General features: G+C 38.2%; 3 protein-coding genes across 3 annotated transcripts; 1 reads left to right on the top strand and 2 right to left on the bottom strand.

The window, feature by feature from the left end:
• Positions 1-41,158: 41,158 nt before the first annotated feature.
• Positions 41,159-87,230, bottom strand: anos1 (anosmin 1). Its single transcript, XM_030125285.1, has 14 exons — positions 86,970-87,230; positions 81,449-81,496; positions 65,051-65,113; positions 64,504-64,726; positions 59,243-59,427; positions 58,746-58,875; positions 55,177-55,382; positions 52,793-52,937; positions 50,668-50,814; positions 47,111-47,199; positions 45,866-46,037; positions 45,153-45,367; positions 43,909-44,050; positions 41,159-42,357 (listed from the first exon to the last, which is right to left on the bottom strand). Exons 1-14 carry the CDS (start codon positions 87,159-87,161, stop codon positions 42,299-42,301), a joined length of 2,016 nt encoding a protein of 671 aa, XP_029981145.1. The 5' UTR covers positions 87,162-87,230; the 3' UTR covers positions 41,159-42,298.
• Positions 87,231-98,988: 11,758 nt separating this feature from the next.
• Positions 98,989-121,793, top strand: tbl1x (transducin beta like 1 X-linked). Its single transcript, XM_030124957.1, has 15 exons — positions 98,989-99,342; positions 113,280-113,384; positions 113,922-114,067; positions 114,321-114,540; positions 115,911-116,043; positions 116,221-116,362; positions 116,456-116,519; positions 116,634-116,731; positions 117,446-117,506; positions 117,628-117,749; positions 117,849-117,923; positions 118,015-118,142; positions 119,242-119,407; positions 119,497-119,598; positions 119,767-121,793. The coding sequence occupies exons 2-15, from the start codon at positions 113,327-113,329 to the stop codon at positions 119,791-119,793; spliced, it is 1,542 nt and encodes a 513-aa protein (XP_029980817.1). The 5' UTR covers positions 98,989-99,342; positions 113,280-113,326; the 3' UTR covers positions 119,794-121,793.
• A 97-nt stretch (positions 121,794-121,890) lies between these two features.
• On the bottom strand, positions 121,891-139,613 carry gpr143 (G protein-coupled receptor 143). The gene is made up of 9 exons (XM_030125627.1): positions 139,276-139,613; positions 135,694-135,803; positions 131,871-131,965; positions 131,343-131,435; positions 130,547-130,656; positions 129,871-129,979; positions 128,084-128,201; positions 125,261-125,513; positions 121,891-122,513 (listed from the first exon to the last, which is right to left on the bottom strand). The coding sequence occupies exons 1-9, from the start codon at positions 139,529-139,531 to the stop codon at positions 122,410-122,412; spliced, it is 1,248 nt and encodes a 415-aa protein (XP_029981487.1). The 5' UTR covers positions 139,532-139,613; the 3' UTR covers positions 121,891-122,409.
• Between the last annotated feature and the right edge of the window lie 4,566 nt (positions 139,614-144,179).

The following is a 144,179-nucleotide window of genomic DNA, read 5'->3' as shown; positions in this document are numbered from 1 at the left end:
CATGTTGCCACCACAGCTCTGCTTATTTGTCATCTTCTTGATGTATTTATTGCTGCTTTGTCCTGACACCAAGACGATGGCATGGTATACTTTGCAGTCTGGGCCCCCTTGAGAGGGAAAAACATTTCCAAACATCTTCTGAGAATAACTGAGCTTGTAAATACTGTTAATATGCTTTATTATGAGTTCACAATGACTTGGAAAACCATTATTTGCTTATTAAAGTAAAGGAAATGTATCAACACAGACAAGCACAATCATAAGAAAATTTCTGCCGCATGTCTGAACAAAAGTTAGAAATAAAATATTTGCTACTGAGGTCACCTACATTTCAAGTTGTGCTTTGATAAAGGGTCCAAAATTAATACAGTCCTCCTCAGCGAATACATTAGAAACTCCAATTTACATTTCTAAAGTGCTAAGATTTGCTCCTAGTATTTTTGCAATAAAATCACTGATGTTCTTTTTAAGTCCACGTCTAGATGAATTACAATAAAATTCAGTCATCAGTGAAAAAAATGGTAAATGTACAGTAATTGTGTTAAATGTGTTTCTTCAAGTAAAATAGATCCAGAGTTTTGGGGACAATTGTGGCTATTTAGGATTTTTATGAAAATGAGAAGTTACCCAAACAAGATGTACAACACTGTGTTTGACTTTGTTGTGGCCGATGTGGAGTCTGAATTTATCCAAATGCTCTCCATATGTCTGGCAACTCCACTGACCCCTCTTACTTAGACATACCAGGGTGGATGTGCTCCAAGCTTAGCCAGTGTGCTGTGTTATTGTTTTACTTATACGATCATCCCAGCAGTGAAAACTCCTGTGAAACCTACCAAGGACTGATAGGGATACTACTGTAGCGTGTCTATATTTGGAGTAGAGGAGTCAGATACAATGCCGGAGGCGTTTTTATATATGTCATAGTGTGACAAAGGTGAAGTAAAAAATATCATACTGCTAAAACATACCAACAGAAAGAAACTGTATGTGAAAGTGAGCATTACAGCCAGATGTTATAATTGTTTATTTGTGCCTGTTCGGCTTGAAGGCAGATTGTCACTTCTGTTAACCGGATCTGTCTGTGAGGAAATGATTCATGTGGACAGCACCACAGATTGTGCTAGCAATTACCCAAAATAGCTCTGGCACTGACCGTCAAGCAAGTTCCCATGCGTACATGCATAGATGAGTGCGTACATGTCATTGTACGTGTATAAATGCTTATTCGCATGCCCATGTGGACTTAAAACACGTCTCCTGGTATGTGTGCGTTCTTGCCGTCATGTGCATAAAGTCTGGGATCTGGTGAGTTCTTTTCCACCCATGGTGGGCCTCTCTCAGCCAGATGGATGGTCTCAGCCAGTGTCAGAGAGGTGACAGCTGGCTGGCCTGGCCTCTTCTGGCCAAGGGTCTGGATCCTGTCCTCTGACAGCTCCTGACAGCTCCTGATGGGCAACACGTCTACCTCTCCCCCCACCCATGTGGTTGCATCATGGAAAGTCCTGGTTTGCTCAGAAATCAATGATGTCTCACAGCGTGCTTTAATGAAATGTAAATTATATGAGCCACACCCTGGAGAGATGACGCCTGAGCTCATAAGTGGTCTAAATGAAGTAGCCACCCTACCGATGATTGAATAATTAGACCTTTTCAATGGCCGTAAAACATGTTTTACACAGGAAAAGAGTAATGGTATTTCTACTCCAAGCTGAAAACAACAGGTCCTGCTACAGATGGAGATGTGTAAAGCCTATGTAGCATTTCAAAATCTCATTAGGTTAGCTACACACATTATCCCTCATGAAAGTCATAAATCATACTCAGCTAATGCTACTTATTTCATGTCACACAGCACCTCCTGACTCTCATGTTCCCTCACCGTCTTCTCAGTTTTACCCTCACAGTCAACTTGTCAGAAGGGCTGGAGGTCTAAGATGCAGCAGCCTGGGGAGTGATGCTGGAACCAGGGACTGTGTTCGTGGACTTTGTAATGCGTGAGTCATTATTTTCAGCTTCCATGCAGCAGGCTGCAGCAGGACAGAGATGGGGCTATGCTAAACCGAGCATTCTGGGTTCTGTGTTAATGAGACAGCTCTGCAGGGATGAGAAGAACACACACAGAGCAACTCAGGAGACGTCTGCTGGCCTCCCATAGGTAATTCCCTTAAATGAAAAGCAGACCGCATGCTAGTCATTGTTGCATCAAGGGGGTGAGGATGAATAGTGACGGGGTTGAATTTCAACACACCTCCCCATGCTCTTATTACGGGGCTGAGATGAGTGGAGGCAGGGGTACCTTGTTCAGACACTCCCCGCCGATGCTCTTTCTTACCCAATTATCCTTGACTAGAATGACTTGTGTAATGCTGGCTGTGTCACGCAGCTTTGGAATGGATGTTTTATCCTATCAAGGCCTTTTCATTTTTCAGATTAAGAATTACTCTTGCTTCCAACCAAGGACGCCAACATGAAGCTCTCTACATCTGGGAGATATTAGGACACATGGAAGAGGCTCATTTAAGGCTCTTGTTAGCTCACCTGGTGCTTTAAGTAGGACCATTAATGTTTTTTTCATGAAAACATTTTTTTTTTTAATTTCATGAGGTCAAGCGGGCACATACACCTGAGAAAACAAAATAATAACTCAAATTAATAAAAGCAAAAGAAAAAAAAAAAACATGAAAACAAAATCAAATAATGACAAAATAAAAATACAGGTAAAATCAGCGACATGTTTGGCTTTTCTTCCCCAAGTTTCAGTTATAAAATACACAATATAGTGGTTTTGTACAGTACATTTCTTGGTCATTCTTTCCTTTTTGACTTGGGTTGACACTTCCCTCATATTAAAAACTAAAAAAAAAACAACATACGCCGATCTAAAAGTCACTAAAACGTATCCCTATGCTTTGAAATATGTTCATATGTTCTTTTTTTATTTATTTATTTTTTTTTATTTTCACCTCACAAACAAAAAAGGAAAGATAAGTTACTAATTAGACACATAAATATATCAATGTCTTTTCATTTTCAGATTTATAATTTCTCTTCTTTCCAACCAGACAGTGATGTGAAGCTCTCTACATCTGGGAGATATTAGGACACATGGAGGAGGCTCATTTAAGGCTGTTGTTAGCTCACCTGGTGCTTTAAGTAGGACCATTAATGTTTTTTTCAAGAATAATAACTCAAATTAAAAAAAGGAAAATAAATATTAGTGAAAAAAAATATGAAAACAAAATAAAACAATCACAAAATATAGAAATATAGGTAAAATCAGCTACATGTTTGTCTTTTCTTCCCCAAGTTTCGATAATTTAAACATAATATAGTGGTTTTGTACATTATATTTGTTGTCCATTCTTTCTTTTTTGACTTATGCAGACACTTCCCTCACATTAAAAACTAAAAAACACTACATATGCAGCATATTCCTTTTTTTCATTTTACTTAACAAACAAAAAAAGAAACATAAGTTACTAATTAGACACATAAATATATCAATGTCTTTTCATTTTCAGATTTATAATTTCTCTTTTTTCCAACCAGACAGTGATGTGAAGCTCTCTACATCTGCCAGATATTAGGAAACATTGAAGAGACTCATTTAAGGCTCTTGTTAACTCACCTGGTGCTTTAAGTAGGACCATTAATGTTTTTTTCATGAAACATCTTTTTTTTTTTAATTTCATGAGGTCAAGTGGGCACATACACCTGAGAAAACAAAATAATAACTCAAATTAATAAAAACAAAAAAGAAATCTAAGTGGAAAAAACATGAAAACAACATAAAATAATGACAAAATACAGAAATACAGGTAAAATCAGCTACGTTTGCCTTTTCTTCCCCAAGTCTCAATAATTTAAACACAACATAGTGGTTTTGTAAATTATATTTGTTGTTCATTGTTTTCTTTTTGACTTACATTGACACCTCCCTCATATTAAAAACTAAAAAAAAATACATATGCACCTCTGAAAGTCACTTAAACTTGTCCATATGCTTTGAAATATGTTCATTTGTTCAGACTTCTTTAACAAACGAAAAAGGAAACGTAAGAAACTAATTAGACACATAAATATATCAATGTCTTTTCATTTTCAGATTTATAATTTGTCTTCTTTCCAACCAGACAGTGATGTGAAGCTCTCTACATCTGGGAGATATTAGGACACATGGAAGAGGCTCATTTAAGGCTCTTGTTAGCTCACCTGGTGCTTTAAGTAGGACCATTAATATTGATCTACTTTAAAATGTGTACAACCTCAGTTCAGATGTCTGTTCAACGAAAAAGACACGAAGTCCCTCGGTGCGCACTAGCATGTCAATTCCAGGCTTGCATCAGCCATCGCTATCAAACTGGCCCGAGCTGTGATTTGGAGCTAATAGGTTTTCCAGATGTTCTCCCTTGTATTTCATTGAATCCAACACCTCCGCAGGCCACTGTCCAGCTATAAATCACAGCCTGCTTGCTGCGTGAAGAGAACGAGGGGATGTGGCTTGATGCATAAGTCACATGCTTGATTCATGAGCTCACTGCGAATATCTTCAGGACACAAGCGAAACAATTAGCTGTTACCTTAACCCCGAGGCCACAAAGTCTCTTAAAGGGGTTTAGTATCCCCTTTATAAGCTCTGAAGCTCCAGCCCAAAGCCGTAGGGACAGCAGGGCTTTATAAGAATGATTTGGTTTTATGTGGTATTCTTGGATGACAGTCTACCACGAGTCACTGTGCAGTGTAAGAAACAGTTCATGGCTTTATTTGGTTCTGAAATGAAGCTCCAGTTCCAACTGTCTGAGATTAGTCAGGTTGAGCAGATGTCTGATAAAATGTTCTTCCCTCATCCATCTAATGTAAATGTACTGTGTGACCAAGGTTGTTATTAATCTCTGCATTTCAACAGCCGATGTTTTTCTTCCAGCAGCTGAGCCAAAATAAGATCGTGGTAAGAATTACATCTGTATCAATATCCAACATGTGGCCTGATCACTTATCCATAAACACATGAATCTACCTGATTAAATTCCCCAGTGAAATGTATGATTTAATAGGCATCTTTATCCACTATGAACTAATGAGCATCTTGACCTTGAGCTGACGTGTGTTTTTATATTATATAGACTCTTCATTTGTCTGAAACAACATTAATCCTTCTACAGAACACGAATGCGAGATGGTTGTATTTCACTCTAAGCTCGGTCTCCAACTGCCTTTTGGTTGCTGGGGCCTGTGGGAAATCATGCCATTTTAAATCTTTCTCCTTCCTGTAAGGATGTCGCCTCGATTCCACTTTTTCAGCTTTTATTAATGATCGTCAGCGGGTTTGAGATCTTTTAATGTGCAATCCATCTGCTCTTTGGCTCACATGGAGGAAATGAGTAGATTCATAATCTGTACCTGAGCAGGCGAGGTGATCTGACATGACGACGAGAATTATCAATCTAGTATTAACGTTTACTTTTCAAAGGCTAAACTACATCAGCGGAATGACAGGTTTAAAAAAAAAAAAAAAGAAAATAGATGCAAAGATGCCTCTGCTGTCTGAGCTCTCCAATTCAGTGACTCATCTAACATCAATAAAAGAGTAAAAAAAAAACGCTGCTACAGACACAAAAGTATATGATCCGTTACTCACACGCTGTTAGACATTTCCCAAATAATTCCCCACCCTTCACATCTGATTCTGTGTGAACTTGGAGTCATGTTTAACTGTGTGAGCACTTTCACACCCAGATTTTAACCTTTGTGCAATAAAAGATCTTTGGATCAGACTGTTCTTCAGTTCAAGCCAAAACACGCTCAGAGGAAACTTCCAGTAACCCTTTAGATTAACGTACACATACTCATCATTAATTTGGTATTTATTAATATACACATTAAACTTTTATTACTGATTATAAAGCACTTATTATTGGCCATATTATACAGGTTTTATGCAGTAACCTCCAAATTACAATTTATTTATAGCGAACTAGGGAGTTGTTGTACATTAATATTATCTTAATATTGTTTATCTAACTAGACATAAAACTACTGTGCATCCAAATAAGTTCTTTTAACTCTGTTGCATTGACAAGTGAAGCTCTGCTCATTTAAACAATGTCAGGTTACAACTCGTACTTTGCTGATTTGTTACATAAGAATATACCTTGTTTATGAAGTGTTACTGAAAGTTAGTAACATATAGCTGCAAAACCGGAACTTTTAGAACCAGCTTTCTGTCTCTGGTTCACACTCAGACATAGTAGGTGATGGTAACTGCTGTAAAATTTTTAGTAAGGACAAGAAGAGGTATGTTCTGAGCTGTAACCTGCCACTATTAAATATAAATGGCTCATTCAAAGATACCAAAAACATAGGATTCTCTTCTTTATGCGGTTATATTCCACTAAATCTTACACTTACACTGGACCTTTATTGTTTTACTTCTTGAACAACTTCCTTATTTATTGTTATAGATGAGTAAGTAGGAGGATATTTAAAGAAACATGTTAGTTAATGGTCTGGTGGTTGTAGAATAGGGTTATGCAGAACAGCATAATAATAAATGCTCTATAATAGTTAAAGTCGATAGAGAAGTGAAAGTCTGCTCCCTCTGGTTGTGTTTTAAAGCCAACGGTGAGAGACAAATCAATTTTTATGATGTTCGTCAATTTGTAAGATAATTTCCCTGTTCGAGAAAGTAATAGTTTGTTGAGAAACTGTCAAAACACACTGTGAAAATACATAAATGCAAAGACTTCTCACACAGAAGGGTGGTCTACATCATCTCTCCCACTACAATCTGTTCAGAATTTGTGAACAGATTGAGATTTCTCTGCAACTTCAACATGACCAGAGAAGTAGTGATTTCTTCCTCTCCTGATTTTCACACTAAAATGCATAATTACTATTAATACAACAAACTGTGACTTTTTTTGAGTATGTATTTATGTATGTATATGTAATTGAAAGCAGAAATCAAATGGGATCAAAACATTAGCCCCTTTTACATGGCACTTCTGTTACAGGAATATTTCACTTTTATTCTGGAATGACATCTGTGTAAACGTAATGGTGGGATCATTTGGTCCCACCTTTATCGTAACTTTGTAGCATCTCTGGAAGTAGTAACAGAGCTGTGATAAAGGTGGAATCATGATTCTGGAACGCTATGTAAACGGAACACCTCATTCCGCAACCAAGGTGTGACGTTTTGATGATGTATTATGTGTGCAACCCCCGCACGGGCCGTGTACAATAAACAAATATATCAGTGTGGCTAGAAAAGATGTTGAACTGGGGAGATGCCGAGATCTGCCAGCTGCTGTCATTTCGGGCGGAGGACTCTATCCATGCTAACCTTTGTGGAACGGTGAAAGACTCTGGAGAGGTTAGCTGCACCGCTATGCTCGGGGTATTTCTGATGCGCTAGTTATTTGCCACACTATACCAGTGGTTCCCAGCCTTTTTTGGCTCATGATCCCATTTTAACATCACCAATTTTTTGCTAAATTTAATTTGTTTTTTATCATGTAATAGTTTACGATAGTATGTTGCAAATAAACATTAATTTTAGATGACATTTAGTCTATATAATTTATATTACTATGGACAGAGGCAGAAAAGCCAGGTGTAGATTACTGCACAAAGTGAGAATTTTATTTTCCTTGGTTATGATATGTACAGTCAGTCCAGCTTGGATTTACAAGGCTGACAATTAATACTGAACAAACAATAACTCAAACTATGAATTATGAAAGAGCTGCAGCATCTGAAACCAACCACAATGAACATTTGACAGATAAACAGTACCACAGTGCTTCAGTTTCAGCTTCAGAGTTTGTCATGTCTTTTATGGATTGTGATTTTCTCTCTCAACTCACCATATATTTTTTTATTAGTAATTTTTAAAAAGATTTCTATCAATTACTAGAAATTTCAGGTGACCCAAAGGCTGAAAAACACTGCACTATACACTGTAAGCCCGGATAAGTAGAGTTTACTCAAAAAATTTGAGGCAAGTGATTGCACTTAAATGATTTGAGTAATGATCAACTAATCAATTGGTTTAAGTAGGTTCAACTTTAATGCTGAAAGTACTGAACTTAAACTATTAAGTAGAAAACACTAAAAGACAAGTTATTTGTACTTTAAATCTGTTGTAAAATCAACCCCACTATCCAACCATTCAACTCAGCATTTTAGGTTACACTGACTAATTTTCTCAATTACAGCCAGATTATTTTATCATTGATCAAACAACTTTTTTTTAAGATAATCAAACTCATAATCCTATTCCTGATCAAAATAGTTATGAAATTATTCAATTTAATTTATTGCAGCATGAATGGAAGTTAGATCACTGTCATTTGCCTGTACTGGAAAAAGTTTTGGTTTGGTAAGAAATCAGAATTTCCATTGTACATTTACAATGTTAGATGAACAGTAAAGCGATTGTTCTTCCTATGGCTCTGACTCATGGTGCAGCTCTACGAAAATACAAAAACAAACACAAAAAGGCCAATAAACACTGCCATACACACATTAAATCCAAATAAACACTAACACCATAACCCCGCTGAACCCCTGCACAGAAAAATAACACATTTTCAACAACATGCCCAATACCCACAATGCAATGCGAAGATAAAAAGGTGTGGTCATGACTAAAACTTGGTGATTTAATTCCATTCAACTTAAACTTTTTCGTACTTTCAACTATGTCTACAAATTAGTAGAATATACTTAACATTTTATAGTAACATGATAAAACTTAAATCATTTAAGTGCATTGTAATTAAAGCATTTTAGTAAATACAAATTCCGGGCTTACAGTGTACGCTGCACTGCGTCACCGCCTCTTTGATTCCGGAATGCTGGTCCGCTGTGTAAAAGTCCAGCCTGTCTCACCTCTGTCACTCCTCTGGCTTGGCTGTGGAAATTGGTAAATAGTGGAAAAAAGGTGGGATCAACATCTCACCTTTTTTCTGGGATCTATGTATAAAAGTGTCTGTTGTTTGTTAATTCATATTTTTCCAAAGTTATGTCCAATGGTGCACTTTTTAAGGGATGGAACTTTCCCTCTCTTTATGCTACCAATGTCCATGCAAATAAGCGACTGTTTAAATGTCAGAATATCTACCTTAATATGAGGTGATCTGATGGTGGTAAGAATTAAATATTTTCTGAAGGCTAAACTGTACTGTATGTCAGCAGAATGATGGGTTTTATAAAACAGACACAAAGATGCCTCCACTTTCTGAGCTGTCTTATTCAGTGACTCACTCCAACATCAATAAAAGTGAAAAGTTGCGGTAGCAGACTGTGAAAATACATAAGTGGAGAGACTGCACACCTAAAAGTTATGAAGGTGACATCGTTGTCATCTTTCTATGTCCTTGTCAGTTCAGATGTGCTGAAGATGTCTCTGCTCATCTCAACATGACCAGACTTGAATTGATTTTCACCTTTTTTCTTACTTTTTCCACATTGCTCTTGATGAACAAGGTGAAAAATTACAAGGTTTTGGTGTTGGTGTATGAAGTGAGAAGAGTGATGCAGTCCACTGAACCCTTTCACATAGAATAGAGGTTACTTTACTATCTTTACCACAAAGTGTGACTATATTGACCTGTAGATAGACCTTATAGCTGTAGTTAAAACAAACTGTTTCGATGGGTTAAAAAGGTAACTTCAGAACTAGTATATATGCTACTAATATGTATGCTATAAGTAACTGTTTAATAATTAATATATGTATCCTAGTGAGGAAAAAAAGATCAATCTACTTTAGAATAACTGTCCAAAGGTTAAACTACTGTATATCGGCACAATGACAGGTTTAATGGATGCAAAGATGCCTCTAATCTCTAAGCACTCCATTTCAAAGACTCATCTAACATCAATAAAAGGGAAAACGTTGAAGCAGCAGACTGTGAAAATACATGAATGGAAAGACTACACACTTTAAAGGTGCAAAGGTAACGTACTTCACAACCACTGAAGGTGTTTCTGCAGATCTCAACACGACCAGACTTGTGATTTAAACCTTTTAATAATTCAAGAGCGAGTTGAAATATGTCATCATAATGGTCATTTTGGTGCCGCTAACAGGTATCGCATGGGATGAAAGATGCAGTCGACTGAGTCATTTCACCCAAACTTCTTTACTTATGACTTTTTTTCTTGACTCGTAATATTATTTGTTAAATGCAAACATGATATGTGGAGACAAAACTATTCAAATGGGATCAAAAAAAGTCCTTCCTTAATTGACTGATGTTCATATTTTTCCCAAAGTTAAGTCACATTAGACCCTTTTGTCTTTCAACTTTTATCATTTACCTGGGATTTTAAAAACCTCAGCGCATTTCCACTGAAATTATGAGAGTAAAAATTGTCTCTCGAGCCCAAACTTTCCAAAAAAAGAAAAAAAAAACGTTCCTATTGGGGGGTAGAACTTTTCAGAATTCTTGAGGGGTGGGGCTGTGCTGAAGAACGCTGATTGGTGGAACACACTTGCAGCGTTCCACACTTCTATTCACCCGCCACGTTAAAGCCAGTGTGCAGCTGCAGACTTGTTTATTTCATTTCTAAAAGCTTCACTTTATTTGTATTTTGATCATTTGGAAAATGGAGCAAAAGAACAGATGATACGAGGAGTGGACGGTTAAGGAACTGGAGCATCTTCTATCCAAATGATGATATCAGACTGCTGTTTATGAAATCATCCTGCTTGTGTGGCCTTCAGCTTCTTCTTACTGCCACCTACTGGAGTGGAGGTGTACTGTAGTTTCAGTTACTATTCACCCATACATAGTTAGCCTGATTTTTAATACATTTTCATGAATTCTAAGGTGCGGTGGAAACTTAAATGCACTGAAATATAATTTTGCACCTTCATCATGCTGAAGTTTATTTTGCACCTTACAGTGTTTTTTCCACCTTACAGTTTAATTCTCCATTTTTGTATTGTGATTTGTTTTTATCCTTCTAAATGACATCTGTAGTGCGTTTCCTCTTGTGTTAATTTTGTTTGTTTGTTTGTTTGTTTTTTTACTGTGTGTCGTGCTGCTGCTGCACTGCAATTTCCCAGTATGGAATCAAAAAAGAACATTTATTTCTCTTTCTATCTAAATGTAAACCACACAGATTACTAGTGATGTTTTGATACCGTGGATTTCCTTCCCAACCTGATACCGAGTAAAATTCAGGCGATACCGATCAGATACCAATACTTTGTACAAATACACTTAATGTCTAGAAAATCTAAAAAAAAAAAAAAAATAGTGTATTTCAAATCCTAACTTCATAAAGAATACAAGACATGACAGTAATTATTGTTTAAGTAAGAACTATTATAAAAATGTAAACTTGCATATTAATTCACATTACATGAGCGTGTTAATATGAAACATGAAACTCCTGAACATGTAACACTTCAACAAAAGCATTCAACATTGACACTTTCCCTCATTCACAAATTTTTGTTAAGTAACAATAGCATATTTACTGTTTTCCCCTTTAGTCTGTTCATTTTTTTGCTCAGAAGGTGGCTGTCATTCCCACGTATCTTAGGGCTGGGAAGGACTGACGGAGTACACATTTACCCAGGCAGGAGAAGTAGTAGTTGCAACCAGATGTGTATCATTTGGGCAAGATCCCAAAAGTTTAACCACTTTCCACTGTGTTCCTGATATATGTAATCTCAAATGACCAAAGTATCAATATTTTGATTTGTGAATCAATTCTAGAGTGCAAAGGTCTGGTATCAGAGATATCAATATTTCAGTATGAATCCGCAAATCACTATAGATTACCAATTATTTTACACTGGAGGAATTCCCGGAGATAAAAATTCCTGCAAATGTTGGTAGAAAAGGGACAATGTGCTCAGCTCTCTACATGCTACTAATACGGCCATGGCTCAGGAGGTAGAACGGGTCCAATAACCAAAGGGCTGGCGGTTCGAATCCCGCTCTATCCTAGTCAGTCCGTTGCGTCCTTGAGCAAAACACTTCACCCATCTTGCCTCCAGTGTCACTCACACTTAGGGATGGAAATTGTTAAGAATTTAATGATTCCATTATCGATATTGCTTATCGAACCGATTCCTTATCGATTCTCTTATCGATTCTCATTGGGTGAGGGAATAAAAGAGTATAAACGGGTGTGTTTGCGTTAACTGTCTTTTATATTTCCATCTCTGCACAGAAAATATAACATATACAGTATGTACAAATAATAATAACAGATGACGCTGGGGGGATGGGGGGGGTGCAGTGAAAATGAAACTAAAGATGCTTTACTAATTCCTCTATTGCCGCATTTCTACTACGTGGAACCACTTCTACTCGGCTGGGCTTGTCTCTTGTTGTTGTGCACCTCATTTCCTTTCCCTTCTTACCTTTGGAAACTTGTATTTGAGGAATTATGACGTTTGTTGCCCACACCGGAACCGGCCCGGTGTTCACTCTACCGCTACATTCACAAGCGCCGCTAGGTAGCGTATTAAATACGTGACATTCCTGTAAATGATTCACATGCTGTGGACAAATGTTTGAGGATATTGGAGGGATTCCACCATTTTGAGGACATGGAAGCTTTGCAAGTGTTCCAAGTAAGTGGACCTGTTGTTGTCTTTTTAGACCATTTCCATCTCAACGCCATGTTGGCCACAATCTGACCAAAACAATGCGGCGTATGTGTAACGTCATCGTGCATGCACAACTAGGGTGGAATCGATAAGCAGAATCGTTAAGCAGGCAGGCAAACAATTCCAAGGAATCAAGCTACTGGGAACCGGTTCTCAAAAAGAACCGGTTCTCGATTCCCATCCCTACTCACACTGGTGTACGAATGCGTGTGAATATTCAGTGGTAGCGTGAATTGGCAGCCATGCTTCCGTCAGCCTGCCCCAGGGTACCTTGAAAAGTGCTATAGAAGTCTAATCCATTATTATTAGGGACCGAGCCCATGGGGAGAGGGCCTTTGTATTTCATTCATTCATTTTTTATTATTATACCAAGACGCAATAAACTGGAATTTGACCCCCTTAACATGCTCAAAAACTTACCAAATTTGGTACGTGTGTCAGGTCTGGCGAAAAATTTGATAAAATGGAAAAATTAACTCTGTAGGTGCCAAAATGTGCTCTCTAGCGCCCCCTAGATACACAAAAATGGCCCTAGCGGCCAGTAGGAAGGTTGTACAGCCATGAAACAAACACCAAAATTTTCGACTCATCAAGCCCAAAAAAATCATACACTGATACCCATGAGCTATAACTCCTACAGGAAGTTCAGAATTTGCCTTTCAAAATAAAATGCTCGCATACAAACTTCCAGTAGGAATGTCGTAGACACATGAAACCAGTGCCAAAAGTTGCATCTCATCGAACCTGACAAATCATACACTGACACCTATGAGCTAACTCGAAGAGGAAGTTCGCAATTTGCCTTTCAAAATAAAACATCAAAACGAAACTAGTCTTGTCGCACTGGCTTCTAAATAGCACCAAAAGATAGAGTAAGCCATTTTATTATTATAATATGTACACAAATAAGCATTAATGTTGTAGTCAATACATCCATATCTAGCTTAATGTCAGGTGGTACTAAAATTCCTTCCCTTTGTGCAAGTCAATACTTTATAAGGTATGAAAAAAACAGTAGAAAAAGACTATACTCGTGGGAGGATGAGACTTGGGTGGTGGTTTTTGTTATGTGTTGACCTTTCTGTGGAGTCATACCTCTGTGCTTTGAGGTCCTGATGCATCACATCCAGGCCTCCACAGTGACAGCTAGAACCCGGCGCTGCTGCCTTCAGAGAACTGCCTCTTTCTTCTAAGCCAACAACAAAGCACGAAGCAGCTGCACTGACTGTCATAAGATCATCCTGTCATTTATTCTATACAAATTACTTACACATGTTCTGCACTGCCTTGCCCTCAAGGTTAAAGCACTTCCTTCTCTCATATGAGCTGGAGGAAGGATGGAGTCAGGACAGTTGGCAGAGTGATAGATTTACTCTCAGTTGTAGCCACTACAGCGGTGTCTCTCATTTCCCTTTTTCCACACCTTCCACTGAGGTCCAGACACTGCGGTGGAATGAATTCCAGAGATATTCATGTGCAATGTTTGACTTATTCCTGGCCTGCTTGTGATCACACCTTTAGATTCGGATTAAAGTCAAATCAGAAGTAACTCAAGGGAACACCCTCACATGGCAAACAATTACAGTCAATGTCATTTGTCCACTAGCTGCCTGGTGTGATGGGAAATAAGGAGGGTGATGAATTGTACTTTTTCCATATCAAAGGTGTCTCAGTTTCAGGATCACTGCACATCAGCAGGATGTGTTGAAGGGTCTGACTGATAAATGAGGAAACTAATTGGAGGAAGTGGACATGTAGTGCTATAACAAGTCAGCTCCAGCTTCAGGTCTGGTTGGCTTGTTATAAGGTTTGGACCTGTCAGGAGACTCTGTGGTCAGTGCAGAAGCTGGAGCTCTTGTAGACACGACGTGCAAACCAAGGTGGATCTAAACAAAAGCAGATCATGAGCTGCTTTCCATTACATACTGCAGACGCCTGCCTCTGAACTGGGCTGGGCCTTTTTTCCTCCACTTGTGTAACTTTGGCTCAAGTGAAAGATCTATTTGTAACAGCCGGGTAATACACTATACTGGGGTCATTTGTAGGAAATAAATCATTTGTAGGAAATAAATCACAATCTTACCTTTGGTCGGGGTCCAACTTGAAGGTAGCAAAGTAGTAATACCAGGAACAATAGTGCAGACTCAGAAACACACTTTTATTTCACTTCCGAGTTGGGTTCCAGGAAAATTTTACGATATTTCAGGTCACTGGCTCAGATTGTTAGTGAACTTTTCATATTTAATAAAATACATTGATAGCAAAAGCCATTCAGGAGAAAAAATTGGAGCATATTTCTCTCTTAAAGTCAGTGCCGTTCCACTGGGAATGGTGTATCCACAAGTTCCTTTACTTGACATTCTCCTTTGCTTTTTAATAAGCTTTCAGAGACACATAAAGCCTTCTGCGTCTATCCAGAGAACAAGGTTGATGCAACTCTTTAGAACAGACTCTCACAGGAATTGTCCTCTGGCGAATGCAAATCAGACTTGAAGCAAAATAAATCAAAAAGTAATCATCATATCATGCACAGTACAGTGGCTTAAAAATAATTGAAAAATTTCTACAAATTCTGCGGGTTTTGGACCAAACCAGATGAATTGTTTTTACATGTACTAACTATCCTCTAAATGGATGTTAATTCATTTTTCCACAGTATTGAGTATCACTGAATCTTTGAGTTTCAGCGATCATGTTCATGTTTTGAGGCTCGTTTCCATATTGTAACATAATTCATAACTGTCGAGGATGTAATGATTAAGATAAACACTTGATGGTTTGCTTTTGTTTTGAAATATGTATCTATAATAAATGAGCTTCTGACAAACAAACACATGCCTGGCTTCCCCCAGACATCCTCAGAGGCTTGCGAGGCTTAGGCAGAGACAATGCCACAGCAATCATGAAAGGAAATAGCAAATCCCCTGCATGTCATGTCCTCTCACTATATCCATCAGCTTGAAAGTGCTGTTTTGGAATCAGTGGACAAAATATACATATCAGTGGATTTGACATGGAATTATTTGAATCTCTGCTGGGACGTAAATCCACCCTATCCTAATCCTGCGGTAACTTGTAAACAACCTACTGCTCGGATGACATACCTCATATCCGCCAAAGTGTTTTTCAGCATCTTTCTTGTCTTACAATATGTCAGGCTTTTGAAAATCCGTTTCCACATAACTCAGATGCATATTCAATAGATTGTGATTTTCTTCCTGACAAATATCCTATGGGGTTGTTACAATGTCTCTCACCAAAAACATGTGTTCAGTACTGTTTTTTTTTTTTAGAGGTGATTGCATGCTGTGCGGTGTCCAGACTCTTTGGCCCCAACCTTGGCTCCATTAATTTGAATCAGAAAAAAAAAAAAGTCTTTTCACCGAATTGTGTTTTAGTCACAGAGGAGCTCGACTCAACCTTCCTCTCTCCTTCCTTGGACTTTATAACAACACCGTGCCAAGGGACAAATACTCTTTTTTACTGCTAGCTTTATACAAGCTCATACACGGATAAATGATTTTCTTGCAGAAGTGACTCTTATTTGATCTCAGGCACATGTGGAGAGCACCTATGATTATAAAACCATAGCCATAAAGTAAAATAATGTATGATTTTTTTTTATATGCGTCCAGAGATGCTGTTTTCAGTGACTTAGTAATTTCATTTGGCCTTCAGTTCTGCAGAATTTCAAGTCCTCTATTTTCACGATTCAGATAATACAATGTGTCTCTTGTTTATAAATCACCCAAGCCGTTCTTACATCTCCTTTTGCGAGGGTCCAAGGCTCAGATCAGCTGCATTGTATGTTTCCTCCTCAGTATATTGTACAGGCGTCATAGCCCCGGCCTCTCTGCCCTCATAAACACATCCAGAAGGGAGTGATTATTTCTCAAGATGTGGTGATCGAGGACTTGCCAGTTCATGCCTCTTTATGAGTGTTTTGGCATGTCGGCCTGTTCCGCCTGAAAATGCTTTTGTCTCTTGTTAGAGGAGATGCTTATCCCGACCATGCTGTAGGCCATGTGTCTTTGTCACCTTCAGATCGGTGTCTGGGATGAGAGAACCATCACAGTGAGTTTCTGCTTTTGCGTCTCTTTCTAATGAAACGTACCGTATCATGTGTCCCCAAATTAGTAACAGTATTACAGGTCATAAAACATGGCATCTCCTTTAATCCGCAGTGACACGACAATGCCCACATTCTCTCATGTTGCAACATCAGGAATGCATTTCCATCCAATGTGGGGGCTTCTTAGCCATGTTCGTGCATTTTTTAGGAGACCAATTTGTCCCCAGATTGTGAAATTTGAAGATGTAATAAATCAGCACATTTAGCAGGGATATTATGAGTGGTTGAAGTGTGGGCTTTGGAAAGGGATAAAAAAAAAAGTATGTGCTCAGTCACAAGTATGATTTTTATTTTCCTTTTCTTGGATGGGCCCTCTGAAAATGTGCCAAGAAGCAAGTTTGTCAGGAATAAACTGCAGATAAGCTTTGATTTATGCCATTTTCAAAGCTTGAAAACTGCCATGGTTCATATTTACAACTTCAGATCTAAATTTATTTCTGAAATCTAATTGCGCTAATGCCTCCTATATAACACAAGAAAAATGTTGATCTTTTACAATACATTATTTCTTCAAAAGTCATTGATAGTAGAGCAACCGTAACGTCATAAAAACTCACCATCTGCTGACGAAGATAATGAACTGCTAATGATTTTGAAATAAGAGGACACATGCTTAAAAAAACCTCAGGAGCTGAAATCACAGACAAAAATTACCAGAATGTAAAAATATACACTTTATTTCTACATGTCTCTCAGTCCAAAGTTGTTCTGGGAAAAGTGAAGCAACTTTTCCAAGATTGCCTATTGAGCAGTAGTCATATCCAGGTCATAATCAATAGAATCTGGTCAGAGATTGGTTACTACAGCTGTCAATCATGTATTTAAGGCAGGGGTGTCAAACATGCGGCCCGGGGGCCAAATGCAGCCCGCCAAAGGGTCCAGTTCGGCTCCTGGGATGTTTTTGCCAAGTGCAAAATTCCACAGTCTTAAATTGAATTAAGCAAAAAAAAAAAAAAGCTTGAATTAAGGAAAAAAATCTTGAATTAAGCAAAAAAAAAAAAAAAAAAAATCTTAATTTAAACCAAAAAAAAAAAATCTTCAAGTAAGTAAAAAAATCTTGAATTAAGCCAAAAAAAATCTGAAATTTAGCAAAAAATCTTGAAGTAAGCCCAAAAAAAATCTTCAATTAAGTAAAAAAAAAAATCTTCAATTAAGTAAAAAAAAAAAAAAAATCTTGAATTAGGCCAAAAAAAAAAAAATCTTCAATCAAGTAAAAAAATCTTGAATTAAGCAAAAAAAAAAAAAATTTAAAGCCGCAAGCGGCATCTCAAGGCCCTCGCCAAGGGCACGTCCAGTGGAAGTATGCTCATCGTTCAGCAGGTGGCACTGTAGCCCCAAATTTTGTGTCTTCTAATGAATGGGTTTAGGCCTGGGACATTGACAATTGATTTGAGACAAATCAGTGTTCGTATGTCCGAACTGAACAAAATTTTGTATATATAAATCTGTAGGGGGCGCTATGAGCAAAAATTCAATTTGTTCCATTGAATGGGTGTAGGCCTGTGAGATGTACCACTGAGTCAAATTTGAGCCAAATCGGTGTTCGTATGTCTCAACTGATGCAATTTTCGTGAAGGTAAATTTGTAGGGGGCGCTACTGAGCGAAGTGGCAATTTCTTTTGATAAATGGGTGTAGGCCTGGGAGATTGACAACTGATTCAAATTTGAGCCAAATTGGTGTTCGCATGTCTAACGTGAAGTAATTTTCGTAAAGGTAACATTGTAGGGGGCGCTATGGCGCCGAATTTAAAATTTTTCTGATAAATGGGTGTAGGCCTGGGATATAGACGTCTGAGTCAAATTTGAGCCAAATTGGTGTTCGTATGTCCGAACTGAAGCAATTTTAATAAAAAATATTAAAAATTTTTGTAGGGGGCGCTGTAGTGCAAAATTTCAGTTTCTTTTGATAAATAGGTGTAGGCCTTTGAGACAGATGTCTGAGACAAATTTGAGCCAAATCGGTGTTTGTATGTCCGAACTGATGTCATTTTTGTAAATGTACATTTGTAGGGGGCGCTATAGTGCGAAATTTAAATTTCTTTTAATGAATGGATGTAGGCCTGGGAGATAGACGTCTGAGTCAAATTTCAGCCAAATCGGTGTTCGTATGTCTTAGCTGAAGCAATTTTTGTAATGGTAAATTCACGGAGAAACTTTGCAAAGTTTGCGACATTGTCACACAAAAACGGTGACACCTATCCAAAAAATTCGGCTAACTTTTGATTCCCCCCTTCTCTAGATACTGTACACCTATTTTGAGCTCATTCGGCCAAACGGCTTAGTAGGAGATAGTTAAAATCTATAATAGTTAAAAGCGAAAACGCTGACTCAGCATTTTGGAAATTTCAATCCAATATGGCCGACTAAGGGTTGGTTTAGGGGCGTGGCCATAATAATATTTTTTGTTTGTCTCCTCATGATGAATCTGTCTACCGATTTTCGTGGCTCTACGACAAACTTTATGTTGGACGCGCTCCCATTGGCGCAATGCATTTCCACTTTTCAAGGGGGCGCTGCCGCAACATTTCTTTACCGACATCTACGAAACCTATATGTAAATTCAATTTCTCACACTTCTGAATTTTAGGCAAAATTTGGTGAGTTTTCGTAAATGTTCAGAGGGTCAAAATTGAGCTCAAAGCGCAGGAGAAAGAAAAATAAGACAAAAAATAAAAAAATAAAAAAATAATAATCTGAGCAAGAACAATATAGCCGTTTCTATGGCAACCACGTATTTGCCCTTTTTTGAAAGTTCTCGAGGTCCCCCACATGTCTGTGGGGTCAGATGTCACCTGTCGTGCACTTACACACACGTGACTGACCCCGAGTGGGCGTGTCCCATTGACTCCCATTCATTCTGAGCAGGTGTAAATATGCGATTTGTGCACATGTCATATACATCGTCGGAAAGGTCTCAGTGCCGTGAATGTGAATATGTGTGAGAGTGGCGACAGTGGCGAAAGGCGACCACGTCACTGGCGATTTCGTCCCCATGCGCCCACTGCAGACTCAATAGGCCCTGCGCCGGCTTTACTCGGCTCAGGCCTAAAAAAAAAATCTAGAATTAACAATTGACATTTTTTTTCTTTGTTTTAGTGCAAAAAATAAGATTAGATTATGAAAATATTTACATTTACAAACTATCCTGTAACACTAAAATGTGAATAACCTGAACAAATATGAAGAACCTGAAATGTCTGTAGAAAATTCAGCCCAATTTGAACTCTGATCCATTATGCACATGGAGAAATGAGAAGTTGAGGAATAATATTGTTTAAATTGCACTAAATTTTCTTACGTTTTTTTATTTAAATTTCAGTTTTTTCTTTTTTTCCCCTTTTTTTTGGGATAGTTTATAAAAGTAAGTATTTTCATAATTTAACGTTTTTTTTTTTACACTAAAACAAAGACAAAAGTTTGGAGTTGTCATTATTTATAGATTATTCTGTTATTATTTTTCTGGTCCAGCCCACTGCAGATCAAATTTAGCTGAATATGGCCCCTGCACTAAAATGAGTTTGACACCCCTGATTTAAGGTGAAAACACACCAACCCGATTTTCGGCGGTCAGACATTGTCACGCAGTCTGGCAAGGTCGTGTCATGAGGCTGTTTAGTGTGTTCGGTGTGGTCGGCCATTGTTAAAGCCGTCGCCAGTCTTTTCAGCCGATACAACATGTGTAATCGGCCACTACCTATTCAGTCGGACAAATCTGATGGGTGGAGGGATAGCCCTTGACTAGTAAATCAGTGAACGAGAAGTTTCCATGTGAATACAGCTATGCCAAGGTACTTCACACTATTATTGTCTTCTATCATGGGCCATCCACTGCTCATATCGTATCTGAGTGAGTGCAAGTCATTGTTGTCTGTGGACTTTATTCATTCCATGAAGTGATCACTGTTAGCCTTGTTAGCATAGTGTGATTTCTCCTTAGTTTTCGTCATCTTTCTTCTTCCACAAGAAGAAGCCTGAGAGCTGATAACGCCAGTGTCTTCTTATTACTACCCATCTGTTCAACAAGTACAACAAAAACAACCCCTCTTGTGTTTAGAGAAATGTTCTGTCATTTCCTGGTTTTACGTCTTGCGCAAGCGCAGAACATCCACTGAAGTCGGTAGTCGATTTGGTGTGTTCTTCACACTTTTGACCGTGTCGGGGAGACGGGAGCCGACTGATAGTCGGGCTACCTTTTCTGGTGATGATCGGTGTGTCTTTGCCTTTAAAGGAACTAAAATGTGTTCCTACTGTCGAAAAAAAAAAAAAAAATAACGTACTGCATGTATTTGGATGAAAGTGATGTTGTTCTACATTGCATTTGTATATATAAGTTAATTACTACAAAAAATGTTTGCTATAACTGTGTAACAGCACAACAGGAAAAAGCAAAACTAAGGATCAGGCTCTCAGGTTGTGTGACCCTATGCTCTCATTGGCTGGCGTTCTGTGACGTTGCGCTCTGATTGGCTGACGTTCTGTGATGCTGCGCTCTCATTGGCTGGTGTTCTGTGACGCTATGCCCTTATTGGCCGGCATTCTGTGACGCTATGCTCTCATTGGCTGGTGTTCTGTGACACTGCGCTCTCATTGGCTGACATTCTGTGACGCTGTGCTCTCATTGGCTGGTGTTCTGTGACGCTGCGCTCTCATTGGCTGATGTTCCGTGACACTGCGCTCTCATTGGCTGATGTTCTGTGACACTGCGCTCTCATTGGCTGGCGTTCCGTGACGCTGTGCTCTCATTGGCTGATGTTCTGTGACACTGCGCTCTCATTGGCTGGCGTTCCGTGACGCTGCGCTCTCATTGGCTGATGTTCTGTTACGCTGTGCTCTAATTGGCTGGCATTCCGTGACACTGCGTTCTCATTGGTTGACGTTCTGTGACACTCCCCTCTGATTGGCTGATGTTCTTTGACACTGCGCTCTCATTGGCTGGCGTTCTGTGATGCTGCACTCTGATTGGCTGATGTTCTGTGATGCTGCGCTCTGATTGGCTGGCGTTCTGTGACACTATGCTCTCATTGGCTGGCGTTCTGTGACATTGCGCTCTCATTGGCTGGCGTTCCGTGACGCTACGCTCTCATTGGCTGACATTCTGTGATGCTCCGCTCTTATTGGCTGGCGTTCTCTGACACTACGCTCTCATTGGCTGACGTTCTTTGACGCTGTGCTCTCATTGGCTGACGTTCTCTAAAGATCTGCTCTGATTGGCTGGCGTTCTCTGACGCTACGCTCTTATTGGCTGGCATTCTGTGACGCTGCGCTCTCATTGGCCGATATTCTGTGACGCTGTGCTCTCATTGGCTGACGTTCTGTGATGCTCTGCTCTGATTGGCTGATGTTCTGTGACGCTGCTTTGTCATTGGCTGACGTTCTGTGTCGCTCCACTCTTATTGGCTGACGTTCTGTAACGCTCCACTGTCATTGGCTGGCGTTCTATGACACTGCGCTCTCATTGGCTGACATTCTGTGACGCTCCGCTCTTATTGGCTGGTGTTCTATGACGCTACACTCTCATTGGCTGGTCTTCTGTGACGCTCCGCTCTCATTGGCTGCTCACAACAAATAAATGAATGAATGAAAAAAAGCCTGTTTTGTTTAAAATCATGGCTTCCTGGTTCAAAATCAGGCATTTTAGGCCGCAACAATAAAAAAAAAAAATCCTGCGAAATCCTGGAGGGACTGATATAATATTAATTAAAAAGAGCGTTGAGAATAAAGTTATTCCAAAGATGCCAGTGTATTGGACTGTAGAGATATGAATCTATATTATAAGAGCCAAGTGGCCTCTGTGTGTGTTTGTGTGTCTGGGGATTCACACAAGAGAGCTGACTGCTGCAGTTTGGCATACTTTTGTATTTTGGTCGAGGAACAGACTAGCAAAAACGGCGAGTTGATATGACCAGTATTTTGGGAAATAGTCATTCTGGAATACAATAGCCTTACAATCATGTTGCTATGTCCAGAACGTTTTGGCGGTGACTGCTGGACAAATGCAGTACAGCATGCATGAATATACAACAGCAAAAATACTACCACATCTCGAACCTGCGGATCCCCATGGGTCAATGTGCTGGTTTTATTTATTCATACTGACAGTTCAGTAGATTCATGTAGCACTAGAGGGAGTAGTGAGCCACATTGCTCACCAAAACATAACATAAGATGGGATGAGAATCATTAAGAAACAACTTTTAGAGTCAAAGAATGTGACAAAATGATGAACACTAGAAGCACGGTTGTTGTTTTCACCACTGGACACAGCTCCGAATTTAAAGAATGGAGTTTGATGATGAAATTGCAGTATTTCTTCGACACAGGTGACTTTGCCATTTGTTGATCCATGGTTCCGACTAAACTGTGACAGTTCTGATCTTGTTTGGATGATTCCAAACAGATCTTCAGTGCAGCTATTAACAACACAAAAACAAAAACAGGGGTGATTTATGGTTTTACTGTGGCTCTTGAACTATAAACAGAGCTAAGCTAACCAAGCTATAATGTAAACTATCAGCTGACCTGAATGTGAAGGTTATAAAACACACTGTTATTTTGACCATCTGTCAAAAATAACTGGCTATGAAGAAAACATGATGATACCATAATACAGATGTGCGTACACAATGGGCTTCATATTTTATTCAGTGAGTGATACAGTCTGGATACATGGTGTTGATTTATTGCTGGTTTTGGTAGTTTTCACCCTGCTGTTTAGAGTTTGGAATATCAATAATACATATAACCCCTTTAACCCTCCTAAATGTCTGAAAAAAGATGTGATTAGCGAAAAACCTGCATCATGGAGTACTTTTTCTATAGCCCACATTCACAAATGAGGAATAGATGCAAAGGTCTCACGTCCTCCCAGACCATTTATTTATATTATGCTAAAAGGAAATGATGGAATTCTTGCCAAATGATGCTAAAAATGTATCAAGCACTATTGCTTTGAATATAAAAGGAACATTCAATATGATTCTATTGAAGAAAAACATTAACGATAGGACCCAAAGCATCCAAAATCTATCAAAAGACAGTATTTGTTGTTATTATATTAAGTCCACCCTATGTTGTGTGACTGCATTATTCACCTTAATGTAGACTCAAGTGTCTGGCATGAGATTTGCACTCACCCCGGAGCCAGCGAGGGAGTTTCTTGCTCGTCAGACTGACTAATGAAATCAACACTACCAGCTCATCTCTGAATACCTATCATCTTAATTATATTGTAGAAATACCACTGGCTCTTTTCCCAGACCTATATGTACAGAATCAGCCATACAAGATCAGGCTTGGCAAATGTTTATTTTCCCAAATACTAAACGGGACCCTGGGGATATTATGCTTCGTTCCACTTTGTCTCTCACTTCAAAAGCACTGCAGGGAGTCACATGACATATTTCTTGGAGTCTATTTGTCAAAAAAACTAGAAACTAGTAGAACAAGCTGTATCCTACTCTATACTTAATGATCTTTGATTCTTAAAACACTGTCTTTTGATCAAACTAATTCATTCAACAAGCTGTAAATATATGCTTTAATTTCTGCCTGCTGATCATTTTTTATCCCCAATGGCAATTATTTTCCTTTTGCATCAACATTAGGGAGGAATGCATTGGCTTGCAGACCCCCACAGGCCTCATAAATTAAAAACTGTGGACAAATTATTAAGATGGCAAAAAATTTAAAGGATAGAAATGTGAGCTGTGTATATTGCAACATGCTGTTTGACTCTCTGGCTCTGTAACAGACCTTTTATTACTGTTCTCCTTCCCGCTCTCCTCAAACAAACTCTCACACTTGCTTAATTAAATCCTCTATTGAAAATGTGTTTGTGGAAAGAAAGGAGATATTCCGTGCTGAAAACACTTTTGCAGACAATTCGCGGCCCTTTGTTTTCCTAAAGAGGGCTGCTCTCTCTCTCCAGCCTGTGTTTGTTGGCTTATAACTAAGGGAATTTATTTCCAACAGATTTTTTTTTTTTCGTCATCTTGCAAAGCTGTGGTGCTATTATTGCACTAGTATAAGCTGACAGTTAAACAAAGACCCGGGTCATAGGAGCAATTAAACTACTCAGTTCCATAACAGACATTGTGATGGGATTTGATGACCATAAGTCCAAAGCTGTTTCCTAGAAAAAGCCTCAGTTTTAAGTTTGTTGGACACGATTCACCTGATTAAAATTTGTTTTGGTGAAACAATAAAAATGCTTCAAGTGAGAACTCAAATTTGTAGTTGCTGGACCTTACTGTGTATCTTAAAAACACATTCCTTATTTCCCTCTGTAGCTGTCTTTTTGCTTCCCAGCGGCTGTTAATGCTTTAAATGTCATCACATGCTAATACAGACTAAAATAATAGGTTGAAGTCACTTGGCATGAAGACATTTCTGTAATATCACAGTGGGAGACTTTTTCCAACAGTGAAAATCACAGAATAATTCACCTATAATGGTGCTTAATTGTAAATGCACTGTGCTTTTGCAATATTTGTTATGAAGCAGACTGCAAAGTCTACAACCAGACTTCATAAACAGCTGTTTTACAAAACACACCCTCATGCCTGAATGATGGAACAGGTCAAAATGGCATATAAAGTTGTGGAAAAAATTATTAGACCACCCTTGTTTTCTTCAATTTCTTGTTCATTTTAATGCCTGGTACAGTTAAAGGTACATGTGTTTGGACAAATATAATGATAACAACAAAAATAGCTCATAAGAGTTTAATTTCAGAGCTGATATCTAGCCATTTTCCATAGTTTTCTTGATAATAACCAACATCTCTTAAGTTCTTACATCAATAGCTATGGCATTGTACTGACAAAAACAGTGCTTTTAAGCATTTCATGTTTTCTTTTCTGTCTGTTTTAGTCACATGATACACACAGGAGTAAGTACTTGACTGTATAACCATTGTTTTTGATGACTTTTAATGGTCTAATATTTTTTTCCTCAACTGTATGCATATTCTTGTTAATTTAAAAAAAAAAAATAGTACCCTTTCTATTTGAAGCCCTTTAACTACTGACTACACTGTTACCCATGAAATGATTATGACAATGTGATTTATTCTTAATAGATAAGTGTAATCGGCACTCAGTATGTAATCATTGTATCCGGTCAAAGGTGAATACTGATGTGTATAAATAGGAATAAAAATAAGAATATCTCTGAAAACAAATTTATTCCAACTTTATGTGCAGCAATGAATCTATCCAGTAAATATATAGTAAATTCTAATATATTATGTTGTTATTATTATTTTTCATAGTAGTATTAATAAAATATTAATAAAATTTAATATTAATAAAATTTACTTACTTACTTACTTACTTATTAGTATTAGTATTAGTAGTAGTAGTAGTAATAGTAGTAGTATATTTATAACCTCTATTTAACCAGGAAAAAAGGTCATTGAGATTAAAAAAAATTGTTTTTCATCATTGGGTAGTTACAACTCTAGCTAAGCAAATAAATGCAGAAAAACACAAATCTAAACTATCATCATAACTACAACTGATGAGTAACAGAAGTGTTTCTAACAATTAGCTGCTTACTTTACTAGAAAGAATGATATTATCAAGCTAAACTGGTTTTAACCAAACTGTAATTAGTTGTTTTTCAGTAGTTTTTTTAATTCTTAATTTTTCCATATTTATCCACCATTGCTAAAAATATAGGGTTCCTCTTCTGCATTTGTTTACCATACTCCTCATATGTCTTTTTTACCTGAATCCTAGACCCTTTTTTACTATGTATCAGTTTCTTAATGGATTGTGAAAGGAACAGGCACCAAAAATATTACATAACTGTTACATTCACACAGCACCACCACCATGACTAAAGCTGGTTTAGATCGTTTCAGTTTAGCCACAAAAACACCACGGTTGGGTAAAGTAAAGGTGTTGGAGACAGAGCCATAAAACCTTCATCTTCTAAGGATTGTCTCTTTTTAATAATGTCAGCTGCTATAGCCTACGCTGCTTTTCCTTTCTTCTTGTACCCATTCTTTTGACCGCAAGAGATATATAAACATGAGTTATTTCATGCCCTTTCCAACCTTTGTGTGAAAAAGTACACAAGAATAAAGATAAAAAGTATTTCTACATTTCTACCGAGTGTTTCTGTTCAAAGTCACTGAGCTTCACATCATCCACGTCGGTATTAGTTCTGCCGGTTTTTGATCTCTGTAAATAGACGGTGCCTTCTCTCCACGGTCAGGTCTCCCTGTCTTTTCTGTTTTGTCTTGGTATGTCTTTAATGTCCCTGTCTGTCATGTGTGATATGCACTGCTCTATACGCAAAGGGACCATCTTTTATATGCGTTGTCGTTCCAGATGTTCAAGGTGAAATCACTGTTGATATTGGGAGGGGACACTATGACGCAAAATGAAGACATAACAGATAATGATGGAGGATTAGAAAGTACAGATAACTGTGTTGAAATGTGAGGAGAAAATGTAAAAGGTTGTCAAGTTTAGTGAGTTATTTTTTTTTTAAACATGTAGGAAGAAGGACAACTCAAGAACTCAATTAAGTGATCGATCAATATGTAAAAACAATTACATATTGTAAGTCATTAATTCATATTTATACAGTACTGTGCTAAAGTCTTAGGTCACCTTTAGCTTTGTTGGTTTAATAAAGTTATAATGCGTTATAATAAATAGTTATAATAAAGTTATAATGCATTTCTAACACATATGCATTTCTCAGTGTTTATATATAGGAACTACTATATATACAGCAGTTTCAGTGAAAAACAGCTTCTATAAACCAAAGAGGTAGTATTTAGCGTAATCTCCCTTTACATTAACATATTTTTAACCCTTTGGATCAGACAATATGAGATTGATTGCATACATTTTCTGATGTTTTATACCAGGTTTCATCCTGTTTGTGTTGCTTCTTGTCATGGGGTCAGGGGTCACACTAAATAACCCCTTTAACCTTTAGAACCCATTTAGTTCATATTTTTTGGGTGGTTTTTAAAGTTGTGTACATACATCCTATTTTTTCTTGTTCTATCTGAAGAAAAGAGAATGAGAAGTAAATGTGTTTGCTCATTTCAACCCTGCAGAAACGACAAAACTAAAAGTGGCCCACGACTTTTGCCCAGTACTGTATATAGATACATACATATACACACATCTGCAGATATCCATGCATCCATCCAACCCACACAGACACAGAGAGAACATATAACGTCCACACAGAAAGGCCCACGGCTGGACCTTCTTACTGTGAGGTGAAATTACTAACCACTGCACCACCATGGCATACATATACATATACATATACATATACATATACATATACATATACATATACATGTACATATACTTATACATATACAGTTACATATACATATACATATACAGTTACATATACATATACATATACAGTTACATATACAGTTACATATACAGTTACATATACATATACAGTTACATATATAGATACAGATACATATACATGCTGTGAACACATACATATACATAAACATATACAGATACATATACGTACATATACATATACAGATACATATACAGATACGTGCATATACAGATACATATACAGATACATATACGTACATATACAGATACAGATACATACTGTGAACATATACATAAACATATACAGATACATATACGTACATATACATATACAGATACATATACGTACATATACATATACAGATACATATACGTACATATACAGATACATATACGTACATATACAGATACAGATACTATTACAGATACATACTGTGAACATATACATATACATAAACATATACAGATACAGATACATACTGTATACATATACATACACATAATTTTAAAGGCACTTACACTTACACATGCATATATGCACGAACATACATGCATATATACCCATACATACATATATACAAACCTGCCTAGATGTACATATATACATACATATACATACACATAAATACAGGAAAGCAACAGACCCCTAATGATTATCAAATAGTGTCACTTCTGTATTTCTTGAAAACATTTTTTTTTTTTTTTTTTTTATTTATTCATTTATTTTTCAGAGACAATGTATAAAACACAGTGGACATCCATTGTTCTGCACAAACAGTATACAGCATTTAGCTGATTTGCATCTCCTGTTCCTTGTTGGGCTTTCCAAGAAGAAACAAAACACATTTTCAGTATTTTTGTTCTTCAAAGTGTTTAGTGTTTGCACATCATTTTAGCTCCACACTCAAGCTGTTCCATAACTTTCACAGAATTGCCAAAACTTGAGCTTTTTGTCAGAATTGTAAATATTCAGGTACAGCACAATTACCAGGAAAATCTATAACTGTACCTAACAGTACCAAAGTATTTGTACTTTGTTACTTCTCACTTATGGTTGTAGAGGGCCAGGCCTGTGATTGACATGTTTCAAGTGGGAGTTGTTTGGACTAAAAGACCGTGAGTGGATTGGGAGTGGAGACATGGTGCCAAAGGCAACACCTGTAACATGAGTTGCATGTTTCAAATGAAGTGCTGTTACTCTCACTCACACTACAAAAAAATGAAGCACTTTAGCTACATATCCTGAGACGTATTAATCCACTTATGTATACCCATGCCTCAGCAGTTTGTTATTCAAGTTGCTGGTGATTTTTATTATTTATCAAAACATTTCGCAAGGCCAAATACCCGCTGTTAGATGGAGCCGAGCGCAGAGAGGGATGGATGGTAGTTCTGAGACTGTACTTAATGTAATGAGAAGCAGACAGGAGGAACTCTGAGCTGCTATTGTTGTCCACAGGTTTGCTTTGGATTCCTGTCTCACCCCTGCAGGCTACAGACCCATGAATATTTAAATAGGAAAAGAACTTCCTCTAAACATCAATCAAAACCCTATCTATTCAATTACTGGCTTTAGATCTGAAATGTTCAACTAATCCTGATGAGAAGAAATTCTGCCCGTGGCCTTGCTCGTGATTATTCCAACCATGTGGACAGCAAGTCCAAATGGTTTATTCAGTGACACCGGATTAAATAGAAGAAACAGTGGATTAGATTGGAGAAATTCATAAGAAGTTTTATGGAAAGAGGATCAGAATACAGCAAAGTAATAGCAGTAAAGAAATATAATCCCCTTTTTGCTTGTGAAAAAAAATGTACCCTGCATGAAAGTTTAACTCAATTCAACATTTTCTCATAAAGGATGTTGAATAGGCTCATATTCAAAGGCTCTTTCTCTCTCTGTGAACGCATTTAATCCTTGATAAATGCCAGAGGCTAACACTATTACTTTTGTATGAAAAGGGCAAGAGAAAAGAAGAGTGTATGTGTGGTGGTGAGAGGGAGGAGTAGAATAAGACAGGACTGAATACACAAAATGTAAAAGTTAAAAAAAAAAAAAAAAAAAAAGGATGATTAGACCAGATAGACGGAGAGAAGGAAAAACAACAGCCTTGGACACCTGTTCAAAGACGGTCTTATTAGTCCTCCGCCACGGGACCAAGATGACTCACACTGGCAGGGGATCAGCAGATTAGAGGTGTGTCATTTCACTGCCCTGATATTTTTGTCAGTGATCTATTGCATACAACAGGCCATGTCTTTTTTTTTTTTTTTTTTGTCTTTTCAACCACAACAACAACACAGCTCAGCCTGCAGAGGAGCTAAGCTTGACACAAACCTATCCCCTGCTAACAAGAGCCAGACACATCATCCAGAGTGCTATTCTTGGCACTGAGCAGGGGTTGTCTATGAAAGACAGATCATACAGTGAGGCCACAGGACTACTAGAGGGATTTTACAGCGACCACTAGACTGGTTCGTTGTTATAGTGTTTGTTCTTTGTATTATCTTTACATATTATAACTTCCTGTTCATGATTAAAGTATACTAATTGAGTTAATCAAGGATCAGAGTGTTGTGCCAAGCAGCAAATGGTTGACGTAGTCTTCTGAACATAATGTAATATAATAAAACCATATATGAAATTACAAAGAAATGACTGATTAACTTTAATTAAACATAGTGCTGTGATTAGTTTCTAGTGTTACATTATTCTTTCTTTGCTGGTGTGCGGCCAGGGCTGCAAATAATAAGCACAGTTCAATGGAGACGGTGTTGACTTGGCAGTAATGAAAAATAAACTTCATTGCTTGTAATTCATGCATCTTTATCTGTAAAATGCATTTACAGCAATATTTATATATATTTCTAATCAAATCTTTGCGTTTACGCTTTAGGTAATATTTTTTCTCTATTGTTTCCTCATATACCTTTGTGGTTTTATTTATTTAACTTTAAAAAATGGTTGGCTTAGTTTGAAACAAAGTGCAAGTTTGCCTCTAAGTATCGTGAAGATTAATTGGAACACAATCCAGAAAGTCGCTCACATGATGATGGTAAAATATTGTCAGAGCTAAAGAAGAATCTGTGTTGCATTAGAGCTGCGCTTGGAGGAGTAGATGAAAGGCACTGCCCTTATATTAAAAGAACAGCTGGGGAGGTGAAGGATTCTCCTCAGGAGAAATCAGAAACACTCTTTTCCCACTGGCGGATTGACAGTAACTCACCGGCCTGTCAATCCATTTTAATCAAATTACTGTGATGTTTCAAACAGTCTATTTTAAAACTGGAATGACATAAGTCTTTGCATTATGAAAGCTGTTTTCTATCAGATACACATAATATTTCACTGCCTTTAGAGCTTTGAATACACAGCTGAGATGAGCACACAGATGAGTCTTTGGCAACATCACGACAGCATCAATTCACAGACGTGAGAAGAAAGAATCTGATAAATACGGCACAAATCATTTGAAGCAGTAAATGTGTCTTAATAAAAGTAGGAACATGGTTGTTTGTTTTCACTCATGTGAGTCTTACAGGAACTAAGGGGTTTTCAGTGATTTTTTCCTTTTTTTTTTTTTGCTGAGCTTTGTTTCTGAAAAACACCGCTACATATACACAGGCATGTTTCATGAGGCAGAATCTCTGGGGTACTAATTAAACATCATGCAATTGCAATGTAAATGATTTATATGAAAAAAATATGTTTTAAGTTTCTGGTTCTGCAGATGAAAAGCAGACTCTCCACAAAAGTACCAGATAAGTAGCTGATAATGTCATTTATTCCAAAGGTGGGACGTGGTTAACAGCCGCTTACCATCAAAGCATGGAAAAAGAGCGATCATCCCTTGTTTAACCGTGGTATTTAAACTGTCTTAACATATATACCACATGTTTTTCTTCTCTTGAGTGCCGTAAACGTGTTACAGGCTGTACAGGCACAGTGGCCTGTCCTGACTCTGAATCACAGGATTCCCTCAGCTCACCTAAATCTTGGGTCCACTCATCACCTCAACACAAACGGAACTGTTTATGTTGCACACGGGTTCCAAAAAGGCATACATGCAACGGTGCATTTCAGCAGAGGATTTATGATCAGGATGTGACTCCTCTACCTGACCCGCCTGCACATCTTCAACACTGTCCTAATGTAATAAAAACTGTAATTGTTATTGTGTTATTTTGATAAAATGGTGCAAACATTATAACTATAACCAAGTAGGGCTCTGAGTCACTCCAAGCAAAGTCATGAAATAGAGCTAGTGTTCTTCATCTTTTCACATATCAATATTCATTTATACTTTCTTTAATTTCCAGTTTAGTAAAGCATTTATTTATTGTAGTTTATAGAGCAGTACGTTTGTGGGACATTTCTGGGTAGGACTGGTGATATTTTAGGAAGAAACTGATCCATTTAATGTGATTTTCTAACAGCTGTATTAAGAAGTAGTACATGGCTAATTTAAGATGTACTTCACTGCTGTAACAGATACAAAACAGCAAACTGGGTGATCAAAAAAGTACTGGAGTTATGATTAATTCATCAGGTGGTAAAAACTTTAGCTCATCATATACAGTATGTAAATGTTATGTATGAATTTCAGTATATGGCTGAGTATCATGGGGATGTTGCTGCATGTTTATTACATTATTCTATGGACATAAATGTATGACATATATGGAATATCTATAGTTCAATTTACAAATAAATCAATGTAAGATATTCTTCCAATTTTAATTTTAAGTTCCATTCATTTTATACTGTATGCATTAAACCATAAAGACCCAAATATCCATCACCGACCAAAAACATCACTGATCTAAAATGTTTAATACCTGTTGACTCACTAATATTATCAATACATGTAAATAACTGGTGTATAATACAGTTTGTCATCTTTTCATGGTCATCAGATATGACCCAGAGGCTCCGTAGTGAACGTGGAAACACCGTCATCTTCTACAACTGATTAATTCACCAGTAAAACCCATGGAGTTGGATAAATGACAGTGCATGGAGACAGTTTTTTTTTTGTTCAGGTAATGATATATTTTACCGAAAAAGTCACTTTTTCTTCAGTTGTTTCTGTTTTTGAAATAACCATCAACTTGAATCCAAGCTTTTATGAACATCTATATGATCAGTGAATTAAATATTGAAAAATACCTGATTTTCACTGGAAGAATGCAAATACAGAGAATAATTTTACAATAAATGGTGTTAAATCACTTAGGAAGTGCTAAATATATAGAAAAATTCACTTGGGAACTGTCACAGAAGTAGCACTGGGTCTTATGGGTTAAATATGCTTTCACACAGCACGTGTATCTCTTCACTTCTTACGTGCAATATATTTCACAGATGAAATTGCACACATTTTTTTTACATTTGGGATTACTAGCAATACCTTGAAAGCCTTTTAAATAAAATAACGTCAATGAAAAGCATGGGAAAGTCTAGAAAACTTCATCTTCCCATAGAAATCTAATTTATATTAATATGTTTGTGTCAAAGACAAATATTTCATCATTTATCTTCTGGAAGACACTCTTGAGCAACACTAGAGTAAGAAGTTCAAGAGGTTGGAATAGTAGGAGGGTGGTTAAGGAGACTGTGAGCGAATAAAAGTGTCCTAAAAGTAATATCTGAAAGTCCACCAGGTTGGACAGGTCTCGTCGTCCGTGGGTGAGATGCCGATGCGCGGTTGACTTTCACCAAGCAGGCCCTCTGTTTGACATCATGTTTTCTTAATGAGAGCCAGCTGCCCCCAACATCAGAATTCAACTTCATACCAGCATAAAAAAACATGAAAGTTAGTGCTTTAAACATGTCCAGATTCTGTTGTACGCCACGGGCAGAACTCGCCTGCTCGTCAGCATTACAATCAATGGTGCCTGTGATCATCAAGGGTGGAAATGAGCTCTTAGCCTTGGAGCACACACACATGCACACACTCCCATACACACACAGAGGCAGACTAAAATACTGCATATTCATTATATAAACACTGCGGTTTGCTGAGCCATGTGCTGGCTTTGTTTGTAATGTATTTAGCTCTTCATACAATAAAAACAAAAAATCATATTATCCTGGTGCTAATTTATTTGTGGAGTCAATCACGGCGCTCCATATTCTCAGGGTCTGTAAAAGCTTTTGCCTCCATGGCCAGTGATTGCACATTAAGATGTTCTTTTACAGCAAAATCAATTTCATGCTCCTTTTTCAGCTCATGCCCCGTTTTGATTTTCTCAGGAAAACAAATGAATTTCACGTTAAGTTTTGTAAAATGCTCTTGCACTTTTACCGTGAGCATTAACGACCTCTGATACTGTCTTTAAAAGCTAGACAAATAAGTATTTACTTTTGTAATAAAACAGATGTTTATCCACACCGGGTATGGGCCGAGGGAACACAGCGGATCGACATGTGGGCCGCCTGTTCAGCAGATAAGCTTGCCAATCTGGAACAATCAAGATTGATCCAGAGCAGATTTTTCTCAGAAAAACACCCACTGAATCAAAATGCACTGTGGAGTTTGGGCTGAAGCCCCTCAGCAGCCTCATGAATCAGGATTTTTATTTATTGTAAGAGCAGAATAAGGTGCATGGATTGTAATCTATGAAGAACTCATTTGCAAATCTATACATTAGGGGTTCTATTTCTGTCCTTTCCAGATACAGTATACAGTAGAGGTGTTGGTGTCAAGTATTTATCCCTGTCACTTGCTTCCTCCTCCAGTTATCATCCTATTAACACCTTTGAATTAATGTTATGTCTCTAATTTGGGGCCTGGAAAGCTGAATACATCCTGCCTGCCTGGTGGAGTCTTTACAGCAGCAGGAAAAGTGGAGGGAATACTTTTTTTCTCCCTTGATAATATCTGTTTCAACATCCTCTGTGTGGATTCCATCTGAACTCAACCCCTGACCCTCTCCTTGTCCCTGAGCCTAGGTTATGCCCCTCCGCTGCCGTCCATCCTCCTGGGTACACGCTGACCTGTGAACTCTGCTTCGCCTCTGAGGCTCGGCGACTGACCCCAAACACTGACTTCACAAGAGAAAAGAACACAAGACGGAAAGTTGCGCCTCATCACTAGTCACGCCTGGGGGTGCTTTGTTTTGTGACAGTTTGACACCAGCCTGTAGACTCAGTTCTAATGTGTCTGCTGGTGTTGGAGTTATTATCTCTACATTGCAACATTTAAGGTATTTGCTTTAATAATTCAATATTGAAATGGCCACAAATAACAACAAACAACTAGCCGTGACTGAGGAAACTTCCTAACTTCATTAATTAAGAGAGGGTCACTTAGGTCAGCATGTGTTTATTCTCAGGAAGAAGCATTTAAGGGATTAACACTAATCAGAGGGGATTATAAACAGCTATTACCCAGCTGGATGGTGCTTTCCTGTGTGATCTGCTCACTTTGTATGCCTGTGGAGAAGGATGTTTGGTTTGGAAAGAAGGATCTGGGTAATGATTCCTCTGGTGATGTTTTTTTTGTAAACACAAACATACTGGACCTCTTGTTTACCTTTGACCCAAGCTCCACAGAAACAGGTTCTCTAAAATATTTAGGTGTGAAAGTACTAGTACTGCAAGTATCCAAAACAATATCTGCAAAATTATCAAAAGTAAATGGATTTTACTATTATATATGATGTTATAGTTCATTTTACAGCTACTCTCATGTGTATATTGTATGTTTTTTGTTCTTGTAATTTTCTTTTTCTTATTTTCAGGCAGCATTATCTTATCAGCATTTTACATCATTTATAGAAAAACAAACAAACATATTCATACAAGGGGAGTAATGACAGATATAACAAAAATATACACTGTACCCGAAAATAGAGTTAATGAGAAATTATATGCATTTTTCCCATTCCATTCTTTCCTTTCAAAAACCCTTTTCCCCTGTAGAAGATTAACACCAAACATTTAAAGTGTGTAGCATGAACCAAGAGTTTACATGGGTCTATATGTATGTTACTCTTGCGTATATTGTATTTTTAACCCTGTAAAGCCTGAACCATTAAATCATTGACAGAAAATTCCAGTTCTTTGAAACTGGAGCCTTTATTGGTCCTTCTGAACAACCCCAATTTTTTTTTTTTTTTTTTTTTTTTCAAATATCAATTTCCATGTATGAGTTTCAATTTTGTATCATATTTGATATCTCGGGTTTCAGTGCTCAAATATTATTATTTTTGAACAAAGAAAAGCATAATATAACACAAACATGTCTAACAAATTGGTAATTCCTTTTCAAAATTGGCAAAGTTCTGCCTCCTTCCTCATTAATGACGGTCTTGTAGTGTCACTGGAAAGGCCTCTGGTGAACAAATTCCTCCCCCCGATGGATTATCTATCTAATTGTATACATCAAGTTTTTCAAGAAAAAAAATTATCACACTGATCATGTAGAGGGCTTCAAAACTCATGTATCAAATATGATACGTTTGGCATTACAGGGATAATTGGTTTAAAATCTTTCCATGGTCATCAGATATGACCGATTTGGACATTCAGAGGCTCCGCAGTGAACGTGCAAACACCATCATCTTCAACAATATTGATTCACCTGTAAAACCCATGGACTTTGATCAATGACAGTGGATGGAGACACTTGGATTATGTTCAGTTAATGATATATTTCACTAAAAAAGCCACATATTCTTCAGTTTTCTCCGTTTTTGATAAAATAACCCTAAACTTGAATATAGGAAAATACCTGATTTATACTTAAAGATGCAAAATATGAAAATAAATGGTGATAAATCAGTTAATCAGTTGCATGTATCTAATTGTATACATCAGGTTTTTCAAGAAAAAAAATATCACACTGATCATGTGGAGCCCTTCAAAACTCACGTATCAGATATGATACATTTGGCGTTAACGGGTTAAGATTACTGGTTTAATGAACTGCAATGCATCATATATTAAAAGTCAGCCCTGTTTTCATCTTTGCAACAATGCGTTTTCCAGCTAATCCACGAAGGTTAGTAAAGACTTTATTTAGCTGAAGACATGAGGATTTTTCTGTCAGTAAAGGAGGAATTCTTCAGTTTAACATACATATTGAAAATAAGTGGACGATACAAGTATGAAAAACTTTTATGTGCAAATGAATGAGAAACTAAAGCTGTCAGACAAATGCAGAGGAGTAAGAAATACAATAGTTGCCTCTGAGATTTAGTGGATTGCAATTATAAAGTTGGACTCAAGAAAAGTACAAAACTGAAAGTGCAGTACTGGAATAATAGTGCTTATTTGCAGTCCACCTTTGGTCATTTTAGTGTTCTCAAATATACAATGTAAATGTAGTTTTTCCCCTCTTATATGTGAGGGACACTGAAGAAAACTTAGCTTTTTTATACATTTCAAAGACTTAAATCACATTTATGCCAAGAGTCAAAATGTCTGACTGCCAAAACTTTTGACCACAACTGTAGAATAAATAAAATAAATGTTAAAATATGTTAATTTTAACTCCATAGGTCAGGTGATTGTAGGAATAGGCTGAGAGAGTGGTGTTGTGGATCTATCTTTCGTCTCACTCCGCTGCTCATTTGCAGCTCATGTTCTCATTTGTTGACACAGTGTCAGAGAAGTGCTAACATAACTGTGTATTTTTGAGTCTGTGGGCAGTGGTGCTGTTGTATTTGACTGAGCTTTACGATGATGTGTTTGCCATATTCTCTAGTTCTTGTGATGCAGCTACAGTATATCAGCTCTAAAAACTATAACAAACTTACAAAGGAGCTGAAAACCTTCTCTTTGACACAACGCCAGTGAAAATGTATGTTGTAAGAACAGAGTTATTGGAGGGCTGGATTGGATTTGATGTTGCAGGTGTACCTAATAAAACAGTAACTCGGTTTACATGGAAGGATTCTTCTTTGGCTGCTTTCTACCATCTCAGTCGCTGACTTGTACCTCATACAACCCGTGATGGCACATTTTCATTTCATCCAAAGTATAAGCCACGGAAATCTTTTCCAGGCACAAAGAGAAGAAGTTCCCTGTGGAGCCACATTGGCAAAAGAGGCTGTTACTAAAATAAAAGGGCAGAGAAAACACAAACTTTATCTGCCTGTCTTTACATTGGTCATGTTTTCACTTCAATATCCTGAAAGACCTGCTTCATAATCTGAAAATATACTGTGGATGTTCTTATGGAGGTTTTCACTTTGCCAGGCTTTAAAGCAGAGGACAAGACCACTAAGCTTGTCAACAGCCTCTCTAGTATTTGTATAATGTGTGGCATGCATGTTCTCAGGTCTGTCCATGTGTTCTGGTCTTCATTAGACTTAGACTGAACATCTTTTGCGGCCTGACAGAAAGAGCCTTTCATGTGTCCCTTGCCTGGTCCCACTCACCAGAGCCTAACCAGAAACATGCCACCGCCCAGGGCAAGGTCACATTTCTCACCATACCGCAACTTTAAAGCAACATTGGCTTCCTAATGGGAGGGAGGAAACACTCCAGTTATTTTTCATCAATCTCACAGACAATATACTCCATCTCATCATATTGAAAGAGTACCAGTGCAAATAGATGTCGTCCATGTGGTAGTAATCTGCAGAGAATGCCTGATGATCTCACTGACCTGAAACTCACATGAGAGTAAAATTCGGAGCTTTCAAATCGTTCAGGTTACGATCGAAGTCATCTGAAAAGCACAGTGAACTTCATCCATTTTATTTTTTTGTTGCCATACTTCAAAGTCAAGCTCGGATTGTACCTATCATCAAAACCTAAATTCCATCCATCCCTTAAGGAGTAATGTTACAGTTGCTCAGTCAACTATTGTAGAATGACCCATAAAAGTGGCTTAGATTTGATAAATAGTGATGCACGCCTCATTGCAATGTTAATCTGCAGAACGGGTGCTAAGAGGTCAGAGGAAATGTGTGGGAGAAACAGTCTATCTTTGTTGTTCTCCTCTGAAAGGACGCACTGTGTGATTCCTAATTCAAGTAAAATAAGGGCTAATGTCAACCAGAAAATGGGCAAATATTTGACTGGCTGGGATTATTCAAAGAGCCAAATGAATAATATTGTTTTCAGAAATATGTGTTTAAGTTTGAAAGCAATATCCCCCGCCTGACTTTCACAATAGGGATGTAATGTCATGCAAAGTGAATAAGCCCTCACTGGCCTTGTACCATCAGAGACAAAGCTTTTGTACTGACGACTGGCCTATTATTTAGTTGTTGCATTTTTTTCCTTTCTTTTATGTCCTCTGAGACTTGGACGTCTTGCAACATGCCTCAAAGGAGGCTGGAGGCCCTTTTGTTTTGAGGTTTTCACACTTGAGGGCCATGGTATTTGGTATGTGTGGAGAGGGACTGTGACAGTCTGAAAGGGAGAGGGGCTGGGCTGGCTCACACAGAAAGGAGCCTTGGCTAAACACTGGCCCCGCTCCTAGAAAAGAGAGGGATTAGCGTGTGCAGACCAAGAGGAACTAATCTCCTGTGACATAATAGAACTGTACATAAACAACATCCCTGAGAAGTGAGTGGCAAAGCATTGACTGAGTGAAGAGGCTGAGTGTGTGAAAACAAGGACTCAGAATAATTTGTTGCTCTCAGTGAAAACGGTGATGAGAGAGTCGACTTCAACCAGAACTCTTAACATCTGGACTGCGACGTCTCTTCACAAACATACACTTAGAAAAACAAGCATGCAGAAGAATCTTAATAAATATCAAAATGGAGCTGATCGGAATCGATTTAAATCTTGCACAATGTTCTGAAACGACAGCAAATAAGGAATTGATTAGCTGCATGTAGACTGTGTTTACAATAACTAAAGCTGTATTTTCTTGGATGTTCTACAAACAGGGCAGATGCAGTTGCTTGAATAATGGCTTCTACTTCAAGCCATTATTGTAGGGGAACTATTTTGGAGAACAACATCATCAACATGCACATGTTAAAACATATGACAGGGATGAAGATGCCATAACCCCTGACTGCCAAGAGTGTATCCAGTAAGTAAATAGTAAATTATTGTATATTGTTGGGTAACTTCTACTGGTAATAAGTAAACAGGAGACCGCTGAAATATTATGAAAACTCAACTTTGTTTAGTGTGGCTGTGGCAAGTTTAGGTTGGACTGAGATATAATAAAAGCAGTTTTCTTAGTATTGAGGAAATAAATTGGTAGTAGGTGCTTCATTGGGTCAAAAAATTAAATGTGTATAAGGGAACTCATCAAGGTCCAGGACTGAATGCATGAAAAAAATAAAAGGCAAAAAGGACTGTTAAGAAAAAATAATTAGTGTTCAATAATTAAGTTGTGCAAAAATACAACACAATAGTATTATCCTCTGAAACACACTGGTGACGGTGTCCTTATAGGTAGTAACAGTCTTTTATTCTTGTGTCAGTGTGCTGGACTTGTTTCTGGTTGTTGAACATTGATGATTGATTTTTATTTTTTTGCAACAGTTGTTTAAGCCCTTTAGCTCTTTAATGTTTTAGTGCAATATCTCTGCAGTCACCTGTTTATTTAGAGCAGTACTTAAAATATCATAACTTATCATGTATCTAAAGGGTAAATACATAAATGAACTTTAAAGGCAACATTAACACAAGTAGGCCTCTTTGCACAAAACAGACAAATATCATGAGATTATGACGCATAAGTCATCAGTTTACACTTCCAGGCCTAACAGTCACAGTGCCTTATTTTCTTTAAACATTTCTACTTTTCACTTTATGAGGGTGAAAAGCTGCTGAGCTGCAGGGATCTAATGCTTTGAAAAGCAGAGCTTTATACTGAGGGGTCCCGGACCTCAGCGATGGTGAATTTGCTGTGGCTGTTGAGCTAGATGACCTGTTTATTTGGACTTCCAGAGCGCATGTCTCAGACTCCTGGACCGATCAGTGAATATGCTGTACACAGAGTCTGCCATGATGGGCTTTTACAGCCAAAATAAGCAAAAGCAACTGCCAAATAGTCCAGCCCTGGGAGAAGCATGTATATTTACTGCTCACAGCAGCTCCAACTAAACAAACAGCAAAAGGAACTAGTTAAGGATTATTTTATTACTTAGCAGTTTGTACAGTTTCTACCATGGAAAAATAACATGTAACATAAGACTGTATTTACAATTCCATTTTTACAAAATGTCTTTACAAGATTTTTTGCCGGTTCAAAAATTTGAGACTAAAACACACAAAACATACACATTCACACACATCCAAACCAAACTGTAATACACACATAAATAAATATAGACATTCACTGACTGTGCCACGACAAATATTTCTACAGCCAAGAACATGTACAATTCATCATTTCCACACAAGTTATAATTTCATTAATAAACATTACATATTACTCCCAATATAATTCTTTGTTAATCTGTTAATGAAATATTGCTAACATATTGAAAAGAGGTAACACAGACATTATTTCATGCCAACAGAACGCTAATGGTTGTCATGCAAAACCATTACAAGCTTTCAATTTGAAGCAAGTAATTCATTTACAGTCGAAAATCAAATGTACTACATGCAACATACTATGTGAAATATTCTGGGTTAGACAACAATGAATTTAGTTACATTATCCATCAGTACTGACTGTATGCTGAAGCGCCTTTTTAACGGGTAACACAAAATAAATAGAAGAATCTTTACTTTTCTGTAAATTAACAATTGTTTTACAGTTCTACGGCATTTTCCATCAACATGATCACTCGTCTGCAATAAAGATAACAGTAACCATAATCGTAAATCAGTCAAACTTGTTGGACGTTCCTTCTGCTGCCTATAGTGACTGCTCAATGACAACACCGCGAAAGGTTTGCAGATCATATTTTTGCCTGGAATTTATATTTCTGCTTGATGTGTTTGGGAAAGGTTTGCAGAGCTGTGGACTAACCTAAGCAGAGTACGAGACTTTTCAGTATAAATACTACTATAACTGTACAGACCAACTGTTCCAGTGACATCAGTCAGAAGAGAGGTTAAGAGGGAATAGCTGATGTGTCGTGGAGCCTGGAGGAGGAGGAGGAGGAGGAGGACCCATTTTTCACGAGCGGGGGGGGTCAGTTCATGGTCTGGTGTGCTGTGTTTCCGTTTGGTTCCATACATTCCTTCCCTGACAAGCCGGACCAAGCTGGTACTTCTCACTATAGGGATTTTTTTTCTCAACGTAAAACTCAGTGTCTCTCTACTGACGGCTTTTGGTGATGAGAGTGGTGCTGCCGGAGTCGAGGTCCTAGAAAAAACACAAAATTGGAGATGAATCAGATAAAAATGATCTTAACCCATAAAGATCCACCGGTGACCAAAACCATCCACTGATCTGAACTGTTTAATAACTGTTGATCCACTAATCTGATCAATACATGTAAATAATTGGTGTAAAATGCAGTTTGTCATCTTTTCATGGTCATCAAATGCTCCGTAGTTACCGTGGAAACCTCTTCATCTTCTATAACATTGATTCACCAGTAAAACCCATGGAGTTGGATCAATGACAGTGGATGGACACACTCGGTTTATGTTCAGTTCATTTTTTGTCTAAATTTGAGATTTTGTCTAAAAAGTCCCTTTTTCTTCGGTTTTCTCTGTTTCTGATAAAATATCCCTCAACTTTAATCTGAGGTTTTATGCACATTTACATGATCAGTAAATTAACCCTTTCATGCATACTGGTCACTACAGTGGACAGTTATTCTACAGCTGTTCTCTTGTATATTCATGGATTTTGTTGTTTTAGTTCCATATCAGCCAACACATTGGACACCTATGCACCATCCCATACACTGCAATTGATAACATTACTGTAACTTTGTTGTTCTTGATAAACCTGATCTAACATGTTTGAATGTAAATCCATGGCTTGGTATTGTTATTAGACTGTAATTAACAACAATGTGTTTTTTTGTTTTTTTGCAGATTATGAAGTGAGAAATAACTAGTATTAGAGTGTGTTCAAACGTGAGAAAACATCAGATTAGCAGCATTAAAATGTTTTTATTTCATTGTTTTCACATAGTATATCAGTAAATACATGTCTTTGCTTCAAAAATTAAACGCATGGTGTCCAGCTTAGGGGACATTTTTGCAACTCCATGACAAATAGTTTCATAAATATTTTTTCAATCGCATTGTTTTTTTCTAATGCCTAAAGAGGAATAAAAACACTCAGGGAAAAAAAAAATCTTGATTAAGGTTCTCATAATTCATGCATGAAAGGGTTAAATATAGAAAAATATGCTGAAGTAACGCAAAATAAAGAGGATAATATTACAACAAACAGTGATAAATCACTTAAGATAGGGTCTTTCTTAAGGCTATGTCTCCTTTATTGGTTAATAGTAACAGTGTTTTTCATGCAGGGTTTGTTTGTCTTAGTACTTGCTGATACACTGCAGTGGTTAACCTGTTATATAGGTCATTAAATGCTTTCACAACCTGGCTTTTGCTGAGCTAAACACTGTGCTTCTTTTCTGGAATAATGATGCTGCCTCTCATAAAGTGAAGCGGCAGAGGAGAGGCATATTTCATAGAGATAATGGAAGTATCTATAGTAGGCTGATAGCACTGACCAGACACATAACAGCCAAATGCCAAAACAGATAAAAAGGTACAAAGACGTCAAATTACTAAATATGATATAACAACAAAGATAGGACCAAAAGTAAATGTAGAAGATGTAATAATGAAATGTAACATATAATCATATTACTGAGATAATTATGGTGTATCATATATTCCAAGAGCTGTTTATATTAGCAGGAGCTGACGGCGAATTGGTACTTACGATGTTGAACAACTGGTAATATGTTGGGGGTCTGGAAGGTCTTAACAGTGGCGGGACCCTCCCCTCCAGTTGTTATGACCTGCACCTCCAGTCTATAGTAAGTGGATGGCCGCAGGTTGGACACCACGAGCAAGTTATGATCCTGTCAAGTGAAAGAAAAAAACAGAAAGTAGAGGACATGCAATCAGATGAAATTTCACAGAACATGTCTTTGATTTGACAGGTCTTGAATCTGAAAGGGTTGTAAACCAGGGGAGTGTCAGCTACGTAGCTGTCTTTGCACAAACCGCAGACAAAAACAAAGACTTTGTTTTCATAAGGCTTGTCGTCTCTCTCTCTCTCTCTTTTTTTGCTGCCAGCTTGATAAAGTGTGCAGTGGGTGGTTTTATTTATAGACAAGCTCCAGAGGCTGGGAGGTGCAGATAGGCGGAACGTGTTGTTGATGGAGCAGATTATGTCAAAGAGCAGCTTTTTCAGAGCTCTCACGCAGGATGAAAGAGGAAGACGTAAAGGCAGATGAAAAAGTAGAGGAGGAGAACTTTCAGCAGGACGCAACACTTCCTCAGATCTCTCCGTGAGACTGTCTACACAGCAACGCTTATCGCAAGATTCATGCAAAGAGACCACAACAGTGTTATCCCAAAATCACCCTCACCTTTGACAGACAGTGTGAAAAGAAATGCTCTAGATAAAACCCTAATACTTGATGTATAAGACAATATCCTGGCCAGTTTGAGGAAAGACATAAACACATTTTTCTTACAGCTATAAATTGGTAAAAAGGAAAAAGTGTTTCCAATCTAATATTGTATTATGACTTTTATTTTTCATGTGTCATGAAAATGACTGTACTGTCACTCACAGATTGCTGTTTGCGCAAAGTTAAATTGACACTGTAAATAGCGATTTTTTTTTTTTTTTCTCAAATTCCTGTCACTGTCAATTTCAGCTCTCTGGGCAACTACAGCAAATACAGATATTCTCAAATTTTTTGCATCATTATTTGTATACAAATAAACTGTTTCAATTCATAAAGGTTTCTGAGAATCTTCTACCACCATTCTGTTTCATTTGGAACCTGCATCAGAAAATTCTCCATTTGCAGGGCCATTAGGATTCCTAGAGGACCACTACCACATAATCCCAAAGGAAACAAGGAATGGTACCGTACACAGGAATGTGCAAAAAGGAGGTTAAAGGCCAAGTGAAGGAATTGAGATCAGACCAAAGTCATCAAGTCTTACTGGAGGCAGGATCTGGGACTGGGAGATGATGCTGTTTGGCAGACTGTTTTGCCGGCTCTCGGTGGTGATCTCAGCCCAGGTGACCTGGAAGCCTGTGATTCGCTGATTGGGCGCCATCCTGGACACACGCCACAGGAAGTTACCAGTGATGTTTCCTTCATTGATGGAGAAGGAAGCCGTCAGGTTCTCTGGCTTGGCCAAAACCTTTGGTTGCCCTGTTAGAAGAAAAGGAGTCATAGATGCATTAATATTGACAGCCTTCAGATTTTGCACATCATCATGATTATAATAGGCTACTTTGTAGAAATTAAAGGGACATAATATCAGTACTAGAATGTAGTTCATTACCTACTCTTGTGATCTATATAGAGGTGCAAAATGTTAATATTTGTACTGAACAGGCAAGTGCTCTAACACATTTGTCAGTCAATATGTCACATCACAATCACAACATCATGACCTAATGACAGGCATGGACTTTGTGTATGTCTGTATTAAAGGAACACTAAACTCTATACATTTGAAATGTAACTCCACATTACAATGAATAACTGCACAAATGCTTTTCTATTTTCAGGGTATTTTTTTCCTCACACAGACACTGTGATGGATTGGATCATAAGTTACTCTGTGTTGCTCATCCTTGTATATAATCTCTGTATCCGCAGATCAATTTTTAACTCCCTTGACGGGTCAAAGAGCTGAGTACGAACCTCCTTCCCCAGGGCATGGGATGTGTTTGTGAGTTTTGCTCCGGATGGTAGCACAGGACGGGGTGAGGAAGGTTGTGCTCTCGTCCTTGGAGCGTCTCTTGGACTTCAGCATGTGAACAGTGACTTTGTACTTGCAGGAAAACAGCAGGCCCGGGAGGTTGATGTAGTTCTCCTGAGCCAAGAAACACATTATTCAGTCCTGATGACTTTGACATGTCACCCAGGTCAGGTCCCATGGAGCTTCAGAGATAATTAAATACACAGCACCATGGCAGATCACATTCCCACTCAGGCCTCAGGAACATGCCCCACATTACAGGGCCACTTTGAACACTCACATGGTAGGATTTAAAACACTATCCTCCTATTTAAACTACAATATAAATGATTCTTTATGGCTTCCAAATGTAAAAAGCAGCAGAGAGTGAGAAACTTAATTAACATGCGGAAACCAAAGTGGATTCATGTGCAATTTGAAAAGAGAATGGCCCCTAAATCCATGTTAATGGATTCTGAGCAAAAGTCCAACACTTTACACTTATTTCAATCTTTAATCATCTATTGATCCTAACAAAAACAGCCTCTTCTCATTTCTTTTTGGAAAAAATAAAAACAGCTGACACGTGCATTTAAATCTTGTATTTGTAGTAAAGAGATTCAACATTAATAGGCAGTCCCTTGAGAGAGGGTGTGTGTATATTCTCTGATATGAAACAGCTTTGATTAAAAGTGAATGAGGCGCTGTGCTCACATAAAAGCACAAGCCTGGAATCCTTCCCAGTGATCTATAGAAAATGAATGTATATTTCCTAGCAACCAGAGTGCTGCTCCCCAAAGAATGTGTTGATTGCCAGGGCTCTGCCATCCTGTATCAGCCTGAGCCCAACCAGTTAACCCACCCACCCCCGGACCCTTCCAACTCCTACTCAGACTCAAATGCACCCGAAAACAAGCCCCATGCAGAAGCATGGCTGGGGCCGTTGGAGGTGAACAATCCCTCATTCCGGGAAACATTGTTTAAGTAAATGTGTTTTACTGGCCAACACACCACATGCCTGACCACACGACTGACTCATAATATTCAGAACAACAGCCACCGATTTGCCCAACAAGCCCAGGGCTCTGGGCTCACACTAGTGAAGTTCTTTAGAGCAGCTATCCTTTCTAAACAAAGGCTTAGACACGTGCTTTGCATAACACAGGCTGCTGATCCAGTCATTGTTCATAAGGCTTCTGGGGACTAACCTGTGTGACAGATTTCTCTGGTCCTCGAGTCTCATTGTGGCTGCAGTACTCTGGCATCCACTGCACATGGTAGCGACTCACTGTAGGATCTGAAAAAGGAGAATAGAGGGACAGGCAAAGAAATGTCATAAAACAACAGAATAACTTAAACAAGCTGTTTGTTTTGTTCATATTCACACAATTAAAAATAGAAATCATATGACCAAACTATACTTAACCAGATGTTGGGATGATGTTAGTCAAATACTAAAAATGAGAGCTTATTATACATCACAAAGGGTATGCTCAGTGTTCTTTGTGTTCTTTGGTTCTGTTCCAAAATCAGAACCAAACAAAATGAAGCAGCATTCAGTTCTTCTGCTCCTTACCTGTGGAACAAACTTCCTGAATACCTGAGGTCTGCTCAAACTGTCAGCTCATTTAAATCCAGCCTGAAAACACTGTTTACTGCAGCTTTCTCTTAAACTCTTAAATAATGTCTTTTAAATGTACTTTAAAATCACATTTTATCACTGATGATTTTAATGGTAATGTTAATGTTTTTAATGTATTTAATATCTTTTTTTACTTTCTCTCATCCTAAATGTATTTTTATGCCTCTCCTGTGTTGCTTTCATGTTTTATGTAAAGCACTTTGAATTGTCCTGTACATGAAATGTGCTACACAAATAAACTTGGCTTGCTTCCTTTATTGTGTTACTAGAACCTAAATAATTACCTGATTAACTCATTGCAGCTCAATTCATTTCAATTAAGAATTATGCGCGTACGTCGACCATTATGTGCATGCATAATATTTGTCCCTTCCTATTCTCTCATACAGAGATTTATTACCCATCTCCAATAATAAATAAATAAATAGATCTTTTGTTAGTTCAGACAGGCTCAGAGTCACATCTAGTCACAGGCGCCTTTTTTGTCCAATCATTCACAATTTCATTCTGACTCACCCCAATTAGTGTTTTACAACTGAGGAAGCGTTCATTCATTTGGCCTGTTCTGCACTCACCACAACGCTCCTACTCATCGGCCTACTACAGATCTGCAAATCATCTCCACCAGTCTTCTCATGCATTAGTAAATTATCTTCTTTGTGCGTGCTCTGTTCATTTATTTCAACAGCGTGAATCTCTGGCTCTGTTAGGGATTTTCTGGGGTTCTCTGGGACTGTCTGTGTCATGTTTGTTTGGATTGTTCACAGCCAAACACTAATGTGGCATTGTGTTATAAATGATTAAATCTGTCATTAAGAATGCTGAATGAAATAAGTGCTTTTTTAGGTTTATTGTGTAATGTTTAGCAGCATCTCTCATGAAGCTGAGGATCGCAACCAACACCTTCCCCTACAGTGGCAGCCAAAAACAAGTTTATTCTCAGTTGTGGTAGAAACATCATGGACTCCCTAAAGGTTCCCTAAAGTTCATAAAAACCAACAGTTCTTATTTTCAACTGAATAAGCACCATTAAAAACCTAATTATTAATATTATATTCAATTTCTGCAAACAAATCCCCCAAGATCTGGATGTACTGAACCTAAAAACTTGCTTACTTGTGCAGTAATGAATAAATGCAAGTTTTATTTCACCGATGCAACCAGTCAAAATGAATCTAGTATCAAAAGACAATCTGAAAGGCAGAAATGATTAAATGATTCTTATCTCACAAATGACAGAACGCCATATCTAAGATCTGATATATCACCATTTTCATAACTGATGATCATGATACTCATCTGTCTCTAAAAAATAAAGAGTTGAAAGCACTTCCTACTTTATTTTTGCATTAACTTATCAACTATGATATTCCTGTGTCTGAAATCCTCCCTTGTCTTTACTTAGTGCTCAGTTCAATACCCCAAGTTTTTGGTTCAACTCGCAAAAGTTGCATTCTCATCAGTGGAGTGGAGTGGTCACACTGGCACAGCACTTATTTCAGCTGTTTCACTCTGGCAACATTTGTACAGTACAGTAGCTCATGATCTCATCAGTAGTGTATATCTCCCCATCACCCTCATCTTACGTTCCCAGATTATTCATACGACTATGTCGCTTGGATATGTGAAATATTTCTCTGATTAATAATTGAGTTATGCTATGTTCGCCCCTTGGCAGGGGCTTGGGTTGTAGTGGGGAGATAAAAGGGGTCCTTTGAAGGCTTAGACACAGATCTGGCACTTGGAGCCCCTGAGCTCTTTGGAAGCAGAAGAGAGGAATTACAGGGAACCGGGAAATCGGGAAAAAATAAACAAGATATGCTGAGCAGGGTCTGATGGAGAGGGGAAGTGGTATGTAAAACAAGAAATAGGACATGGAAATCAGGTAAAGAACAGAGACTCAGCAGTGTTCGATAAATCATGACTGGAAGCGAGGCTCAGAAGTACCGCCGCTGCTGGACTGCTGTCTATTGTCTGGCTATTGGGCAGACAGTGATATATTATCTGAGCTGGTGTACAGTTAAGTTCTCTTTGGTCTGCTGGAGAGAACCCAGAGGCCGGGCTGCTTTGGATCACAGAGACAATGAGTGAGAGTTTAATCACGGTTCAGTTAACCTGTCCCTTTCCTCCGTCACACAAACCAGATGTCCAGAGACTCCATCTCCCCAGGCCATGTGTATGTGTGTATATTTACAGTAGTGAGCCTCAGGTTGTACGAGTCAAAGCCAGGGTCATCCCTCAGACTAATGAGAGGCAGTGGCACACACATTGCACACCCGCACCACAGACAACAGACACAAAAAGGAACTGGACCAGGATTAACTCTGCTCTGCAACACTGAGATTCCCCAGCCATGCTTGATCCCCGTCAGCATCACTCAGCTCAGTGTCCAGGCGAACCTCACTAACAGCTCTGGGCCAACTCTATCTTCTCTCCCTCTCTCTCTCACTCTGATTCAGCAGTTGGTGTCTCACCAGGCCTCTCCTTCAGCCAGGGTTTGCATTCTTGACTCTAAGATGTGGAGTTTGGCTTGGGCGATGACATATATTAGTAACATAACATAGACCAGTGAATGGGACTTGACAGGTTACCCTGAGAGCATGGCTTTCAAGGTTTCCATATTTCCACTCTGGTATTAACAGAAGGGTTGGGGAATGGACGCCGCTGGGATAGGCATTCCTATAGGCTTTAACCCCTTGCGGTGCTGCAACCCACGAAACTTTCTGATCCCTATGACATCAGGTCTTGTAAAAGAAAATGGACTGCTTTGACACTAATGCAAGGGCGAGGATCTATTAAATACAGCTGTCAATAAATCCCATCCCACGGCTCAGGCTCTGTGTGTTTATTGTTCTTTACTAAACAGTGGCTCCACTCTACGAGTCCATGTGCAGGTTTACACCAATTTGCCCTGCACGATCACATTTCCAGCTCTCACAAAGACACATTGTTTCATTTACACCATCTGATACCTCATTTATAAAAGGAATATTCCATTGTTTGAGCAACTGTGAGTGAGTCAGAACACTTTACTATGATGCACATGAGTCAAAGTGATCGATGGACATAATGGGGTGCTAATTAGATTCTAAAAGCTATAAATCAACACAATAGAGTTCATACCTCCTCGGTTCTTCCAGTAGACACGGACCTGTAGCTGACCATCCTGGTAGAAGGGCGTGCCTACCTCTAGAGGACCAGAGGGGCGTTTGGCCAAGGTCGAAACAACAGGGGATATTTCCTCCTTCTTTGACTTGAACACTGATTTTACTGGGAAGAGAAAGGAGAAATGTTTGCTGCTGTAGCTAAGACACAACGGTGACTCTGTTATGGCAAACTCTCCAGCATGGTAACAGGAACACACAATTATTTCTCTGTAAGATCACAGCAGTTACAACATGCTCTTTATGCATAAATGTGGTGTAGCATGATGGGTATACACGGCTCTAACACCACCAAGGTTAGAGGTTCAATTCCCTCTGGAACCACACATGCTGAAAATGTACACAGTCTCTGCACTAAGGCTCGGTCTGTGCGTCTTAAACACTCAGCAGCTTCGAACAAATGCAGATGTGCTGTCAACATACCTTGGCCATTGCTCCTTTTGTGCAATTCTCATGATGATTGTTTGCCTGAAGACTTTCAGTAATTTGGAAAAATCCAACACTCAAGAAACAACCCATCAAACAAACAGAGAATTGGATTGTTTTAGATTGATTCAGCCAATCCTGTGTGCATCTGCCATTACAAAACTGCATAGTTTTGTTTGATTTTAATTATGTGAGTCTTGAATTCAGTGTCCAGTCACTTCAGATGCTGCATGAACGTATGAACCCTGCTCTGTTAAGTGTCTGAGTGGAATCTTAAACAACACTATGGTGCTTTTGAAATGTACAAAACTGAAATAAACAACATACTTCAGCTATAAAAGCTCTAAAATGTAATATTTTGACACTAAAATATCTTTAAAAAAACAGAAAAACCCAAGACCATTGCTATATAGTTCTCTAATTATATGAAATACTTCCAGCAAGGTTAAAATTTAGCCAATGTAATGGCCTGTTTCATTTGCTGTCCATCAATGTCATCATACTAACATCTGACGTTATCATTTTAAGTCTATTTCATTAGAATGACTGGATATAATGTGAATACACATCACCAAACACAACATGAATACAAGTTTACTCTATGTTAATAATATTTTATCTTTTCTACAAATATGAGTTCTGCCTGAGTCATGTATGACAGAGGTTAAGATTAAAGGTTAACTCACTTTATTATCCTCATCAAGAAATTCTGTCTCATTTTATCCACCCTAATACACATATGACCTAACATTAGCAATAGTGATAAGCATTAGCACATTAGGAGCAGTGACCTGCCACTGACGGTGCTCCGGGACCAACTTCAGATCTTCATCAGTACTGTGGTCAAGGGCACTGACAGGAGAATTAACCTATATATACCTGTGTACCTGATCTACTCCTACAATTATTTAAGTGTTTTAATTGAGAGACTCCTATCAGTAGATGATACGTAGGCCTTAACCCAGTGGTTCCCAACCTTTTTTGGCTCATGACCCCATTTTAACATCACAAGTTTCTGGCGACCCCAGACATTCAAAACGCAAACTTTTTTTTTTTTTTTTGCTAAAATAATTTGTTTCTGATCATGTAATAGTTTGCTATACTATGTTGCAAATAAACGTTAATTTTAGACGACATTTAGGTTGTATATAATGCACTTTTTTGGTGCCTGCTTCTCAGTTTCTTAGCGGGCCAGGCGGGCGAAGAAATCTTTCCATTCTCTGTTTGGTCTGGTTTTCTGACTGCGACTGTGCTGAAGTGTACTAACGCTCACATGACCGTGTCACGTAACGGTCACATGATTGGGTCAATCAAGATATGACCTCTCAGATATTATATCCTGCATTTTATTTCAACTTGATTTTTATTAGGACAAGTGTGTGGTGTTTTAATTATAATCAAATATATATTGAATCATTAAAAATTATATTTTATTAGTAATATTTTTTTTATCAATTACTAGAAATTTCAGGTGACCCCATTTGAATTCCAGGTGACCCCAAGGATGAAAAACACTGCCTTAACCCAACCATAAACATAACGCAGAAACATAACAGAGTGGTTAAAGACACAGCACCGACCTTAAATGATAATCTGAACTAGTCCAATTCTTCATTATCCACAACAGTGACAGGTTAAAGTATTAGCACCCATCTTACCTGACTCATTATTTTGGGCGGTGCTGAACTGGAGAGAGGCCTTGGGGCTCTTCAGACGCACTTGTCCCCAGTAAGTGACAGCCTGCAACTCCACAGTGTAAGTGCTGTTTGCCTGCAGTCCCTCTAGATCCACCCAAGTCTGAGCCTGTGACAGAAGAAAACACTTGGATGTTGGCACTGACGTGATACCACTCTGTCACTTGAGCCTCCTTTCAAAGCCTTGTCACCGTCCCAGTCATGGTTAAATCTCAGCCCAGCCGCAGCCAAACCAGGCTTGTGGGAAAGCCCTGCTTATTAAGAACACATGTGGAGCTGAGGAAGGTATCATGGCGAGGAGATAGCCTTCAGGGCCTTATGAGGGAGCAATGTTATCAGAGCCTCCCAGGGTTTCCTCACTGTGTTTGACTTGCAGCATTCCACCATCAGCGTGAGCTTGATGAGTTCTTGTTATTGACCGTGCATGTTTTGACATTCCTATAGCAGCAGGCTGCTTTCAAAGCCCTGAGGTGCCAAAGTGGAAACCAGTAGTACATGTGTCAATAGGTGTCTGGTGTCTCCCACCTCTATCTCCTCTGTGCCACATCTGCTATGCATTTCAAAAACTAATTCAGGAGAAGAAGAGCCTATAGAGATGTGTGTGGACTGTCTAGACAATCAGTCTTTCTGCTCGGGTGACTTCTAATGAAATGTTCTTCACAGATACTGAACCACAGGTATTTGCTAGGTCGGATAGCGCTGGATGCATTTTGTATAATATTTCAGCAATGTTTACCCATTTTCAGTATATGAGACAATGATTTATAGTCAAAGTACAAATATCAATCACACCATTTATCAACATGACTCAATTTATGTGTACTTACAGACTTGAATCTGTGACAGTCCAATCTGTATTTCACATGTAACTATGCATGTTTTATGCAGAGGCAATAAAACAGTAATACTATCAAATGTTTCCCTCAGTCGGGTTCTCTTGAAGCTGTGCCAGACTTTGAAACCATTTGTGTTTGTTCAAGCTTTTGTAACAAAATTATATTATTCTTTTGTCTTCATCAGAAATGGTGCTTTCATCTATCTGTGTGACATCTCAGACAAAGGGTCATGAAATCTCTCGGTGCAAATAGTTGACAATTTTCCACTATGCAAACTAAGCTCTTCTAAGGAATAACAAGGGCATTAACAATAAGAACAATTTCTATTTTCTTTGAAACATGATATTTCTCTCTTGGTGACTGTATTACACTACATATATGCATTACATAAGGGAAAATATGAGTAATAGAGCAATTTAGCTACACAACTCTTAACTTTACATAATATATGCCTACTGTATAAATCTATGTAATTCGAGTAGATATATACTAAAATAAAACCCTACTCCACTTTCAGATTTGATGCATTACACAATCAAAAGCCAAGATCCAAAATAAAAATCTGAAAAATCTTATTTGACATATTTTAGTAACTTAGATGTTTAAAATCATAACTTCGCAACTAACTTCCCCTCACAGTGAATAAAAACAGTCAAAACTATACATTTCTAGATCCTGTCAAAAATGTTTAGGAATTACACCAATGAATAGCACATTTTATAAATCACTGAGTGATCAAAAACCTTACTATAAAATGGTGCTTTCATCTATCTGTGTGACATCTCAGACAAATGGTCATGAAATCTCTTGGTGCAAATAGTTGACAATTTTCCACTATGCCAACTAAGTTCTTCTAAGAAGTAACAAGGGCATTAACAATAAGAACAATGGTATATTCTTTGAAACATGATATTTCTCTTTTGGTGTCTTTATTACGCTACATATATCCATTACGTAAAGGAAAACATGAGTAATAGAGCAATTTAGCTACACAACTCTTAACTTCACATAATATATGCCTACTGTATAAATCTATGTAATTCGAGTAGTTATATACAAAAATAAAACCCTACTCCACTTTCAGATTTGATGCATTACACAATCAAAAGCTGAGATCCAAAATAAAAATTTGAAAAATCTGATTTGACATATTTTACAAACTTAGATATTTAAAATCATAACTTCGCAACTAACTTCCCCTCACAGTGAATAAAAACAGTCAAAACTGTACATTTATAGATCCTGTCAAAAATGTTTAGGAATTACACCAATGAATATCACATTTTATAAATCACTGAGTGATCAAAAACCTTACTATAAATACAACTGCCACTTCATATTTTGTCTATTTTTCTTTTGGGAATCTGCAGGGATATCAGTTAAAGCCAGAGGGTACGATGGTGAAACAGTGTTGGATGTGATGCTTTAGTCTCAGAAAAGAAAGAGAAAGTCAGAGAGAAAGAGAAAGAGACAGAGAAAGAACACATCGATAAGACAGCGTGAGAACATTACCCCATTAGCGGTCTTTCTCCTTTTCTTCTTAGATGGCACCATTGACTTGGTGGGTACAGTCCAGCTCCAGAACACTTTGTAGTGATGTATGGGGATATCGGGCTCCTCTGGCAGGGTCCAGTTGAGCCGAGCCGTCACCAGGCCTTCCTCAGCCAGCGTTATGTTGGAGACACGCAGACTGGCTGGTCTAGGAGGGGCAGATGGATCTGAAGGCATAGCAACAACAAGCAACAACACTGTCAGTGATGAGACATTTGACAACATCTGTACAGATTTAGAGGAGAAGAAAAGGAGAGTCTCTGGATCTTATGAGTGTTACACCATGGCAAATATAAATAGGCTGCATGTAGTGGTGACACAAAAATGACACTATGGTTGTAATGTGAACATGCATGGTACATACAGCGCAAAAGGCTGCATCAAACAAAACAAATACAAGGAACAAAGCACCATGCATTCACACTCTGCATGTGAGTTCATGCATTTACACAATCTGACCGATTGGTTGAAGCCCCCTCTAGCCTTCAGCTATCCTCACTTTAAATGAAGTCTATTTGGCTGTGACAGTCAGCTTGGTTTGTTCATTTATTACAAATCATATCAAAACCACAATTAGAAGAGTGGAATGCAGAGGCTGAAATCAAATCCTGAGGCCATAATCATCAGGCTGCGAATATTCACACCTCTTCTTGCAATGCACTGAAGAGGGATTTATGTTGTTTTTGTAGTGATTATGTACTGAGGTGGGTCATGCAGATACTGGAGAAAAGACGCAGCTGCTTATATTGCAGACTGGTGTGACAGGGGATCAGATTTATTTGAGTGCTGCATGCATTCTCACTGGTACCAAGAAATATCAACACATCACACCCGTTCTTAAATCCCTGCACTGGTTACCCGTTAAAACAAGAATCGATTTCAAAATCCTGCTCCTGGTTTACAAAGCACTACATGGCCTTGCACCTCAGTACATCACAGATATGCTCATCACTTACACCCCAGCAAGAACACTTCGGTCAACAGGCAGTGGCAACTTACTCGTCCCTCACACCAGATCCAAGAAAGAGAGGGCAGTGTTTAGTGTATGTGCCCCACAAAAATGGAACACCCTGACGGGTACAGTTAGACTTGCCACATCAGTAGCCATTTTAAAAAACAGGTTAAATGTACCTTTTTTTGACAACGTTCTGTTGAGTTGTGTGTGTGCATGTGTGGTTGTGTGGGTATGTGTGCATGTGCAAGTTTAAGTGTGTGTACATATGATTGTTTACTTGCAGTTACACTCTCTTTTTTTAATGATTGTTTTTTATGTTGTATGCCTGTTGTGAAATACATCGCTTCTGCCTTGTGCATGAAATGCACTTTATGTAAAAAGTTGAATTTAACTGAATTGAATTGAACTAAATGTGATTAATTGATGAAAAATAGGCAAGAAAGTTGAGCTTGTGATGCACTGAGATGCACATTTCATATTTTCCTCATATCATGCAGACCTATTTGGATGTATTCCAAGCCAAGGTACCTTCAACGGTTGAAGGGCTGCAATACAGTCAAGTAGCAGGGGCAGTGTGACACTGTGTAAAGTAATTAGCCCTATACTGACAATCTGCTGAGAGATGTTATGACAGGTGTCATGTCACATCTATGACAGCGTTCAGTGGGACAGAGAGCGCAGGTCAGAGGTTAACAAACACATGCTGCTGCTCACTTTGGCTCTAAAGTCAGCATTCCCGTACTCTAACTGAAGTGTGTGTGTCTTGAGTAAAGCTGTGTCTGAACTTATACGCATGTGCTGTGACCCAGCCTGCTGCTGATGTCAGCCTGGCGTTGGAGGAGAGGCAGGGCCACATGCCAGACACCAGACCAGAGGGAATAGCCCCGTAATGAGAAAATGATTCATGCCACAGCCCAGTTGGCTCCTCTCCCTTGCCCTCTCCCACCTGAAACACATTTAATCCAGTCCAAAAACACAATTGGACACATCAGTTCTTCATACCAGCTGATGCTGGCTGCACAAGATAAATAAGCAGTCGGTTCTTACAAATTGCCCTAACAAAGTATAGTGGAGCAAAATTGCAATCAGATGATATAGCTCTACTATACAAATAACAATGGCATGACAGAATGACCAGGAGCCCATCAAATATATGACAGCTCTCATCAATCTATCAACGTTCTGGCACTGATTGGCCTGATTGGGTATTGGTTTCCATCCCTGAAGCAGAATCCTTTTCCCACCTGGTGTCTGGTTCTGTCAGACAGCCATCAGAACGCTCTGGGGAGCAAATGTATGACAGAGGATTGACAGGACAGGTCAACACACACACACACACACACACACACACACAACGAACACACTAATACTTTTGTCTTTGGCACAGAATTTAAGCATTTGGCAGTACATAAAGAATACCTGGGACCTTTGCCAGTGTTCTGCTGGTAAACACTTTTATCTGTCTACGTGAATAAATAATGTGTGTTCATTAAAACGTGTTGATTTGCAGTGTGTATTAAACAGATAAAAATCTGGAGTGGTTTGACTCAGTTTTGCATAACATGACAGGCAGAGCAAAGCTGCTTCCAGGGACCTTTCACCTTAACATCTGAAGCAGTGGGTACGTGGATCTGTCCGCACACGTCGAACAAATACAATTTTATATTCATAAACATCCAATCTCTAGGACAGTTGGCTTCAGCTTTAACAAATCCCATCTGCAGTGCAACATGGGTATTTAGTGCCATTTACTATTGAAAGTGTAGAGCAACAGTATAAAACACAAAATGCCACCAGAGCTCATTCACTAATCTGTGGCAAAGATCTGAAGTGTGCCTCGGTTACATCACTCCCTCTGGAAGCAAGACAACACTTGCATTCACTTGAAACCTGCAATATTCTGACTAATTCAGACATATTACATTTTATGTGACTGTAAAGAGGGGGAAACCCCTCCTTTGAAGACATAAATGAAGATCTAGTTGCAACACAGAAAAGAAATGTTCTGTACACCCAGTCAGTTCTCATTACATGAATTTTACTTGACAGCGATATAAATTTTATTTTGCTCACTGCATAAATCTGTGGAAAAATTAAGGAAAGAAAACCTATTTAGAATTCAGGTGTAGGCAAAAAGTCCATGTTTTTAAATAAATGATAAATATGTGAATAGAGTGTCATGGTCATCTTAAAAACGTACACATACCTAAGAAAAGCGAAAACATCATTCAGTGCTGCAGTGTGGTGGCAATTGTGTTAGAGGTGAACCACATGTTTCAATGTCATTCCTTCATAGAGATATTTTTCAACATCATTTTTTGAAAGGAATTCATTTGAGAAGCCTTGGCTGACATGGAAACAGAAAACGCTAAATTCTCTGATTATTTATGTGGTTAGATGAAAGGTCTAATCAGGTTTTAAAACCAAAGGGCTGCACCTGTCTCAGCGACTTAACCGTAGCAAATGGAGGGTAGTGGGTGTCAAACAGGAACTTGCACACAAAGCAAGGCCACACACACACACACACACACACACACAAACACACACAACATGCATATGTAATACACACACAGACCTCTGGAGGAGCGGAAGTGTTTGCTGGGCGCAGTGAAGCCGCGGGTCCCGTGGACATTGACTGCAGCAACTCTGAACTGGTACCATCTGCTGGCTCTGATGTCGGCCAGTTGGACGCGCTCCTCTGCAGTCTGAGGGACAGATGGGGGGAGAGCAAACCACAGGGGTCAGGGTTCATGCAGGGTCACAGCCCCATGTGAGTTTGCTGCCACATCAGTCATCTGTGTGTTTCTCTTTGCCAAATTTTCAAAGACACTGTGACTGTGAGGAATGTGCAACCGTATGCACCAATCTGTCAGCGCAGTGCAGTGCACTTTCACAGCTGTAGCATGTGGCATGCTGGGACACGTGAAGCTGAGAGGTTACAGTAACACGAATGTGAAACGTCTAATCAAAAGAAACACTCACACAACAATACTTGATATAAAATGAAAACAAACAGGTTTTGTCTTATCGGTTTGTCTCAGTAGTGTGCATGTATATTATGCAGGTTCCTACCTGTGCCACAGTCTGCCACTCAGTGGCATCGTCTTCACTGGGATGGATGCCATAGTTCCAGCGGCGCTGCACCACGTATAGCACAGGCTCCACAGAGATGTTGAACTTGGAGGACCAGCGGATCTCCAGCTGACCAGATGGCTGCTCCAAAAATACCAACTCTTTCCGAGGCTTCAGCGGGACTCCTAAAAGTACAAGAGCAACAGCTAATATCAGCACTATGTGGAACACTGTAAGTGAACTTCAACGCTACACTTGTTTTCCTCTCTATGGTGACTCTATGTTGTACAGATAAATGACTTCATCAGAGTTGGACAGATACAGATTTGAGAAAGAGACATGATCTCACTGCATTAGACTTAATACATGCTGTGGGTCAACAGCACCATCTCTCTGCTCTGACAGATGTGATATTTCCCAGCCAAAAGATGTGTTTTAGTAGCTGTGCTTCTTAGCAGTGATGCACAGAATTAGCATCACGGTATGTGGGATGGAAGCCTTTCTTGATACAAAGCATACAAGTGCAAACATGTCTCATATTGTATACGTAATATTCTTTTGCATCATTGCACTTCACTTTCAGCCTTTCAGTGGATGTGGCCATGTGCAATAATTCAGAGATTTATTAAGTGCAGGACTGGGCCTAATGCTTAGCCAAGTCAGAGTCACTCTCTCATGTGAATTTATTGCAGTGGAGATGTAGTGAGTTGTTGATTGAGCGTTGGGCACAGTGATAATGAGATGGAGATTGGAAAAGCAAGTTTGGAAGTACAGGAGAAAGCTGAATACATCCCACAGTTCTCAATAAATCACCTAGCACTTCAGACCATTACATCGGACCTCTGTCACTGCAGAGCGGACCACCACTGCTACGCATTTATAAACAGCACTGACGCACGCTCAAGGCTCCGGCAAGGCTTGTCTGTAAACAACATAATCAAGACTGTGTTTTGTATGCAGAGTGTTTGATCTCCTAATATCTCTATTCATTCTTTATACAGGGCATGTAAAATGATGATGCATAAAAAATCGTGGAAGATGGAGGAGGGTCCTTGAGCCGCATGCATATGGAGTCAGTACTTTGTTTCGTCCCGCAGATAACAGCTTTCTGCATACTAACAGCTGGGGGTCGTTGTGCTGTGGTTTCACAGCTCCACAGCAGAGAGTGTGTGTGTGCGTGTGCGCAAGTAAACGTGTCACATTTCCTGCACAATGATGAACACCAAGGGTACCGCAACATTCCTCTCCTCCCTCTGCCTTAGCTCATCTTCCCACAAAGTCACACAAGTACTCCTGCGAAGCACAAACCATACGACACACACACACAAATACAAAAATACAAACATACACACTCCCTCTTCCGCAGTATGTGGGAGGACAACGAATACACTGTTTCTCAGCATGCTCTTTCCAAAGATAACTTTTGGGTCAGATTTGGTCCAAGAATCATACAGCGTTCATTTTTCAATGGCCACACGCTTACTCCATGCTCTCCAAAGTATGATGTAACTGCCGCTGAAACTCGATCAAAAGTACAGCATCTATTCATCGTCTCAATAATGCCAACAATTACACACTAGAAATATAATTCTCAATACTCACGCACATACTGTCATAATGACTGCTCTAATTACAGGGGCAGAGGAAAACACTGCAAATACTGCTTGTAGCACAAGAACTTACCGTAAACTGAGGACGGCTGACGGACTGATTAACTGACTGACTTGTTCTGACAGTGCGAATATAACCCACACTAATTTAATTTCGTTCTGACATCCACATTTTTCACATACAGTGCATCCTTTTTTTTCCCCCACCCACCCCCATCTGGTTTACCTTCTTCTCACTCTGCTCTGCTTCTGATCAGAAAAAAAAAACAAATAACATGATGGGTTGCCATCACATGTGGTGCTCTATCTTCGAAGGGAATGCAAAAAATTAGACCTTGGAGGAAAATATTTTTTAAAATGACAGATGTAAAAACTAAGATATAAATAACCCCCCTAATTTCTGTGCACATATAGCACCAGGCTCCATTAAGTAGATGAAGCTTTGTTATACATCAAAAGCCCAGTGGGGGTCCACTGTCTCTGCTCAGAAGACAGAGTGCCTGAAGTTTTTTTCCCCTCACCCTCTTCTGCCAGGGACATGCACATCAGCTAGCGACACTAACCTGAGCACACACAAACGCACACACATCTGAGAGTGATCTCAGTGGGGGAAACGCTCCATTTCGCCAGGCTTGTGTTTGCTAATGGCTTCCAGCATCATGGATCATCATGGCAAAGACTGCATACACACTTGTGCACACATAGAAACAATTACACTCTTCAAACCATGAGCAACTAATTAGACCTTTAACACTGACGACCAGGACAGGAATTCCATCCAGACTTTCACTAAAAGGCTTCAGTGTAATTCTGTGTAAATCTAGTGCTGATGGCAACCCGTCATGAGCTCAGTGTTTGAACTAAATCAGTGGGAAAGCTGCTTGATTTGAAGGTCTCACAGCAAGGTGAATGTTTTTCATTGACTGGGTCACTGTATTGAAATATTCAAGGTTATGCCTCCTTTCATCCTTGCCAATTAACGTGCTGTTCACCTTTTCAGCGTGGCACACACCGTGAAGTCCCTGAGGATTTTTCCAAATCAAAAAGAAGTACCAGCCTACCTTTTTTTGTGTGTGCACAAGCTCAGAAAATCACATGCTTTTGCCTTTCGCTGATAAGTACAGTATGTACAGTAAAGTGCATGCACGTTTACTGCAGCGTGATTCAAAGCAGCTATAGTGTATCACTGCTGTGGTTCAAGGCTTGATTTGGACTAATCTTCCATTGCTCTCACTTCAGCATCTCCTCAACTCTGTTATGGCTTCAGGCTGCCAAAAATTGTGTGCTGATGGTGTATATAATGTCGTTCCAGCTCCCATCTTCAAGTTCAGAGGCTCTTGGTTCTTTCACTTAATAGCTCAGCAGCCTCAGAACATCAGGTCGCCTTGGGCAGCGCTATTAAACTGTTTTACTGGTGCAAAGATTCCTGGGTACATCTGTGTCTATGAAAGCCTGAAGCTTATCCAGCATAATTCAAGGCTGGATATATATTCCAATTAACACCCAAAAGAGCATGAGGAGTGTGTGGGTGAAGTACAACACAAAGAGGGATGAATGATTTATGGTTCTAAGCAAGTTGTCAAAAAATTGTGCAAGATGAAGTGTGATTTATGTTGTTGAGATTTCAAATTAATGTTTGTCAGAGACAGATTAATTGGTTCAACACTATTTATGAAAATTATGCAAACGGCAACAGTTAATCACATTAAATACATGAGGTGTGCATTCAGACTCTGCTAAATATGAAACATCATTTTCTGAATAGGATAAAGAGAGAGAGTAGCAGTGATTCAGCTGCAAACCATGCTAATCTGATCCTTCTTGAATACAGTACAGAGAAAAAAAATGTGAATAAAGAGATGAGCTGTGCACACACAATTAAGCAACTCAAGCACACATGCTCTCACAGACTGTATATTTTCCTCTGTCCATCTGGTTTGCTGTAGAACTTTCTGCCTTAAATTATTGATAAAGCACAATTTGAGTAACAGTCAAACTTTTCAGGGTTTTTTTTAGTCTCTTAATCAGTTTTTTTTTTTAGATCCATCTCTGTTGATTAGTGATTGCATCCTGTAGATTCAACTTTTAATTTTGACAAAAGGAAAGAAAAATCTAATTCAACAAAACAAATTATATATATGTATATTTATATTTTATATTTTCAGGTTATACAGTGATTATCTTTATGTCAGTGTAACAAATCTACAACACCGTGAGTGGAAGATCATTGACCGCCCGTGCTGAAAATGTGTGTGTGAGTGACAGGATATTCCATTTATCTAGCTTTGGAAAGTTAATATTCATATTCTAAACATGAAAATGTGACATTTATCTGCATAACAAATTGCTAGATATTCCGGTTCCGCCCTAATACATAATGATTACTAATTGTAATTAATGCGCAGTACGTAATGTCTGTTGATAGGGATCCGTCCATTAATTAGAAAAAAAAAAGATGTAGTCATAGAGTGGTGTGGGATTATGGAAGCAGCATGATGGAGAAATCATATGTACTGATGGGGTAATGTAATATTGACTGATTAAGTGATTGATGTATTTATTTCAAATATGAATGTCAAAACAGAAGAAAATAAATAAAACACTTAAACATAAGACATATAATACATATCTGAAAAGGAGTGAGAAGAAGCATAACATATAAACTCCCACCCCTTCTCCTTACAGGGTGGGGAAGCAAAATTTACAATGAACATTTAGTGTTTTTTTCTCAGCAGACACTACGTCAATTGTTTTGAAACCAAACATATATTGATGTCATAATCATACCTAACACTATTATCCATATCTTTTCAGAAACTTTTGCCCATTTGAGTAATCAGGAAAGCACATGTCAAAGAGTGTGTGATTTGCTGAATGCACTCGTCACACCAAAGGAGATTTCAAAAATAGTTGGAGTGTCCATAAAGACTGTTTATAATGTAAAGAAGAGAATGACTATGAGCAAAACTATTACGAGAAAGTCTGGAAGATACTATTAAAGAAGAATGGGAGAAGTTGTCACCCGAATATTTGAGGAACACTTGCGCAAGTTTCAGGAAGCATGTGAAGGCAGTTATTGAGAAAGAAGGAGAACACATAGAATAAAAACATTTTCTATTACGTAAATTTTCTTGTGGCAAATAAATTCTCATGACTTTCAATAAACTAATTGGTCATACACACTGTCTTTCAATCCCTGCCTCAAAATATTGTAAATTTTGCTTCCCCACCCTGTATGCAATTAATAACAGTAATAATCTTATCATATCTATACTATATACTATAATATGCCTGATACTTATTATTAAATAACAATAAAATAAAATTATGTATAAACTAAATCATGTTTAGTGGCATATATATTCATGTTATTTCATTTTATTCATATGAAATAGGTGCACGTAACAACATGTCATGACCCCATTAACTGGCGGAAACTTTTGGAAGCATATGGTGTAAGTAAAAAAAGAAAAAAATATGACATAGTGTAATAATGATGCAGATGTTACATATTATACCTTTACATTTAAATAGGTACATTACTGTAACAATGTACTCAAACTGAATTAACATATGATATGACGTAATAGAGCTTATATAGTAGAGGAATCATTTCACTGCAATATAAAGTTTCTGAGTGTTTAGTTTTACCTTTGTAGAGGTTCTTAGGCAGCTGACAAGTGTGGCCACAGCCGTTGGAGCAACACTTTTTGACAGATGAGCATTCTCCATCCTCCTCACAGCTCTCCACGCAGGCTGCTGCAAAGCCACTGGCCTTCTCCGGGGCAGGACAGTCACCCTGCTTCACTCCTTCCACCGACTTCAGGAACTCACAGCTCGTAAGACACTCATAGTGCTTCTTGGGAAAGAGGGGCTAAAGAGGAGGAGAGGAAGGAGGAAAGAAGGGAGGGAGCAGGAGGAAAAGAGGGGGGAAAATATATGTCAGTTCACTTTTAACTTCCAACCTGCCTGGCTGCAAACAGGCAGCTCTGTGAGCTAACAGGGATTGTCCTGTTTACATTTGAGCTTATGACTCACTGGAGTGGTGAGTACATTAAACTGCTTTGATTCAGTTTCACAGAGTGTCATTACTTCACATTCCCCTCAAACTTTCCTCTTATTGAATTTTCCCTCTAAGTATGAAAAGCTCAAACACTTGAATCTGAGGCAAGCACGGTATTTTGTGGTAGTGACATACCTCGCATAAATCCTGGCACTGGTTTTCCTTCAGGTCCCAGGATTCCTTGCAGGGCTCCAGGCACTGTGAAAAGGAGAAGGGTGTCAGTTCTTCAAAGAGGTAGCCACATCAAAGAGCCGCTGCTTTGGAGATGGCGCTTTCTGCACTCGAGTACTGGCTGCCTGACAGACACCTCACTCGGCCACTTCCCTTGCATGTTCACAATGAGCATACCTTGTTTTGTTACGGATGCTCAATATACCTTGAAGGATACAAACACGAGCAAACACAGACCAAAGGAGGTGTCCACATACAGACACACCCTATACCTGTCTGTGGAAATCTACTGATGCTTAGATTTTGCTTTATTTGAGCCCTGACAGGTTTACGCCTCAACATCGTTAGCCTTCCATGCTGTCTATGCCTCATTCTCTTCCTGCAGTTTCTCTTGCTCTTTCTGTTCATGTCTGGACCTGATATAGTCTGGTGTTTGCATTAAACTCACTTTACCACACTGAACAGATTCACTCGGTCTAATGTTCTTGGGATTCCCTTTTTTAACACATGGAACACATTTACTGAATGTTTGGCATAGAAACAGGATAAAAGCAAAGCCTTAGTGTGAAAGCAGCTTTATGTCTTTTTCGACCAAACGTTGTAGGATGATAAAACTTGAAATGAAAGTTTACCAATCTACTCAAACTCCCCTTGCCTTAAATGCAACTCAACCTCAACAAATCAAATTCAATGAAAGTGAATGTAATATAACACTAAAGACCACGTATGACCAAGAGAATCAAGCAGATGCTGCCGCAAGAAAGGGAATGAGTCCAGATAGGGATGAGAGAAACTGAAGGCTTGTGCGCTCCTGTTGCTGGCCATCGAGAGCTGGTGTGAAAGAGAAGAGCAAGCTCAGTCAAACAGTCAAACCACTGCCAGGCTGCTTCTGTGCAGCACTGGGAGCAGCCCAAACCACACCAACCAGGGACCTGCCAAAGTCACTCATTCAGCTCTATTTAATTTAGACTCCTGCACCAGCTTCACTAGGAAGACAAGTCGCAGCGGTAAATTTTCAACACATTCTCCTACATTCCTCATCCTAGACAGTCCAATATGTTGTTCAGCGGGAAGGGAAGAAGAGCGAGATATGATAAGGTAGCTTTGGAGCGCTGCCATCAGTCGAGCAGAAGAACAGAGTTTCTGTGGTCAGCCTCTGGCCAGAAAAACTGAATCAAATCCTTTCAAAGTAAAATCTGTAATGTTACGTAAAGTGCTGTACAGAAGTAAATGAGGACGCCTACTGCGAGTGCATTAAACACAATGTTGATGTAAGAAAAATTCACATCTCAGTCAGGGGGCCAGAGTTTTATTTATGACTCTTTAATTCGCTCATTAGCCAGCTCCGTCATTATTATGCTATTGCCAGTGAAAAGTTTATTTGCTTTTTATGGAGTGCAGTGGACGGGCACAGGATGAAACATAAACCTAGCTTCTGGAGGAGCATGCGGCAATCAAACCGCGCACACGCCTGCCAGTCCTCAATTACACTCAGCTTCTCCGTCAGCGCTCTCAGCCTCTACTCTGTGGACAGCGTGTCGAGTGTTAAACGGCAGTCTCTTCAGTGCAGACAGGGTGGAGGTGGTTGAGAGGGAAGGTATTTTCTTAATTACCTCATAGGGATATAGATATCAGCCCTGTGACGATATAAAATATGATTCACCAGAGGGGAAAACTGGACACCTTAGAACGAGAGCCTGTGGTTATGACAGATGAGAGCTCCAAGAGAAACTGCTGTGGTTTCGACAGAGCTGTTCAGGTGAAACCACCGTAACACCTCAGAGGGTTAAGATGACATATGTGCACATTCGCTGTCCAAGTTATATCTGACTGTCCGGAGAGTCTCTGCAGTTTCATCACCATTCGCTGTGAATAATATGTTGACCTTATATCGTTAATTCTCGTCTCGATTGTGTCCTCTGAGAGTTGTGCCTGCGGCGCAGTAGCAGCAACCTCAGCATCCAGCCTCAGTCAAACTCCGAGCTGTAACTGCGAGGTGTGGAGGCAATGACTTGTGCTGCACCGTCTAAAGGACATTCTGCCAGTAGACGCACATGTTAAAGCCCCCAAATCCCTTCTACAAATCACTGAACATACATGCATAATCCTGGGGATCAAGTTCATTTTACTCATTGAATGATTTTGTGTGCATGGATTGAATGCATTCCTTTGGCTTTTCTTGAGAATGAACCTGTTTTTGGTTCACCACAATCGCAACTATACAAGTGAAAATAGAATCATCGTTACCTTGAGATGCTCGGGCTTGCATGCCAAACAGCGTGAATTAACACAACACACTGAGTGAGGAGCAGATTGCAACATAGATCAGAATGCTGGCTGTGCAGCGATGTCTCACCCTTCCAGTCTCAGTTTTTTCTCCCTTTTTTGTAACCCTGAAAGTATCCCATTAGACAATTAGAAGGAAACAGGAACTTAAATTTAAACCTTTTTCTTTATCAACATAACTGCTTGTGCTGAACGAGCATTTATTTATTTATTTTTTTATGAAGTGCACTCTTTAAAACCATAAGGATTAATGTTGTAACAGTGTGATCTCCCTGCAGGTGTGCTGAAAACTGACAATCTGTCAGCATTCTGCTTGGCCACACCCACAATCTGACATTTTAGTAGAGAAGAGGAGGGCCGACGACAGATGTCTTGCCAAAGCAAATAGGACGGTTGTATATAATTACAAAGGCGCTCTCATCAATCAAGTGTCTGATTCCTATTTACACAGTTTGGTGCTCAATCTAAACCACGGCAGACGCAGCCAAAACAGATTCTTGTGAAATTGGCGTATGGAACTTGCCATGAGCCTTAATGCAAAAAACTTCTTGGGGCAGTGTGGCCGAAAGAACATTACATGTAAAAGCAAACTCTTCCACTCAATACCTGTACTTTTCCTTTCATATATACTCACATAGATTAATATTTCTTTGATCGGCCCTAGGCATGTCAAAATTTGACCACTAAACTGCCATTTACAATAAACAAAAAAGCATCAAATTGCTCTAAACCATAAGTAAAGTTTATTGCCGTTTTTAAGTGGCACTTAAAAGCAAAGACTGTGTCAAAGTTTGCACAATGTGAATTTTGAACAGGTGATATATGTGGTGTAACAGTTAGTATGAGTGGGAACCCAAGAGGCTTCGAGTCATAAAGTATTTGCGCATCCTGCACTGCCAATAGCTATGCTAGTGTTTGACTTCTGAGGTCTAATCTGGGCAAACACACAGTGCAACCTTAGTAGAGCACATAATTGAGCTGGACATAGTGTATCTGCAAGGCTGTGGTGCCAGTGTCTGGGTTTCCCTCAAGCAAAACGTTCAACCTGGCAACACAGCTACTGTCTGTCTGAATAGTGTAAGGAATGCATGTAATTATCTTAAGTGATGTTAACATATTTCTGGACAAATTTCATCTAAAAAGGCACAAATAGTTTTGCTCAGAGATGTAAACAAGAACATGGGTTGTTTCTATGGACTTGAGCTGTTAGGGCTTAACAAAAGCATTTGAGCGGCTGATTTCCCCTTTGTCCTCTTATCTTCCTACCCAATAGTGACACATTCTGCATGGTTAAGTAGGAACATCCATAGCGCTCTTTCACTCCCCATTTCACGCTGTAATAAAACGCAGCAGTTGTTACTCTGGGGGACCCTGAAAGGCATTCTGTGGGGCCGATGAGAGAGTCAGCCTGAATGGCAGCCAATGCCACAGCCCATCCTCACTTTGTCATGGCTGGGACGAGGCTTGGGGAAGCCAGAGGGGGGGAGATGGGGGAAGTGAGGGTGGGAGAGACTCGATGGGGGGGTGCTGTGCTGTGCATAGAACTCCTTCTCTCAGTCACAGGAGTGCGGTTATCTCCACCCATCGTAAAAATGCTTACAGCCCCGAATGAGTGACTAGAATAACATAAACAATGAAAAAAGTACATATATAAAATGTCACGCAAGTGTTTTGTTTTGCTTAATGAAGCATGAACTGCTAGCTACCAGTCGGGATGCCCCAGGCTTAAAAATACCCTGTGTATACAAAATAAAAGGCGGGCCATAATTCATACTGAAGCATTAGATATTTTCCTTATTGCCTGAATACATTTGTTCAGTCACAGGGAGACGTGTGAGACATCTACGCCCAATCCTGTTATTTCTCAAATAGAATTAAGTCAACAAAAAATCTCGTGCTGCTAACTGCGCTTTACCTGCTTCTACACAAGTCTGTAAACACAAACGGTCTGCTCTCTGCTATGCTGAATGCTCCGAGATGACTTCTGAAAGCCGAAAAAAATCGATCCCAAGGAGCGCTGACCGTCAGTGTCAAGCTCATGTGGTGCCAACACATATTTACAAGGTGCCTTTGCCGCCCCGTGGGATAGAGTTTCGGCCCTCAACTCCTCTGAGAGACTCAGATATGGAGGATTCTCTGTTGTTGATCACACGCATTGTAAATCTCACCCACAATCTCATTGAGTTATGGCTATTTTCTGCTGCCCTGGCGCTTTTCACACCGCCGATGTCCAGACTCAATTATACCAGCAGCTCTCAGCCTTCTTCTCATATCTATCGACCCATCCAAGAGCAAGTCGCCAGGCTCGGCTCCTTCTATTGAAACAGGCACTTAGTCCACGTATTCACTCACTTCTCACTCTATTTCACTTTTATTTGGCTGTCGTCTCCCTGCTCTTCCCCACTTTCTTCTCAGTTCTTATCTCCTCACTTCTCTCCTTTATCCTTTCCAGCCTTTCTCTCTTACTCTTAGACCATGTCCACTCTAATCCAGATAAATTTTAAAACTCATCTTTTCTCCCTGTTTTGGCCATCCATCTACACTACGCCAATGTGTTCATAGTCAGGAAAATGGATGTTTTCCAAAGCTCTCTCCAAAGTAGATAAATCTGAAAACACCAGGCTCACATTGCAGCACGGACAAAAAATGAGCTTTTTATCATGTGATATATCTTTTGCAAACATGGCCAATGCACTTTCACTTGCCAGAAATGTTATGAGGCCATGTTTCTGTGGCCTCCAACTTTTTCCTGTTATTTGGGTTCTCTATTCTTTAGCCAGTCACACAATAGCGGAATACAACTGTGCAAGCAAAAAATAATTAAAAAAATAAATCACAGATTGAAGAAAAACATCAAATCTGGGCTAAAAAAAAAAACGTGTCTCTTCAGGGCTCTCTAAGTTTACTTTTAGACTATCCTGGCAGTTGTAGGATCCAGGAGAAGCAAACTTGAGTGAAGAGGAAGAGGAAGGGTGGAGCTGAGGTGGGGTAAGTAAGCAACAGTACTGGCTGACTGCAAACAAGCAACGATAAATCCACCAGGGAAGCTTCATGCACATGAAAGCTTTAGAAGTGCTCCAAGAAGAAGTGCCTGTTATCTGTTCAGACAGAGACTAGATTTCTTTCTACCTGAAGCAATAGAAAACCTTAACATTTCTACACTGATATTAGTACTGGAATATGTATATATAAAGGCCCGAACATGCAATCATATACCACAAACCTGCCAGAAATATCATAAACACTGTAACATAAATTTGGGGTGATGACAGAAATCATGTTTTTTATGCTTATGCTTATGTTTAAGCTGCAGGTGCTAATGCGTGGGGAGAATGCCAGATTTTAGAAATGGAAAAACACACATTCTTTGTAGAGATCTTTCCTTTCAGTGCAGGTATAAAGACTTTATATAAACATAGACGACCTGACATGGTTTCATGCCATTGTGGAAAAGAGAAGCCACTTTTCAAGATTCTATGAGAGGATATCTTAACAGAGATCAGTAATTACAGCTGTCAGTCACGTATTTAACACCTCTACCTGTCTGAAAACACCTGTGGTTAGCCAAAGCTACTTCACAGAGTAGGTTTTCTACAGCCTGGAAGTGGGTAGAAATCTTGTTTCCACTCATACGACTTGAATTACAACATACTGAAAGGTAATTAAATGGGCTATAGGTGGTATTTATATGTTAAAATATTATTTAAAATGACCTAAAATTATCTTTAGAATGTTGTGAATGAGCTCTGAAGTTAGATACCAGTATATTGGATCTGAATCTACGGTGATCAAAAGATGCAAATAGAACCAGTAATAGACAACTTTTAGAGTCGAAGACATTGACAAAGTGATAAACACTAGAAGCCCTGTTGTAGTTTTCACCACCGGACACAGCTCTGAATGAAAAGAACTGTGTTTGATGAAGAAATCACTGTGTTTTTCCTACATGGGTGAATTTAATTATGAGGCTTATGAAGGTATAAAGTTATGTGATGTTATTATCTTTACTAAGTTCACTGTTTGTTGATCTACAATTCAGACTAAACTGTAATAGTTCTGACCTTGTCTGAATGATTCCAAACAGATCTTTAGTGCAGCTATTGACAACACAAACCGTACAGAAAACGGAGGTGATTTGTGGTTTTACTGTCGCTGTTTTCTATCTAAACAGACTTATAATGTAAACTATTGAGTGACAGAGCACATCAAGATTATAAGACACTGTGTTATTTTTATTGACTGTCAAAATAACCATATGAGTTTTGGTTTGAAGAAGAAATACCATAAAACAGATGTATTCAGTGAGTGATACAGTCCGTGGATACATAGTGTTGACTCGGTGGTGGTTTTGGTAGTCCTAAGTGGGGGTGTTAGAAAATATCGGTTCTGCAATATATCACGATATTTTATTTCACGATACTGTATCGATATTAAAAAAAGTACAGTATCGATATTTTTAGGCATTTATTCAAATGTAGATATGGTGGAGGTTCATTGTTTTTCTTTGTTTTTCTTAATTGTTTTTATTTTATTTATTATTATTTAACACTGTTTTATTAAATAATGATTATTTGATGCTTCCTAAAAGCACTTTTTACTGTCTGAGAGGCAGATGTTAGTTCCGTTGTTGGGACTGCACAAACATAATGTTATAATTTGAGTTTTAACACAGAAAATTTTGTGATATAGCATTAGATCCTGTTGTTCTTATTTCTGGTGTAATTCAGTTCTTCAAGGAAATAATCTTAAAAAAAAACCAAAACCAATATTAAAAAAATTGCCTTTTTAACAGTATCATGACATATCGTGATAAATCGAATCGTGATTCTAGTATTGTGATTTGTATCGCATCACCAGATTCTTGCCAATACACACCCCTAGTCCTAAATCTGTTCTGGTACGTGACTCCACCTGCTGTTGAATATAAGGAATATCAATAATACACATAATCCCTTGAGTTTTTTTTTTTTTTTTTTGTTAAATTTCCCAAATAGCACGGCAGATTTAATAAGAGCACATATATTCAGGGTTGGAATATAACAAAGAGAGCTGGGAAAATATTTTCGTTTTCGTCCAATTCCTGTTAGCATGTTAGTGTGGATCACATTACAAGAGCTAAACTCCGCTCTAATATGAGGAGGACCGTAACTCTTCATATCTCAAACTGTCCTCAACAATTCATTCTGAACATGATTTTCATCCAAATAAAACTTGTGTAAAGTGACAAATCGATCTGTGTAGATGCCTCTCGTTGGATGCCCATCTGTACTCTGAACTACACTAACACATATTTCTATCAAGTGTAAGAGCTGTGTTCTAAATAAGTGCAAAATCATATGGTAGGAAGCCTTTCCAACACCTATCTGGCATGACTTTATTTTTCAAAGGCTGTAAAAATATTGTGAGTAAATCAGGAAGAAGATATCCCTATTCTGAGCTGCTATAAAGTCTAGACACACTATTTCCTCAACCTTATGCGACCTTATAGTGTGTCCACGAGATACTGTGTATTTAATTTCTGCACTGCTGTAAATCAACACAGGTGTGTGTTTAGCAGACAGCAGGGTGGATCAGGTAGATCAAAAAGATTAACAGTGTGCTGAATTGAGATGTGAATCTGACACTCAATACGCTGCAAGCTCTCACAGGTGCTGATAAATATGAGATGAAGTTTTCCAAAGAGCCGAAGTAAATCATCGAAAGGCCTCGTTTAACTTGTCAGGAAGGAGAGATGGGTGAAAATCTCATTTAGGAATCATCGAGCCAGTCAATGTTGTCATATTCATGCATAGAAAAAAAGTTGTTTAGATGAATATGAGTGCGTTTTTAATATTTGGGAGAAAAAGTTTTAGTCTAATAAACTTACAATGCAGTGGTTGCTATGGGGATGTCTTTAAGCAAACTTCTGCAACCTAAAAGGAAACCCAGATGTCCTGCAGTGTCAGCAGAGGATAGCTGTACTTAGAGCTAGATAAGACAACAAATAAGAGGATATTGGAGTTTCTGTGGTTTTATTCCCCATTTTCACAACAATACAAGTTTTAGAGGGACAAGATGCCCCTTTACTGCAAAGTAATCAATGCTGGTAACAAACTGGGGGCTGTCTGCTTCCTTGTATTCCCAAATGAGCTGGTAAACAAATCAGATGGTCATTAGGTACAATAGATCCCAGCCATCTTTGCATCTGTTTACCACTTCATCATTGTCATGGCTGGTCTGAGTAAGAAAAATGAAATGTTTATGTGTGAATGTGTGCTCTCTAAAAAACTATTACTGTTATCTGTCAGCAGCTAACCGTCCAAAAAGTTCCTTACAGGATACAGTGTGACGCTATGACTGAAAATGTGTAATTAACATGGACTTCTTCAAATTTCTCTGACATGAATAACGACATATTTTCCAAAGCTCTGAATGTTTTACAGCTCCGAGAGGAAAGCTTGCTGTTAATGTTCCCTATGTCATAATTCCTTCATATTTACAACCAACTAAAACACGGTACCTTTCCAGCTCTAATGGGGTGAAATGAAATGAATAGTTCTAATACGGTTCAAGACTTTCATTTTGTTTCTCAAACCAGGCTAAGAGACGGTGAGTAACCTAGCAGGTGGTGTCACAGACATTCTTTGAGAATCACTTTAATTATTAATTTAAATGCAGTTGAGGGTACAGACAACAAAGAGCTGAAAAGGAATAGCTTGGCAGAAAGTGAGAAGAAAAAGAGGAGGAGCAGGAGGGGCAGTGCATGAATTATACATTTACCCCACAATCAGAGGTGCCTGCCTTATTTATGAGCAAAAAGCCCACACAGCTTAGCCAGAATTGTGCTTTGTCTGCTGTGGAATGCAATAGCGGTTCACTTAATACTTAATGACACTGAAGTTTCACCCAGACACTCCCCACACACACTGATGCTTGGTCCACGGTGAGGGTTCCTTCTCTTACAGGTCTGCTGCCATCTCATGTTGTTATGTTCAGCAGCAACAAGAGTCAAAATTACAGTGGCTGTAACTAGAGCCTCAGTTATCACCTATCCCTGGACTCAGTTTACATTTCATGACAATTAGACTCAACAGGATGTATCCATCATGTGGGGTCAGATTGGCGATAAAGAGGCCAGTGGGCCCTTGACTATGACGTGGCATGGGAAAGCCAAGCCCTCTCCAGTGTTTTCTGAAACCCATGTCAGACCTGCCCAACACATGATTTACTGATTCTCCTCTCACACCAAGCGCCCAGAATAATGATGACAGATGCACAAGAGCAGAGTTGAAAATGGGATCACGTGATAAAATGCTTCCTCAACGCCAAACGGTCTATAAAGTAGATTTACAGCAACTGTAATGAACTCATATTTTCCATTCGGAGGATGAAAAATGCATTTGTGTTATGGCGATGTCAGTCACAGCAGATTGAGGAGATAGTAAACAAGATAAAGGATTTCAACCCTGCTGCCAGGTTCCTCCTCTGACTACTCAATCCCTCTTCATCACAAACGAAATGAGACCTGGAGATTCTGTCTCAATGTAGGACAACAACATGTAAAACACGGTATGTTATCGGGGGGGGAGAGCCGCCCTAATCCCGCGCTTTAGTCACATTCCACCACTATCTCCATTTGTTTATTTGAGAAACACTTCAGATTCACTAATCCTACTTACCCTCTCCATTTTCCACTAACAGCCCCTTATACCAGTGGTTCCTGTAGTGAAGCTTCCAGTATCTGTAGCTCAAAACAGTGATAAAACACAGCCATTCCAGTTGGAGTGATGATTGATTCTCTTTTAAATATGTTTAGAAGTTGAGAACAAAGTGTTTATGGTTCAACTCAACACTCAACACTCTGAAATTTCCTGTATTTGCACTAATAAGTAATGTATGGATGCTTAATTATTATTTATAATGCACTTCAATTAGGCGGATATGTGCAGGTGGTTAATATTGTATGAGCATTACCAGAAACCAGACCTTCTCCTCTGACATACTGTTGGCACTGGCGTTCAAATGACTGGGTATATTCTTACAAAAACAATGAAAATTGAAATGAATCAATGAATCAGTGCTGAATTTTTAAATCTTATATCAAGTTCTGTAAATTCTACAAATAAAGAAAGGGACAAAAGATTGGTTGGTGCTTTAGAAAACAAAACAATAACATTTCTGGTGGATATAGTCTAGAAAATCCAGAAAAGACTTGCAGCTTAACTTGTCAGCTCCGAGTCAAAGGTTAACTGAGCTGTTGATCTCTGACTGTTTGACACACATTCTGATTTCTCCATCATCATGAAACTGCCACACACAATCTCTGGGATTTAACTGCAGGACACAGCAGCTTTAAATGGGGCTGGAATAAATTGATAAACCCACATCTACTAAGTACATGAGCTTTAAGAATCTTACATTCTAATCGTCCTGTCTTTAACATGATGGTCAGTTCTCAAATGTAATGCTAACACAAACGACAAATTAAGATGCAGATGAATGTTCCTCTTTAGCTCCTGAAGGAATTAGTTTCTAAATACATGAGATTTGGCGAAAAGAGATGAATGTGAAAGGTATGGTGTAATCTATGATACTCAGTTAGCACATCTTCAGAATGAGAATAAACACTTGGATGACAGCAGATTGTCTCCGTATGACTGGTCATTACTGCTAAAAGAGGATTTTACAGCAGCTTTGATTACATTAATCCTTCAAGAGAATATAATCCCATCTGACAGGGAGAACATGTGAAATCAGGCTATCTGTGAAAGGTTGATTGTCTTAGAAAAGAAACAGCCGCTACTAAACAGACCCTATGCTCTGTGGGATCAATAAAAACACAAAATTGTATGAGGTGTGTATTTTTTTCATGGAAGCTTTCCAGGATTTCCAGGGGTGCACATCACTCAGATACTGAACAGACATGGCTGCAGAGAGCGGCCTCAGATGTGGGCTTTCACTGTTGAAGAAGTCTAAACTACAGTTCCACGGCCTTCTCGCCTCCTCTCCTGTGGCCACGTCTTTGGTTTTTGCTGTGGGGGTTTTCATTCTCTGCCACCCACCATGTGAATAATGAGCTCCACAGATAGCAGCCAATGAAGCGACCCCCCCTTTAGCCAATGAAACTTAACAACCATGTCCAGATCAGGTCCTTCCTGCTGGGACTGACCAGCCCTGCTTCACACTCCTCTGCCACCCACACACAAACACTCACACAGCCGAAAACTAGATAAATTAGAAAATACAAGGCTTTAGAGAAACTACAGACAGGTCTTTTTACTTGATTTTCAACAGGGTGAATAACAGTTTTACCAAATAAGAAAATCAATCAGGTCAGAATGACTGGGGTTGTTTCGTCCAGACAAATTTTATGCTCTGCTTAGCAGAAACATTGACAGCCAATCCAGACACTGCCCACTTGACAGATTGATTTCTATTCCAGCTTGCTTTGAGGTGTCGGTGTTGGTAATGTGGCCAGCACCAAGTCGAAGAGGTGAGACAAGCGTCTGGCCTCAACATGACCAAAAGGTGCTTTGAAGTCTGTCTAAGCACCTAACAATCCCAGCCATGCCCAGCTGTAAACTACCACCAAGCACCCACTTTATCACAGTTTTGCAGGGAACCTCAGAATATACTACTTGCCGCCAAAGAAAAAGATGACCACAAAAAAGACTTGTAAATAGCACTGACACACGTTTAAAGCTTCAAATGTAGAGCTGCAACAACTAATGGATTAATCAATCAAAACAAATAATTATCAGCTACTATTCTGGCACATCATTAGTCATTTCAGTGGGTTGTCAAGCATGAATCAGATTCTGAGATATCTCAATTTGCAGTTTTCTGCCCCCGTTTTCCCACAAGTGTGTCATTTTAACCCTCAAAGACAAAAACAGCCAGATCAAAAGCATCTACTGATCTAAAATGTTTAATAACTGTTGCACCACTAAACCTATCAATACACTGACTTCATTCCGGCAAAGTGTTTTTCAGGTTCAGCACAATCCGATATGACTGATTTGGACATTCAGAGGCTCCGCAGTGAACAAAGAAACACTATCATCTTCTGCAACACTAATTTATCAATAAAACCCATGTAATTTGACAAATGACAATGGTTAATGCTTGTTTTTGCATTCAGTAAATGATATATTTTGCCTGAAAAGTCACTTTTTCTTCAGTTTTCTCTGATCTGGTATAATAACCTTTGAATTTACTAATTTTAAACATCTACATGGTCAGCAAATTAAATATAGTACCTACTATAAAACCTACACTTATTCTTCACTGGAAAATGCAAAAAACAGACAGTAAGATTAAAATGAATGTTTCTAAATCACTTAGGAAAGGTTTGATGTAGAGAAAAATTCAACAGGAAATCACCATAAAAATAGTTCTAGGTCTATAAGGGTTAATTTTGGGCCAGTTAATCAAAAATGACAACTCTGAAGATCTCACTTTGGAATCCTTCAGGGACTTTTTAAATTATTTTTATCAGTTAATTGTTTTATTGAATTATCAATCAGCAGATTAATCAATAGAATCATCAGTTGCTGCTGTATTCAAAGTCTTGTATGTACCACATTTGTTCTTGATTATGATTATTACTCAAGAAAAAGACTGTGGTTCTAATTTAATTTTATAAGTTCAAGTGTCCTTGGAAAAAAAAAACCCACAGTATTGGAAAAATTTGACTATTTTATTTTGGCGTGAGAAACTGTGGGGGTTGGTAGAGGGGTTTGACAGTGGGCTTTGAAAGACACAGTTGAATGAGACATAGTAGCATTCCAATGATTGTTATTCAAGCAAACCGCTCCAAAGCTTCCAGCATGTGAAGACGAAGGCGCGTGTTCATCCAAAAGAGTAAACACTTCTTATTCTCATGTTGGTATGTAGAGCGCTGGGTGTGATTGGCAGAGAAGACCAGTCAAAGGAGCCACCTGGGATATGTAAGACATCTATGAAAGACATGCACGACTCATTGCCGGCAAATGGGAACCAGACAATGTTGCTTTATAAAGCTTTTCCCACTGCAAATTCTTGTAAATAAAATGCATGGATGTGACTGCTTTGAAGAACAATGTAAACATCCAACTACTAAAAAACGTTAGAGGCTGCTGCGTCAGCTTATTGAATCTAATTAATTGACAGATCAGTCTCAAAGGAGGAAAACAGCACTTATTTTGAGAAATGTTCAGGATATTCAGTGTGTGTACAAGAAAAATATTATTAACATTTTCTTTCTGTGGAATGCTTAGTGATGTTCCAGTAAGTCACTGCGGGCCAAGTTATTCAGGCATAGTGCACATGTCCTTTCTTCTCTTCCTTCCCTGAGAGACTTTGAGTAATGAAGTGCACTGCTTTTTCGCAGCTCGGCATTTAGCTGCCTTAAGTCAATCCTAGCATTTGATTTGGAGCCTGGATCACACCCATGGGGAAAGTAACCCTGCTAATATCAGCCATGCTATGAATGTGGAAAGCTTCTTGGCTCCTTCTGAACACTCTCCCATGCACATGCACAAAATCTACTTTCTTTGCACCAGCAGAAAAAGAACACCCTGGAGTTTTGTTTTGTTTTTTTTTTCCTCAAAACTTTCAGGGATCACATCCAAACTTCCCAAGTATGGAGCTCTAACAGTAGGGAGACAAAATGACAATAGCTCATAGAAACGCCTGCTGTTTGTTCCCCCTGCTGAATGGAGTTTGTTGCTAGTCCAGCGTTATGGCATGATAATGACTCACCAGCTCTCAAAATGCCACCTCATTCTGCTATAGAGAGAGGGCAAGCAGGTTAATTACCATGACAATGGGGACACTGAGAGCCCGAGCTGATTCTGGACACCGCATATGAGATGACCAGGATGACTTTCTCAGCACACATGGAAACAGGAGGCTTTGATTTCTTAAAGCGGCAACAGATGGACGAGGTCACAGCATCTTTGTCTAAATTATTAGGCAGTGCTTCCTCACATTTTCTTCACAGGCAGGGAGCTCTCTGGGTGGACAGGCCTTCTGCCCTAACGCACTCCCCGGGAGTCGCCTCCTTTGTCTCCTTGTTTGACTGTGTACTGTTCATGAAGTGAAGAGGCTAATCAGCGGCTGTAGAGCTATTCACAAGGAACCACTGTACAACATGGGCCTATTTGGTACAATTGTTAAGAGTGGCCACAATAGCCCTGTGTTTTGACACACTATACACAAACTCAGAGAGGGCACTAAAGCCATTGATGTGGATGTGAAGTGTGGTGATGTTTGCCACCAAAATATTGACTTCTGGGTGCGAAGTTAACACAGGCAGTGTGCCCTGGCCTGCAAATACATCCTCCATGGCTGATCCACAAGCTAGGATGAAATTAAATTAACCAAATATGAAGACATCTAGAGCTACAGTTGCACAGCACTACTGTTAGCATGCCATTAGTTTTAAGGGTTTACACCAAATCCAGTCTCATTTGTTTTCAGCCAACAAGTAGGATAAAGAAGTGTGAACTTACATGCTTGTTATAGCAGAGAGAACAAGAAGTCTATTAAAGAGTTTTGGACCATTGCAGACTTTCAGCAGTGTTAGTTGGTTGATTATGAAAACAGTATGCTGTGCTTGGACTTGCAGCCAGCGAAAGCCTTTTCAAACATAAAACGACTGGGGAATGACTAGTGCCAAGAGCCAGTGTTGGCCATCATAGTGGAAAGGAGAGAAACAAGTTTCACAGCATGGTGAAAACAAAGGTTTGCCTTCTTAAGCGCCAATACATTAACGCTGCAGACAAAAGACTGGTTACAGATAGTCTTTAATAATGTAAGATTTGGTTTGAGAGACAAACAACCCTGACAAGCCCGAACTTTATCTTGAGTTTCTTAAATTACTATGTGGTGTTCGATTACAATTAAAAGGACAACTTGAGCCCTGATTGTAGCCCATTCAGAGATGCGACAGAGGAACACAGTTTATATATTTGCTAATAAGGGTTAGGGAAAGAACCAATACATTTGCAGATGTAGTAGAAAGCACAAAGCACAATGGCTCTGCTGTAGCCCAGGCAATGCAAATTACAGAGGAAACAATTTGAAATTCAAAGAAGGAATGTAGAAATCAAACGGAAAAGGTCATTTTGTGAGGCAGATGATACTAGACACTGATTGTGATTAATACATAACCCAAATGTGAAGATATTTTAACTGAAGATAAAAAAAAAGGAATCCACTTTATGAGGAATTTCCATATACTCACCATTGTTACTGAGAGTTGCCCAAATTCTCAGCATGCATTCCTATTTAAGTACACTGATGTTTATGCACATTTGTTGGAACACACACAAGGAATATAATTTGTGGTCACCTGGACAACTTCCCATACATAATACAGCGTAGCTTTATGGTGTGTAGGAAAACTGAGGAGAAAGGAAAACTGCACTCCTGTGAATATCACATATATCGTATTTTGAGTTCTCATGGAATAACAGCATCGACTCCTTGTTTCACGGTCTGTGTGTGGGGAGATGAGAGGTTTTGACAGCTACAGAGAGCATTGTTCAGATTTCTACTTGAACTGGCCTCTGCTCGCGTATCATCCTTCTTATTTGAGCTCCACAGTGTCCTCTGTCTAAAGTCTATACAGCACATCTCAGAGGGCCTTGTCAACAGCTCCAGGAGAGTTTGATAGAATATGTCAGCGCCATCTTTTCAGAGGAGCTGTCAGCACCAGCTTTGTATCAACCTTCTTTGGGACAGGGCACGAAACACAAACAAGCCCTGCGGGAGGTGTACTGCACTACCTTCTACTGAAATTTCAAATGGCAACAGTTGAAAAAAAAAACCCTCATGCTTTGCTTCCATAAATCACCAGGCATTTACTTTCTTTAGATCATTTAATTGAGGAATTTAACAAATGTCAACGAACGGAGAAACTGTCTTGTTAGGATTAGCTGGAAATAAAGACTTTTCCTACTGACAGTCTACAACTCATGAGGTGATTCCTGCAGACATGACAATACAAGTCCTGTCACGACTCGTACAAATATAGTGTAGTATCTTCTATAAAATGAGACATGTATGTGGCATACGTCTCATTCATGAAAAAAAAAAAACAAATCACACTACCTTGGAGCACTGCTTGTGATTCTGGCACCACACCAAGGATCCATTATTCTGTAAGAGAAAAGAAGAAACACAATGAAATTCCAATCCTGGACATTCTGACAGTTCCCTTTAAATGGTTAATTATTCAAATGAATAAGCTGTCACCTACTCATCCATCACAGCAGCACCTTTTATAAGTCTTGACCTTTGTGACTAACAATACTGCTAACGGTACACAAATTTCAGAGACAGACCTTGAGTCAGTAAATGTATGTAACCTAAGCAGGAAAGTGGGGTCACAGCAGCAGGGCCAGGGCACACCTCTGGTCATTTTCAGTTGAGCATGGTGACCTCAGCTTTTCTGAGGACCCGTTTGATCTCTCAACAGACGTCCCTGAGGTCACCGAGCCGGGAACTGATGTCAGCACTCCTGCGCAGACTGCAGATACTGCCAATTTCCTTTAATTGCTGTGGAAGTACCACCTTCTACAAACAGACAAGGCAAGCATTTGGCCCTAATAGCGTGGTGTTTTTATAAATGCTGTACGTGTAAATATGGAGGTTGTAGAGTTCAGCACCACTTGGGGTAAATAGCTTGTGCAAGTGGTCATTTCCTGGATTTCATTAGGCCGAAACATTATTCTGTCATTCTCCGCAAGCCTAATTGCACTTGGATAACGAGCGTAACAATAACTGATCATCATGACAACATTTGAGAAGATGCTATGCACTGCAAAAAGGAACATTTAGTGTCCCCCTGTTATACTGCCTTATGTGAACCTTGTGAAGAGGTAATAAAAGTGAACACTGAAGAGTAATCAAAACCAAAGATGTACACTGGAGGCTCTGAATTTAATGTGATATTAATTGAGTTCATTCTACCAAAGTACCTCAATCTGAGCTGCATTTTTGATGCTGCGCTTCTTTTTGAAATCAGTTTAACGGTGCATTGCAGCCAAACTTTAGGGGTCTGCAGGCAAAAAGTCTGCTTAAGTTCAATGTCAAGTTCAAAGCCTTTTCCCACAATGTAATCCAGAAGAAATTTCCCATGAGACCTTAAGAGAGAACTTATCATTAAAGGGTTTAATTTGACATCCAGTACCAGTAAGTGCTGTGCTTTTAGTGTCAAGGATAATGGTCAAATGGCTTCAAAGGAATTCATAATTGTATGGTCATGTCTACAGAGAATCTCTACCACAAAAACTGCAGATAAGGATGAAAAATATATGACTCCAAGCACCAAGAAGAGCAGAAATCGTTTTTACATTTCTTGACCGCATGAGTAGGGGAACTGAGTGCAAAGTTGGCTGAGGTGAGCTTGAGTGAAAATTTCTTCCTTTTGCACATAAAGACTGCACATGTACTGTGTCCAGCTGAATGTTGATTAAAATCTGAATTACTCCTCACTACTACTTCAAGCTGTACTTTATTACATGATTAAAATCCTTGTGGAGTTCACCGACTTATGAGAAATCCGCTGTTGGCAACACACCATAAATAAATCCTTGACATTTACACTGGTGGCCAATGCCTCAGGATAATTTATACAGATTGTTACAACTCTCGGCCATGTCCAAAATCATCAATCGTGTTTTTGACACCTTCCTTCAGCCATCAATCAAGAGCGACAGGGCCAGATCCACAGAGGAGCTAATTTTGCTGTGTGACAGCATCCGTGTATCAGAGAAGCTCAGCAGGATGTTGCCCCAGCTGTCCAGGCCTGACCCCACCATGTCAGGGACCAACAGGGAATAATTATAGGTCAGGACTTCATCCCTCTGCCTCACCATGGCATTCCTCAGCAGTCCGGACATTATGCAGTGCTGAGGACTGTCAAGGACTTACGTAGATGAATGCTTTCCAGATATCCTCCTTTGTGTCTGTGGTCGAGGAGAAGAGGCCAGACAGTAGCCTGTAGTAGGTGAACCCAGTGCTTTGTTACTGACACTGGTGGAGTCGTGTAAACAGGGGGATTTATCACAGAGATACATTATGGCCGATGTCAGCTGAGAAGTCAGAGCAGGTGGCCATGGGCGCGCTGCATTGTCTAGACAACTGAGGGAACATACACAAGACCCCTTTTATCTTTGAGGATAGCATTCCACCTTTTGAAAGTGGGAATCTTTTGTTTCCTATGTGCTCCTGATTCAGATTAGATGAATCTCAGTTTACATTGGTGAGGCAGGTTTTAAGCTAAAGTTGTTCTTGCCTGAACGGTTTCAAGGTTTAAGTATTTACTGTAGACGATTTCTGTTTCTGGTCAAGGTGACAGGACATCAAAGGGCAGACTGGTGTCTCTGTGTGTCCTTTGACAGCACAGAGGTCCTCGGGCAACACCAAAATAACCGATCCTTAAGGACACTTATGCAGCACTAAAATAAAGGGCTTCAAGATTTAGGCTTTAACTTGAGTGGGTGTGAGGTTTGTGGTCAGTCAACTCATCAATTATTCACTTTGTATGAATTATTTGACAGGGGCTCTGAAAGTGAGCTAATGTGTTAAGCTCACAGCCAACGATAACATAAAAATGGGTGTTTCAAAAATTTCAAACAACATCAGAGTAAAGTTGTCTCTAGTTAGCGATGAAAGCTATTTGTCAAATGAGGTAGCTGAGGGTGTAGCAGCACTGGGGGCTGAGATTTACAGACAGGAGTGTCATGGTTTAAAAGCATTTACAGAGAGGGGAGGCTGAGCTATATAGACCCCTATTCATCCGCTGTCTTCGCTAATGAAAAACTCCACACACGAGACGACCACTGGCTGAGGTTTGATTCCACTGAAGGTTATTTAATATCAAAGACGAAAACAAGGGGACACGGAAAAACTACTTTCCAATGTTTTTTCTTCCCTGTCCTTAAAACACAAATCTCTCAAGCAAGATGCTTAGGCTTAACTGCACAGCACATTGGAAATGAATGACTGAATTTAAAATGTTATATTTTTATTGCTTTGAGTGTAATAACAAGACCACATGGACACACCTTGTTTTTGGCTTCATGGGTCCCCACATAAATAATCCAGTACAAGGCTGATGCTTTCAGAATACATTATTGCACAGGGCACCCAGTTCACTCTTAATATTTTAAAGTAACCAAGGCTAATATTTATGGTTGGGTGTTCCCCTCTGTCTATTGTACTGGGGTGACAAGTTCCCCAAAAGTGAAGTAAAATGTCAATAAATCTGTATTTGGAAATACTATTACATCAATAAATCTACAGTTGCAATAAATCTGACAACCAATGGACTACCCATGGGTTTTCCAACTCCGCAATTCCATGGTTGTTTCCATTTCACACTAATTCATAGTTGTGACAATTAAAACAAAGTCCTCAGATTCAGCCACATAAAAAGGATAGACGCGTGGGTGTTCCTAACATATCCACATTCTAAATTCTCCAAGTATCCATTATTCAGCTGACAGATCCAATTCAAGCTGATATAAAAAGCAGATTTTTAATTTCAAGCTGCAAAATGTGTTAGAGGGACAAATTGTCCATTGTACAAGTACCAAAAGCAGGAGCAGAATACATTAACTGCCTGATATTCAGTAGAAACAATAAAATATTCTGAAATAGTACACAGGAGTCCCCACTTGGACGTAGAGATGAGGCATTTAATTTCCATAAAATGGAAAGGCTTGTATGTCCTGGTTTTTTCTATCTCGTATTAAATGACCCCTGAAGGATGTCCGAGTTGAATTAAGAGGTCTGCCGTCTCAATCATTGGAGTGGAGCACCGAGCTGCTGTCGGCTGCTGTAATAAGATCTGGCAGAGGAAGCAGATCCACCTGTAGGTTGTGCTGACTGAGCATGCTCCAGTGTTGTGGCAACAGTACATTAGAGCTTATCACATTTACTACAATTGGGCGCCAGCAGTTAGCAGGAAGGTGACCTCGTGGAGCAATATCAGTAGCTCAGTGTGTATCCTGCATGTCTTTGAGGTGTGATGCTGGCATTTATTGGCAGGGCCAGGGGGTTGAGGGTGATGGCGGCGGGGGGAGCCATATGTTTTTGCAGCTGACCAGACCCCCCATTTTCACATGAAAGGCCTGTTGAGAACACAGTGCATAAGACAGTCCTTCCAGATTATCAACATTTGCCTTCTATTCTTAGGGCCACCGGCTTGCTCAAGCAACCTTGCTTATCGCTAACCACAAAAATGCTCCTCTCTTTCGACAAATACCTCCCACTCATTTTCTCCTCACTGAATGTGTCTGGCTCCGACACTGAGGCTCTGCAGTCAATTATACAGACTATTTGCTGTTCATTAGAGGTAAGACTTTTCAGTCAGCTGGTGACTGATTTAATGCCCCAACTTTAAAACCTGGGGCAGCAATACACAAGCACCATTTGAGTCTTCTACTTGCCAATTTGCATTTGACACACCACTGTTCAACCTGTAGACACACACTGTTATGTTATTTTCCAGAGAAGAGTTAATTCTAGTTAATAACCTTCATCCTTCCCTGTCGGTGTTAGTTATCTCTTAATAAAATAGCTTGAATAAACTGTAGTAGGTCTCTATCCCCCATGGACTTGCCATGAAACCATGCATTGGATCAATAAGTTAAGTTAATTGGTGACAAAAAAAAAAAAAAAAAAACAAGCACTGCACTCTATGCTGATTCATGGACCTAATTACAAATTCACTTTGCTGCACAATGTTGTTTTTTGACAATTAGAGATTCATTAATGCACTCTGAGAAAATAACCCCTTGCAAATGCAAATAGTGGGAGCATAAAGCCTGTCACGACATAGACAGACAGATAGATAGCTGTGGAAAAAGGAGCAGAAAGAAGAGGGGGATCAGTGACCACTCATAATCCTGAGAGAGAACAGTGTGTCCAGTGAAGGGTAAAAAACAACTTGTGAGACCACAGACCCAATCAAGCACGAATAGAGCTAATTTAGAGGAGCTGCAACACAGTCTGAATTGCATGAAAGTGTGGAAAAAAAAAATCTTGCTCTGAGCAGAAAATACAGCGGATCCTCTCACATGGAAGAGCAGACACCTTAATAAACGTGCAACTCAGTTCATTAAAAAAAAAAAAAAAAAAGAACAGGCGCTTTATAGAATCACGGCTGTTTCAGTCATGACATTTGTTCTCCCACAAACGAATCTCATTTGCTATAAATCATATAAGGATGAATGGAAACTGGTGCTAATGTAAATGCTGTTAATTGTAAATGTATTTTGAAGCCACTCCACAGACACGCGTGCTGATTGTGACAACTTTGCAAGCAACTCAGCCACGCGTGGATTTGCAACTGGTGTTTTAATTTGGTGACACTTGGCTTGTTTTGCGTCTTTTTCTGTAACATCACACAAACACACACACACAAAAAAAAAAAAAAAAAAAAAAAAAACAGAAGTGTGGAAGTATTTTCAGCAGCATTAGTAACCTGCTCCTGTTTATTCACAACCGACTCATAAGGAACAGGTTTCTGGATCATATGGATGAATCAAATGAAAGAACACTGATTTTTATTTCTTGCTTCCAACTAAGGTAAGTTGGAGTGTCCGTGGCCACATGCTCGTACCTGAGAGTGCTTGAAAAAAGCAGAGATGCGAGTGATGTGCAGACTGAGGCACCTCGAAGCGCATCTTGCTCGGTAAATGCTGGCAGTGAAGAAAGAGTCGTCCTGTTTCCTTGCAGACACACTTCTCGGGGTCGTTAACGCCGTAATCCACAAACACAGGGTCACACACGCGCTCAGGTTCCTCAAAAACATGGTCCCGCCGTTGTGTATTTAATCCCTCCACGGATCGGACAATACTGCGTGAGGGCTCCGCCGGAGAAACTAAAGAAACTTCAATTATACACTGGGGAGGAGCCACGGATCTCATGTGCCCTGTGATTGGAGGAGCCCGCGTTGAGTGACAGGTCCGCGGAGTGGTAAGCAGGTAGACTACTGCATTGTCCTGCACTGTCCTCAGCGTGGAAGAACACACATGATGAATGAACATGTGATCATAAGTTACTTTGGAATGATCTATACTATTATTACTTTATCATTGCTACTGCTGTACTCATTGTTACTATTGATTTTATTGATATTGTTGTTTTAACTACTGTTATTATTCTTGCTTTAATTACTTTTATTGCCATTTCTATTATTGTTATTATCATTACTTATTTCTAGTATTGTAATTTATTACTGCTTGTATCTCCAATATGCAGTTGTGCAGTTGTTTCTGCTCTTTTATTAGAGTTATCATTGTTATTATTATTTTCTCATTTCTTTTTTATCTTCTGATTCTTCTTATATTTGTACATACAATGTTGTGCTGTAACTGGGATGTCAATTAATACATTTTTATCTAATCTAATCTAATCTAATCTAATCTAATCTAATCTAAACTGTCTGTCTCTAAAATAACATCACAAGTAGTGTCAGGTCAATTATTTACAAGAAGTATTAGCCATCAAGAAAAAAGTTTGCCTTATTTGTTCATTATGCTCCTTTAATGCATATGGAAGTGTGCTATCATGTCATAAAATCAAGTGTGATCATATAAGGTTTACTAAGATGAAGAATCTTTATTTGTCAGTATATTTTACATACCTACATACAATACACTGAAATCCACTCTGCATTTATTTCATCACTTGCTGAAACACCATACATTGTAAAATAGGGGGATTGGGGGATTAAGTGCCCAGCTCAAGGGCACATCAGCCAATGATTTTGCTGCCAGTCCAGGGAATTGGACTGGGGACTTTTTGGTCACAAGCTGATTCTCCAACCTTCTAGGTCACGGCTGCCGCCACGGCTTGACTCTCACTTAACATTAGCTTTCATATACTATAGAATGGATAAGAATATAAAATAAAAGTCAAAAGTGTATGGTAAACAAGGATGGCACTTTTTTTTTTTTTTTTTTTTACATAACTGTGCAAATACTGTGAGACTTAATAGTGAACAGAACAATAGTGCGAGGATAAAAAAAACAATCATGTAGAGTAAAAAGGACAACTGTGCAAATCCAAGATGGGTCCAAATATACCTGTAGTAACATTTTTACATACATACATCCTCGGAATAAGTTTATAACATAGGCTATATGAAAAAACAGAGAGACATGTGTGCCTGTGTTTATATGAGAATATAACACAAACTGTTAATATTTCTAAAAGGTTTCATAAGTAGTTTGTACTTACATGTTTCACATCACATATATTACTAGTATTGGCTACGTGCAAATAATAGAGTCATTTCACCAACAGCAGAGGCTGATATTTATCTGTTGTGTTACAATAATGGTTGTTTTATACATGCGGTGGTTGAGTTTGACATCATTCAAAGATTCCATGATTAGAACGTGAAAACATTTTTACAACAACACAGTTTTAAAGTAACAAATGACAACAAAAGCCTAAAACTAATCACAGATAAACACTGCTGGCTTCAGTTATCAGCCAAATTGTTATTTTATACACTAGCATTGGTATCAATCTAGATTTTCTCAATTATTCCACCCCTACAGTAAATTAGTATATCTATATATATATATACAGTATATTACACTGTATCGACTTGTGTCTTTATTATTACACACTGCATCATTATAATCAAAATTGATAAAAGACAATAAGTGATTGTTTATTTGTTTAAGCAACGGAGTCAAACCTGCTACCATCTACTGATGACACAACTCATCAGAAATGTGGGGTAGACAGGTTTTTGCATCAAACCATCACATATGGTCTGGGTGAAGCTTGCCAACATCCCAGGGAAGCCCTTTTCCTTTAGCTCACGCCTCTCCATTTAACAGTAGCTTGGAAAAACAATTCTACATGGAAAACTATTAAAACCATCCTGACTAAATTCCTTAAGATGGACTCCCAACTTCTGGCATGATTTTCTAGCCTAAGGTATGGAGAAAATATGACATGTAGGAAAAGCTCGAAATCCTCGCTATTTATTAGCATTAAAGAGTGAGTGTTTAATTAGAAAGTTCCCTCAAGGGTTTACAAGACACTCCTGCTTTTGTCAGCTCATGGAGTACTTCCCTGAACACTATTACAGCAGCAGCATAATGAAGTTTTATAGGTGTTGCTCTTAAACTCTATACAAAATGAGAGTAAAACACACTTACACACCATCATTAGACTTGGCTTAGGTCGCCATTTTGCCTCGGGCCAATTATGGTTTGTGCCAAATAGTTCAGCCCATGTTTCTCCACTGAAATGATGAAATGCCCATTTGAGTACATCCTGAACAACAGGCGCTATCTTTAACAATTACAGGGATCACCTCATAAAAAAAATCCTGTTATTCATAAATGCTCATTCATAAATGCTTAGTGGGAGTAAATGAAGAACAATAACATGGGCACCAGCCTGCTGTACATTTATAAAAGTATGACTATGTATCATACCAACCATCTCATGATGCTCTAATGATAAGACGGATGTGTGTTCATTTCCCTGGTGGTCTCAGACATACAATGGAACTTGCAGTGAGAGATCCCTTGCCACTCTTAAAATATTTAAACGCGGATGTCTGTGTACCTTAAAAACAGCATAATGGCTTAATTTGTTGGCTTATTACAGCCATGTGTGGTGGGGGGGTTTTATAGTGAGCAGTGAAGGAAACACACTGTCTGTGTGCGGTCCTGATGTCTCCTGCAGCCTGTGGGACACGTATCCATTCGACGCCATGCTTTCATTGACTGGGAAAAACCTCTCCCACTTGTGAACACACGCTGAAGAGCTCTTTAGAAAGGGCATGTTTGTCTGACCTGAGGAGGGATTCCATTTCATATCTGGCCCACGTCACTGCATTCACCTATTATTACAATGAGCCTAGAAGAACAATGTTCACCTATGTAAACAGACCTGCACAGTCTGATAAAATATGTACATGACAAAGCCTCAAGTACTCTATGGATTTCTTTTTTCCCTTGTGTTTTTCCTTTGATGGTTATTTGTCTGCAAGCTTACCGACAATGGATCAGCTTGGAAACTTCCAGTAGGTGCTTTAAAGCTTTTTCTGTTTTTTTTTTTTTTTTTTTTAATCTGAACAACTCTCTGATCTCTTAATATTAGCAAAATATTCCAAATCATAACATAAAATACCCAGGTTCAGTGCTAAACAGCAAACTACATAATGTATTCATTTTTTGTTTTCATGCAATCATCATATTATTACTAATCTCTGTATTTGTTCAAAAGCACCGCTGGTTACATTGTGTCCTCTTTGTGCTTTCTTTTGACGGGATATGCTGGTATGACGAGGGACCGACTACAACAGAGCTGCAAAAATGTGGGTTTCTCTGTCACATGATCTGACAAAAGGCATCTCAAGAGATAACACACTAGTATCAGTTTTCAGCCTGCATATTCCTGAGAAAGAACATGCATGGCGATCAAACACTTGAGTATCTTTGATCCTTAAAGGTGCAGGTGGACTTATAGTTCACACCTTTGATGAGAAACCATCCGGATCTGAGGAGACAACTGGCTTTTGTTGTGAACACTACAGCAAACAAAGGAGGAGATTAGTTCAATGGGAGGCAGCACTGCAACATGAATAACTTCAGTTGGATGAACCGGATGTGCCATATTAATTTGGGGGTTTGAATGCATTTTAATGAACTAAGACTGAGGAATTCTAAAAATACCATGTTTATCTTAGAATTAAACTGTGAATCACGTGGAGGTGTTGTTACCATATGTTTTAGTACAATAGACTCACAGAACAAATGGGAACATAGTCATCATGGTGCAGTATATGCAAAATTTTTGAGAATATCAGTATTGTTTTAAGAATATATCACCATAAATCATCTTTGCCTGTTGCTAATTAGGCTGTGATGAGATCAGACCCTCACATGGCAGTCTAAACTGAGGGACTATACCTATATTTATCATTGTTTGATATGAAGAGGCTATGATTTAATATCAGTCCTGAGTTTTGGGAAGCATCATTTCTGTCTCTGTCTAATCTAAACATTGACATCAAAACCTTACCCATGTCAACACATAGCTACTTAATAATCATGTCTAACAGGAACACTCAATATCTGTCTGATTCTTGGGATTATTTCAGAAATATCATAAGGAAATTTGTTTTTATATCCAGATTTGTCTTTTTTGAACTACTTCATTTTAATGTGTACGTGTCTGTACATTGGTCAGATCATAGAATGGATTATGGATTTGTGTCCCTGAGAAAAAAAAAAAAAAAAAAAAAACTTTACTCTTTCTTATACAGAAACTTCTTTGTCAATTCATAATTTCAAGTCTATTAACTGCTCATGTGTCTACAAGAAACATTCCCTGTGAAAATATTAGTCTTGTATATGAGGTTGGAAAAACCTACTTAACATGGAGGGGTTCTAGATGCCTGCATGAAACATTTTCCTTCTTTCACCAACTCCCAAAACAATGCAGCGCTATGAAATGCTGCAGGATGATAGTCCAGTACAAGCTGTTTTTCGCATATAAACCACCCACACTCTGAGCTAAAGTTACATTTTGGTCTCAGTTTGGACAGTGATGGTTGACTGATAGCTGAATATCCCTCGGTGGTTGTTATCAGGCCAGATGATATTAACTGTACCTTTTTGTAAGGTGGGCTGGTGTTTATTTTCACATCAGATAGGTCTAGAATAAATAGACAAAGACCTGTGAAACTGGCACTCATGTATGGAGACAGAATTCTCCAAATGAGGGAGGTCCCAACCCTCATCAGCTGGTAGTATGTCTCTCTTTAGCCACTAGATGGCAATGTGTCCACAGATATAATATGAGTCCAGACAAGCCTTTGACACCTCACTCTTTCTCTCCCTCAAAGTATTTTTCCAGGAGATGATCCAGAATGAATACCCAACAATGAAGAATTTATCAGGGGGATTTTATTCTCTCATCTGAAGCAAACAATTATCATATATAATGGAAAAGAGAACACATTTTGAGATTCAATGTAATCTTTCCTTGGTCTTTGCCCAGTCACACACACAGACACCCACACATACAGTACATAGGCATGCACATATACTCACACATTGAAATATTTGTACGTTATATGCAACTCTTAGATCCTAGTAAGATTAATTCATGTATTACAACCTAATTTGGTAAGGAAATGTTGAATCTGATTTCTTGTGTTTTGCATATCAGATAATGAGGTGCTTGCCATCACCATATGAGTGGCTTTAATCAGGATGCATGATAATACAGTTTGTTCTTTTCTATCAGTTGTGTAATCTGTTCCTTCTCCTCCATATGTAAATCTTCTTCTCTTCTTTCTTTTTTTTTCTCTTTGGTGCTTCAACAGTGCTGAGTTACAGAAAGAACAACAACAAAAAAAGAAGCCATCTCTTAAACATTTAGGTCAGGAGTGTGATTATGCAGAGTGACATGTCACAATGCTGTATTAGGTGTCTAGCTGAGTGAAAGCCCATTACACAGCATTATGTTGCTATGACAAAGCAGGAGGCTGAAACCAGTGATCCAGTGCACAGCAGACATGCCCATCCCCCCAGTCTCTGAGCTAACAATACAGTGTCAGCTCCCAGCTAGAAATAATACAGTAGGAATGCTTTAAAATGGCCTCGGGTTGAAAGCTGAACACCATCTCAACCCTGCCCTATATTTTAAAGAATGATTTTTTATAGATCTATTTTAACTAGGTCAAAACATACATCAAAACATGACAAAAACAGCAAGTCAATTTGGAGTTAATATGAAGGAACTCGACACCAGTATTAATAAGTATCACAAGAGATTTCATCGTTAGTGAAATTTAGGAGATGGAGGCAGCTCTTGATATGAAAGGATATGATACAAAGCAAATCTACAATAAAATCATGCTTTTCTCCATCACATGTGCTTACATATGAATACTCTGATTGTGTTCAGTATTGTTTGTCCAGATTGACTGAATTATAGCATTAAATAGCTAAAAACAATACATTCAGAAGAAAAGAAACAGTGACGCTCCAAAGCAATATTACCTTTTAGAGACATTTAGTCGGAAGATTTAAATGTCACTGTAAAAAGGCATTGTAAAGTCATTGACAGTCATTGTGCTGGGAGGGGGAGGAAAGGGAAGGGGGCTATGCCCAGGTCACCAACCCTTGACCTCTGTGCCCGACCCTTGAATCTCTGACATCTGTCTGCTTTTTCCCGCCTTCTTTTCCTCCCCCAGTTCTGCCAAAGGAATTTGATTAAAGTGGGGGGAAGAATGCAGCTTCCTGAAGCAACACGCTTCTCTACACACTTTGTTGTTTGGAAAATGAACATGACACAATGAAAAAGTAGCATTTAAAGAACATATTTAGCTATGCTGTACTCTTCTTTGTCTTTTTTAATTTTCTGATTGGGGATACAAATATTCAAATGTGAAATCAGAGATCTTGTCTGCGTATTCTGGTTTGTTTTGTCTGGGGAAAAAAATGGGTCTGGAGACTATGACATAACAGCGTACCACAGAAAGCCTTCTGCATCTCTAGCCAGTGTAGATGGTTGAAGCGGGGGAGGGGAGGAAGACAGTGGGGGAGGTGTTGTACAGTGTGTATACAAGGAAGGCTCTCTCTCTTTCTCTAATGGCACAAGCTCATACGTGCAGACAAACAGACACACACAAACACACACACACACACACACACACACACATAGAGATACTGAAGCCTTTTCTTCCAGACAGCTCTGAGGCCCAGGCCCCCATGCTCCTATTCTCTTCACAGTGTAAATACAGCAGTAGGGCTTAGAGAAGTAAATCCAATATGTCAATGGACACCAAAGCATAAAAAGGAATAGATACCCAACTGGATATTCCCCAGCCGGAGACTAAGCTTTCCCCGCGCTTCCCTGGCCTAATAACGACATAACAAGAGTCGTGTGACTTACAGCACCCTTCCCCCACCCTTACATATTACCATTGCTCCTCAGTGCTGTCTAGAAAGGTCATGTGACCCTCATCAGCTTCCCGGGTTGGGGGAGGGGAGCCAGATTGAACCTGTTCTTTGTTAGGAGGTCAGCTCCAGCTCTATGGCAGGAAGAGCTTCTACCATACACCATGTAATAGAAGTGCAAAAAAGGGCAGAAGGCAGCATGGAGAGATTAGAGATGACTGAAAAGATTTTTGAGAATTTATACATTAAACAGTAAGCGAGCAAGGCGCATTTTCTCTAGCTTTGAGGATTTGCTTGGTCAAATGGTGCCCTGGTAGTTTTTAAATGCCACAGGGCTGATGCAATACAAAGAAAGACAAATGGTCTAAGCTGAGACATGGTTTGGGATTTAACAACAACACAAAGCAGGCTGAGTTTACAACATCACTACTAGTGTTTGTCTGTGGGGACTTAGTTTTAAGTCCCTGGAGCTTAAACTGTTTTTAAAACCAGCGTAGTTACTGATTTTAAAAGCATCTTTCTCCCTCTTTTTTTAGCTCTTTGAGTAATGTGTCCTACATCAAGCAGAGCGCTCTGCAACTGAACAACAATTTCTAATCTTAAATTATGGTTATTTCTGTAAAAAAAAAGTGTTTGGCTCTGGGTGAAGTCATAATATAGTACACTCTTTATTGCAATGTAAAACAGTTAAAGATACAACCGAGCAGTCCGATTTTAAGTTTCGCAATATTTATTTTTTTGTTCTCAAATGTGTGCATAACAAGGTCAGCAGCACTGAGATAAACACATATACAAAAACACAGCAATATAACAGAATAGTGTTATTTCAAGACACTGTTAACTAAATTATCATGCATTAAATTATTATTATGTATCACTATCTTACAGTTCAACCACACTGCTAAATTTGGGCTTTTTCAATCACTCTAGTACAGTTTAAAAGCAAATTTGACATATACAGTGCGTTTTATGATTTGCAGGGCTTTTACAAGAATTTGCTACTGATTTGACAAAATGGTGTGTTAAATACATTAACTAAAAAAAACCCCACTGGTTTGTGATTTAGAAAATATGGGCATTACATGTATGGAATTATTATAATGGCCATGTATTTTGGAAATAACCTTACAGTGAAACCCAACAGACTACTGTAGAAGCATTAGGCATGATTTATAGTGCAGATGGTCAGAATCTTATCAAGGACCAGATGTATGAATGGAGCGGATTTTTTGTTTATTTATTTATTTATTTTGACAAAATGTGTCGACTTTTCTCTGTAATCTATTCAACAGTTTGCTTTCAGAAAATGAGGACTGAGGAAATTTTTATTTGACAGGATAGTGTGCTGAGCTCATATATCCATTTATCTGCTTTCATCAAAAATGGATCAAGAGAAGAGCTCTGGCAGGAATGTCTCTGCAGCATATGGTCCTGCACAATCTGCACATCAGCCACTGACATCCCCATGTCCTCTGTGAACTGAATGTATTTATATTCATTGTCTTTGTCTCAAAATGCTATATTAGTTTAGCATTTGTGAACATGTCTTCCTCTCGAGATGACTGCGTTTCAAATAAAATAGTGAAAGAAAATACAGGGAAATATTGGATATCGTGGGAAAACAGTGGCCTGCAAAAACAGTTTTAAAGCTTCGATATGTAAAACTCAGGCTTTTTGCTCATGTGTCTTTGAGTTGTTCAACTCTGTGTTGTGCCTTGAGCCAGTTTGTTGATGAAAACTAACAGTAAATTGTGTTGCACACTGTTACTGCTGTAGAGGAGCAGAAGAAAGACCTGTTTACATTTTATGAAGGGCCAATAAACACTGCAATGAATCCCAGAAAAAAAAAAAACAGGCAGCACTGTTTCTGTTTCCCCTATAGCTATAGCTAACAGTCTTTCAATAGCTACTATTGTATTATATTTATTCTACTAAACCCTGTGTGATCCTGGGCAAAACATTTCTGGAAGCGATTAAAGCATAATTTGTGTGACACTGTAAAAACAGTTTGCTTCAGATTTCCATTAGCTTTTGCCTAACAGCAGCTATTCTTCCTCTTGTCCAAGTTAACTATAAAAATACACATTTGCATTACTCACTACAATACACTAAATGTGCAAAAGTCTGGCTAGGTAGTGTTGCAATGAGCATGCATGTTTTATTATATAAAACAAGACGTATGTGCACAGCATTGCAACACAAAATTTATTGTATTCATTTGGATTTAATGCATCTTGAACAACACAGAGTGGGCTTTCTTTTATTCTTTTTTTTTTCCAGATGATCTCATATAACATAAAAAGAAATATATATTGATAGGCCACAGAGGAAACGGTGGCCTAAAAGGTTGGAGAAGCAGCTTGAGCCCTTGAGGAAGGTACTTAACCCCCCTGGCATGGCAGCCCACTGCTCCTAGTGTGCCATGCGTAGTGTGTTCCTGCAATTTCAGCTAGTGATGGGTTAAATGCAGAGGTTCAATATTGGTGTGCCTTGTATGTCCAAATATATAATAATCAAATAATAAAAACTCTTCTCTTTTTGTTATTAATGTTAATATTGCCATGCATAACCACTTGAACTGGCTCTCTTTTAAAAAAAGATTACTTAATTCACGACTGGTTTTCTTTAGAAATATTATTATAACAAAAAAAACATCCATCTCGTACAAAAATGTTTCTTTTAGTTCAGATAGACATAGCTATGCAACCAGGCAGGCGACCAGAGGTAATTTTACACTACCCAAATCAGGAACAAGCTCAATGAAACGAATGGTAATATATAGAGCTATGCAAGAATGGAACAAATTATGGGACCACATCACACAAGAAAACTGCAAAACGAAATTCAAAAAGTTAGTCAAGAAGGATCTATTGACCATAAATGATTGATACTTGGGCTAATTGAATATATGTACTGTATATACTATACTGACCTAAAGGAGCTGTTGTATCTGTATCTTGTCTGCTATTTATTTTCTTTCATGTTATGTTGTATGTGAAAAATTGTTTTGTATGATTATATTGTATGTTATTTGCATTGATTAGTTGTAAAGATTATTCTAAGGACCCAAGGAAGAATAGCTGTAGCTATGGTACATCTAATGGGGATCCTAAATAAAGGAAAGACAGAAATGTTGCTCACATATTTCCTGTATATTCCAGTTATGCATATATTGTAATGTATCAGAACCATTTTTATTTGCCACGTATGTAAACACATCCAGGGAATTCTTTGATATCACTGGTCTACAAGTAAAATACTTCCAGAATAAAAGTAATTAAACTTTACCAAATTTGAGTCACTAATAAAGAAAAATTAAATCAAAAGCACTAGTTGGTTGTAGTTTCTAAGATACAGTCTTGGGCCAAAATGCGAAATTCTGAGAATTAATGAGAGAATGAGTTTTATTCAAAAGGAGTGTTTGTCTCAGAGTTACCACATCCGCCTCAGAACAGTGTCTGCACATTACAATACAGTCACTTTTCTGGTTCTTTGTAGTGGAACATTTATAAATCCATTGTATAAATGTACATAAACCAACATATATGTGTAGTAACACACTATCAACTATACTGAAAACATGAGCTAACCACCACTTTTGTAATTTGTTTTCTGATTCATCTTATTAAAGTATGTAAGATTTTGCACATTTAATGTCTGAAGCAGATATTTTCTAAGAAATTGTAGAGCAGTGTATCCCTCTAGTTAATTATAAATACAAGATAAAAAAAAAAAAAAAAACAAGAAAAATAAAATTAAAAAAAAGAAACTATATATAAAGACATGTTTATAGTGCAATGTTTTTTGTGTGCAATTGTGGACATTAAGGGAGAGTGTTCACTGTCCATTAAACTGACTGCTGTGGGGAAGAAAATATAATGATATAGGATACTAATAAGGTATGATGCATGATAATCTTTCAAAACCAAAAAAGTTAAATGGCTAAATGTATTGTACTGTACATCATAATGCACATGACACACATTGCAATTGAGGCTTTGGTTTCAGTAAAGAATATTTTCTGCGCAACTAGTGCAAACTTTACGGTAACCAAAGGAATGTGTCACACCAGTGTAGAGCCGTAATGATGTCAACTTGTTATTTACTTTCCAAATCTGAATGACTGAGCAAGGCGAAAGGAGAATTAATCAACCGCTGTGTGACCAGGCAGGCGAAAAATAGAGGAGTGTGTGGGGGAGGGGAGGCGGCTCAGAGGCCAGATAGGCAACATGCTTAGACTGTAGCTTATGAGACTCTGCTTAGTTCTTTCAATAAAACAAAAAATATCACATAACAACGCACTTAAAGGGCGATTTTTTTTTTTTATTATCAAAGTGTGTCATTTATGGTGCTAACTACTTAATATATGAGGCAGTCAGCTTTATTTTAAGGGTGTAGTTAATTAATAAAGCTTAAAAATATTATAAAATAAAATCTGTGTGCGAATTTGAAACTGTGCTGTTAGCATTTGTTTACCTCTTTGTAGTGCTAGCTAGCATGTTTTTTTTTTATCGTAAATTGTAGAAACTGTAGTAAGACAGGCCCATCTTATGTGTTGTTATAAACCTGTTGGTGGATGGATTAATTAAGTTATACACCTCAACGTGTTTTCATTATCCAGGTTTAAGGTCAGTTAACCCCACTACTACCCCCACCCGCACCCCACCACCACCCCCACCCCTGTCTCTCTCTCCCCTATCCGCCGTCTACCTCTCTCTCTCCCGCTGCCGATGAGCGCCTGCTGCTACCTCTTTACGTCCCTGTTCTCAGAGAGCGGTGAAACTCCAGAGTAGCCTGCAGCCTCAGTCACAGAAACTCGGGTTTATTTCAACTTTACTGCCAGTTGTGCGTGTGTCTGGACGTACAAGCTTTTTGTTAGCACACCGAATTAACCGACAGTGACTCCGTATATACGCCAGCGGTCGGAACTTGAATTATGACGATGAGCGAAATGGGAGGAAAGTCGTTGCTAGCTTACTGAAGTTGGAGGTTCTCCTTGTGGAAGAGAAAGAGGTGGCGGACACCACGAGTTCACTCTCACAATAAAAGGTAAGCCTGTGAAAAGTCTGGTGACATGGTTTAAGCTGCACTGCAGTGTGGCTTGCCTCTGTTTTATGCGAACATTACAATGATTTAGAGAAATGGGTAATTATGGCGCTGATTAGGGGTTTGCCGGCTCATAGCTTAATCACCCCTTGACTCCACACGTGTGCTCAAATTCCTTCTTGTGTCTTTTATTCTCACTCTATTCCTCTGTTACTCATCTAAACCTATAACTTAGCTTTTATTGTAGTATTTCCCAGTCGTATTTAACCTTGGGAACCCAGCTGCATAGTACTTCACAATATACAGTAAGTTGTAGAGGTTGAAGGTTGTCCCATTTTGGTGAATTATTTGGGTCTACTTTGCCCTTAATAGCAGCCTAGAATAGTCGTGCTACTTTATATAACACTACTGCGGTTTTTTTTAGTCATTTTGATAAAGTTTATAGAGAGTACAACAAATATATCTCCATTCCCATGCAGATTTAGGAAGCGCATGTGTGGGGGAGGGGAGAGACGTTCAACTGTACTAGACATTGCCACCAGTTTTCAAGGGACAGTTCATGTTACTGTATAACTACAGTGTTAAACTGTTTCCACACTAGCTGGTTTAAATCACACAAGAAGCATCAATATATCAAGAGACACCCTGCCAGATAGGAGACATAAAACTACAGGGTCCACATGTTCACACAGCACTTTACACTGTACTTTAAAAGGGCTCATATGAGATACTGTGTGATCCTAAAATTTACAGTTACTAACCCTGATATTCTTTATAGCTCACTGAGTGATGACGGAAATACAACATGTGCAGACACAGTTAACATGTCTTATGTTAACTGTCTCTGCAAAAGCAACACATAAGGGGGTGGATGTGGGTGGATGGGTTTAGGTGAAATGCTGTGTTAACCTGATTCTATTTTATTAGCTAAAATAACAAAATAAGGATCAGGTTTAATTATATAGTCATTATAAAATGAACAGATTGTTTATGTTGTACATTAACACTTTCAGTTAATGCTTTTAGACAGTTATTATCAGTATTTTTTAATAATTGGAGCCAGATGGAGAGGACTGCTGGTGTGAAGGTACATGGTTAAAGAGTTTGATTATTAATGTATTTTTATGTTGATTAATTAGTGAGCCTAATGCAGCATGTAAGTCCTTGCCAGTAATTCACTGCTATGGTTTATTGTCTTTGCTTGGACTGAATCATATTACATAATAGGAGCTGTTAGGTTAAAAAAATGTATCAAGTCCAAACTAATGAGATTGATGGCAATGTGAATGGGTAACATAATTATATTAATCATCCCTTCATGTGTAAAATGTCTGCATTGCAAAAATGATAGGAAATACTCATGCTGAATGTCTGCGTCATCTGCTCTGAGTCAGGACAGTGTCACAATCTGCAGTTTTTGTTCATATTGTGAAACTTTCCAATTTGTAGTTTACGTGGCTGTGGTGACTGTGGTAGCTGGCTGGCATTGCTAAGACTGACAAAACACTGAACCCTTGGCTTGTGTTTAACAATTTCACACTTTATTATTTTATAGGAGGAAGTGTGCAGATTGTGTTTTGTCCTGTGTTTGTCTCTGTGCTGTGTTTGTCATTTAAAGTGTAAATTTGTAAAACATTGGAGCGATGTCAAGAAACGCAAACAACGGGATCAGATTAGTATGCATCTACACTATCAGCACTAAAACATACTTCTAAACTTCTGTGTCCCATACTTATATGAATTATCAGTACAGTCAGTCAAATCGATGACATATTTTTACAGGGTTGAATTTTTTTCATATTGTTTATCTGGTAAAATGTAATGTTTCACACAAGTAGTCAAATAGTTTAGCTGCATACGGTATAAACACCAATGTTTTTGGCATCATTTTATTAATGGACCATTGTGTCACCTGATAGCTACCTCTATTTCCCTATTTCTTGTGTATTTCTACTGTGCCAACCATCAATTTTGGGAGAAAGCATAAAATTACTTGATAAATGAGTTGCATTCTTGCTGTATTGGGCTCAGGAAAAATGGGTCAGTGTAATGTTCAACATCTGAGCACCAACTTGAAAGTGATTGCATCTGTTTACTCACTTTATATGTTGAATCCTGAAGTGTATTTAGTGTTTAAACTGTGATATTGACTTCAGCCATGTAACTATGCTCTGTGAGGGCCTTTACGCCTTTACCAGGAGGAGAGGGGGTCAGAGTGAACCTTAATTACAGTCGTTACAAAAATAGGTTTAGTGCCACCTATTTAAAGAACAAAAGAAGTTTTACTATCACTTAATTGTATGTCTCAGGCAATTTTTTTGTTTTCCATTTATTGATCTCTAAATGTGTTAGGGTCAGTGTCAAAAGTTGATGCTACCTTTCATTGCAAGCCCTTAAAGTCACTGTAATTATTACTAAAATGAATGAGCAGATGTTTGTTTCCTCAGCTCTTAGTACACTTTAAATCATTTGTTGTAAGGTTTGGTTCAGGTATTGTGTTTATTTTGATTTGGTGCTTTAAAAGTAGGAGCTGAAAATGCGGGAAAAAACTACTTCTTCAAGTAGCTCCAAATCATTTAAGTAATATATAGGCTATGTGACCTGGTGCTGATTGATGCTGCTGTGGAAAAAGAAACCACTTTTCAAGAATAGGTTACACCAGTAGAGTCACATCTGACTCAGTTTTAATACCAGTCACAGGGTATATATTCCAGAGCCTGAAAACAGTCTGTGGAAGTGGGCAGAATTCTTGCTTCTTCTCAGACCACTTGAATTAAAATATGCTGAAAGGTAATTATAGAATTTTTGCCCACTATCAAGCAGTGCAGCGTTAGTAGGTCAACACAGTTGTCTTCTTTTGTACTTGATATTGATATTAATTAATAATGTTGCTGGCTCACAGGTTTACAGTATATTTACTTATTGTTTGGCAGTGGATGTAAAATGAAACCCACTGTGGTTGCTAGGAAAAAAGCCCATTGTCTGTAATGTTGTGTGTATAATTATTCATTAAAACCTCTAAGTAGTCCTTGTATTGATACAGATTTTTGTTAACCGGCTCCATTCTAACAGTGTGGATACAGGCACAGAAATGACAACGGCAAATACAATGTTCATTGTGTGAGCGTGAGTGTTCAAAACAGAAATGTATCCTCTGCTCATAAGTAGGGCAAGGAAGTCCCTGAGAAACTCCATGTCAGCCTTCTGCTGCTTTAAATCTCTGTATTGGGCTGTCCAAATATTTCTGTAGCAGTATTTATTTATGATAGGCCATGGGGGGAGGTGAACCATTCTCTCCCTGCAGAAGAGACATGCAGTGTGCATGGGCTACCAGCCAACTGGCAGACTGATGGTTACTCTGAAATAACGCCCATACAAGTACTGGTTAGTTCAAGGCTGTAGTTATTTATTTGAAGTAATTTTGGATTTAGGGCGTCTCTGTTTGTTATTGTGTGAACTGTGCTCTTCTGCTTTGACTCTGTCATTCTGTGTGTTTAAATGAACGTTAGTGGGAGGAAGCCACATGCCTTTATGGTTATGTTTATCCATATCTAGCAGCTAATCGGTTTCTGTTTCTATTGTGTCTGAACATATCACAACCAATGAAGCAAGTTTAAACACTTATTTTTCACATGTTTAAAACAAACCAAACAGTTATTGCAGTGGGGACATGCCAGTGTTTACTGCTGATATTTAAGGTCAGGTTGTTTCTCAGTCTTTCTAACTCACAATTTGGAAAGACGCTGTTTGACAGTTTCCTCTTACTTTGCTCTGTGTGTATTTACTAGGTCTTCAGAAGCAGAGACCATGATGCTAGTGGATAACTGTCATGGGCTTGTGTGTTTATATGCATACCAGAATCAGAAACTTCTCTTCTGCTGGGGAATAATGTTCCCTCTCCTGACATATCCACCTTATATGACCAGGGAGTCATTGCCGTCACAGTAATGATTGTGTGCACGTCAAGCCATCTCTGTCAGGTTCAGGATGAATTTTATTGTATTCTGAAGTAGCTGTCACTTCAATATCTCCAGCTGAAGTAGGTCATTGAGGGCGATTTAGTAAATATATATGTAGGCTGACTATTATAGCAATTATTAAGCCGCTCTCCAAGCACTTCAACAATGATAGATGATCTTTTGACATCAGTTGCTTGCTCAAAGTTTTCACACATGATTGAATAAGTCGTTGATGTTTCCAGAACTGACTCGGCACCGGAAACAACCATCTGTAAAATACCATTGAAAGTTTCAGGCTGCTTCTGTTTCATAATTTCCCACTCCTTGTTTGAAACTTGTGGTGGACTACAGTGTAGTTCTACCAGCGCTGAACATGAGCCCTTTAGAAAAATCTGTTCAGGTGATACCTATATTTAAAATAACCATTTGGACGGTTGAGATGTTGATACAGACTCTATCCTCAATCTGTGTATTTGTGTTTTTTTGTTTTTATTCATCCTTCTCTTTTTCAAGGAGACAATAAATCTTCACTGTGCCATCCTCAAATTAGCATATATTTATGAATCAGCAGATAAACATCTTCCACTGCCATTGGTAATGTGACCTATTTTTGCTAATGTCAGTCATTAAGGTTGTTATTGGCAGATGCCTCCTAAACCGAGGGCTCCTAATGATTTCTTGCTTCAACCAAGAGGCCTATGTTTTTACTTGTGCTTTATGATTTGATTGCAGCATATGTAAACAGTTTAATGCGAAAAACGGACATCCTTGAAGGAGTCTTTGTGTATTTTTATGATCCAAATTTATATGCAGACCTAAAATAAATTTGCATACCTAGGAATCATGGAGGTATGTGTTCTGAGAAAATAATGTAAAATATTGTCACACTCTGATTCTGTGTGTGCAGCGAAGTCTTGGTCAACAGTGTAGTATTAGTGAAGGAGTGTGTAAATGCTAGGTAAAGAAACAGCTTACAATGGAGATCAGTATTTCAGCTCACTTGTCTGCCTTGTTTGTTTGACCCTGATGTCAGATGGAAGGAAAGCTCAAGGAGAGTGGGGGGTATTTAGGGTGGCATGAGCAGCTGTTGACAGAGAAGCAAGATCTTCCGGTCACCATAGCAACACTTGTATTGCCCACACTGGTGTGCTTCTGTGTTTATGGCTTATTTCTGCAGTGCTCATCTTGCTGGAGAAAAAAAAAATTACCAGGTTAAGTATTGTACTGTATGTTATCAAGTACAGCCTCAAGGGCATGTGATAGAAATGGCCTTTAGAAAATAAAAATTACTAAAAAGATTGAGTTTTTTTTTTTTTTTTTTTTAACCCTCACTGATAACTGTGCTTGTGTAAAAGTGTGTTGAGACATACTTGATGTTCCAATCAAAATGTAATATTTTCAGTTCCTGTTCGTGCAAGGAACACTGCAAAATGTCGAGCTTAGTCACGTTATGCCCAGTGTGTTGTTTAATTTGCTGTTTCTGATCTGCTACACACCATTTACTCTTTATTACAGATTTACAGAAAAGAATGCTATTGTGTCATATTATGGAGCATAGAGGTACAAAGTCTTAGTATGTAAAATCCATCTCATTGTACTGCTCTGGTCTACCTTAAAAATGGCCTCATTTCACAATATTTCTGAGCAGTGCAAATTTATTATTAGAAGGGCAGTGTCTTAAATTTTCTCAGTGGGCGACAGGTTAGAATTACACACGTTATGAGTTTATGGTTGTAGAGTTATTTATCATCTGAAATAACAGACATGGGGAAGCAGCTGGTTTTCCTGCTTTGTTTATGAAGAGCATTTGGCATATGAAAGTCCTACACTGTGTGCATGTGTAATATTCTGAGCATCAAAAGAGCTTTCTCTGTCTCACAATCTCCTCCCCACAAAGATTTTATTTTCCCAACACTGCTACCAACCCCCACACAGTCATATACACGTACGCCCTATAGAAACTGGTTCTATATGTGCTGACATTCACATAATAAACCTAGTTATTTGGATAAACCAGATTATGGCAGGCCCTGCTATACCCTGATTACTGTAAAAAGCTTTTTGAATGCATTTTGATCATGTTATATGTCTGTTAGAAAAGTGACAGTACAGAGATGACAGGTGTGGAGGAGGGCAGAGATAGAAAGTAGCTATACCTAGAAATAAATAGCAGCATAAAGGATTAATTATATGTGCAACAAGCCTCCATGCATGAATGTGTTCTCTGCTAAAGCATCTAATGAAGTGGCTAAAATTACCAGGTTACAATGTGGTACTGACAAAAAAAACGATGAAAAACTGTTCTGAAAGCAGGTGTAAATGTTTTGCCCTTTTATTTTAAGGATTTGCAATGTCCCAATACTGCAGTAGCAAATAATTCTGTGCTGATAATATGCCCACATGTTTATTTTAATTTCATCTGTGGTGTTGCTGTAGATTGATATATTTTCAACAGGAGTAGACTACAGTTTTACTCTTATTCTTTTAATATTGGTGCATTCCTAATTTTCTGTAAATGTTGTTATTTCTTGTTTGCTTCAGGAGGGGGAAGCAGACCATGAGTTGTCCCCTTTGAGAAAGGCAAGGCTGCTGATGGCCTTAGGGTGTTAGTAAGAATACCAAATGACACCACTAAGCATGTGGGAGTTGAGAATTTTATTTGATGTTAATGGTTCAATATAAAGATGGGATCTAGGTCTTGGCGCTTTCGATTAGAAGCCATCAAGATGAATCCTTTAAGCGATCCTCACTGTCTGACACCCCCCGCCCCCCCTCCATTCGTCCCCCAGGGAGTAAAAAAAAAAGCTCATACTTGATAGTGGTCTCCTGTGAGAGAAAAATACACTGATGCTGCTGCTGTGTCTTTGAGGACATATTTAATTTGTGGCCTAATTCATATGAAGACAATAGCATTTGACATAGTGCAATGCCATTAAATATGTAGCTAATGTATTACCCCAATGCAATTTTTTCATTAACTGTTATAAGCCAGGAATACTCGCACCACTGTTTTTAGGGATGGTCATTCATGTGTATTGGAGGCAATAATTCCAGTTGATCATGTTTTAAAAGTTCAGTGTGGAAGATTAAGTGGAATCTAATTGCAGACATGAGATATAATTTCCATAATTATGTATTCATTAGTGTATAATTACCTGAAAGAATTGTTGTGTATCTTTCCACTTAGTCCACTGTGTTGTACTGGTATGTTACCACACATTGGAGAGGGGACCAGCGATATTATCTCTTCAGCCTAAAGCTGTAGAACAGACAAACCAGACAATGGCTTTATAAAGGCGTTTTCATGTTTTTAGAGCCCACCATAGGAGAGGGTGAGTGGAGGGCTATTCAGTTAGTGTCATCTACAAATTCTGCAATAAATACCATTAAATATACGTACCCATCCTTTAAAAAAAATTCTGCATGTTCTACTCTTACATGCACTTGAATCACAAAAGTGGTCTAAATATATATTTTTTCACATTTTGTGAATTCTCTACTCTCAGAAGCAGCTGTCTGTGGCTGCAGCATGGAGAAGCTCACCTGCCCTCAACCTGGCTGACACAACAGCAGACATTTATAGGACACTAACTTTCAAGAACTGTCCTGAGAGTAGTTCAGCATTGGTATTATGTAGCGGGTAGAGGATGTCATACCTGCTGCACTTATTACTACTACGGATATCCTTAAGATTCCTGACACAGATGTATAAGATAAATGTTATTTCAATAACTGACTAATGACTGACTGTGCACATTTCACTTTCAATGAGAATTAAAAAGCAGAGGCTCCAGGCTTTATTCTGGTGTTTAATAAAATATGATATATCTGTTCTTTGAAATGGGTGAAATACAGACATTAAAAACATAAAAATGTTTCCTACGTAGTGAGGCCATTGGGAGTGCTAATCAGTAGGTGGGTCTTTTGTTGGAATGAAAACCTGCAGAGTGTTGGCTCTAATAACACATGGTTGGCCACCGCTGGTAAACATTAAAAGTGTTGCCACTCACAGGAAGCGTGGGAGAAGTGTTTTCCCTTGAGACTGAAGGCTACCATCCCCCCACAGTTTGCCGACCTACATTGACTGCCACTAAGTGACTCATTGAGAGACGCAAAGAATAACGCACAAATGGTTGTTGTGATTACCTGTGTGGGGATCATTATTTATCACCCTGCTCCTGTTGCCCCATCCCCCTCTCTGGTTCCCCTCCCCCACTCTCTATCACTCCCCCCTTAGACTGCAGCCCAACCAGAAGCTTCAAAGGCGGGTTTTACTCAGCAGAGCAGTTCAAGAGAAAATGGCTGCTGTTTCCAGGTCTTGTTTGCACATCTGTCAGGAGGTGACTGTTCAGGAGAAAATGGGGTCCCTGGCATGCTGGTTTTCAACATCATTCTTTTCAAATCCTGCATGGGCAGGAGATGGCTGGTTGTGTAGTACTTATTGCTGCATTATGTTTTTAACAAGAACATATTTTTTTTGTAGAGATTGAGGAATAGTTTAATGTATAGAGGGATGTTAAGCAAACAGTCATTGACTCCATAATACAAATAAGGTGATCTCTTTTAGATTAGAAAAGGCTAGAACTTTAATGTGCCAATTTATAGAGTGGCTGAGAATGGACAATGAATCAATTTCACAATAAGACTTTGTTTTAATTTTTTTTTGTTGTTGTTAAATTACTTACCTATTAATATGTGCATACACTTTCAAAATGTGTTGTTTTTAATGTTACCTGACATTTCTTGTGAATACAGAAGTACATTTATATTATTATGTGTAAATGTTGATAGTTGTGATTAGAAATGCCAGAGGAAATTTGTAAAACACTGAAGCATTACTCTATTTTTTTTTTTTTTTTTAAATTCAGTAGGCTATTGTTTGAACAGAACTCATTGCCCAGTAAAACATATGGCTTGGATGAAAATTATTTGTATATGTAAAAACATACTTAGATTGGCAGTAAGGCTCCAAGTAATGGATATAATCATTATCACTTATTATCGCTTCTTTATTTATTTTACCCTGTTTTTTTACAAAATAAAAAAAAAAACTCTCAGAAACAAACAAAACTATGAAGTCTGAAGTGATGTTGCCAGGAAGCTCATCAAATTTGAAATAAATTTGAATGACTTTAGCTCAAGAAAATCAAGTAATAAAATAGTTGATGCAACTAAAAGTGTAGCTATTACATGTTATAAACTGTGTTTACTTAAATGGTTGTAGTGCAGTTTGTCAGACTAAAAATGTATCTAAATGACACCTTGTGAGTTACAGTAGTAAGGTCTTCATTAAGTGCCTGCATTATTCTTGCTGAGGGTCATAAATTCACACATGCTCATAAACCTCCGTAATTATGTAATTGTTTGTTAGTGCCCAACCCCTGACCTGAGCGTGCAGAAACCCTTGGCAGGCATCATTTTGTCAGAGACAAAGTCTCATTACGTACACACAAAATGCAGTTTTGAGGAACCACAGTTTTGTGACAGTCGCTTGCAAAATCTTCCACTTTTTCCGATCAGTATCTTTTCTGTGTGATCACTGTAGATAATCAATAGCACCCACTACAGAGTTGAAGGGCAGTGGTGACTTTACACAGCCACAGGCAGAGTTGTTGACGCTCATGGAGCCTTTGACCATAGATATAGGATGTGGAAATACAGCAGCAAGTAAGGTTGGAAACCTTGAACCATTGAGGTACTTTACACTGTCAAGTAATTGCAGCAAGAGGGTAATAAATGTCAAATTAAAATCAGATGTTTGTGTTTTGTGTTTTGACTCAGCAGCTGTATCCTAATAATTCTGAAGATATCACTCCAGAAAATGGTCAAACAACTGCAGTCAAATCTTTAAGATCAGGTAATTATAACAATTCAAGGGACTAGGTGTAAAATTATAGTCATACATACTTGGCCTTGTCATTGGAAAGCTTAAATAACTGCAGCTGCTGCTGACCTCTTTTATCAGTTAATTTTTTTTGGCTGGGTCTTTAGAAATATGAAAAAAGGAATTCAGTGTGAGGAGGAAAGCAGATATTGTTATGCAGCACTCATTTCAGCCAGAGCTGGCTAAGGGGACTGGTAAACAAGATGGATTGTAAAATGTTGTTGGATTTAGTATGGTTGGATTCAGTGTTCAGTTAAAGTAGGTGTGTATGGCAAACTATTGCAATATTTAATTGAATTTCGATGCGCTCTCACCACGTATCAGTTTTTAAAATTATTATTATTAAAATATAGCCACTATCAACTTCTTTCATCATTCCTCTTTAGTGAGTGTCATCCAGGGGGTGCTCCTCGTGGCTGAAAATTGGGTCGAAGTCACAGTAGAAAAAAACCAAACAACAGCACTAATGTGGCGGACTCAAGCGGTGAAGTTAAACTTAAAGCTGCACCAGCATCGTTTAAATCCAAAGTCTAGACTCACTTTTGCTCTTCTAGTGTGGATGGGACAAAGCTGGATAAGGACTTTAAGGCCATATGTAAGAACTGTCTCACAAAAATATGATACACAGGTGGCACAACAAATGTGCACACTTGAGAGACATGAGATGTTGTGTTTTCTGAATGAGTTTAAAATAGTGTCACTTTGTCAGACACCTAAAAAAAAAAATCCTGTTTACAGTTATGTTGCACTAAAACAGTGTCATTGTTTTTGGTCTATTGCTGTTTGTACGCTGGTTAAATTATGCTGCAAAATATAAACTATGAAATTTATTTATTTATATTTGTTTTTGTTTCACCCCTACAAACACACGGATATATCATAGATTATTAAGAGCAATATATCAGTAATCGATGTATCGCCAAATCGAGATATTATTGCGATTGTGAGCTATTTATCACGTATCATATCATGAGGTACCCTGAGATTCCCAGCCTTGAGCCCAGCCCAGAGTTAAAGCAAACCATCTCAATATATCACACACTGAAGCCCTGCTATAAATACATTTCAGTGTAATGTCATAAGAAGAAATTTGGTATTAGAGTATATATTTACAGCCTATATGTTGTAGATTTGCATCTCACACAGGTACATGTACAGTTGCAGTCTCACAAGGAATGATGTTTTCTTTCTTTGAAAGGTCTTTTTTTTCCCAAGAGGAGTCATATCCTCATACTTTGACTTCACTCAAGACTTCAAAGGTAACAAACCAGAGGGATTGTAGAGGTTAGTGCTAGGTCAGGTTTCCATAAAGACACATTGTTTTGTCAAACACTTGGATGCCGAGGCAGTTGTGTAATGGATGGTGACATCGTGGGCCCATCTGATAGTGGGATTATTGCTGCTGCTCTTCCCTCCAGGCTGCCTGTTAATTACGTTTCCAGTTGTTTAGTATGTAGCGGTAGCAGCCTCATGAGCTCTGTTGCTTTGATGTGGCTAGCCTTTCTTAGTCCCATGTGTAAGCTAATTAGCTAAAGAAAAACATGGTGGCAGTGGGCAAAGTAGGGCCCAGTGGCTCAGGTGTCAATACAAGCTCAGTGTTGTTTTGTTTCTACAAGATGGGAGCTATTTCTTTGTTAATGTCAATGAACTTTACTGCTCTGTGTCAAATATTACAAAGGACACTGACACATCTTGGTTGAAATTTAGTAATATTTCTGTGAGGTTTTACTGTGTGTTTTGCTGCTATTGCAGTATTTTTTCACCACTTACTAGGCTAGATTGTTATAATTTCAGCCCATAGCATGTCTGCTGTGGCACAATGAAGACTGACTCCATCTGAAAGAATATACCAAGGTGAAAGGGTGAATAATTCATGTTGAGCAACATGTTCAACCCCTCTGGCTGTATGCCCACTGGTAATTGGGACAACACCATTCTCTGTCTATTTTGCCTGATCTCTCTTGTTGCTATGCTACCAAAGGGGAACTTGAGTGGGTCTGTTTGGAATGAAAGTTGGACAACCATGCAGTCTTCATACCTGACACCCCCCCCCCCCCTTTTTTTTTTTTGTATTCTCAGGAAAATGTCGGTCCCTTTATCTCCCTGTTGCATATTGGTGTGACTCATTCTCAGGTTCCATCTTATTTCTTTTAAGTATTTTTCCAGTAAAAACATGTAAAGATCATGTTTCTGTTATTTTTATGTACTGTTCATTTGATAGTGTTTACATTGTGTGGGTGGGCAGCGTATGGAGAAGGTTGTTTCACCACCATTTTGCGGTTATCCTGATAAAGTGACTGCAGAAGCCACTGAGAAATAATGAATTCAGTATTGTTACAGTGTTCATCAGCCCGAGGACAATATCTGGATTGAAATAATAAATTACTAAATTAAACTGTCTCTTTGTTTCTCTGCTCCCTTCAGTTTTTAGATGATCTCAAGTGAATTGTTAATTTGCAGTCTGCAAGATACTTCTGTTTGTTGAAAATAAATCTGAAGAGAAGGTCAGCTCGGCTCACACGAATAATTAGCATCTTGCTTTCTTCTGTAATTCACTAGATGGGAAGTAGACTGGCATTTAATATCCTTACTACCTTATCAGGGCTCTTCCCATCTAGATGGATGGCTGGGTCACTAATGCGAAGCACCACTCAGATCTCTGTGGAAGCCAAATGGATATAGACACTCCCATTAGGCCCGAGAAGAGAAGCAACAAATGCTTACTTTCAGTAGCAGACATAGATTCACAGGTTAAGTGACCCAGCCACCAATGTTGTCGAAAGAGGGGATCATGTAACAATGAACAAAACTAGAGTGAGCACATACTAACAGAGGGTAGAAGTCAGAGCTTTCTCATGCGTATTTGTGTTCAAAGCTGCAACAGTAATTCCATTAATCTTCTTAAATTTTAATATTTCTTGGTTTCTTTACTTCTCCATGACAATAAACTGAATATCTGTTGGTTGTGGATCAAACAAGATATTTGAGCACATCATGTTGAGCTTCGGGAAACACTGATCAACATTTTCCACTGTTTTTTGAACCAAGTAATCAATTACTTGAGAATTATCAGCAGATTAATCAACCATAACCCTATACACAGTTCCATTACAAGCTGAAATGTGGGTGAATTTGTGCAGTGTGCAGAAGTTGTATCTGTTCTTAGAGCATAATCAAAATGGGTCATGATGTGTTAGATAGGGAGGGCAATTGATAAGAATTTAACAATTCTGATTCCATTGGGTGAGAGAATAAAAGAGTACAAATGGGTTTGTTTGCATTAACTGTCTTTTATATTTCAATCTCTGCGCAGAAACTAGAGCGTACAGTATGCACAAATAATAATAACAGGTAACGCTGGGCCCGGTTCCAGATAGTTATATATGAGGTAGCAATCAGGAATATAAAGGGGGCACATGCCGGTGATTGGGGGGGGGGTCCACACCATACGACCATACAAAGTGAAAGTGAAACTTAAGATGCTTTACTAATTCATCTGTCTTTCACTGCTCTGCACTTCATTTTCCTTTTCCCTCCCTTCGAAAACTTTTATTTGAGGGGGCAGGACATTTGTTGCCCCCCCCCCCCACCACCACCAGAACTAGGCCCGGATGACGCCCTGGTGTTTGCTCTGCTACTAGACTCACAAGTGTTGCTAAGTAGCGTATCAAACACGTGACGTTCCTGCAAATGAACTGTATGCTGTGTGGACAAATGTTTTAGCATATTGGAGTTATTTCCTCCTTTGAAGAAATGGTAGCTTTGCAAGTGTTACAAATGGACCTGGTGTCATCTTTTTGTGTGAAATATAGCCATACTTTGGAGCGTTTCTGCCTTGACGCCACATTAGCTACATTCTAAACCAAAACAATGCAGTATACGTGTGACGTCATCACGCATATGCAATGAAGGCGGAATCGATAAGCAGAATCGTTAAACAGGCAGGTAAATGATTCCAAGGAATTCAGCTACTGGGAACCGGTTCTCAAAAAGAACCGGTTCTCGATACCCATCCCTAGTGTTAGAATGGCATAAGGGCAAATGCACATGGACTACAACAGAACAAAATAGTAGTCATTCCTTTGTTTATTTTCCAGAGTGAACCTATCCTTCCAGCAGACCGCCCCCTTTTGGCTGGGTTAAGATGAGTATTACCAGTGACGAAGTGAACTTCTTGGTCTACAGATACCTCCAAGAATCAGGTTTGTCTCACTGATCTGATAAACACACTGCAGCCAAAATAAATGGGTTAGTTACAGTGCTTTCAGTTTTGCACTTGAATTTTGTTAACTTGGCTCTTCTGTTTCAGCATTAACTAGAAAATAGCATTTCAATGCATTTTTAGTTTCTAAAGGCTCAGTGCACACACAATTGAAAAGATGGAAGTGATCAGATCATTTGTTTGCTTAAAACGAAGTTTTGTTTTTGTTTCCCTTTTAGATATCAGTATGCAGTGCACTCGTCTATAGGACATAAATAAATGACTTCATAGCTGCTTGGTTTCATTACTTATTAAGAATGGCTCTGAAATGTGCAAAATACAAAGTTTTGTAAATGACATTAGCTTTTGGGTTTATGTACTTGTATGTCTTAGTTGTTTTGTCATTTTTAATTTTTGTATTTAGCTGCAGTCATCTCTGTTTTCATAATCACAGATAAAAACCTTTGATTATTTGTCTTGTTTGTTTACGCCTTGTGTTCAGCTCCACATTAATGACTGAATGGTGTTTTGTTTTCAGGTTTCTCCCATTCAGCATTCACCTTTGGCATTGAAAGCCACATCAGCCAGTCTAACATCAATGGAACACTAGTGCCCCCTGCAGCTCTAATCTCCATTCTGCAGAAGGGGCTTCAGTATGTGGAGGCAGAAATCAGCATCAATGAGGTGAGGGCAGGAACCCGCTGTTCTCCTACAGCTGTTTTCTGATGCTTAATAATACAGAAACACACTTTGATCACTGTGACAGCACGGTTGCCCTGTTTATTTCATCTTTATACTTGAAAGAATTACTGAAGATGACTTGCTGAGCAATTGAGATTAGAAAACACCTCTGATACTGATGCTTATTTTGACCAATCTTGACAACGCATCAATTAAAAATCACAGCTTTTCCATGTGTTGTCTGTTTCCCCGACAGGATGGTACTGTATTTGATGGTCGGCCAATTGAGTCATTGTCACTCATTGACGCAGTGATGCCTGATGTGGTACAGACGCGGCAGCAGGCCTTCCGCGACAAGTTAGCCCAACAGCAGGCTGCCTGCGCCATGGCAGCGTCCACCTCTGGAAACCAGTCTAATCCACCAAAGAACGGAGAAGCCACTGTCAATGGGGAAGAGAATGGCACTCACAACATGAGTAAGAGAAACGTTATTCTAAGTGTGTATGCAGAAGTACGTTCATTAGATTTACTTCAAACCTAGCAAATGAGCTCACAAAATAAAAAATAAAAAAAATTAGAAATACAATTGGTTACTTGTTTATGTAAGTTTATAGAGATGTAGGATACATTTTTGTTTTAATGTAATTAAAGCAAATACTTAGTTTCATCAATATCAGTAACCACTATCTGTTTTTATTTCAGATGATACATATGTGAAAATTATGGCACTGGTGTTATAAAGAGAAACAAACCCCACTGAGCTGTTTTCACAGACTGTGCTATATATAGCCTTTGTACAGCTTTTTCTGTGTGTGAAACTAGAGAGGTGTAGATCAGGTGCAGCTCTAGACAAGGGGAATAGGAGTAGATGATGGTGTCAGCATATCCTTCAGGAATTTAATTTTAAGGTGTGGATGGCAACAGAAGGAGTTATTGTGCGAGTAAGGTAAGGTTTGCTGCCTGAGCACACAGAAAGGCATGGTAGAACTGCTCAGAAAACACATAAAGCTTTACATATTTTAAGGGTTCAAGCATCTTTTGGTACTGGGTTCTCATACACTTTAAATGGAGCCTCAGAGTGAATTTAATAAAAAATAACCCTTTCTACTATACTTTGATAATTATGGCCCCATATTGTCCTATCAAGTAAAAATAGTTTTTTCCATAATTTGAAAAAAGCAAGTCCATTGTACATAAATTGTACAAATTTCACATATATACAAATATATGCTGACAGTGTGCGTGTGTTTTTACAAATTATATTGAAACAGTCCCATTATTAATTCCAATTATCTGTCTCATTACTTTTCAATTCTTCTGATTTCTAATCTATTTTATTTGATAATAGTACATTTCACTTAAGGCACCTTTCTAAACACTCAATGACAGAATCAGAACAGATCAATAAAACAGTACAATAACATCCATAATATACAAGATTATACACAAACAAGAGAATGAATAGATTAATAATATAAAAGCAGCAATGGTAATGAGGGGTATATGTTTTATGCCAGAAGAAATAGATTTGCTTGTGTTTTTAGCATGAGCACAACTGTTTCTCTTATATAATATCTCTGTCTGGTCACGCTTTGGACCACTTCCTCCTCTACCATGACTCCCTCTTGTTGCAATTGTTCCAGTGCTGTAGACACATGAGCTTGACATCACTCTTTTGCAATGCACAACTCTTAGAAACACATGCAAGCATCCATAAAAGGATTTGATAAGCTCCAGGGCATACAATTCAGATGGATCAGGCAATTTTGAGTCATGCTCTCAATTCCTGTCCCTGGTGTTCATACCTGTTTTTGTGTGTTTCTGTGTGTGTGCTTGCCGTTGTTAGACAACCACAATGAGCCCATGGAGATGGATGTGGATGTCGAGATACCAGCCAACAAAGCAACTGTGCTTCGAGGCCATGAGTCGGAGGTGTTCATCTGTGCCTGGAACCCTGTCAGTGATCTGCTCGCCTCGGGGTAAGTCTGCGTCTGTGCTGAAACACAGGTTTGAAATCATACTTGATGACTTATAATACACAGCGTGCATATACGGCTGTTATTTAGCGAGATATATGGCTACATCAGAACCAAAGCTGACAGCTTGTATTTCAACTGTCTGTTAAACCCCTCCTGCTGCGTTTGTGTTCTGTTCAGCTCAGGGGACTCCACTGCCAGAATCTGGAACCTCAATGAGAACAACAACTCCAACTCCACCCAGCTGGTTCTTCGCCACTGTATCCGAGAAGGTGGCCAGGATGTCCCCAGCAACAAAGACGTCACATCACTCGACTGGAATGTAGGTTCCAAATCATCCATCCACATCTTTCCTCTACTTCCACCATGTGTTGAACAGCTGAGTAACAGTTTTGTATTTTTTTCCATCCAACAGAGTGATGGGACGCTCCTGGCAACAGGTTCATATGATGGATTTGCCAGGATATGGACAAAAGATGGTATGTCCTCTATTAATGATGCTGTTACTGTTATCACGTTGGTGTTGTGAATTTTGTGATTTTTATTTTAAAGAAACTTTTCTATAAGAAATAAATATGGCTCTTATCCATTAGGAAATCTGGCAAGCACCTTGGGGCAACACAAAGGGCCAATATTTGCACTGAAGTGGAACAAGAAGGGGAACTCGATTCTCAGTGCTGGCGTAGATAAGGTATTTCATGTCCTTAAGTACGAGGAAATGTCTCTTTTTAATGGCAGTGACCTCATATTTTTTTCTTTAGGCTTACTGTTAACATTTTCAGATCACCTGCCAAAGGTTAAATCTGTATAATAATCTATAATATAAAACTGTTCTCCCGGAAAGAGAGGCACAGACCTTGAAATTCCTCATCATCTGGCCTTCGTGTTCTATATTATGATATACTGTTTTCACAGCATCATGAAATTTAAGGAGGCAGTTACATACCATTTAAACCATCTAGAAATAATAAAAGTAAAAATCTTCACAAACAGATGCACTAAATTCTTTATATCTGCGATGGTTATTGAAAGGAGAAGTATCTGTCGATAATCTTTGAGAACAATTTGAGCATTTTTTAGATATTGTGAGTGTAATGTGCGTCTTTCATCAGATAATGTTATGGTTAAGAATTTGTACTATTACGGCATCACAGGTTAAAAATGGCTCAGAAGTAGCTGCTAGTTAACATGTAGTTTTAATGTGTTAATAAATAACATTCATACTTCATACTCATTCTGCTGTCTATCATCAGAAAATCGTCACCTATTACTAAATTAGCATCTAAACAAGTTCACTGTTGTTTTCAGTATTAATTCTGAGCCCTGCCAGGCCTTGGTGTTACGTTTTAGAATGACCTACAAAGAAATGTTGCACTGTTTTGAAATGCCCAATTATGTTTTCCAGACGACAATCATTTGGGATGCACACACAGGAGAGGCCAAGCAGCAGTTCCCTTTTCACTCAGGTAAAACTGTTTACTATGTATCCAGGACGACGAGATGATTTTACTGTGGAGATGGTAAATAGGATGCAAAATGCTCCCTGCTCAGTAGTGGTTTTATTATGTGTGGTTAAATTATCCACAGCTCCAGCACTGGATGTCGACTGGCAGAACAATACTACCTTCGCCTCTTGCAGCACAGACATGTGCATCCATGTATGTCGCCTTGGCAACGACCGGCCTCTTAAGACTTTCCAGGGCCACACAGTAAGCTTTTTCTATGTTGCATTGCAAATCCCATCAGACACGATACCATAAATATTCCCAAGACAGTCAGTCATACTAATGAGTTATTGTGTTCTATAGAATGAAGTTAATGCCATTAAATGGGATCCATCAGGTATGCTGCTTGCCTCCTGTTCAGATGACATGACCTTAAAGGTAAATCTTGGCTTTTTAAAGTTTAATGAAGCAAATGTGAGTGGTAATTTGTTTTTGTTTGACTCTCCATTGCTGCTTCTCTCTCACACAGATTTGGAGTATGAAGCAGGAGTCATGTGTCCATGACCTCCAAGCACATAGTAAAGAGATCTACACTATCAAGTGGAGCCCCACAGGCCCTGGCACGAGCAACCCCAACTCCAACATCATGCTCGCCAGGTGGGAAACGGCTCACACATAGCTCACATTCATTACCATGCAATGCAAACACCCACACTGTGCTCAGTCCTGAGAGAAAAGCCCAGGGTTCTGTGCTTAGAACAACCTGGAAAACATTTGAGTATATATATATATATATATATATATATATATATATATATATATAGATGCACCTGTTTTTTCATAGTTGCCCAGGGTTGTGTGCTGTATGCGTGCATAAGAAAGGTACAATTGTCATAGCTTGGCATTCAGAAGAAACCATGTTCCAGGCAAATCCCAGTGCTAGTAATTGTCAGTGGCCCACAGCCAACAGGTCAAGTTCAGATTGCACAGGAATTTACAGCCTCAGCTGACAGCCCAGCGGACCTGCCTATAGTTTACACTGGAAATAATGTGCTGTTATTCTCACAGAGAGGGACTTCATTATCCAGAGTAAATGCCACTATTGAACAGTCTCCAGCAAGCAATTTTTAATTGTCTTAAATTGTGTTCCTTTTCTGATATTTTTCCGAATTGGCTATCATGTTTGGCCCAGCTGTTTATGTCTCAGTAATTTATTTATTTACAGTCATTCTTGTTTTCCACAGTTTCTCAGTTTTAGGGTTACCAATCATAGTTTTATTGCATATGTGCTATGGTGGGACTGTGTTTCGGAAATACTTTTCTTAGCTGTTAGACAAGTTTTGTTTCTTTTTTTTTTTTAAATACCACCATACAAAGCAACACAGATGACAAATTTGCACCTTCTGAAGATGGTGTTAGGTCTTTTGTAACTACTTTTGTTACTACTTCAGATTAGAATGATGTACCAGCAACAAATAAACAAACATTACATTTTGTTCAGATATAGTATTCAAACTTAACAGGTTTTTTGCAAAACCCTGAATTAATGGTAGCATATTGACATTTGGCCAAGATGGCAAACATTACATCTGATAAACATGGGTCCTGTATGTTAATGTTGTCAGTATCATAAGTATGGACTCTAGTCCTAACCTGACTGAAACTTTTCATACGTAGCATGTTGTAGCTCTTTAAGTCCAAGGTTCGTGTGGTGCTGAGTGGTGATTTTTGGTCTTCTTTTCCTCTCTACCCACAGCGCCTCTTTTGACTCAACAGTACGACTGTGGGATGTCGAGCGGGGGGTTTGTATTCACACACTGACAAAGCACCAGGAACCTGTCTACAGTGTGGCCTTCAGCCCCGATGGCAAACACCTAGCCAGCGGCTCCTTTGATAAGTGTGTCCACATTTGGAACACTACGGTAAGAGTCTGACTGGGATTTGTCCCGCAAGATTTACAACCACTGCAAAACATAGCTGCAGCTGATTTGTTTGTGCTGATGTTTTTTAGACTGGAGCTTTGGTGCACAGCTACAGGGGTACCGGTGGCATTTTTGAGGTGTGTTGGAACAGCACTGGGGACAAAGTTGGTGCCAGCGCATCTGACGGCTCGGTAAGCCATTGTGACTGATATATCCCTGTGAAATTCAACTACAATGTATAAACATGCTTTAGTTTTCTGCTTTTCAATGCCAGTTAGCTATGAAACTACTTGTAAATGAAAACGAGATGCGCTGCTTAAAATGTTGAATTAATTCTACCTCATGTTTTTACTTTGTAGGTATGTGTCCTTGATCTCCGGAAATAGCAGACTTGACTTTGGTGAATCCTGGAATGTGCAGCAAATTGCCTTCTATTCTCACATCAGCAAACACTCTCGTTGCTCAAGAAGGGCTGTAAGGTGGAGTGAAACGTAACCGTCACATGGGTAACACCAGACGATTGCAGCAGCTTCTGTGGAGCCAGCACCAACTGAATTCAGTGCACCTTACAGTTTGTTGATGTGTGTTTTATCATGCGCCTATTTGAGGCATAATGGAGGCCGGTTAAGAGATCCCCCCAAGACTGGACTAAATCCAACTCCCTCGGTGCATCCGTGTTTTAAAAGTTTTCTAATGAGGAAGCATTGTGATCCCTTTGGACGGCTCGTCCAGCTGTTGTCGGGGTAAGAGGAAAAACACACAACAGGGTTTTAGAAGAGAAAAGTGTTGATGGGACGTGTGTGTTTGGCTGTACTAGGCAAGAAATTCTGTAACAAAGGGTGAGGTTTAAGAATTTCTTTGGGCAAATGTTACATCATGTCCAAAAGAACCACCTGGGAACATGAGAAAAGTAACATGAATACTGAAGTACTGATATTGTCTGTCGACAGGGTGCTTAACTTCTCCTCAGTGGAGAATAGTTTGTTTCAAGAGTACTTCTGCTTTTTTTGTCTGTTTTCCACAGATGGACTTTTGAAAGTCAAACCTGAATGTGTCGCTACAAGGTAGTTCTTAGCTCAAGTTTAACATCAGGGCAACAAAAGAAAAACCTGCCAAGAAATAGTCCTAACCTCTGAAAATGTCCTGCTTAATTCAGTCGAGATTAGAAAATGTCATTTTGTGGACAAGATGTGAAAAGTGTGGTTTACAAAGAGAATTTTCTCCCTTTTGGATGTAAATTTAAAGAATGTAAAGATATGTAAATTAGATTAATACACAGACTTATATACTGTGTATATATGTTTATATACAGTAAACTTTATTGCCATCCTGAGGGGGCTCATTAATGGCTAAAGCTGTCACATCTGTGCTGATAATTGATGGATCATCTTTTTTTTTCTTTTTTTTTTTAAAGTGCGTGTTTCATCAGCTTCCTTTACTGTTTTGCTACTGTCAGCCACTCATAACCAGCACATCATGTTATCATTTCGAGTCTGTTGCAAAAGGATTTGAAGGAGATTTCAGTAACTTTTCTTTCCTCTATTAATTGCTAAAAAGCTTCCAAAAAAAGTGTGCACCTCTTTACCGGCATTCAGGGAATTATCTGGTCAACAGGAGAGGAAAACTCACCTCACTGTCCCACATGTAAGAGAAGAATCCAGACCTAAGCGGAGAAACAAGTTTGCCTTTTCGAGCATCACCATGGTTTCTCTTTGGCACTTTCTTCCGACTGAGCTACTGAAAATTCAGAGCACATTTTGACCAGAAAGTGTAAGGTCAAGCAAAGTCCTGCTGTTGCTTAGAGCTATGATTGAACTCTTGTTACGTCCCACTCAATGCTACCAGCTGAACAGACTGTGTCACGTATATAATGTCTGTAATGTGGGTGAACGTCAGCGGTGTGTCTACCCTCTGCTTACTCAGATATGTAAAATGAAAGACTATCCTCAACTAACATGCCACCACTTTGATTTGCCTTTTTTTTTTTTTTTTTTTTTTTTTTTACTTTTCATTCGGTTTCTTTTAGAGCAATATTAAGTGCACTTTTTGTCATGGCAAGTTTGGCAAATGTTCATATTTTGCTGAAAGTGAAGGGCCAAGGGTTTGTTTGTGTCTTTTTGTTTAGTCACAATTGTCTGTTTAAGGGTGGATCTTTGTTTTCTGACGTTTTCATTTGCTGAGAGCCATTATCGTCTGTGTCAGACTGAGAATTGGGCTGTTAGTTGTTAGCCATCATCGTGTGCTGAGGAGCCTAGTATGGACTAAGTGCTGTGACAGCTATTATCTCCCCCTTACCCTGGTCCAGGGTGTGGACACCTGTTTCCAAGACAAAATGTTGAAGTCATTCAGTGTCTCAAATAAATCACTCTATTTTGATATCTGAAAAGAAGAAGCCTGTGTCTTGTGTATTTTCTTAGTGAGGACTGTTTTGTAGAGGTTTGAAACCACTCAGAAGATGGCAAAAAAGTGTCACCAACAAAAACTGTAAGAAATAACTTGGGTATTTAATATAAAATAGGAGTGCAAAAAATACAAAATGGACATGAGATTTATAAATCAGTACATGTTACATACTGTTTCCAGAAAAGACACTAATTAGCTTATTAAAGATTTGTGCCCCGCAGGCACTTTGGCAAGAATGCATATCACATCAGTTTTAGTGACATTGCCAGGGGTAATGATCCACAGGCAGTTTTAAAGGTCAGGCTGTTAGGCATCAATAAGAAAAGGCCATGAAATGTTTTATGAAGTAACAGTGACAAAAGACTCCAGTTGCTGTGAGTCGCCTGAAGTAAAACACTGCACTGTTGTAGAGATTTAAAATGCTTTATAGAGAAATGAAAGGTTTGGAATGGAGCCGTAGATCTGTCCCATTGTATCAGCTAATGAATCCACATGACCAGTTGATATTTGAGAGACTCTCAGTAGTGTAATAGAGGCCACAAAATGTAAAACAAAACAGAAACAGCACAGCGTAATGGGCAGGTTGTTGGCGACCCCAGCTAGTGCCTCACAGAGTTCTCCAAGGATTCTCCGTCAGCGTCTACGTCGTCATAGTCTCGTACTTCGCTGGAAATGTGGATTTCAACTGTACTAGACTCTGAACCTAGCAAGACAAAATAGGGGCAGATTACTAGACTGGAGTGACAAGACTCATCAAATGACTTCTTCAATAATCTATTCAAATTGTGTTTCTATATCTGTTTATTTATTTCAAGTAGAGCTGCAACCGATTAATCGATTAGGTGCTTGAAGCTAATACAAAAATTCCCGATTCAATTAATCGACTCAAATTGATTGAAGGGAGATATTCTATTGCAGTTTTCCTGAATTGAAGCTTCTTTGTGCGTCACAATAAGCGTCTGTGTGAAACACAACAATGAAACCAATGTTTAACAGCAGAGAAATGAAGGAAACAAAGCTTTGATTCAGGAGAATTGTGGTTGAAGGATTTTTTTGGATCACTTTGAGTCGATTAATCAGTTGCAGCTCTAATTTCAAATATAACATTAAAACTAAACAGCAAAAAGATTTATATATAAAGAAAGGAAAACATTTGAAATGGAGCTGGATAAAGTTTAACTTATAATTTCCTGCCCCCTTCCTTACCCGATCCTTCTACCTATTCCTATGTCAGATCCCATAAGTAACTCAAAATCCTACACATATCCGACTAAATTCTGACTAAGCACAAAACATATCCGTTTATATGTATCCACTGCAAATGCATCCAAGTGCTTTAAGTCACAAATGTATTTTGGGAATCTTAATTATCTACATCCTGCAACTGCAGACTTGAATGGAAATTGCATTTGGTGCAGTTGATTTATCCTTGTATTGAAGATGCGTCAATGAAGAAAAAAACATAAGTTCTTTAAATACTTCACTTTATTTCTAAAGATAGTTTACAGAAAACACTGAAAAGCTTTTGTACAGTGCATGAACTACAAAATGTAAAAAAAAAAAAAAACCTTTACAAAGTCATCCCAAAATACATTTAATATCCTATGTTCACTCTATCAGCAGTATGACATTGAAGATATTGACTCAGGTTGACCCAGAGAAAACTTATGCAGCTTAATACAACATGTTTAAGGCTTAACCACAGGGTGTTTGTTAACCCACTTTAGAAGTAAACTAAATATCAAAACACCTCTGAGAATGATGCAATACAATTCCTTAGCAGCACAAGATAGAGCCACAAAGTGGAGCCATCACCTCGTAAAGTTATCAACAAAAACTCAACTTATTTTAGGGCTGCATTACTCTGTCTTACCTAGTTCCTGGTTTTACATATTGCATATATCTTATTGGCTTTGATAAAAGATCATGCATATCGATAATGACACTTGAAGTTTGTAAAAATACAAGTTGGGTACACTTAGGATGAAGTTACATAATAAACAGGCTACAGGAAATGTAAAATGTAGTTCAATTCTGCTCAACACTAGTGTACATTTCAGTACACCATAGATCACGGGTGTCAAACATAAGGCCCGCGGCCCTACACCGGCTCGCCAAAGGGTCCACTGTGGCCCGTGGGATGAATTTGTGAAATGCAAAAATTACAGTGAACATGTTATTTTATTTCAGGTTCCACATTCAGTCCAAATCATTTTTAAGTGGGTCGGACCTGTAAAATACAATCATAACTATAAATAATGACAGCTCTAAAATCTTCTCTTCGTTTTAGTTTTTTTTTTTTTTTTTAAAAAAGCAAAATTACATGGAAATATTTGCATTTACAAACTGTCACAAAAAATGGGAATAACCTGAAATGTACAGTCGAGGAAAAAATTATTAGACCATCAAAAGTCATCAGTAACAATGGTTATGCAATCAAGTACTAACTCCTGTATCATGTGACTAAAACAGACAGAAAAGAACATAGAATGCCTAAAAGTCCTGTTTTTGCCAGTATAATGCCATAACTATTGATGTAAGAACTGAAGTGATTTTGGTTATTATCAAGAAAACCATGGAAAATGGTTGGATATCAGCTCTGAAATTAAACTCTTATGTTGTTATCATTATATTTGTCCAAACAAATGTACCTTTAGTTGTACCAGGCATTAAAATGAACAAGAAACTGAAGAAAACAAGGGTGGTCTAATAATTTTTTCCACGACTGTATTAAGAGAAGTGTAATTTTTTAAATGTGTATTTGTAGATCTGCTGTGATCTGGACATTGTAATGCACATGTGTAAATGATTAACTGAGGCAGAATATTGTTAAAATTGCACTTATTTTTCTTAGAAAATGTCAGATTTTTTTGTGGTTGTTCATGTTATTCACACTTTTTAAAAGGACTGTTTGTAGATGTAAACGTTTTCATCATGTAATGTTACTTTTTTCACACTAAAACAAACACAAAAGTTTGGAATTGACATTTTTTAGATACTATTATGTTATTATTTTACTGGTCCAGCCCACTTCAGATCATACTGGGAGGATGTGGCTCCTGAACTAAAATGAGTTTCACACCCCTGCTATAGATCATAACAAACAACTCTGAAGGGTGTTATTTCATGCTAAATGCTCCATTACATCTAGCAGGGGTTAATAGTGCAATACATTGTTTTTAATTACAAATGAATCACAGCATTAAATGCGTTTTGATGAATGGCTCCAAGTATGTATCATTGAACCAAATGCAATCACAGTGAAAAAACCTGGACTAGACTTCATCAGGCAGATGAGGCAGATTGTTTGTTTGTTTGTTTATTCCACCATAACAGTAGAATAGTAAAAGAAGACGGGGTCCGGTTCTAACATCACCATGCGTCCACTGTTAAAGCCTCACCAGCCCTGATAAACCGGAGAGCCGTTACTGACACTGAGAGCCCAGTTACCTTCTGACAGGACACTGATGGCGTCGGACTGGTGCTGTCCGTTGCCGATCAGGTTCCTCTTGACATCCTGGACATGACTCTGGTACAGCAGAGTAGTTCCCAAGGTGTTATTTCCTCCGGCGTTTGGCACTGATGTAGAAACGGAATCCCAGGTCAGCTCCCTCCTCCGCTGCATGCTGAAATCAACATCGAACCCTGTCCAGCCATGAAACGCCAGCGTGTTGAGGAACGCCTGCATGGGGTTCAAGATACCCTGGAAGACGAGACGTATGATCAATGACAAAGAGGTGAGGATTAGCATTTTACACAGAACACACTCCTCCCAGACTAAACAAGCTTCCAAAACACCTTTTAGGACTTTTCTACACATGCTTTGGGATTTTCCAGTCCTAGAAGAGTTTTGGAAATTTGTTATCATGACAATTTCTGACATTTCCTAAAAACTGGAAATTTGATTATGTCAGATCCTTGAACATGATCCATTATAGGAAGTATTTTATACTGACAGTCAATAGAAACTTTGAGCTACAAATGTCTGCATATTTCTACTTGTAGGCGGGTTGTAATTATTCATTGTGGATTTATTGATGACTTAGTGCTCGGGTAGTTGAGATAATGATGAGTTGTCATGTTGTCACGGTTCATTGCACATGGGTTGGTCTCTTTGCAAAAGTGGACCAAATACACATTGAGCAATACTCAGTGGGTATCTGCACAATTTGAGGATTGGTTTTGAAGGCCTATATTAAGGCCCAAAAAAGGCCACCATTGTTAGTCCAGTGAACGGCATCATGCCACGTCTATCACGTGAACAATGTCTCCAGGCACTGGGTATGATGGAGGCCGGTTTGAGCTACAGTGATACAGCCAGGCGTATGTATGGGCTGTTCCCAACCCACAATCAGAAACCTGGTTGAACACCACAACACCACAGGCTCTGCTGACGATAGACCGCGTCCAGGGCCAGAGAGAGAAAGACAACTCCCGACCAGGACCGCTACTGTTGTGACTTTGTGTTTGGCAGGAGCCATTTTCTTCTGCTAAGTTTTTTTGTTTTTAAATTATTCTTGAAACTTTAGATTTTTGTTTCTGTATCCTAAACAAATGATTCATATGAAAAAATTCCAGTTTAGGGTTTCAAAATAAAAATGATGTCAAAAAATATGGTCTCAAAGTTTTCATTGACTGTGAGTGTATTTTACTTGCGAGCACTGAAGCCAAAAAAAAACAAAAAAGTGCATTCTTAAGAACCGGAAATTTGAAAATACTGGATAAATGAACTTTTATCTTATTTTTATCTGAAAAATTATAAACTTTGAGCAGATATGGGCACCTTTTTGAAATTTTTGAACTCTCTACCATTAATAGGCTGTAAAGATCAACCCAGTGCTTAACTCTGGATAATATTATTTTATTCTATTCCTTTTTCTAGTTTGATGTTGATTTAATTACATTTTTTGTCAAGTGCTGTTGCATAATGGTCCAGAGTGATTTTTATTTTTGCTTTTTATTTAGTTATTTAAAAAGAAAAATGAATCGAATCGAATCAAATTGAGTAGCCTGTATTGTCATTGTGTGTACAATTAAATTAGGAGTGCTACGCCAGTCCTTGTGCCAATACTTACAAACACCAGTATTACAGAAATGAGAACTGAGCGAATATAAAATTACAAAAACTAAAAATAAGACAAGTGGTACCAGGCACAACAAACCCCATCGCTCACACATATTTTGCCCATTATAAATAAATGGGAAGGTTTTAAAAATTCACAAAAATTGAAACTTTGATCTATTTTTCCCAAAATGTAATGAGAGCCATTCTGGGTCACTGGCAATTGATAAAGTCAGTTAGGTATGAATTCAGCCAATAGTTTTGCTGCTACAGACATGTGAAATTTCACCCATTATAGGTAAATGGGGAAAAGAAAAATATTTAAAGAATTCATTAAAAATTGTAACTTTGACCTACTTTTCCTAAAATGTAATGACTTCTATTCTGGGTTACCAAATTTGATATGAATTCAACCAATAGTTTTGCTGCTACAGACATGTGAAATTTCCACCATTATAAAAAAATTCATTAAAAAAAAAAGATTTTAAAAATTCATTAAAAAAATTGTAACTTTGACTTTTGTACAATCAACAAAGTAACATAAGAATAGAGCTTAGTAGAATAAAAAATACAACTGGATAAAATATGAATAGCCCGTTTTTAAATCCCGTTTTTAAATCTCTTCTTAAAACCCACCTGTTCTCCTTGGCCTTTTAACACTTGTGCAATGCTGACATTTTGTTTCTGTTTTTATATTTTAACTTGTTTTATTTTATTTGATTTTAATGTTTTTTATGCTTTGATTAATTTGTATTGTGCTTTTATTCTTCTGGACAGCACGTTGGTCCACTGTGATTATTTTAAAAGTCTTTATAAATAAAGTTGGATTGGATTGGAGTAGGTGCAATTTGCAGTACTAACAGTATGTGCCAGTATGTATATCTATGAGCAATGTTAACAGTATGTATTACCATGAATGACAGTATGTATATCTATGAAACAGTATGTATCTATATTAACAGTGTTAACAGTACTGTATGTATTTCCTATAAAAACAGTATGTATACCTACAATCTATATAAAAACAGTGCATTTATTTTTGATAAATATTGAATAAATATCACATTGTATTGTTATTGCAGGAGTTCCTGCGTTACTGTTACCTGTTTTGTGCGTTTTTTTTTTTTTTTTGCATTCTGTGTATATACATTTGTAATAAACATCTTAAAAAAAACAAAACGTGCACAGTATATTTTTGTTGTGTAACCCACCATTATAAACCACGTGATAAGAGCTGCATTCTTGATATTCCTTAAACTGTTGTCATTGATATCTGTCTGCATCTCCAGGAAGAAGAGGAGACTCTCGTTGATGATGTTAGGAATCCAGCTAAAACGCAGACAGGACATGAGTCATTAGCGGCACATAATCAGATATAGAAGCTCTGAACTGAAAATCCCACAGCTGTAAATCTGTGACTCTGTCTGACACATGAATATGCAGCAGATACGCATCCCTAATTCCTCTGAAACGACTGTGAAGACAACGATTAATTATTGAAGGACTAGAACATAAGACTGTTCATGTGTTTGCCCCGTGAGAACCACATTCCTGTGTGACCACATAAACATGACTTCATTTGACTTCATTGAACTTTATGTTTGACTTTACCCTTTATAATTATATTACAATTATAATAGTTTAAGCATGAAATGTGTTAAGAACGACATTAGACTATAACCTTTAAGAAAGTAAGATGGAGTTAACAATTTGTGCTCTTCAATTTTTTACAAGATAAAGGCCTCCTATAAAGTGGAATGCTGATTTAGATTGAGAAATATAGCAAAATGCATGATAAAGACGGTTTCCTATTTAAGATCTATTGTCTAAAAGTAAGTTCTTATATCTCACTGAAAAGTTGCTCTTCAGGTGATTATGTCTTATTTTAAGTGTGATGAGATATTTTGACTAGAAATGAGAAAAATTCACTTGGTAAGATTTGGATTTTTGCTGTGTAAATGACGTTGATGAAGACAAATAATAAAGTCTTACTCTGAGATGGATGAGTAGATGGGAAGATATGGGACATCTAAAAAAAATGGAACATATAGCACCTTAAATGGTAAAGACGTTTTCCTACAAAAAAAAAAAAGACCCTTCCAGTCGTTTCTGTACAGATCAGGGCATCCAAAACTAAACCCAAACACATTTTTAGGTCTTAGCAAGGAAAAATTGGTGGCAGTAATTGCGTATCACTAAATGGAGGGGAGTCACATTTTGATGCCTCCTTTTGTACAAAAGTGACTAACAGATTTTTTTGCTATAGGAAATACTTGACATGTGTGCCATCTATATAATGCATGTCGCATTTCTTACTCTGGATTCTTGGGAAAAAAGATTTTTTTTTTTTTTTTTACAACATTTTTACAACAATAGTCCCATTGTTCTGAATTTTTTATTCAGTTAAATAATATAAATCACATCATATTAATTTATACTGGGAATTTACATTATAAAAGGGAAGTGGACTCTGTGTGTGTGTGTGTGTGTGTGTGTATGTGTGTGTGTCGGGCATCATACAAAATCCAGAAAGAGCTGACTGCTGCAATTTTTCATACTGATGTATTTTTGGTCAAAGAAGATGCTAGTGAAAATGGCAAGTTGATAGCATCAATATTTGGGGAGATATTAGTAATTTTGGAATACAATAGCCTTACAATCACATTGCTATGCCCAGAATCATAGAATCATAGAACTGAAGTGGGTTACCTAGCAACAGATAAACAATAGGGCCACATTGTCATGGTGCAGAAACGGATTTGCCAGCTGAGAGGTTATTCAACTGAAAATGCCAGTGGAATTTACCAAGAAAGTAAAGAAAGCAAAGGAATGAACTGTATCAGAGGTACGTTAATTACATAAAAACAACCACATCTAGAACCAGTGGTTGCCTACGAGTCAATGTGCTGGTATTGCATGTGTCTTATTTACTAGAATGAACAAATATGACATTTGCGGTGAAACTTATTCCATTCTCTGAATGAAGTTGAAAACTTACCAAACAAAGAACACCAGCATTATTTTAAAGAAGCGTAGTTTTATCTCATTGGCCAGCCGTCTTTCGTTTTCCGTATAGATTCCTTGTCGACCTTTGAGTAATGATGTCACTGGATTGGATACACAAGAGAGGTGACACCTTTAAGCATGTGCAAGTAAATACCTCATAGAAATACTGTGAAATTCTAAATTTCAACATTAGTGTTATTGGAGGACATAACAAAACTTTATTACTTTTGCGAAATGTTTCTAAATTTTTACTGTTGAAAATCAAGGTCAGTGAAGTTACCATATTTGGTTCCTTGTCTGTAAGTGGCAAAAAAAAAAAAATCCAAGAGGCATGTATAAAAATACAAGATAAAAACATGTAAGATGAAAGTGAACATGTATTTAGAACATCACTTTTAGAACATTAGACCAACATAAGTCCAGACCCCTGTCCACATCCACGTTATCCCTTTGAACATCATTCCTTACATTAGTACCAGTATTTCATGGTACATAACAAAGCAGGTACACCTACTGGTGGACCTTACAGACCCTGTAGACCACATTTAAATGGTTGACTCACTGTTCTCACTGTAACTGTTGCTGTCTTGTAATGTATGCAGAAATGACCAAAAATAGTCACTTGTCCGATGAAGCGTTAAAGTATGTTTGGAGGTGAATGTACTTACCGGCAGATATAGTCCTGTTAAAAAACACAGGGTTCACTATAAGAACCAGCAGCATTGGAGCGTATGTGGTGACGTAGTGAGGTATTGCGTGTTGGAGGCCTTGCTCACAACTAAACACAGAAAAAAACAGCAGTGATTATGGCATGGATAATGTTAGGTCACGTTACATCTCTAATATGAAAGAATGCTGACATAAACTGATAATTTGAAATGCAGGATTAATGGGAGAATAAGTGACAAAAGGTCGTCTGTGTTAGTAATAATAGTTTCAGGCATGTTTAATGATATTTGTTAAGTTCTTCCTTTAGAATTCTGCAGAAATAAGTACATACACAGCAAAAATCCAAATCTTACCAAGTGTATTTTTCTAATTTCTAGTCAAAATATCTCATCACACTTAAAATAAGACATAATCACCTAAAGAGCAACTTTTCAGTGAGATATAAGAGCTGATTTTTAGACAATAGATCTTGGAAATTTTATTTCAACAAATCTTACAAGATAATTTTCACTTGTTCCATGAGCAGATTTTTTTTGCTTGAATTAAGCAAAAATAATCTTGAATTAAGCAAAAAAAAAAAAAAAGGAAAGTGTAAGATTTCTTGAACTAAGATTCTCAAGATCTATTGTCTAAAAATATGTTCTTATATCTCACTGAAAAGTTACTCTTTAGGTGATTATGTTTTATTTTAAGTGTGATGAGATATTTTGACTAGAAATGAGAAAAATTCACTTGGTAAGATTTGGATTTTTGCTGTGTGAATGAGGTTGATGAAGACAAATAATAAAGTCTTACTCTGAGATGGATGGGTAGTAGAGCATGGCCACCCCTTCAATACACAGCAACACAGCCAGACCCCAAGTGATCATGTGATAGAGAATAATCGTACTGATGGGGAAAGAAACGAGTCATGAGACCAACCTCCAGACACATGCTGTAGTTCCATATCTCCAGGATATTTTGTTTGACTAGCTGAACAAACGCAAGGTACAGAGCGGGGGAGGGCAACCTACTGTTTTAACATCAGAATCAAATTCTCCAGCTGCATAAAATGACTTGTAAATGTTTTCTCAGCTCAGAAACTCAAAACAGCTTCAGGATGTTTGTGTGTCAGGAAGTTAAAAAAAAGGTGTTTAATCCATAGACGAGCATAACAGCAAAGTGAGAGAAAGATGTTTTGCACATCCTACTGAATATCAGTGGCATATTTGTCAGATTTATGTTTTTTTTTTTTTTTTTTTTTATCTCTTTCTCTAGAAGTTGCCGCTGAGGTGATAATGAATTGTGGTGGATCAGAGGTGATGTTAGCAGCAGCAGCAGCACCTGATTCCTGCCGATGTTTTCACCACCAGGAAGACGTCAACAGCGTAACAAAAGGTCCACCAGAATGAGGCACTGAAAAACAGCTGGATCCACATCTGGAATACATAGATACTGTGTGAATAACTGCACCTCGGAAATATACAGGGTATTTATTTTTAACAAATATGAGTAACTCGCTTATTTCCTTGTTGGGAGGGATTATAAAAAAAGGATTAAACTGTTATTTCTTCCCATAAAGATGTAACTGTAACCTGTGCTATTGTGCATGAAAACAAATTTAATAATCAGGATTTGTCCAATGTTATATAGAACAATAGCTTATTTTGGCATTGATCCAGCAGATGTCATCTTGTCTATGCATGTGCTGATGTCAGCATATCAATTGCCTCTATGTATGTGCCAAGTTTGAAGTGAATTGAAACAAAATTGATGTTTTTATAGACATTTGAAATTCTGCCCATTATAAGTAAATGGGAAAAAAAAAAGATTTAAAAAATTAATAAAAAATTTGAACTTTGACCTACTTTCCCCAAAATGTAACCACATCTATTTGGAGTCACTGGCAATCTTTAAATTCAATTTGGTATGAATTCAACTCATAGTTTTGCTGCTACAGACATGTAAAATTTCACCAATTATAAGTAAATGGGGAAAAAAAACATTTAAAAAATTCATAAAAAATTTTAACTTTGACCTACTGTTCCCAAAATGTGATGACATCTATTTTGGGCGACTGGCAATATACACTATATTGCCAAAAGTATTTGCTCACCTGCCTTGACTCCCATATGAATTTCAGTGCCATCCCATTCCTACTCTATGGGGTTCAATATGACGTGGGTCCACCCTTTACAGCTATAACAGCTTCAACTCTTCTGGGAAGGCTGTCCACAAGGTTTAGGAGTGTGTTCATGGGAATTTTGGACCATTCTTCCAGAAGCGCATTTGTGAGGTCACACACTGATGTTGGACAGAAGGCCTGGCTCTCAGTCTCCGCTCTAATTCATCCTAAAGGTGTTCTATGGGGTTGAGGTCAGGACTCTGTGCAGGCCAGTCCAGTTCATCCACACCAGACTCTGTCATCCATGTCTTCATGGACCTTGCTTTGTGCACTGGTGCACAGTCATGTTGGAAGAGGAAGGGGCCAGCTCCAAACTGTTCCCACAAAGTTGAGAGCATGGAATTGTCCAAAATGTCTTGGTCTGCTGAAGCATTCCCAGTTCCTTTCACTGGAACTAAGGGGCCAAGCCCAGCTCCTGAAAAACAACCCCACACCATAATCCCCCCTCCACCAAACTTTACACTTGGCACAATGCGGTCCGACAAGTATCGTTCTCCTGGCAACTGTCAAACCCAGACCTGTCCATTAGATTGCCAGATGGAGAAGCGTGATTGGTCACTCCAGAGAAGGCGTCTCCACTGCTCTAGAGTCCAGTGGCAGCGTGCTTTACACCACTGCATCCGGCGCTTTGCATTGCACTTGGTGATGTATGGCTTGGATGCAGCTGCTCGGCCATGGAAACCCATTCCATGAAGCTCTCTGCGCACTGTTCTGGAGCTAATCTGAAGGCCACATGAAGTTTGGAGGTCTGTAGCGATTGACTCTGCAGAAAGTTGGCGACCTCTTCGCACTATGCGCCTCAGCATCCGCTGACCCCGCCCCATCAGTTTACGTGGTCTACCACTTCGTGGCTGAGTTGCTGTCGTTCCCAAACACTTCCACTTTCTTATAATACAGCTGACAGTTGACTGTGGAATATTTAGGAGTGAGGAAGTTTCACGACTGGATTTGTTGCACAGGTGGCATCCTATGACAGTTCCACGCTGGAATTCACTGAGCTCCTGAGAGCGACCCATTCTTTCACTAATGTTTGTAAAAGCAGTCTGCATGCCTAGGTGCTGGATGTTATACACTTGTGACCATGGAAGTGACTGGAACACCTGATTCTGATTATTTGGATGGGTGAGTGAATATTTTTGGCAATATAGTGTAAAACCCCAATTTGGTATGAATTCAACCAATTGTTTTGCTGCTACAGACGTGAAATTTTGCCCATTAGAAGTAAATGGGGGAAAAAAATATATTTGAAAAATTCATAAAAAATTTGAACTTTGACCTACTTTTCCCAAAATGTAACCACATCTGTTCTATGTCACTGGCAACCTATAAACCCAATTTGGTATGAATTCAACTAATAGCTCTGCTGCTACAGATGTGAAATTTCACCGATTATAAGTAAATGGGGAAAAAAAAACATTTAAAAAATTCATAAAAAATTTTAACTTTGACCTTCTGTTCCCAAAATGTGATGACATCTATTTTGGGGTACTGGCAATATAAAACCCCAATTTGGTATGAATTCAACCAATTGTTTTGCTGCTACAGACATGTGAAATTTCGCCCATTAGAAGTAAATGGGGGAAAAAAGAAGATTTGAAAAATTCATAAAAAATTTAACTTTGACCTACTTTTCCCAAAATATAACCACATCTATTTTATGTCACTGGAAATCTATAAAACCAATTTGGTATGAATTCAACCAACAGTTTTGCTGCTAGGGTGTGAACAAACAAACAAACAAACAAAGCGAATCAAAAATACTACTCTTTTCCTCCCCTTCGGGGGGTGGGGTAATTAATGTGTTTTCCACCTCCTGCCAGGATGTAATGGGTTATCCCATCAGCTCATGTGAAGTTGAAGCTGTTTAACCCTTTAAGACCTAGAACTAGTTTTGTTGCAGTACATCAAACCTGAGAAATCTTAAGAAAACTTGACTTTTTCAACAAAATATATCATTAACTGAAACATAAAATGAGCGTCTCCATCCACTGTCATTGATCCAACTCCATGGGTTTTTACTGGTGAATCAATGTTATAGAAGATGATGGTGTTTCTATGTTCACTACGGAGCCTCTGAACATCCAAATGGGTCATATCTGATGACCATGAAAAGCTAAGAAACTGAATTTTTCCTGAATTATTTACATATATTGATAGGATTAGTGGTTTAGATCAGTAGATGCTTTAGATCACAGGTGTCAAACATGCGGCCTGGGGGCCAAAACCAGCCCACCAAAGGGTCCAATCCGGCCCCTGGGATAAATTAGTGAAATACAAAAATTACACTGAAGATATTCACAATCAAGGATGTTAAAATCATTTTAGGTCATTTCAATCTAAAGTGGATCAGACTAGTAAAATACTATCATAATTACCTATAAATAATGAAAACTGCAAAATTTCCTCTTTGTTTTAGTATAAAAAAAGAAGTTAAATCACTCAAAAATGTTTACATTTACAGACTAGCCTTTTACAAAAAATGTGAATAACCTGAACAAATATGAACAAGCTGAAATGTCTTAAGAGAAGTATGTGGAATTTTACCAATATTCTGCCTGTTACTAAATGTTTTGTGTATTTGTAGATCCACTGTGATTTGTACGTTGTAATGTACATGTATAAATGATAAACTAAGGTATAATATTGTTAACATTGCACTTATTTTTCTTAAGAATTTTCAGGTTGTTCATATTTGTTCATGTTATGTTCAAGTACAGTTCATAGATGTAAACATGTTCATTATGGAATTTTACTTTTTTCACTCAAAAACACAGAGAAAACTTTGGAGTTGACATTATTTAGAAGTTCTTATCCTTTTATTTATATTACTTTACTGGTCCGGCCCACTTTGTCATATTAGGCTGTATGTGGCCTCTGAACTAAAATGAGTTTGACACCCCTGCTTTAGGTTGTCGATGGTTGTTTAGGTCTTTGTGGGTTAAACCGTTTGATGGGTCTTTATCAAAAGGACATCATACATACTGCGCTTCCAACACAGAAGACCTCAGGCAAGACATCAGTGCTGTTGGCCTCGGAAATTTGGTCAATGATGCTCGGTACACCCAGCCACACAGATGATCTGACAACGATACCTAGAGGACAGAAACAGTCACATGGTTTAAGAACATGAATCAATTAGTTCATACAAACTGAAACCACACGAGTAAAAAAGACAAAAAACAAAAAGAGGACATGTTTGTAATTAACATTAAAAGCACATCACAGGTTCCTTTTTTTATTATGAACTTCTTTCACAAATTAGATTCAGTCATGGAACCCAATTAATTGTGGGAAACTCGCTGCACACCTCCGAGTGTGTTTTATATGGGGTTTTCCATTTATAAAACCCCTCACTGCAGAGAGCGTAATAAAAATACGACGTCAGGAGTGTATTTCATAATAACATGTATCAGGGCTGTGGGCTTCATGCTGTTAGTTCACAGTACTGAATGAACCTGCCTGGGTTCTAAATACAACGAAACACAGGCCTTCATTTGCCTTTTCTTTCACTGATATGAATGAACAGCTCAAATGTCACATTGGTGCTAAAGCTGTGCAACAATCTGAAGTCATTTACAGCCTTTTGTCGGTCATTAGCTGAGTAACTTTAAGCTGCTTGAGCTGCATCAGAAAAGAAACACGTAGACAACTTTTACTTGCTTTCAGCAGAAAAAAGTATTGGTATTTCTCACGTGAGAGGGCTGTGATTCATGTCTTGTTTTGCAATAACAGTTTTAATGGGTGTGACTCATCGATGAAGGTATCTCGGAACAATTCAGTAGTCTGTTCTTACTTTTACTTTAAGATTTCTGTTAGATGTGTAACTAAGTGTGTATTGTAGCTCTTAGAATTCCACTGGATAGACCCCCCCCCCCACACACACACACACACACACACACACACACAATGTTCATTATGTCCTAAACATCTGACTTGAGCCAATATAATCATATAATCAACCCTATGTATTAATAGAAGGCTTAGATTCTCCATATATTTGTAATTTTAATATTTCTGTTTTTACACGTCTTGACTTTATTCATTATGAAGTCAAGACATGTGTCGAGGATTATTCATGTTCATTCAGTCCAGGGTTATAAGATTAAGCTCAGAATAGAGAACATTTCCTCGTGTACAGGTCTGTAGCATCATCATGTTTGTGTTGTAACTGAGTTATACATTAATTAATTTATATTTAGCCTGTATCAAAGTAGTATTGTCATCGTATCAACATGTGCACTGTTTGAAGTTACCACCATTTCGATACCATTTCAACAATATCTGTTTTTTTTTAGTGTAATGAGAAGCTAATATAGTGCACTTTTATTTTTTTGCACTAAAGCAAAGAGAAAAATTTGGAGTTATTATTTATATGTTAGTATGCTGTTATTTTAAGTCTGATCTGTTTGACATCAAACTGTGTTCATGAGTTGATTCATACGTACATTTATGTTAAATTTATTGTATTTTATTACTTTTTTCTGTGATTAATGACCATTGACGGGTGCATATGTAATTGACTTCTTGGTCTTATTGTTTTTTTTTAGAACTTTTTTTTTTACTTCAAAGTTTGAGACAAATCCCATTGTCTTGTCTTATATCTGTTTTGTCCCGCTGTCTTGTCCTGTCCCTGTATACTTACAGCTATGTGAGCCCTCCCTCTATGTCAGTGGTTCCCAATGTTTTTTGGCTCGTGACCCCATTTTAACATCACAAATTTCTGGCGACCCCAGACATTCTAAACAGAGACTTTTTTTTTTGTGCTAAATTTAATTTGCTTTTGATCATGTAATACTTTGCTATACTATATTGCAAATTATGTGTTAATTTTAGATGACATTTAGTCTATATAATGTATATTATTATGGACGGAGGCAGAAAAGCCAGGTGTAGATTACTGTACAAAGTGAGAATTTAGTTTCTTAGGTCAGGATATGTACAGTCAGTCCAGCTTGGATTTACAAGGCTGACAATTAATACTGAACAAACAAGAACTCAAACTATGAATTATGAAAGAGCTGCAGCATCTGAAACTGACCACAATGAACATTTGACAGATAAACAGTACCACAGTGCTTCAGTTTCAGCTTCAGAGTTTGTCATGTATTTTATGGATTGGGATTGTCTTTCTCAACTCACCATATGTTTTTATTAGTAAGTTTTTATTTTTATCAATTACTAGAAATTTCAGGTGACCCCATTTGAATTCCAGGCGACCCCATGTGGGGTCCCGACCCAAAGGTTGAAAAACACTGCTCTATGTATATGTATACAAGCAAGGAATGGATGAACATGTGAATATAAAGTTGGAGATTGTACAGGTAAAAATAACTAACTAACTAACTAAATAACTAAATAAATAAATAAATAAATAAAGTTTGAGACAAATAAACCAAATAAAAACAAAAAATAAAAAATAAATAAAATAAAATAGGCTGAATGTGTCCTCTGAACTTAAATGACTTTTCAGAAATTTGCTTTATATCTTCATAAGTGTATTTGTATTTTGTGAATAAACTACCTGAGCTACACAAAATGACATCATATGGTATATTTTTGTGTCCATAAAAGTGTTTGTTTCAACCTTCTCTAAAACTGAGTGGTCAAAAGCATGGACATTACCATATAAATACTGTATTACAAACAAAATTAGAATTTTACATCTCAACATTTTACATAACGTATATCCCTCCAATGTTATTTTGTCTCGATTCTCTGATGTGGAAGAAATATGTAACTTTTGTCATTCTTACTCTGAAAATACTCTACACTTATTCTTTTTATGTGAACATTCTTTTAATTTCTGGTCCAAAACTGAAAAATATATCATATCTAAAAGTAATAATAAGATAACTATAACATCCCAAAATGTAATTACATATTTTAAACATGATATTCACAGTTTTGAATTTGTTGTAAATTTGTTCATCTTATTAGGAAAATTTCATATCTATAAAAATAAATACACTAAAACACACCCAAATTTTAAAATCTTCCTATTGGAATTTGAAAATTACATTAAATCTTTAGAATTTATCCATAATAAAAAAAAAAAGCTCTAACACCCTGGCTATTTATAAACAATCATGTAATACTGACTGAACTCTCTGTTGTATTTATTTATTCATTTATTTATATTTGTTAGATCTGTTATTTTTATTTATTTATTTACTTTTTCATACTATTATTTGTATATTATGCTTTGTATCTTTCATTATTTTCTTAAAATTATATGTTCAAATACTTTTTTCCCTTTTGACATCTTGTTTGTTCAGATTTTTGTACTGTATACTTAAATGTTTTCAATAAAGTTGGAAAAAAAAAACCGGATTTTCAAAACTCAAATTACATTACAAAAAAAAAAGTATTTGTTTCTATTTAAAAAAAAAAAAAGGATTTCTAATTCAGAGTGAGAATGCAAGACAGTAATGCAACAAAAGGGTTAAAAACAAAGCATTTGCAACGTAATTGAATCCAGCTGAACCCCACTGTAAACTGCACTCGCCCTTTTTCTGTTTCCAGTTCAAAGCCAGTCTGGTCCTTCTTTTGCAGTTGTGTGTTTACCTGTGCATCCCAGTATGTCACAGATACTGACGATGAACAGGATTCTGGAGGAGGACGCAGGTCTGGGCAGAGGGTACTGTCCAAGTCTTCTGTATCCTTTGCGTTTGGGTAGAATTTGTAAAACCGCCAAACAGAGGCTGAGAGCCGCACTGGCCACACTCAGAGCCCCGAACAGAACCGGCTGGAAGGACACCACGAACTCCGTGGCAGAGTCCCGGTTCGGGCAGCAGAAGGTCTCCAGCCTGGGGGATGCCATCACGGAGCGGACAGAGGCAGAAGTGGGCTACCGTGTCAGAGGAAAGAAGAAAAGGAAAAGAAAAGAAAGGAAATGAGTGGAGCCTATGACCCAGCTATGAGAAATCACGGGGCTGAATCATCATGTGCTTCTATTTAATCCTGTAGCTTAGTCTGACTGATCCACAATAAGAGAAACCCACAAAGGACTGTTGTCTCACACTGGGACCAGGCTTTGTGTTAGTGCACTTCACTGAGGATTCTGGTTATTGGACCAGTATTACCTGGTCAGCCTCTGAAGCATCATAATAATAATATATAGGTGATATAATGGTGAAGACAGACCAGGGGTCTACAGTTCAGGGGCCACATACAGGCCGATCCGAGCTTAAGTGGGTCAGACTGGTAAAATAATAACACAGTAACCTATATAACTACTCCAAACTTTCCTCTATGTTTTAGTGTTAAAATAAATAAATAGATTATTATTATTATTATTATTATTATTATTATTATTATTATTATTATTATTATTATTAATAATAATAATAATAATAATAATGATAAAAATAAAATTATGAAATGGTTTATACAGCTACAAAGCATTCTTTAAATATATATATATGTGATATAAAAATTGTGAATGACATGAACAACCTGAAATTTCCCCCCAAAAATAGTTGAAAAATGCAATTTTAACAAAACTATGTATCAGCTTCTCATTGACATATGAACCATAATAATTACAGATCACAGTGGATCTACAAAGTCACAAACAGGATAGAATAGAATAGAATAGAATAGAATAGAATAGAATAGAATAGAATAGAATAGAATAGAAAAAGAGATAAGACAGAATAAGATAAGATAAAATAAGATAAGATAAAATAAGATAAGATAAGGTAAGATTAAATAAGATAAGATATAATATAATACAATAAGAAAAGTAAGATAAAATAAGATAAATAATAAGATAAGATTAAATAAGATAAAATAAGGTAAGCTAAGCTAAGCTAAGATAAACTAAACTAAGCTAAGATAAGATAAGATAAGATAAGATAAGATAAGATAAGATAAGATAAGATAAGATAAGACTTTATTTATCCCACTGTGGGGAAATTTCACAGTTAACAGCAGTAACATACAACAAGCAAGTGCAGAGAAAAAGACAGAAAAACCACAAACGATTGAGAAATGACTTATAAAAAAAAATATAAGTGGAAAAATGTAGTATCAAATACTCCCACTCATACCACTGAGCACAAAAAGCATACTTTTCATTTATACATTGATTTGAATAGGTTTCAATTTTTTGTGTTTTCTTGGAGATATGTTGCTGCCATTAAGATAAAATTTATATATACACACACACACACACACACACACACACACACACACACATATATATATATATATATATATATATATATATATATATATATATATATATATATATATATATATATATATATATATATATACACACACATATGATACATTTTCTCAGTCTAAACATTTCATATGTTTTCTCTGTCCTGTTGTGAATAAAATATGGGATACTTGGAAATCATTGCATTCTGTTTTTATGTACATGTTATACAGCATCCTAACTTTTGTGGATCAGGGCTACCAGTACTTCTAATAATAATATTAAAAATCAGTAGAGAATATATTGTATATCATGATGTTGAATCAGTTTGGGTCAGACTCTAGGGGCAATTACTCAGTTTATTTTGCTCAACTGCATTAAATTGCTGCTGGTTAACCTCTACGCCTACAGTTTGTCCATTTTGTGAGAACACAATTGATTAGTGCCTGAAAAGACTGGTGTCATGTGTTAATTCAGCTGTGGAAAAAAATTATTAGACCATCAAAAGTCATCAAAAACAGTGGTTATGCAATCAAGTACTAACTCCTGTGTGTATCATGTGACTAAAACTGACAGAAAAGAAAACATGGAATGCCTAAAAGCACTGTTTTTGGCAGTACAATGCCATAGCTATTGGTGTAAGAACTTAAAAGTGTGATTATAGGGTCACAAAGTCACACAAAACACTCACGAGGGTTGCAGCTGACTGCCTGTGAAGAGCCTGATTCTAAATTGTTCTCATCTGCAGCCGTACACTTAGATAACAGGGATGACATTTAATACAACTGCCTGGTGATTAAGAGCCTACATTTGCGATCATTCCTCCTCCGATGCACGAGAGGTTCAGCAGATACAAGGGAGGTCATGGCCACAGCTGGAAACGCCTGCTTGGACTGGGATCTGAGAAAAATGGTGGATATTTGAAACAGATTTATTTGGGAACAACAAAGCATCTAGGGCTTGCATTATTCAGAACAGAGAGGGCATTCAATGAGCTGATACAATGGCATTCTAATCCATATGCACCTTCACTGACAAGGCACAAAGTCAATTGTATGGCAAGCTTGTGTAGCCGCCTGCCAGGGATTAACAACTCCCCAAGGACTACTGACCGGCTGTTCTATCTGCTGTGTGTCTGCTGCTGCCCTCTGCTGGTTCAGTTTTCTCAAGGCATGATCAATAAAATTCTTTGAAATGGAGTTCTTTGAGAAAAATGGACAAATAATGAACAAAAACAGGTGAGTCTACATTCACTAGCATGGAATCTGGAGAGAAAAATAAAATAAAAAAAAAACCTGCAAAAGAATAGAAAAAGATAGTGGAATAGAATAGAATAGAATAGAATAGAATAGAATAGAATAGAATAGAATAGAATAGCCCCGTGACCCTAGTGAGGATAAAGCGGGTTCAGAAAATGAATGAATGAAAGAATAGAATAGAATAGAATAGAATAGAATAGAATAGAATAGAATAGAATAGAATAGAATAGCCTTTATTGTCATTGTGTGTACAATGAAATTAGGAGTGCTACTCCAGTCCATGCAACAATATAAACACCAGTGCTACAGAAATGAGAATAGAGTGAATATAAAATTACAAAAAATAAAAATAAGATAAGAAAATGTAATAAAAATTTACAATTTAACGAAGTAACATAAGAATAGAGCTTAGTAGAATAAAAAATACAACTGAATAAAATATGAATAGGTGCAATTTACAGTATTAATAGAATAGAATAGAATAGAATAGAATAGAATAGAATAGAATAGAATAGAATAGAATAGATCTTTATTGTCACTGTCAAAGGAACAATGAAAATCAGTTTAGCGGCTCTGTTCAATTTAGCAGCAAAACCTGTAGTGCAAAAGGGTCTGTATAAGAAAAATAAAATAAAATAAAATAAATCACAGAGTATTAAAGAAAAAGTAGGACTGTGCAAAGATATCAGAATAAAAATATTAATACACATATGTTACTAAAGTTTAATTTAGTTTAGTTTATTTCAGACACAAACATAACACAAAACATAGGGGGAAAAATAATAAAACAAAACAAAAATAAAAAATAGAATAATAGAAAAAAGAACAACTGTTGTGTCATAAGATTATGATTACCCATAAACACACCCCTGCAAACCTGCACACCCATACACATACAGTCACATACACATATACATACACATCAGTTGATATCTACATCTGTACACCAACCCATGTCTGAATCCCCATGTATACACACACACACACACCCTACAATATAACAACCTGAAATCCAAATAATGTTCACACCCTTCCTTGAGCCAGATAATGTGAAAAAAAAACATTTCTTTGTGCATTTTTTTGAATTTTTGAATGAATGGACACTGCCTAAGGTCTAAAGTAATGCTAAGACTCCTGAGATGAACAAAATATACAGAAAGAATATTCAAAAGTTAACTCTATTCGACAGATGAGAGATATGTACAAAGAATAGGATATATACAGGTGGTAAGGTGCATGTGTTGAAGCTACTGCACTAAGGTAGGGTGGGTATTGCACTGTCCATTACTCTGGGGGTTGAGATTATTCATTTTGGGGGCGAGGGGCACATTTGTGGAACTTTATTTATGGTACACATGATGGAACTAGCTCTATATTCTGCAGAGGAATTTTAGTTGTATTGCATTTTTCAATATACGATTCGCATATCTGAGACTGTAAGCATCTGCATGTCAAAAACTCCACTGAGAAAGAATTAAATGGTTTCTAGGAAGTACAACCGTAGGTAATCTATTCCTTAAAATCAGTCACAGAAACTGGATTTTATTTACACTGACAAATAAATTATATAAATTAGCAAATGAATTCAAGCAATATAAAAAACCTTCAACAAAAAGCATGTTTTTGATAGTAGTCTACTGGATTCTGATTGTTTTATTAACTGTACTGTCTGTGAAGTGAGGTTTATTTCAAACATGTAAAGAACAAGTAGAAGAGGAACAAAACAAGAAAAAAAAAGTGGAAGAGAAACTGTCGATCACATGATGTCGTCATTTACACATTGGAGTGTAAATGGAGTGGGAGGAGATTCACAACTTATTTATTCTCACCTCTTCTTTGTAACAAAATCATTACTAGTCATCCAGCTTCCTTAATGATTTAACCCTAAATTCTAATTAAATGACTTTTCCTAAGTTTACTAATGTGTACTTATTATGATTTTTTAATCCTTGCTGTTCAAAATAAGGTAAATTATCAGTACTAATTTCTGTAATAAATATGTAAATTCCTCATCAGGCAAAATATGAAATGAATACCTCTCA

The sequence above is a fragment of the Sphaeramia orbicularis genome, chromosome 21, assembly GCF_902148855.1.
Source record: "Sphaeramia orbicularis chromosome 21, fSphaOr1.1, whole genome shotgun sequence".
Classification (NCBI taxonomy): domain Eukaryota; kingdom Metazoa; phylum Chordata; class Actinopteri; order Kurtiformes; family Apogonidae; genus Sphaeramia; species Sphaeramia orbicularis.
The sequence above is the reverse complement of the archived record's forward strand: the minus strand, read 5'-3'. Positions and strand labels throughout refer to the sequence as shown.

Excerpts from the sequence above, each read along its gene's own strand:
- anos1 (XM_030125285.1), bottom strand. The coding sequence starts at position 87,161 with ATGTTTTTGAGGAACCTGAGCGCGTGTGTGACCCTGTGTTTGTGGATT. Across the intron at positions 55,383-58,745 it reads ACACTTCCGCTCCTCCAGAG|ATCCATCTGCCCCTCCTAGA; the intron begins GTCTGTGTGTGT and ends CTATGCCTTCAG. Across the intron at positions 45,368-45,865 it reads CCCATGCCCTGGGGAAGGAG|GGCAACCAAAGGTTTTGGCC; the intron begins GTTCGTACTCAG and ends TTCTTCTAACAG.
- tbl1x (XM_030124957.1), top strand. The coding sequence starts at position 113,327 with ATGAGTATTACCAGTGACGAAGTGAACTTCTTGGTCTACAGATACCTC. Across the intron at positions 116,044-116,220 it reads AGTGATCTGCTCGCCTCGGG|CTCAGGGGACTCCACTGCCA; the intron begins GTAAGTCTGCGT and ends TGTTCTGTTCAG. Across the intron at positions 117,507-117,627 it reads GCAGTTCCCTTTTCACTCAG|CTCCAGCACTGGATGTCGAC; the intron begins GTAAAACTGTTT and ends AATTATCCACAG.
- gpr143 (XM_030125627.1), bottom strand. The coding sequence starts at position 139,531 with ATGGCATCCCCCAGGCTGGAGACCTTCTGCTGCCCGAACCGGGACTCT. Across the intron at positions 131,966-135,693 it reads TCTTCTGTGTTGGAAGCGCA|ATGTGGATCCAGCTGTTTTT; the intron begins GTATGTATGATG and ends TATGTATTCCAG. Across the intron at positions 131,436-131,870 it reads AAAACATCGGCAGGAATCAG|TACGATTATTCTCTATCACA; the intron begins GTGCTGCTGCTG and ends TTTCCCCATCAG.